General features: G+C 40.8%; 1 protein-coding gene across 7 annotated transcripts; it reads left to right on the top strand.

The window, feature by feature from the left end:
- Positions 1–14,989: 14,989 nt before the first annotated feature.
- Positions 14,990–105,822, top strand: GALNT1 (polypeptide N-acetylgalactosaminyltransferase 1). 7 transcript variants are annotated; one of them, XM_061589029.1, is made up of 15 exons: positions 14,990–15,334; positions 45,404–45,473; positions 46,935–47,022; positions 48,362–48,480; positions 55,991–56,214; positions 60,537–60,711; positions 81,803–81,969; positions 86,910–87,117; positions 88,805–88,975; positions 91,283–91,400; positions 92,899–93,079; positions 95,133–95,272; positions 98,573–98,671; positions 100,717–100,851; positions 104,699–105,822. In XM_061589029.1, exons 5-15 carry the CDS (start codon positions 56,076–56,078, stop codon positions 104,843–104,845), a joined length of 1,680 nt encoding a protein of 559 aa, XP_061445013.1. In that variant the 5' UTR covers positions 14,990–15,334; positions 45,404–45,473; positions 46,935–47,022; positions 48,362–48,480; positions 55,991–56,075; the 3' UTR covers positions 104,846–105,822. The 7 variants fall into 7 exon arrangements, with proteins under 7 accessions (XP_061445013.1, XP_061445009.1, XP_061445011.1 ...); XM_061589025.1 differs by having other exon boundaries at positions 14,990–15,703; XM_061589027.1 differs by lacking the exon at positions 46,935–47,022 and having other exon boundaries at positions 14,990–15,703.
- Positions 105,823–109,198: the final 3,376 nt, after the last annotated feature.

Below are 109,198 nucleotides of genomic sequence, written 5' to 3'. Positions count from 1 at the left end.
CCTGGCTTGTAAGTAGAAGCTCCCCCCGATCAGCAAAGATCGCTGAGGAACACCCCCCCCATGGCGAAAGAGAAGAGCAAGAAGGCTTTGCTGGACTTGCTCCAGCAGGAGGGCAACGACGCGTGTGCGGACTGCGAGGCGCCCGATCCAGACTGGGCATCTCATACTTTAGGAGTGTTCATCTGCTTAAATTGTTCAGGGATCCATCGCAACATCCCACATGCCAGCAAAGTGAAATCTGTCTGTTTGGATGAGTGGGATAATGCACAAGTTGAGTTTATGGCTTCCTGTGGAAACAATGCCTCAAAAGCAAAATATGAATCAAAAATCCCACCATTTTATTACAAGCCAACTTTTTCTGACTGACTGCTGCTACGAGAACAATGGATCAGAGCCAAATATGAAAGGAAAGAATTCATTTACATTGAGAAGCAAGAGCCTTACTCTGCAGGTTTTGGGAATAGACTGTCAAGTGTTTGAAAATGCCAATCCAAAGTCATTGTAGCTTGACAGAGCCTTGGGAGTGAAAGGTCTTCAGTCATATCTGAAGCTCCAAAGACGCTATGTGCAGGGATGCTTGAAGGAGGATCCTAGTGGAAAGACTGCGTCACAGGACTGTTTCCATCTGCAATCATCCTACAATACAACAGATGCTCTGGGCCACGGACACACTATTCTTCTCAAAAGTGACATTATCAGTGATCAGAACAGCCAATGAACTATACCACACTGGTTCGATGCTTATACCAGGAACCTCCATCTGTAGTTACACCTCTGGACTATACAGGAGAGAAGCCCTGTTGTTATTGGCACTTGTTGCTTCTATATTATTGTTAGTTTTTATTGTTAGTCTCTTAATGTTTTGATGTTTACATGTTCTGCTTTGTACGTTGCTTAGAGTGGCTGACAATTCAGCCAGATAAGCAACTATTAAGTCAAATAAATAAATAAATAAATTAAAAGCGTAACTATTTTGTATTGTGACCTATAGAATGTGCCATTGTTTTCTAGAGTTGCTACAGTTCTACATGCTTTTAATTTATTAGAGATCAATTTGGTCTACTAATAAGTGATTTTAGGGCTCAAGATTTATGTTCTCATTCTAGCAATTGAGTCATGGTTTTCAGAATATTAAAACCTACATTATAGAAATTGCCAAAGTGTCAGATTAGGCACCAAGCACCTAGTGAGAAGTCATCTAGAGTTGTTTCTTGACATTTCACCTTCTGTTGTCCCCTACAGTTGATTTAGGTGAAATCCATAGCAAGGGCTGGGATAAAAGGTTTGTAATCTAAAACATGTTTTTGCAACTCATAACTGCAGAATGTTATTAAGTCATAACTTCGGAGTATTACATTGTGATCCTATACATGTTTACTTGGAAGTAAGTCACTTTGTTCAAAGGGACTTACTCCTTACAGTCGTAGTTTAGATAAAACAGCTTAATATTAGGATTGAATCTAAAAGTGCTCTGAAGTGATTTTTCCTCTACAATCCTAAACACACCTTCAAAGGCTTAGAAAGTGTGCTGAGCATTGCAGCCTTGAGATCATGTTGGCAGCGCTTTTAGATTCAATCCTAATATGAAGATGGTTTGTCTAATTATCTAATTTTATCTGTGCAGTTTAATTGTCTACTCTGATTGGCAACAGCTCTCTCAGATCTTGGTCAAATGCATTTTCTCACCTTGCCAGTTAAGATCCTTTTAACTGGGGATGCCAGGGAATGAACCTTGGACCTTCTGCTTGCTGCCAAACTGGTATTCTTATTGAAATCAATGGAACCTCCTACTAAAATGTGGCCAGGTCAAAGTGTTACCATTAAAAGTGCTATGAAATCCTTAGGTTGTTGACCTTATGAAACAGGTCAATGATTGTTCCCTCTCTATGTATGGTGGAACTGATCCTGATAGTGCCATGATTGAAGGGGGTTAAAATCCAGGCCTCATTTCAGAACTATACAATGGTAGCTCTCATAAACCCTGTTCAGACATATGCAGACTTCAATAAGTAGTGTGAGGCCTACAGCTGGAAATGTAAATCTGCACTTTTAAGAGACATAATAAAATTGTTAAAAGCTTGCATGTAAGAGCAACTGCAAATAAATTATGCATGTAGTTGTACTTTGGGGGAACTTGGCTTACAGGACTGATTCTACCCCTACTGAGTTTATGAACACAGACTACAGAAGTATATCAAAAGAAACTAGATTACTATGTCTACCTGAAATACTGTCATTCTCAGGAAAGTGGAATTTCTTTAACTACTAATCAGTGGGTAGAAATTCCTGAAGCATCAATTTGCTATTTGAAGCTTCTGGAGCTTGTATCTAACCCCCTCCTTCTGGTACCACAGGTGCCCTTTAAGCCTTGAGCAGAAGGCTAAGCCTCACCTAGAAAACCTGGAAAGACTTTCTTTCTCAATTTACTATGAAAGAAAGAGAAACTCTTCTTCCTCTGTTTGTAAAACATATTAGCACAAGTGTCCTCAAGTATTGCTTTATTTACTTAGTTTTTAAGATTGTATGCTTCCTATTATACATATTCACAGAGGCTGAAGTCATCTACCAATGAACAATGGCGGTTGCACTTCGACTCCCAAGAGAGGCATATCTGATCCTGTTGATGCTCACTTTTCATTACATATTTCCTAGACATATCTTTTAGTAAGCCTTTAACTGTCACTACTGCTGCTTTTATAATTTTGTTGTAAATTTCTTTTAGATTGTTATCTTATTGTCACTTTAATAATTGTAATTTAGTACTAAATAAAAGGGGGGGGAAATGGGCTGCCTTCAAGTCGATCCCGACTTATGGTGACCCTATGAATAGGGTGCTCATGGTAAGCAGTATTCAGAGGGGGTTTACCATTGCCTCCCTCTGAGGCTAGTCCTCCCCAGATGGCTAGGGCCTGCTCAGCTTGCCACAGCTGCACAAGCCAGCCCCTTCCTTGTCCGCAACTGCCAGCTGGGAGGCAACTGGGCTATGCAGCTTGCCCACAGCTGCACAGGTGGCAGGGCACGTAACCCCTGAACCACTCACTGTGGGGGTGATCTTTAGCTGGCCCTTGACACCCAGGAGACACGAGCGGGAATTTGAACTCACAGACTCTGGACTCCCAGCCAGGCTCTCCTCACCACTGTGCTATACCAGCTGTTGTAGTACTAAATAAGTGATTTGTTATTTTTTTTATTTATTAAGACTGTTCATCAAACTTGTCAGGGCAGTGATGAATAAATATTGATTTCTTTTATAGAAACGCAGGCTAGAAATACTAGAAAATAAACATAAATTCAACATCAGAGGTGCTTGCAAAATAGGAGTTCTTTGCTTTTTAAGTCTGGAGGATCACACAGCCATGGGTATCAGTAAGTAGGGATAGATGAATCAGTTTACATGTAAACTTTTAAGCCTGTTCATTCTTTTTCCCATATTTATGTGCATTTTTTAAAAAAATCAGCATGAAAAGTAGATTTAAAATAGTAGTTAAGTTGTAAGATAGTCCAAGGACAATTTTTTTAAAAAAAATCCTAGTCTTGTTTTACAGGTAATACCCCTCAAAGCTGCCATCATGACTACTTTATGTGTATTCAAACTATTAATCATGAGATTCTTCAAAATAGGGTCACAAATTCCTCTAGGAGTGATGGGGCATGGTGATGTGTTGTCTTTCCCAGAGACATTGTATGGGGGGGAGTCATCACATCACTCCTTAGACATTTCCTACATCCTAACTTCTCCCAGCTGGCATATCTGGGATTTAGGATGGCACTTTAGTGTTTTATGATGTGTAAATATTTAATAGTAGTTGTATATGAACTGTATGTGACTGACAGTAATCAGTGATGTTATTTTTTTACTATCCAAGAACATTTGGATAGTTTCTTTTTGTATTTGAAATGCTCTTTAATAAAAGTGACCAACTAGTTTTAAAAGCCCCATGAAATGTCAGACTAGAGTACAAATAAAACCAACATACAGCCTGAAATCCTTTTTGTATATATTAATATACATTACTCGTCTTTTTATAGCACTTTTCAGTTTGCAGTCTTTGTTTTTGTAGTACTCATTTATCCACAGGATAAGCCTAGGAATCATTTTGAGCCAACTGTAATCCAAGTTTATTATACAGCTGTAATTAGCAGTCTCTGCTATTAGACACTCCTCAACAGAACCCTCTCATGAATCAGTTGTGCGCTGATTGCCTTCATGTGGAAGTAAAGAGGTATGGTAGACATTTTCCCAGAATGTGATTTTCTAATGTTTCTTTTCTCATATTGAACTTCTTGATATTGGTGAAGCAGAAAACAATAATAATAATAAACTTGGACCGTGAGGAGTTGCAGTCAGTAGTGGAGAGAGATGAAGAGGCCTTGATTATCCAGAAGCCTGCCAGGGAGGAAGACACCAGAAAGCTGGAAGTAAAGCCCTAAGAATTGAGGGAGGACAGGCTGGAAAATGAAGAGGAAGATGCCTTGGAAAAAAGTAAACTACAGGCTGGAGAAGAGCAGAGAGATTGGGGTGGCGAGTAGCAATACAAAGCAGGAATTCAAGAACCATACTGTCATACCCACTCATGTAGTAATCATACTCTCCTTGTACCCATCACATCACGCCACTCAATTTTCACTTCAGCAAAACACTCAAATATTCAACAATTAATAATAATCTACAAATCCAACAGATGAAAAGCAAAACCCCCAATAATTTCCTTCTCATCTCTCACCTGGGGGAATAGAAACACTCCCCTTCTCTTACGTAGAGATATTAACAGCTTGGAAAAGTTACTTTTTTTGAACTACAACTCCCATCAGCCTCAGCCAGCATGGCCACTGGATTGGGCTGATGGGAGTTGTAGTTCAAAAAAGTAACTTTTCCAAGCTCTTGATATTAAGTCTTTCTCCACCAGCCCTGTAGGGATTCAGCCACAGATTTGATACTCACAACTTTACAGGGAATATCACAATCATTCAAAAAACATATCTCCCTTAAAAGAACAATAATGTCCAAAACCCAACAAACTGAAAAAAGGACAACACACCATTTGCTAAACAACTTATTAGCTATCAGTTACAGTGAGAACAAATTATTTCATTCTCTTACTGACTTTCACTGATGCTGTTGTGAGCTAAACTGGCCATGTAGAATCATAGAATCATAGAGTTGGAAGGGGCCTTGTAGGCCATCGAGTCCAACCCCCTGCTCACAGCAGGAAATCCACAGCTAGAGCATCTCCCACAGATAGCTGTCCAGCCTCTGCTTGAAGACATCCAGTGAAGGGGATCCCACCACCTCCTAGGCAGTCGGTTCCATTGCCGAACCGCCCTTACTGTCAAGAAGTTCCTTCTAATATCCAATCTGAATCTACGCTTCTGCAACTTAAAACCATTAGACCTAGTCCCACCCTCTGGGGCAGCAGAGAACAAATCTGTACCCTCCTCTATGTGACAGCCCTTCAGGTACTTAAAGAGTGCAATCATATCACCCCTCAGCCTTCTCTTCACCAGACTGAACATGCCAAGTTCCTTCAACCTTTCCTCATAAGACTTGTTCTCCATACCGGCTATCATCCTCGTTGCCCTCTTCTGAACCCGCTCTAACTTGTCTATATCTTTCTTAAAATGAGGCGCCCAGAACTGAACGCAGTATTCCAGATGAGGCCTGACCAATGCAGAATATAGTGGGACTATTACTTCCCTCGACCTGGAAGCTATAGCTCTGTTTATGCAGCCCAAAACTGCATTTGCCTTTTTTGCCGCAGCATCACACTGCTGGGTCATGTTCAACTTGCGATCCACTACAATTCCAAGGTCCTTCTCACACGCGCTACTGCTAAGCCGGGTATTTCCCATCCTGTACCCGTGCATTTTGTTTTTGTGGCCTAAATGCAGAATCCTGCATTTGTCTTTATTGAATGTCATTTTATTAATTTCAGCCCAATTTTCTAGTCTATCCAGGTCCCTTTGGATTTTATTCCTGTCTTCCATTGTGTTAGCTATCCCTCCCAGTTTCGTATCATCCGCAAACTTCATAAGGTTTCCCTCCACCACATCATCTAAGTCATTGATATTGCTATGTTTTGAGTTGAGCGATGATGATCCTTTTGTTTGCTATCAACAACTGCAGGTGTTCTGAAATTGTAGAAAGAAAATTACATGGCTTAGTGATGATCCACTGGCCAAGAGCCCTTGGGCTCACACCTCTATTCCAGCTGGTCCCAGATAAGTACCTCAAGGGCGGGTGGAGCAGAAACAAACTCAGTTGTACGTGTCAGTCCCCAACCCTCTCCATCAAAAGGTAAGCCGTCATCAGGATTGGCATGGTTCATTATGCATAGGGATTTGCACAATTTGAGGGCTTATTTATGTTTGCCTACAATGGTATTGGAACTGCTTCCCTGTGGTGCAATCCCACACTGCTCCAGGAGCATGTTTATGAAGGAACATGATGTAGGACCTTCCCATGGAAACACTGTTTTCCTTTCCAGCTAATTGCGGAATGGTATGGGATCACATCACAGACAGGTAGTTCGGTGGCACTTGAAAGAACTATCTTTCTATCAAGGAATGGCCGGTCTTTATAATGGGCGGAGTTTTTCTCATTGCAAATTGGAGAAGAGAGGAGGGAAGAATGAGAGAACAGTGGCTTATAAACTATGTGTGTTAAGCTCTTTTTTTGGAAAGAGCTAAGTCAGAGCATTGGTGCAAGCTACAGGCTGGGAGAAGGCCTTTTCTGTGGTGGCATCCTGACCTTGGAGTGCCCTCCCTATGAAGGCACACCTGACTTTGACATAAGTGCTTTGGCACGAGATCTATACCTTTCTATTTGCCCAGGTATTTTAGATTGCTTTGGGGAACTGTGTTTTATTCTATGTTTTAACTCTTGTGTTTTTTACTTTGACTTACACTTTGTTATGTTTGTTGATTGGTCTTAAATTGTATTTCTATGTCATGTGAATTTTATTCACTTTTTTGTACAATGCCCTGGAATCTTTTGATGGAGGGCAGTTAAGAAATATTTTAAATACATAAAAATAAACTACCTGATAAAAAAATCTGTATTAATTTTGTATGTGCTGCATTTTGACATAACTTCACAGTTTCAGTAGCTTGAGAATTCATACATTATATGTTTGCTATCATCTATACATTTGACAGAGAGCTGCAGCAATCTGACAAGTATATCTGTTTTATGCATTTAAAACAAAACCTCCTCATAGCATTTATATTTTGAAATGGAAATGGACTGCCTTCAAGTCGATCCTGACTTATGGCTACCCTACGAATAGGGTGTTCATGGTAAGCGGTATTCAGTCGGGGTTTACCATTGCCTCCCTCTGAGGCTAGTCCTCCCCAGCTGGCTAGGGCCTGCTCAGCTTGCCACAGCTGCACAAGCCAGCCCCTTCCTTGTCTGCAACTGCCAGCTGGGGGGCAACTGGACTCTTTGGGACTATGCAGCTTGCCCACGGCTGCACAGGCGGCAGGGCAAATAACCCCTGAGCCACTCACTGTGGGGGTGATCTTTAGCTGGCCCTTTACACCCAGGAGAACCAGGAGTGAATCTGTCAAGAAGAATGGGCCAAAATCCCTCCAACACTGTGTGCAAAGCTGGTACATGTTTCATTTTTTTATGTTACAAACTTTTCCCAGCATAAAACCAATGACACCTTACAATAATTGATTTTGAGTTTCAGTGTTTCAAAATAAAAAAATATCATACAGAACAAAATTACAATGTACCATTTGTAATTCAGTAATATGAGAGCATTGGATTACTTTTGCAAGGCACTGTATTTAAAATAGCACTGAAAGAGGACCGTTTCCTACAGGGCAAGGAACCTGAAATTAAGAACATAAGAACATAAGAAGAGCCTGCTGGATCAGGCCCGTGGCCCATCTAGTCCAGCATCCTGTTCTCACAGTGGCCAACCAGGTGCCTGGGGGAAGCCCGCAAGCAGGACCCGAGTGCAAGAACACTCTCCCCTCCTGAGGCTTCCGGCAACTGGTTTTCAGAAGCATGCTGCCTCTGACTAGGGTGGCAGAGCACAGCCATCATGGCTAGTAGCCATTGATAGCCCTGTCCTCCATGAAATTCAAGTCACTAAATAGTGACCCAGACAGTTCTTTAAATTGCTTCCAGAAAACGCTCAAGACTATTATAGTTTTCAAGTGGGGTGGCGTGGGGTTGGGGGCTATAGCTGCAGGAAGCTAGTGCCAAGACAGGAGTACTGATTAAAATTGTTCGAGGCAGCCTGGTCTGCAACAGCTGTAGTTTCCAAGCAATTTTCAAAAACGGAAAGTGACAAAATAGGTAATGTCCCCTGCCCCCACAAAGCTTAAAATATATTGGTTTTTCTATTGAAACACTTGTATAATCTAGGGAACTAGCAATTGAATTTGTGCTGTTGATAAAACAATGGCCAAATTATAGTATGATAAAATCATATTGACTTGTAACAGATTTTTATAAACATGGGTTTCCCACAGTAGTATTTTTTAGCATAATTGTTGAAATAACTTCTTTATCATGGAGCATGTAAGAATTTTTGTTAAGCAAACTCAGAATAGTATGCAAAGTTTAACCAAAAAAGAAAGTGGTTTATTGCTTTCTTTGGAAATACATGTAGAGTCATGGGAGTGATTTTAAAAGGTATTTCCCTTCTTTTGTTTAGACCTGCTTTATCATCTTTAATAAATTATAGAGTAACAATTATCTGAATTAACTGAAATCGTGAAAAATTGTTCCAGAAAACATGATTTGGTGGAAAGGAAAAAAATCAGAAAAACATTTCACAGGAGCCCTATCAACTGAAGGAAGAGGTTTCATGATTGAAAATCCATTAAGGTTGCAATTCTATGCACAATTTGTTGTTGTTATGTGCCTTCAAGTCGATTATGACTTATGGCAACCCTATGAATCAGTGACCTCCAGTAGCACCTGTCAAGGAAAGGCTGTACACTTCTACACCTGTAATAGAGGGTACCTGTTACGAACCCACTTAGTGATCTTTCAGGAAGCACTCCAGCTTTTGTTAAGATGTGGATACCTCCAGATTGCTTAACACACTTTGTAACTGCCTTGAAATACACACCAAGTATGTGAAATCCACCAGGTTTTATGAACAACCTTTTAAATTTGGGACTTCTGTCTGCTTGTAGTGCAAGTTTTGCAATGGCCAAATCATATGTTACAGTTATGTGCTTCTGCTGACACTCCTCTGGTATTTTTGAAGGATCTTTTCATAGTTTCCGTCACAACCTGTAGCAAAGTTGGGGAGTGGCTGATTTGTGAGAGATACATTGTTTTCTTTGGGGGCAGCTGCTGAGGCAACAAACTTTGGAATTCCAGACTACCTGTATTGCACTTCCCTCTTTCTAAAAGGCCAGTGACATTATTCACATAGCATTAAGCACAATTAAAACTTCATAACTGTTCAGAATCACAGACCTTCTGCTATCATCAGGTGATACAAATATGATCCTTGATATTCCTGTTCTTTTCCTGTATAGTCCCAGTTCCAAAACAAAAGCTATGAAAGCTCTTCTCTTCTTTGTTTGCTATTGAAGGCATTGGCAAAGTCTCAATTGTTTTCTCTTGTAAGAGTTCCCATGCAACATTTTGAAAGCAGATGCTAACTATGTCATGGAGAGTCCGTTTTCCATCAATTGTGCCAACACATGCATCATAATTATCCCAGGCAGCTCCCATTACTAACTGTGGTGATAATTTCATTACTTCTGGAATTGCCCATTGATCATCAAGTGATATATATTTATTTATTTATTATTTATTTATTTAAAACATTTCTATGCCGCTCTATCTTCGAAGAAGCTCAGAGCGGCGAACAATTCCGTGATAAAAAATACAATATAAAAACAACAATAGCAGCTAAGAATACCCATTTAAAACAACGTTAGATAGTAAGCCCTATACAATAAAATGATCCTAATCATCTCATAGGTAAGAGATTTCCTAATCCTTAATCCGGGTTAAAAGCAAGACGAAAAAGATATGTTTTAACCTGGCGGTGAAATGCAGGGAGTGAGGAGGTTAACCGTGCCTCTATAGGCAGGGAGTTCCAGAGTCTCGGGGCGATAACTGAGAACGCCCTGTCTCTGGTTCCTACCAGATGAACTTGGGTGGAAGAGGGTATCTTAAGGAGGGAGTTATCGGAGGACCTAAGAAAACGGGGAGGGTTATAAAAAGACAGCCGGTCGGATAGATAGACAGGGCCCAAGCCGTAAAGGGCTTTAAATGTCAACATCAGCACCTGGAATTGAGTCCGGAAGCAGATCGGCAACCAATGCAGATGTTGCAACAGAGGAGTTGTGTGAGCACAAATATCGGCTCCTGTTAGCATTCTTACAGCTGCACGTTGGACCAGTTTAAGCTTCCGAACTGTCTTCAAAGGCAGCCCCACGTAGAGTGCGTTGCAGTAGTCGAGCCGGGATGTAACTAAGGCATGAGTTACCCTCGTCAAATCAGATAACTCTAAAAACGGGCGCAGTTGGCGGACCAGTCTTAGCTGGGCAAAAGCGCTCCTGGACACAGCAGCAACCTGTGCTTCCAGGTTCAAAGCTGAGTCCAGAAGCACACCCAAACTGCGAACTTGGGTCTTCAGGGGGAGTGTAACCCCGTCTAACACAGGTACATTCCACGTTTCCAGGTTAGCCTTGCGACTGACAAGGAGCATTTCTGTCTTGTCTGGATTTAATTTCAACTTGTTCTTCTTCATCCAATCCTGTATCCTGTATACAATATACTGTATCCTCTTTCAGTCTCCACTTCTCCAACATAGTTGTAGCTGACACAGTGCCCAAGAGGATTAAGAATATCAACGACCTTTCTTTTGCCAATGATAATTTTCATTGCAACACCAAGTGGCAGAGGTTTTGATGACTTCACATGCTCATTAGAAGAAAATAGGTCTAGCATCAATCAAACTCATTTTGACAGGTCCCGTCAGCCAATAGGAAGTGAGAATAGCCCCACCTTTTAATCCCAGGCCCCTTTTGATATATCAAATTATAGGCCACACTCCTTTTTAATAGAAACTTATAAGGCTTGCCCTTTTGATGTCAAATTATAGGCCCCACCCTTTTGATATTAATTTAATATCAAATTATAGGCCCCGCCTCTCTTTTTATTTTCATTTTTTATTCCCCGTGGTTTTTCCCCCATCCCCCACACACCCCTGGACCTGTGTATAGTGTTCAACAAGAGCATGAGGTGGTGTCCAGGCTGTTCTGAGCTTCACCTCCCTTCTTTTTAATCCTTCTGGATTTCCCTCTCCCCCCACCCTGGAGCGTCTATGTGTGATGTATGGTGTGTTCAACTAGGCAGTGTTCTGAGCTCCCTCTGGGAAGTGTATGATGTAAATAAGGAGGGGAGGAGTGTGTTCTTGCTGTCCCTTCCGCTTCTGAAACAGCCATTTTATTTCTTTTAAAATGCACCCTTGCCTCTTTATGCAATGTGTAAGCCTCTTGGTCTACAATCCAGGCTTTAATGGGGTTTCTGCTGAGAATTTATACTTTTTTCAAGTAGGTCTCCTGAAGCCACCCCACAATATAAAGGTACTATACAGAAGCTGTGGGAGGGATGAAATAGGTGGCTCTGTGGGCTGGTCAAAGCACACGCTTTGGGGAAATTTTAAGGGCGGGGCCTATAATTTGATATCAGATTGATATTAAATTACTATGAATCTGTTATCAAAAGGGCAGAGCCTATAATTTTTTATTAAAAGTGGCATTGCCTATACTTCGATATAAAATGATATCAAAAGGGGTGGGACTAAGAGGAGGGGACAGAGGGGCCATTCTCGCTTCCTTTTGGCTGACGATGAAAAAGAAATGCTGGGTCATAAATGGTGAGTCACAACTGTTTTCTGTATAGCTGCTTCCAGTTTTGTGCTGCTCTTAAATACTTTTTTTTCTTTTTCAGTTACATTCATATTTCCAATACATTTTTGGAGCTGTGATATCAATGCTATTTATAGTCCTATTCAGACGTTCATTAACTGTATCCATGGAGGGTCTGTGCAAGTTGCCTCCTCAACCTTCCACTCCTGAACTTTCTGTGATCAGGAACCCTGATTGAACGGAGGTCCTGTTCATGGGGAGGACTATAACAACATTGAGCTGAACATGTTTAAAATCTTCCTTCAGACCTAAATGTGGGAAGGCTGACACACATGGTGGATTTGTGGACCCAGTTAACGAATGCCTGAGTAGTGCTAATGCATTACTTAATTCTGTACAGTGGAAATCGTAATGTCTGTGCCATATTAAATGGTGTGATTTAGGAATGGCCCAATGTAATTTTATTTATTTATTATTTGATTTATATCCCGCCCTTCCTTCCAGCAGCAGCCCAGGGCGACAAACAGAAGCCCTAAAAACACTTTAAAAATCATAAAAATGGACCTTAAAATACATTAAAACAAAACAATGTTAAAAACATTTTTAAAAGCTTTAAAAACATCTTTAAAAAAGGATTAAAAACATTATTAACAACATATTAACAAGTAATGCAGTCAGATCTTATATTTTAAGATGCAGGAAGGTGGTCTCTACCATGTGGAACCAGTTTCAGCCATGTAAGCTTATGATGTAATTTATGCTCCTGTTTAACCCTTTTCAGTGGGATCTGAAGAGGGTAAGTCCCAACAAAGACAGACTGGACAATCTGGAATTATATGCACTGTTCTTCAGTAGACACTGCTTGTTTCATCCATGTACCTTGTGATGTAATTATTGGCCAGCAAAAGGGGTTTTGAAGGGCTGCCACTCCCTAAATACCTCAGAAGTTGGTTATAAAATTGGCAGTTGTTAAAAGTGCCACAGTGTAAGATGTCTAGATAGCCAGTTTTTGTACCTTAAGTATTTTGTAAGTATTTTGGCATAGTTCTTGGACTATGAGGGTGCAGTCCTATACCAAAGATCTGCCAGCAGCCTTAGGAAGTTGTGTATGATTCCACTGGTGGAGATGCAGCTGGCAGAACGCCCAGAATGTCACCAGCACTCACTCTGGTAGAATGGATAAAAATAGGTGGGTTGTGGATGTAGCTAGTTACACTTCATCCAAAGCCCCTTCATTCCCATGACATGCCCACAACATACGCAGAACTTTATGCCAGATGTACCATCCCATAGGTACAATTTCCGTCTCACAACCTGATCAGTGCAGATCAGGAGGAAGACCAGGGCCAGTGGCAATGATCAGGGTGTTCACCTGGCTGTTCATGGGATTGTTAAACTGCTTGCTCCAGGCAGACTTTTCTTTGCTTGGCAAGCTCTGTTAAAGATAGTTATGTAACAGATGGAGATATTTCTAACTTGGGGCTGGAGCTACAAGGGGCGCTGCTTCCTGCCAAGGCACTGGAGCCCTATTTCCATGATTGGTTGGCTGCTCCCCACATGTGTATTTCCCTTTCAGGAACATCTCCATCCCAGACACTGTTCAAAAACAGATTTAACATGTGTTGTTTCTTGCTAGATAGGACCACTTACCTGCACTGTATGTAGGTTGATCTGACTTCAGGATGTGAAGGGTAGGCAAAGAGGTTATTGGGCTCCTTCTGTCATTCTCAGGTTTCCTGGAATGTGTGGGGGCAGGCTTTTTGGGTACCCAAGTGGAGCAGGTGCTGCTGCCATGATGTACGTGGCTTTCAGCTGCGAAACAGACCATGAATCTTGCTGGGATGCTACCTGCCAGGCTGGCATATCTGCCACAATAGAATGGCGACTTGGGTTGCAACAAGGAGGAGGCAGGCTGAAAGGGCTGCTTGGCCCATGCAGCAACCCTCCTGATTGGCACAGGTCTTTCTAGTTAGGTGTGGTGGTTCCCCCCCCATGTCTGTTTGACCCCTGAATTCAAATAGGGATTCTGGCATTGAAAGCATGCTGTTCTATCAGATCAAAGCTCTTCTTGCATCTTCAATGCTCCTGGCATCTTTGGGTGTAGGGCTGGGAACAGGGATACAAATGACCCATAATGAGTGTACTTGTTGACAGCTGCTTTGGCTAAGTTGTTAGGCTTCGGCTTTCTGCCCCCCCAAAACATGCAAAAGGTTAGTGTAGGAGGAAAGCTGCTGGCGAGGCCCCCTTTGGTGGGATTCGAACTCCTGTTTCTAGCAGCTTCCCAATACCATGCCTTATGGAGTCCCCCATTGTGAATGCTGGAGTGGGGTCGCTAAGATACTGTTGTGTGGCGCTGCTGTCTAATACTGGGGGAGTGCCTGTCTGGATCATCATAACTTTATCGGCTGCTTCCTATCTCCACGTGGCACACGGGCATAGTTGTGGACTCTGTCCCTGGATAGTGGCTGTGGTGTAGCTTTGAGCTACGCGGGGGTTGGGGGCGTTGTCATTTTCCTGCTGTTTTTGTATTTTTAAGAAATGGTATTTCTAGCCTCCAACAAGAACAGGAAGTTGCGGACGTTGTTGCAACTATCTGCTGTGAGCTGGTAAAATGTGAATAAGGGATTGTTCAGCCCCTCTCCCATTGGAACCAAGAAGATGTAGAACAATTTACGTTGGGCTGGATCACCCCCCTCCCCTAATTGTTTTCGAATTGCTGTAACAACGAAAAGGGAAATGGCAAGAAATATGGGAAGACAGGAAGGTAGAAGACAATTTCAGCGTACTGTGCAGATCTACTTGAGTAAACCACACTGAACTCGGCGTCCTTCAAAGCGGAGAATAATTTTAATTGTGGAAGTCAATTTCAAAACACCCGGAAAACAAAAGCATCTTTTCCGTACACTTGCATTTGGTTTGATTTTGGTGTCATTTGGTTGCTTGATGTGACATGACGCTTGCGCTCCGCTATGATATGCCCCCTCCAACCCCGCCCCCTGCCTTCCTGTTTTCCCAGTCCCCTCTTCTCGCCTTGCTTCGCTCAAAGCAGAGAGAGCCGGGCCACGTGACGCAGACATCCGGGTCACCTGTAGGCGGGAATAAGACCTCTCCCCGTTGGGAGTGGGAGGAGTCAGGTGCTGCTGGCGGGACTGGGTGGGGTGGGTTGACGAGCGCGAGCTTGGCGTTTGTGTGCGCGCAGTAGCTGTAGCGGCGAGGCTGCGTCCTGAGAACTTGGGGACGCGCTCTTGAGGTAGGAGCGTTAACGCCTCCGTCGCCCCGCTCGAGGGGAGGAAGTCGCTGCCGGCCATGAAGACGCGGAGCTGAAGAATGGATCCGAGGAGGTGGTAGGGCCGGGCGAGGGGATGTCAAGCGGACTTTGGTGCTGAGAGCGGCGGCGGCGGCGGCGGCATCGAAGGATTCAGTATAGCGGCGGTGGCAGGCGGGCGACCGACGACCGGCCTCCATCGATCTCTTCCCGGTTGGTAGGCTCCGAATCCTTCATACGGTTGTGTCGGTGGAGCATAAAGTTCGAACGGCAGTTTGCTGTCGTCGCGGCGGCGGCGGCGTTTCGGATCCCCCAGCGGCGAAAGGGGTTTCTGTTTCCTGGGCTAAAGAGGGAAGGACGCCGGGCTTATTCCTTGGCTTGTGCCGAGCTGGCGGCGGTGACTTCCCCTCCGCCGCCAGGGGGACTCGGTTGGTGGGAGAGTGGCGGTGGCGCTGATGCTGGCGGCATCTCCTTAGCCCGGTTCCCGGAGGCTGTGGCAGCCGTTGGACTATTCGAAGACGGTGGCGGTTGTTTCTCCTCCTGAGAGACAAAAGCGTATAGAGAGAGACGAGGTAGACCGAGGTGAGTTGCTTGCGTTACGTTCTCTTCCGTAGCGATCGCCCCCAACCAGAAAAGGGCAGGTGTACACGTACGTGTTCGTGTCGTATGGTGACTTCACAAGAGTTTTAACGCGTCATCGGTACGGATCTAACACCAGGTAGAACTTTTCATCTCACCCGAACGTCGTGAGTCAGTTCGCACATTTATCTGGCTCTGGTCGAGTAGTTGTGGCGCTTCACGTTTTTGTGAAATCCTTTCTTTCGTATATGGGTGGTGGTTCGATTTCGTCACAGCCTCACTGTGGAGCCAATTCAGGGGTGGGTGACTGGCCCAGGATAAGTATCATAGCTGAAGTGTCATTTGAACCCAGATCTTACTAGTCCACGGACAGCACTACTAGGTGAATTTGCCAAGTGGCCCAATCCTAGAAGCAAGAATAGTGGTATTCAGTAGTGCTTATTTCAAACTAAGTTTGCATAGGATTGTAGCCTTATTCTTCTTGAACACATGCTATAGGTCTCTCTCCCTTCCTCCCTCGCTCCTCCGCTCAGAGTACAAAACAGCGTTGTAGAATCTCTCACCCTTCATAATGTTGAAATCCAGATTCCACCAGCCCAGCCAGTATGGCCAATGGTATGTACTCAGTGCACCAAGGTCCCCAGTAGCTTTACCTAATACGGAATTTACCTGCTCATTTTTAAACGTTACCCTTTGAAATCATTTTTTGTGTCATTTGTTTTTCCTTTCCCTCCATTTCCCAATGTAGGGGCAGTACATACCAAAATCACTTTGCTGCCTGAAACAGTTGGAATGGTGCCCTCACAAATGCTAGTTAAAAATTCTTGCTCCACCATTCAGACAGGAATTCCTTCACCCATTAACTATCCCCTACTGTGAAAAAGACAAATAATTGGGTGTTAGAACAAATTAAACCAGAACTATCACTAGAAGCTAAAATGATGAAACTTAGGTTATCATACTTTGGACACATCATGAGAAGACATGATTCACTAGAAAAGACAATAATGCTGGGAAAAACAGAAGGGAGTAGAAAAAGAGGAAGGCCAAACAAGAGATGGATTGATTCCGTAAAAGAAGCCAGAGACCTGAACTCGCAAGATCTGAACAGGGTGGTTCATGACAGATGCTATTGGAGATCGCTGATTCATAGGGTCGCCTTAAGTTGTAACCGACTTGAAGGCACATAACAACAACCCATGCCACTGCTGCATGGTAGGGCTGGCCTGTGTAAGGGTGTAGCCATCCAGATGCCCTTCTCTTCTTTGCTGCTTTACTGATGCATTTTGAAAGGTATATGTTTGTAGGTGTCTTACTGTGCTGTACAAACCTCTGTATAAATATTGGGACTGCGGATGACTACCTTCCACTGAACAGTTTGATACCAAAAGTGGCATAACTATCGGTAACATTCATCCCATAACTACTGGTTGGCACCCCTGTCACCAAGTTCAGCTGTTTTACATAGCCATAAACAGCCATAATTAAGATGTGGCTAGTATGATAGTTTCTTTTTATATGGAGAAAATTTCAGTTAATAATTATGTATCAGCCTTTACTAGTGACTGTTTTAAAACCATGTGTTGTTCTCTTCTCCTATGGAGACCCAAATTCCTCTTTTGCTATGAGAACGATTATGAAATATGCCCAGTTTTTTTCTTGCTGGTCTAATTATTGTTTCAGTTTCAAACATTAAAGTATGAGAGAAGCAGATAAAGACAGCTGCCTAAACCATAGTCACTTTACAAAATGGTTTTGAGGCAGAGTAAAGGTGACCCAGAAAAGCTTATCTTGACTGTGCTGGGGGTGGGTGGGGGCACAGCCATGCAATGCAAGATGATGCCTTTCACTGTATCCAATGAATTTTATGTGATTAGAAATCTTTCAGTGACCGAAGAATAGAATGCCCTTTCTTTACAGCAAGCAGCAGGAGAAACCAGTTTTTCTTGAGGGAGGGATGGGGAAATGGGGAACTGTTCAGATACAGTAGAACTAATACCATCATGCTGCTCATTTCATCAGTTTCCAGCATTCATATTTTAACTTCTCTTGTTAGTGCAGGCTTGTTTGCAGTCAGACTTGACGAATGTTAATAACCTTCCTATCTAGGAAATGTCTTGTTCTTCTAGTATTAAAGCACTAAGTCTCAGTGCTCTTTTAAGTGAGTTTTGAGGAATATAAGGCACATGTGCATATAACAATGATAATATGACTAACAAAACAAGATATTTAGTGATTGGTCTATCACAGATACAGAGGCTATATGCAGAGAATTAATTTTTGGCCTAGGACAAGAGAACCTGGTTTCTCCCGGTTGGAGCACATGTGACCTTCTGTATGGAAAATGGCATGATTCGCATTTTCCTTTCTAGTACCTGCATGGGCAGGCAGTGAATGTGACAGTTTGCATTATTTGGAGGAGTGGGGGCTAGATGGACACAGAGCAGATTCCCATTCCCTGCAATGGTCTGGTGCTTGTGTGCCCATGATTTTGGGGGGTGGGGAAGAAAGATGGAGAATTGGCTTCTATTTTACTCCAGATCAGGGGTAGAAAACATGGTGTCTTCCATATTATATTGGACTACAGCTTCCATCATCTCTGCCAGTTGGCTTTCTGGATTGAGTCTGACAAGAGTTGGAGTTCAGTAACATCTGGAGGGCACCACATCGTGTACCTATGGGTGTTCATGTTCTAAAAAACTAGGTGTTTTTGATAGTTACACTGTTACATCTTTGGTATTTTAAGTGTATTATATCTTGAAATTAATGCATTAAGTGTTGAATATTTTTGTAATTTCCCAAAGGGATATAGCTTCTATTTAGTAATTATCTCAAAATGATAGCCTTGGGGTTCCTGTATTTCACCTTCAGTTTTTGTGTGTGAGGGTATATATTCAGCATCTCACTTTACCTTGCTGTGTGTGTGTGTGTGTGTGTGTGTAGTAGGTAGTACAATAGTTATATACTGAAAGGTTTGTTTAGTTCTTTCTTTCCTTTATGTCATGTGCAATTAAATTAATACCATGGTAGAAGACTTGTATGAAAGCAACTTTTGCAGCATTTTAATAAACAACTCCTGTTTTGCAAAATGGTGGTAGCATATGCTTAGAAATCCTGGAATGATTATTTCATTAAATTGTGTGACCTTAGGCAACATCTGTCTTTGCTGCACCTGGCAACAAAGCTCTGACGTAAATGATAACATACTACAGGTGAAACTTTAAAACATTAGCTTGATATGAACAAGGTCTGTTAAACACAAATACCATGTGTTATCTATATTTTGCCAAAAGCATTCTTAAACATACATTTCTTTGAGTACTAGGAAGCTGTTCCTGTTACCAAGTTCAAATAAAGATGTGGACTAAGAATTTCCATCCAAGCACTTTATTACAATAGGTGACTCAGTAGCAGTTGTTTGTACTTCCATAAAGGAAGTGAAGGCTTGATGCCTGATTTCTCATCCCTTTGTCTGCAGAACCTTGGAACTTAAATGTGTGCTTGCTCCATATGGTATAAATTAGGCACACTTCCCCCCCTAATGAAAGAGTTCTCTGTTTAGATTACACTTTAAGTATTAGTTTCTTGAGAAGAACCTTTCTCTAAAATACATTGCTACAGATTACTGTGATACTGGACTTAAAGTTCTACAACTTGTTCCAGTCTATGACAGCTCTGGTTAAATCTGAGGCTCTCAGTTTCATTTAGGAAGCCCATGGACAAAGTTTCTGACTCCTTTCATTCTGTCACTCAGAAAACAAAGTTTGATCCTACCCAACCTTTGACGTTTGTGCTCACCATGTTTATTTATTTAAGCAATTTCTATACTGCTTAATATATATAAAAATCTCTAAACGGTGTACAGAAGATAAAACAACAGCAAATATTATAAAAATATACAATAAAGCCACAATACAAAAGCATACATAATACAAATTAACAAATAAATATTAAAACAATTGCCTTGCACTTCTCCACTCAACACTTCTTAACCTCCTGGCTCTCACCCAGGACTCCACCCATCCACCCTGGCTCTTACCCAGGGTCCAACACACATATATCTATGGTGCGGCTGCATTTGGAATACTGTGTACAGTTCTGGTCGCCTCATCTCAAAAAGGATATTATAGAGTTGGAAAAGGTTCAGAAGAGGGCAACCAGAATGATCAAGGGGATGGAGCGACTCCCTTACCAGGAAAGGCTGCAGCGTTTGGGGCTTTTTAGTTTAGAGAAAAGGCGGGTCAGAGGAGACATGATAGAAGTGTATAAAATTATGCACGGCATTGAGAAAGTGGATAGAGAAAAGTTCTTCTCCCTCTCTCATAATACTAGAACTCGTGGACATTCAAAGAAGCTGAATGTTGGAAGATTCAGGACAGACAAAAGGAAGTACTTCTTTACTCAGCGCATAGTTAAACTATGGAATTTGCTCCCACAAGATGCAGTAATGGCCACCAGCTTGGACGGCTTTAAAAGAAGATTAGACAAATTCATGGAGGACAGGGCTATCAATGGCTACTAGCCATGATGGCTGTGCTCTGCCACCCTAGTCAGAGGCAGCATGCTTCTGAAAACCAGTTGCCGGAAGCCTCAGGAGGGGAGAGTGTTCTTGCACTCGGGTCCTGCTTGTGGGCTTCCCCCAGGCACCTGGTTGGCCACTGTGAGAACAGGATGCTGGACTAGATGGGCCACGGGCCTGATCCAGCAGGCTCTTCTTATGTTCTTAAATCACCCCCAATGTCTCACAAGCTTCCCAGGGGATCCCAAAAATGGCGAACAGAAGAATACGAGGGCAGCTGGAGGCTCAGGCCACTCTTGCGCTGGAAGGAGCTGTCAACAAGGATGCCGTTCTTGCCAAGGCAGCGTAGGTAGAAGAAGTGCAGGGCGCAGAAGGCGAGCTCCAGGTGGCGGCACAAGATGAAGCTGGAGTGGCCCATGTTGAATGAATGAATGAATTTATTTCGGTCATGGACCAGCCAATGTTGAAATCCACCAAGTCCTGCAAGGAGCCACGACCCATTGTCACTGCCGCCAACTGCATCACGAACTTCAGGTCGTGGCTCCGAAGATGCGCCAGCGATGATGTTCATATCCATACTGACTCCAGGTGCTCCTCTTTCAGTGTACAGTAAAGCAGCTGTCAACACAACATCTACCAGAGTCGCCATCAGCCCTCCATGCAGAGTTCCACCTCTGTTTGTGTGCTCTTCTTCAACTTTAATTTCACAGACAATATTCCAGGACTGGCAGAGATAACAGTTGTTGGTGTGGTGACTGTTCCTTTGCGTTCTGGTGAGGGTAAAGAGGAGCTGCACTTTCCACTCCAGTTTGTGTTAGGGGAAGAGGTGTCACCTGCAGTTGCACTGAGTTTTGTAGCAGGAAGATTGAGCTGGCCAAAGTTGATGGGTAGTAGGGGCACTTTTGAGACCTCGACTGCTACCTCAAGCAAACCCCTGTTCCTTTCTCCCAGTTGCAAGTTTGAAGCTGGGGCAGGAGTCATTCCTACAGTTGTGCTGGCATTCCAGAGCACTTTGATACAAAGTAAAGCTGCAGGGATTCCTCCCTCCAGCTTCAGACTTAGTGCTAGGGCGGGGAGGAAGGAGTTGTCCTTAACCAACCACGGAGAAGAACTGCAAAGTCATGGACCAACAGCCTTATTGTAGGCATGTCTACTGAGAAGTGTCACTGAATTTGATAGTGGTTACTCCTATGTAAGCATAAAAAGGTTTGTAGCACTATGCAAACTTGGGAGTGTCCCATTGAGCACGGTGGAACTTCTCGGTAGACATTCATAGCATTGAACTGAAGGGGAGAGAACAGGTTCCTGTCTACCACACATTTTGACTTTGCTAGCAAGGCCACCCAAAACTTGTAGACCTTTGGCCTTACCCATTAATCTAATGGAGGGGACAATTCTTTGTATTGGTTAATGGTGTTTAAATAAATGCCCCAACTGTCAATTAAAAACCCCAGCTTTCCACAGACATGGCCACTGAAGGACAGTTCAGAGTTAGAGGTCTTGTGACACTTATAAAAGATGCTTGGATGTCTTCCCCTGTCTGTGAACCATCCATCTTGCATCTATTAGTAGTTTCTGTCCCTTTTGTGGGTGAGATAATCCTTTTTACCTGGATTGACCTTTGGTTGGTTTACTTGTTTCTAATCCTCAACTATGATTAGATGCTGGGAATTCTCAGACACGTGTATGGCAGTCTTGGTGAATGGTATCAGATCACATACCATTGGTATACTGAAATGCTTGCTGCAGATCAGTTCTAAGAACATAAGAAGAGCCTGCTGGATCAGGCCAGTGGCCCATCTAGTCCAGCATCCTGTTCTCACAGTGGCCAACCAGGTGCCTGGGGGAAGCCCGCAAGCAGGACCCGAGTGCAAGAACACTCTCCCCTCCTGAGGCTTCTGAGTTCTCTGATCAAGTGCAGGGTTAAAAAGATGAGCCATTGCTAGGGGTTCACAAATTCTGACTAGCCTTATCAGCCATTCTCCCCTCCCCCCTACTAGCCAGCTGGGAAGTCCACTCCTGCCATACTGCTGCTGCAACAGCGTGTTATGACTTTTCAGTATAGTTTTATCCAACTGAAGTTGGGCTCCATCTGGGTTAATGACTACATCAAGTCATTTTTCTGGGGGGGAAACACCACTTTTAGTCTGATTTCTTTCATTTTTTTCTTTTCTAATTTTTAGAGTTGATCTTCTCTCTCATAAGTATGATAGAACTGTTAATAAAAACCCAAATATTAAACAACATTTACATTTTCTGGTGAAAAATCCAAACATTGGTAAATTATGACTTTTGACCAGTTAGATTGTTGTTTTAATTCCCTGTCCAACATTTTAAAAACTTTCTCAAGAAGGAAGGCATCTAAAATTATTTTAGCATGAGTTGCCTTAGGCTAAACTGGACTCTAGTTTTCAGAAACAGTTTTTCAAGCTCGATCATTGAAATTATCTGGCTACAGAATTTGGAAAATCTATAATCTTGGATTAATTTATTGAGGATTGATAATGAAGCTAGATTTTGGACATGTAAAATTCTTAATTTAGAATGCTCAGAGTGGTTTTTATTTTTTAGAATGAGTAAAAGTCTGATTGAAGAAGTGGGGGGGATCTGCTACATTACACCTACACTTTTATTTTAAAATACATTTAGACCACCTAACAAAAATTCCAAAGCATTATACAAAAGAAATTCATGCAATAAGTATTAAAAATACCATAAAATCAATACAATTTCCACAGCGGCCAGTAATATACATTGACTCGTATTAATAATCCATAAATGCTTGAACCAAAAGGTCTCCAGCATATGCCAAAAACATAAAATTGTTGAATACTTCTACAAATGTTGACTCCTCACTACCTTCTTCTAATACTATAGTAATGTGTTTACGTAGGATGCAATCCATCTGGTATTTATGCCGGCCTTGGAGGAGTTGGATATGGCAAACCCCTGGATGAGTTGGCAGGGTTCTGGCTCAGGCAGGTTCCACTGGCAGAAGCCCCTCACTCTGGCTCAGCTGCTGCCGAGCCGGAACCCTGCCCACTCAGCTGGGGATCCACAGGGGAAGCCCAGCCCAGAGGAAAGGTGCTGGCAGAAATTGGCAGAAGGCTGAAAAAGTGGTATTCTGGGGGCATGTCGGAAGAGGGATCGAGGGGGGGAATTAGGTGACATCCAGCTCATGTTCGGAACACTCCTGCAGGTTCTGATCCAGGCCAAAATTACTCTGGAAAAAAGGTTGGTCTAAGAAAATAATTACAATGGAAGTGTATGGAGATTGCTTACTCCCCAGTAGGGGTATTTGTGAGAGCCGACTTTTACTTTCTGGACTCTGCACGTAGCTCCTAGCTGAGCCCACGTTCAGCTCCTGAATGCAAAATGAATGCAACAGACGTTCCTGCTGGCTCCTTCTTTGCCAGTCCCCCTTCCCCTGGCTTCCTATGAGTTGGGTTACTGTGGGAGTAAATGCCATTGAGCTCAGTGAGACTTATGAGTGAGAATTCATAGGCTCAAGCTGTATCATTGGATGTTTGCGTGACCAAAGCTCTTGTGCTAGCTGTGATGCAATTTTTCATTTTCTAATGTTTACATTATACTTACATACCAGAGGCATTCCAAAGCAATTTTCAACAATAAAATGGGCATTTTTGGGAGGAAGGGTGGGATATGAATTTAATAATCGTAATAAATAAAATACATAATAAATTCAATAAAACAATACAAATACAAAATACTAAATGTACATTTAAGGGAAAGGAATCTAATATGGCATAAAGTATCCACTTCTTTCACATAGTATTAATCTTAACAGGCATCCAAAGCCTGGCAGTCAACATTGTCCAAACACCTGGAAGAATAAAAACGTCTTTGCCTTGTGCTGAAAAGATGACAAAATGGGTGTCAGATAGGCTTTCCTTGGGAGAGTATTTCACAATTGGGCAGCTTCCACAGAAAAGACCTGTTCTCTTGTTGCCATCCTCCAAACAACTCTTGGAGAAGGTGCACACAAGGGCTTCAGATGATGATCTCTGGGTGTGGGTGTGTTCACATGAGAAAAGGTCAGTGATGTATTGGGGTCCCTAGTCATGCAAGGCTTTATAGGTCAAAGCCAGCACTTTGAATTGTGCTCAGAAACAAATGCGCAGTCTGTGCAGGTGGCCCAGAACTGGAGTTGTATGTTCAGAAGTGGAATTTCTGAATCATCTTCAGAGGCTGCCCAACATATGCATTGCTGTAATCTAACCTAGAAATTACCAGAGTATGAGCCACTAAAGCTAGGCTGTTTCTGTCTGGGTAGTTATAGTGGCTACCAAGTGAAATTAGTAAAAGGTGCTTTGTGCTATAGAGGCCTCTGGTGCCTCCAAGAACATAAGTGCATCCAACAGTATCCCCAAGTTGTTCAGCTACGTCTTCATTGTAACCCCATATAGAACAGATTTACCTTGTGCATCTGTGCCGAGGAACCATCCACTACTGCAAAGCATTGTCCCTTGTTCCCAATTCAGACAGTCACTCTAGAAGGAAACTGTGATCCTGGTATCAAAAGCTGATGAGAGGTCAAGGAGTATCAACAGGGCACACTCCCCTGGTTTCTCTCCTTATGTAGGTCCTCATACAGGGCAACCAAGATGCTCAAAGAAAGCAGAACCCCTGCTTAGAACATATCCAGACAATTTCATCCATGAGTACCTAGACCTGTTCAGCGACAACCCACTCAAGAACCTTGTCCAAGAAAGCTATCTGAGCAATCATTCTATAATTATATGGATGTTTCAGGTCCAGGGAAGATTTCCTAAAGTCTTTGCTGCTGCTTCTTGCAGGTGACCATGGTAACATCCCCACCCACCAATACCTGCCTTCCTGCAGTAGATAAGGGGGGCGTCTGCCTCTATACACTGTATAATATACCCTTTACACATGTACAGAAGCTATTCAACACTTCCCAACCTTATGTACAATATGTCCACTCACAGCCTGGGCACTCCACTGTATCTGAATATCATCTCTGAGTGATCCTGGATACCCCAACCCACTGTGGTGGTATTTATTGCTAGGTTGTGTATGTAGTGAACCTTTCCTTCAAAGGGATACCCATATGATATAATGCTGCCACCAGTTTCAGAATTAAACATCTGTTTAGTATTTGCCAAGAGACACTGTAAATTAAAAGTGTTCCTTTCAGTACCATTTGTTTATTCACCACCTCCCTGAGTGATATTTACTTATGGTATACAGTAATAGTATGTGTACTATACATCGTATGTATACTATGGTATGTAACCATAGTGAGTATGGAACAAATAAAATAAAAGTATGGAATAATAAAAAAAAAACCCAAAATGATACTTTATTATTCTCAGATGATAATTTTTAAACCTTATCAAAAGAAATAAGCTCTGACACAATATATCATTACACTCTCTAACTATATCTTAATCCTACCCAGACCAGCCACCACCCTCTACCCCAATTCCTAATCTAACTATCCAAGCTGTAGAATAAAACCAACTGACTCTGATGAAACCGCCAGTATATTTTAAACACAAACCCTCACTCATTTCCTCCTCCCAACCAGAGAATCCCAACACCCAATCAGAGACATTCACGCCCAGTATTCACTCCCTAACATTCCATTTTACCCCTCCCCTCTCTGCTTACCAAATTAGGGCATATGTCAGCAAATAAAGATAAGCTAAAGCAGGATTACACCTTAACATAGTCTTGTGATGTCACAACCACCTCCTTGACTCAATTGGTGGCCCCTCCCTGCTGGATTTTGCCAGTTCCTGTCTCTTACTTTTTTAAAAAACCTTACATGGATTGGATACATGGGCTTCCCTATCAACCTGCCTGTGTACCTTCTTTGAAGGACCTTCTCTGGATGATTCCACCATCTGACGTCAGTCAGTCAACTTTATTGCTTGAGTCATAGGCTGTTGCAAATACAGAATGCAATTAAAGAATAAGATTTTTGCCATAAAACTACTTAATGCATGTATGCTACAACAGAGGCAAAAGGACTAATATAACACTAACCTTAGGATTACACCACATTATTTAAAATCCATTAAAATTTAACTTTACCATCTGAGGTGAAATAGGTGGTTTCTGGGAAGAGGGCCATCTCACAGCAACCTCCTTAGAGATGCTTGTCAGGCACTTGTATTGGTACTAGAAAGGGATTAGGGAAAGTTCTCTTATTTTCCTTGACCTTTCCTGTATGAGTAGGTTACTGAGTGATGTTTTTACTCTTCTGTTTCGTTTGTTTTATGGCTTATTTTCTTTATGATGTAGTATAAACCACCTTGGTAATTTGTGTATTAATTATGGAATGCTTTAAAAGAAATGGGGGGTGCCACAGCATCTGATTGTCCTGATTTGCAACCTATACTCTGGACAAGAGGCTACTGTAAGGACAGAATATGGAGAAAAAGGGTGAGAGACAGGGGTGTATTTTATCACCCTGTTTTTTAATCTATACGCAGAACATATCATACAGAAAGAGGGATTGGACCAAGATGAAGGAGGTGTGAAAATTGGAGGGAGAAATATCAATAATTTAAGATATGCAGATGATACCATACTCTTAGCAGAAACCAGTAATGATTTGAAATGAATGCTGTTGAAAGTTAAAGAGGAAAGCACAAAAGCAGGACTACATCTGAAAGTCAAAAAGACTAAAGTAATACAACAGAAGATTTATGTATCTTTAAAGTTGACAATGAGGACTTTGAACTTGTCAAAGATTATCAATACCTCGGCACAGTCATTAACCAAAATGGAGACAAAAGTCAAGAAATCAGAAGAAGGCTAGGACTGGGGAGGGCAGCTATGAGAAAACTAGAAAAGGTCCTCAAATGCAAAGATGTATCACTGAACACTAAAGTCAGGATCATTCAGACCATGGTATTCCCGATCTCTATGTATGGATGTGAAAGTTGTACAGTGAAAAAAGCTGGTAAGAGAAAAATCAACTCATTTGAGATGTGGTGTTGGAGGAGAGCTTTGCACATACCATGGACTGTGGAAAAAAATATTGGGTGTTAGAACAAATTAAACCAGAACTGTCACTAGAAGCTAAAATGATGAAACTGTGGTTATCATACTTTGGACACATCATGAGAAGATATGATTCACTAGAAAAGACAATAATGCTGGGAAAAACAGAAGGGAGTAGAAAAAAAGGAGGACCAAACAAGAGATGGATTGATTCCATAAAGGAAGCCACAGACCTGAACTTACAAGATCTGAACAGGGTGGTTCATGACAGATGCTCTTGGAGGTCACTGATTCATAGGATCGCCATAAGTCGTAATCTGCTTGAAGGCACATAACGATGACAAAATCTGTGTATTGAAGATTGGGGTAGAATCTAATGCAAATTAAAATTACCATGTGAATTCAAAGATAAAAAGTAAGGATATAAATATTTTAAATGTACTACATTATACAAACAAGTGCAAGCTGATACTATTGTGATAATTTATTGAGCCTGAAGATTTTCCTGCATGAGCAAGGCTTGAAAAGCTGAGCAAATATTTAGGCATTATACTTTTCTAAGGACTTGCTGGCCTTTGGGAATGGGTATTGGGGATTTGTATGTTTTGGTCACTGATGCTGTCTTTTAAATTTTTATTCTGTAACTTGGTGATTTTATGCGGCGTTTAGTTTTCTTAAATTTGATTGGGAAGTTTATGTATTTCTGCCCTGGGACCTTTGGGTGAAAGGCAGATTATAAACACGTTTTAATATTTTTCAGACTTGATCAAAAAACTTTTCTTTATTTGATGTCTGTATGCAATGTTAAAATGGACTTAGCTAGTGTTGTGTAGATGGCTTTGGGCTCTGATGCTAAAAGCCTACGTTCAGATACTTCAACAGCTATCTGAATTTATGCATTAAATTATGGTGCATCAAGTCAAAACGTCATTTTCTCTTGACAGGTCACTCTCTCTTAGATTAACGTACCTTGTGAGATTGTTGTGAGGCTAAATCGGTGCTTGACCTGTCTGGATTTGTTTCATTTTCTACAAGGCATGAAAAACACAGGATTTAGTTTGCATGATTATATGTTACACTTTTCAACTGTAGACTGGTCTTGCTTCAGTACAACAGTTGAAGTACATGACTTTTTGCATCTTCTTAGCCTTACATTTCTGTGTGAAGCTAATGGCTCTTGAGTACCGTAGTGTCACCTGTGTTATGCCAAATTCCAGCCGCTTTATGTCTGCTGAAATACGATCGATGCTCACTCTAATCCTCCCCCTGGTATTTTCATCAATATATCACCAAAATAACTTACTCGAGTTTTAACAGAGTTAGGATTTTGAATGCATACTGGCTTAGTAATTATCATTTCTGTTATAAAGGTAGCTTGTTGGGCACTTTAAGAAAAAAGCTTTGTTACAGGCCTGAGTCACAGAAATTGATAGGTACTGAAATTGTCAGATTATTCAAAAAGTTGAATGATAGTTTGAAGTTTCTCAAATTCTGTTTCAGCCACAACTCTGAAGAGCACAATGGGAGGCCATGTTCACCTGTTCAGGAACATACTTTTTAAATAGCCAAGAAGTGGTTCAAAGCATTTTTTGACTCTGTCTTATATAACCACAAAAAATGAGAGAAATAAATCTTCAATTTTAATTTTGCGGAAAAATAAAAATATTTTATACAATACTTCCTATCTCAAGGTAGAGTACATTTTTGTTGTGTATATATTGATATCTTGCTTTCAGCTGCTTTGAGTATTTTATTGGAGAGCATCATGTAAATAAGCTTAATAAAATATGTTTGTATAATAGGCCTTTCAAGCTAGCATTACATTGTACTTTGACTACTGAACTAATTTCTTTAAAATGTTTATTTATTTTTATTTATTTATTTATTAAATTTATATACCGCCCGACTAGCGATAGCTCTCTCTAAAATGTTTTAGTGTGCATCTCAAAGTAGTGTGCAACAAATAATACAAAAATCATTTTCATCATTGGCGATCACTCATGGCCAAGTAAGATTGTCTTCCAGGGTAAGGTCTTTAACAGTGGGTCCGTAAGTGACTGTAGAGGCCAATTCTGGATCCACACAGCCTCCCACAGTGAGGACATAGGTTTCCAGATGGAAGATGGTCACAATGGGGATTTGCTTGACGTGCCTTCTGCTTAGCTCGTTTGTCCCTTTTGTCTGTACTCTTGTTTCTTCAAAGTCCATAGCAATTTTGATAATGGCCGACCTCCAGTTGGGACGCTCATGGGCCAAGGTTTCCCAGTTCTCGATGCTTATGTTACATTTTTTTAGATTAGCTTTGAGAACATCTTTAAACCTCTTTTGCTGTCCACCAATGTTCTGTTTTCCATCCTTAAGTTGGGAGTAAAGTAGCTGCTTTGGAAGAGGGTGATCAGGCATTCAAACAACATGGCCAGTCCAGTGAAGTTGATGTTGGAGGATCAGTTTCAACACTGGTAGTCTTTGCTTCTTCCAATACGCTAACATTAGTCCGCCTATCTTCCCAAATAATTTGCAGAATTTTCCGGAGGCAGCGTTGGTGGAATCTTTCAAGAAGTTAGGAGTGGCGTTTATAGATGGTCCATGTTTCACAGGCATACAGTAAGGTCGGTAGTACAATGGCTTTGTAAATAAGCATTTTGGTCTCCCTGCAAATATCCCAATCCTCGAACACTCTACACTTCACTCGGGAGAATGCGGCACTCGCAGAGCTCAGATGATGCTGAATTTCAGCGTTGATGTCAGCTTTTACAGAGAGATGGCTGCCAAGATAAGAAAAGTGATCAACATTCTCCAGCGTTGTATCATTAAGCTGGATTGATGGTGCTACAGAGTGATTGGTTCGCACTTGCTGATGAAGCACTTTGGATTTTTTGATGTTAAGTGAGAGCCCAAGCTTTTCATATGCTTCTGCAAAGACATTTAGGATAGTTTGAAGATCTTCCTCTGAATGTGCGGAGACTACATTATCATCGGCATATCGAAGTTCTATGACAGAGGTTGTAATTACCTTACTTTTTGCTTTCAGCCTACTGAGATTAAAAAGCTTTCTGTCTGTTCGATATGTGATTTCCACGCCAGTGGGAAGTTTCCCCTCAACAAAGTGTAGAATCATGGCAATGAAAATAGCAAATAAGGTTGGAGCAATGACACATCCCTGTTTGACGCCTGATCCCACTTTGAATGGATCACTTTGAGAGCCATTGTTATCCAAAATTGTTGCCATCATGTTGTCATGGAGGAGTCGCAAAATATTCACAAATTTATCAGGGCATTCAGTTTTCAGAAGGATGGTCCAGAGAGCAGTTTGATTTACAGTATCAAAGACCTTTAGTCAGATCAATAAACGCCATATACAGAGGTCTGTTTTGCTCCCTGCATTTTTCTTGAAGCTGTCGTGCAGTGAAGATCATGTCCACTGTCCCCCTGGAAGGGCAGAAACCATTTTGGGATTCAGGGAGGATGTCTTCTGAGATAGGAAGGAGGCGATTTGCGAGGATCCTTGCAAGGATTTTACCTGCGGGATCTAGAAGAGAGATGTCTCAGTAGTTCCCACAATCTGTTCTATCACCCTTCTTGAAAAGAGTGATAATTATGGCATCCCTAAAGTCTTCCGGGATCTCCTCCCTCATCCAAATTTCTTCGATGAGCTTATGAAGTTGTTGTGTAAATTCAGGCCCACCTTCTTTAAAGACTTCAGCAAGAATCGCATCAGGTCCACTAGCTTTGTTATTCTTAATTTGATTAATGGCTTTACTGACTTCATCCAAATTAGGGGATACTGCAAGCTCATCTCTAATTTGTTGTTGCGGGATTTGCTAGAAGACCTCATCAGCCACTGTAGAGTTACGATTAAGAAGGTTGTGGTAATGCTCTTTCCAACGCAGTGCAATAGACTCTTTGTCCTTTAGATGTTTGGTACCATCTGTTGAACATAAGGGATTTGTACCATAATTTGTTGGTCCGTAGATGGCCTTTGTGGCATTAAAAAAGCCCCGTGCATCATGAGCATCTGTAAAATGCTGGATTTCTTGAGCTTTCTTTATCCACCAGGTGTTCTTAAGTTCTCTAGTTCTTCTTTGGACCTCACCCTTTGCACTGGCATATTTTTTCTTAGCAGCACAGTTAATGTCTTTTTGCCATATCTGGAAGGCTTTCCTTTTCTTGTCAATGATATGTTCAATCTCACTATCATTCTCATCAAACCAGTCCTGATGTTTCTTTGTTTGGTATCCAATAGTTTGTTCACATGCTGCAATAATGGAAGTCTTCAGTTTAATCCAGTGTTCCTCAATGTTTTCAGGGAGTTCCGTCGGTAGATGTTTCTTGAGAGTTGTTTGAAAGCAAGCTTGCTTAATAGGAATTTGAAGGGCATGGATGTTCATTTATGCCTTGGTTTTCTTCCTTGGAGCCTATGTTGAGGAACAATATTAATGGCCATAGTGGATCGAATTAATCGGTGATCTGTCCAGCAGTCATCGGTGCTCATCATGGCCCTGGTGAGGAGTACATCATGAAAATCTCTGGCACGGACAATTATATAATCCAGGAGATGCCAGTGCTTTGACCGAGGGTGCTTCCATGATGTTTTAAATTTATCTTTCTGGCGAAAGAGTGTGTTTGTGATAACAAGAGTATGCTCTGCACATTTAGTCAGAAGTAGAATTCCATTCAGGTTGCTATTGCCAACTCCTTCTTTCCCAATGGTTTCTGGCCATAAATCAAAATCACGCCCAACTCTTGCATTGAAATCGCCCAAGAGGATAATTTTATCCTCCTTAGGTATCTCTGCTAAGATGGTGTCCAGCTGGGTATAAAAATTTTCCTTGATGTCTTCATCAGTATCTAATGTTGGTGTATATGCACTTAGAATGGTTCCCTGCTGGTTTTTGGCGAGTTTTAATTGGAGAGTTGAGAGTCGTTCATTAATGAGCTTCACAAGATCATTTTTAATAGCAAAGCCTACTCCTTGTATTCGTCGTTCTTGTTCAGGCAGTCCTTTCCAGAAGAAGGTATAACCTGCTTTTTTCCCCTTCAGTTGTCCCTCTCCTGCTCTTCGAGTTTCTTGGAGTGCTGCTATGTCAATATTAAAACATCTCAACTCCCTCGCGGTGATGGCACTACTGCATTCAGGACGTTCACTAACTGTATTGTCCAGCAATGTCCATATATTCCACGTTCTAAAGTTCATTTGTCTTTTGCGACTGCTAAGTGGTGACCCCACTGGATGTGGTGATCCAGTCAGGGAGAGAGATGAGGCAGACTATGTTTAGGGCACCTTTTCTAGCCCCCTCCCCATACAGGGTGAGCAGAGTGGATCCTGAATAGGACTTCTCAGTCGTGGGTACAGCTGCCGAACTACTCAACTGCCTCGGTCCTTGAGCCAGGACGAATGAGTCTGTATCCACCGCCAATGTGCTGGTCCATGACTAGGGGTTTCCGGATTTCACAGTCCTGCCCCCGTTGCCATTTGCCGATCGCCATGGGACTTTTGGTTTGGTTTGGTTTGGTTGGAAGACGCCTGTGCATGAATTTGTTTTATGTGCGGAGATCGGCGCATGACGATCAACACACAATCTTGACAGAAAAAGGCTTTGATCCAATGGCATGGATACCACAACGATTGGAAGTCTTTTATGTGCTGCAGCCTTCATCCACCTTCAGAGCTGTTGTAACATACACATTGTATAAAAGTATAAAATATAAGTATAAAATGATATATTTACCGTATATTGATAAAATATTATAACTTTTTGTTTTGAAGTCGGAGTCAGTACATTTCTACCGACTCTGACTCCACCCAAATTTGCTTCTGACTCCACGACTCCGACTCCATAGCCCTGGTTGCCAGTCATAAGGCAGAAGAGTGCTTAAAGGCTGGGTGGGTGGTGGTGGTGGACTGCCTATCATATTTTCAAAGAACCATCTAGGGATTATTCTATAATTGAAAATCCTTCCTCTACAATACCTGAGGTGGAATCTTGAAGGTCTTGCATGTTGGAAGAAATCTTTCAGGAATTGAGGTCCCTGCTAAACACATGATATACTTACATTCACATCCTAAAAAGGATTCCAAATTGTGAATAGATGTGGAGATAACACCTTGAAAGAAAAATGGTTAAAAATAATGGATTTCGGTGGTAGCGTTAGATTATTAATATCATTAGGGTTTAAGTTTGCTCTAAGGCAGCCTTTCCCAACTGTTGGTGAGCCAGGAAATCATTATTGGAAAGCTAGCTAGTACTAGGAGTTTTTGGATTTGGTTTACATTTGGCTGCACCAGCCAATCATTAATCATTGGGATTAAGAACATCAAACTTGTTAGTGGTAATGTTAAATTCAGTCATACAGTGTTCTTATGAGAACTTCTAACCTAGCCTTTTGGGGATATGGAGTTGTCTAGGACACTTTTAATGTCCTGATTTGGTACTACTTTGCTTGCATTGTTAGTTACAGAATCCTGATCCCTCACATCACATGCTACCCCTACTCTTTAGGGGTTAAAATTACTGGCTGATCACATAGTGTTCATCTTCATCTGGAAGTTTTCATGTGTAATTAAATTAAAATTCATTTTGTTTTTTAAATTTCAGCTTATTGTCTTCAGTGGTTGTCAGCTGGTTGACTCTCTGGTGGAATGGTGAAGGAATGCCAGAAATAGTGTCTTAAGTGTCCTTGACTATTTCAAACAGATTCATTTTCACAGTCTCTGGCTTCAAACCATTGAACTTAACATGCACATGTGGTCGTCCTAGATTTTTTCAGGATTTAGTTTTTGAAAAAGATGAGGATAGGAAGGGGACAGAAATTCTGTGAAAAAGCTCCGACCTTCCACTCTATGCTCAGCTGTCCTTTCCCAAATCTGTTTCAGGGTGTGTGTTTTTTAAGTTGAATGTGTTTTTCAGTTCGTGATTCCAGACGACAGTGACAGTGGGCAAATGAATGCTTCGCTCCAAAGGAGAAAACATGTCCTTGTTTCTCAGAAAGCTAAGTCAATGCTTCCTGTACAGCAAGATTTTGCCCTCTTCTAGTTCCAGTTTGTAGGTGCAAGATGGGAATGCATGTTGGTTGCACAACCACAGTTTGCACTAATACACATTATTGATTTAGAGTCCTTTACACTTGAAAGAGCTATAACATTCATTCACCAAGAAAAAAGGTTCAACTTTTTAATGCTGTTTTGTTTTAATAATAATAATAATTTAATAATAATTTAATTTTTAGGCCACCTATCTGGCCGAAGCCACTCTTAATGTATTTTAAGATTTGTTTTTATGATGTTTTAGAGTGTTTTAGTGCTTTGTTTGCCGTCCTGGGCTCCTGCTGGGAGGAAGGGTGGGATACAAATAAAATCAAATAAATAAATAAACTTGAATTTTCAAGTTTCTAACTTGGGAGTGGAGAGCCTCTGGAAGTTGTAGTTCAACAACCTGTGGAGGGTCACAGGTTCTCTATTCCTGTTATAATTCATATACTTAACAAACATGCATATTTGCTGCTAAAACAATTAACAGCTTGCGGTGAAATTGAACTTCTTAGTTACATGGAAAGTGCAACTCTTATTTTATATTCAGAATGGCAGATGAGCAGGAAACAGGGCTGTGCCTATTTCTCTGCGTATTAAGATATTTTGTGTACAAGTGTTTGTACTTTGCGTTACGTGCCACAAATTGCAGGGAGAGGGGCTCTTCAGCACAGCCTCACTTCCTGTAGGTAGAACATCTGAGTAGGGTTTAAATGTCCCTGCTATTTAGTTAATAGTCACAAATATACATAATGTGAACATTAGTTCATGCCCTGTTGCCATTAAAGCTGACTAGCATAAAAATACATGTTTGGGCTCTTGATTTGTTCTTCAGCAGGGAAAAACAGTCTTTAAAGTCATGGATTCAGTCTTAAGAGTGTGTGGGTTGCATTCCTTTGTTTTATACCAAATTTATTTAAAAGCCACTTTAATATATGTGTAATTTTTTTTAAAAAAAGTAAAAATGTTTAAAGTCTATTTTTAATAACCCTGTCAGCTAATGAACTACATAAACTGCCCAGAGAGCTTTGGCTATGGGGTGGTATATAAATGTAGTTAATTAACTAATTAATTAATTAATTGACTGACTGACTGACTGACAGACAGACAAACTAGATTGTGGCAAGGGACCTAGCCCAGTTGGGTTACCTTAATCTTGACAGCTAGTTCTCTTCCTACCCACCCCACTTACCCCCGTTCCAGTTTTGCCTGAGAAAGCATAAAAAGGAATGAAATGTTTTCCGGGGGGGGGCGGGATCATGAAATATGCCCTTCGCCTTTGAGGTTTGATTTAGGACTAAGCTTAACAGAACTGAACGGCTGCTGCATGCAAAAAGTCCAAAGCTTTCTTACATAGCACCTAACAAAGTGTCAAAGTATCTACCTCAAACTAGGCACACCATGTACATTTTCATTTTAACCCTATAGGTCTTCAGTAAGATGCATGCAGCTTGATTAGCTACTGTGACTGGCTTTATAGGCATTGATAAGTGGGAAGTAGAACTCTTAGAACCAGCTTTTGGAAGAGCAGTGATGCACACAAAGAATACTTGCATCAATTTAATGCATGGCATACAAGATCCTTTCTGGAGTGCTATGACTACAACAGTCAGCATAACTGTTCTTAATAAATAAACAGTATTTGCCCAAAATAACACTGCTGTGACATGGCAAGCTGAATTTCTCTCCATCCTGTCCTTCTCACCCCTTATTTCCAAGTTTATTGTTAGTCTTGTTTCTTACCGGATTGTAAATAGCAGGCTGGGTTTTCAGCCATTCAGCAAAGACCAAAGACTGTTCTCAGCTTTTATGTATGTTTTTAAAGCATTTTTATCCTGCTTCTCAACCAAAAATAGGCTGCCCTAACACTTAGAATCGAAAAAGACCCAACATAAAGAAAAAAGGGATGGGGGGGGAAGCAAGCCCAGTTCTTAGTTACAAAGTTCTTGTAATGATTAGCTGGAATGGAATGATTTCGAGAGGAGCCAAAATTTGTCGGTCTTTCAGTATTCCTGAGAGAGGCTTGGCACTCCTCTCTCTCTCTCTCTCGTAGCTGGATGGAATTAATGGTGTTTTAGGGACACAAGAGATGTTTCTAATACATTTTGCTAGCTTTATACTCTCCAAAGAATGGTCTGTTGTCAGAACTTTTTCTAATGAATTAGTTATCTATTTCTACTATTGTAGAGAATAGGGTATTTGTGGGGGGGAGGGGCCCCAGCAAAGGGTATCTCTGAATACCTAGTATAGCTAGCAGCACTATAAAAGATGACATTCCTCTAGTGATGTTACCTCTTTTTTATCAGAATCACACTGCATTTATGACAGCTTATATTAGTGCAGAATCAACAGCTATGTCTCTTAACGCCAATATCAAATGGAAAATACATAATAGCTTTAGGCCTTCTGGCTTTAACTTTGGTAAATGTATGTGAAGGGAAGTTACCCTAGCTCTCATAGGCCATTTGTGCTTAAAAATTAAAGTATCTTCTTTTGCCATTGGACTGTAAGAATATCAATACAGCCCTTCATTTAATTCAGATTAAAGTTCTGTCTAGTTGAGTATTCTGTTTTTCACAGTGGCGAAGCAGATGCTCCCCAGAAGCCATAAATCAAGACAGGAACGTAGCTGCTCTCTCCCATTGTTACTCCCCTGCAACCGTGAGAGGCATGGTGCCTCTGATCCTGGAGATAGTGTATAGACATTATGACTAGTATCCATTGGAAGAGCCTTATCCTCCATAAAGAGACTTTGTCTGAGCCTCTCTCTGTCAGAGAGCATTGCTATGGGCAGTATAAAAATCGAATAAAATAAATAAATAATAAATAATAAATTTGTGTAATCCCCTTTCTAAAGTTTTCTAAGTTCGCAGTCATCACCATATCTTATGGTAATAATTTCCATAGTTTTAACTGTGCTGTGTGAAAGTTCTGTCTGTCCTGAATCTTCCATCATTTGTCTCTATTGGAAGAGCCTTATTTCTTGTATATGAGGGAGAAGAGAAACTCGTATCCACTTTTTCCACACCATGCATCATTTTATACACCTCTGTCATTTCCCCCTTTTACTTCTTTTACCAGTGCCCTTCTAAATTAACGTAAGAAGAGCCCTGCTGGATCAGAAATGCACTACAGTATGTAGTCCAGCATTCTGTTCTTACAATGGTCAGCCTAGCACTCGTCCATTTGTGATCCCAGCAATGGTATACGGAAGCATACTACCCACAACACTGGAGTAAATGTACCCATTATGACTAGGAGCCATATTTTTTATGAATATGCCTGATCCTCTTTTATAAAACCATCCAACCTAGTGGCCATCAATATTTCTTGTGATAGCAAATTTGGTAATGCTGTGTGAAGAAGTATTTCCCTTTGTTTTTCCTGAATAACCTATCATTCAGCTTCATTGGATGACCCTAGGTTCTAGCATTAGAAAAGAGAAAACCTCTCCTTTCACTTTTCTCCACTTCATCCATATTTATATACACCTTTCATTTCCCCCTTTGGTTTTCTGTACTAAAAAGTCCTAAATGTAACATTTTCTCATGTAGGAGTTGCTCAATCCCCCTGGTTCCTAGCCTAGTTCCTGGCTGGTTTTCTGCTGATGATTTTTAATTTTAATCTTTATTTTTAGTGAGTCCTTTTATTCTTATAGGTATGCTCCTCAAAGCTTGTTTTCAGCATCTCTTATTGCAGTGTTTCCTAACATGTGAGTTGTGACCTGCAAGTGCATCACAGGCTTTATAATTATTGCTTTTAATACCTCTTACAACGTCTTGTTTGTTGACATATTATAGTGCTGTGTTGACGTAACAGAAAGTTGGAAACGCTCAAGTCTTACATTTTAACACTTGGGAACCGCTCTCTGGCAGCTAGCAGAAGACCGTGGTTTGCCATCATGTGCTCAAACCAGGAATTGTTTTATGTCTCTGAAGTACAGGCACCAAAGGCAGTGGTGAAACACCAATGAATCTGCCACCAAGGTTAATTAAAGCTTAGAGATGACCTGAAAACACAAAAGGACACATACAGGAAGTGGAAAGAAGGCCAGGCCACAAAGGAAGAGTACAGGCAGGTATCACGGAATTGCAGGAATGGTGTCAGGAAGGCTAAAGCTGAGAATGAGCTGAGGCTAGCGAGGGATGCCAAAAGCAACAAAAAAGCTTTCTTCAGGTATGTCCATAGTAAAAGACAGAAAAGAAATGGTGGCACAGCTACTCAGTGAGGATGGCAAAATGATAACAGATGACAAAGAAAAGGCAGAAGTGCTCAATTCCTACTTTGGCTCAGTCTTCTCCCAAAAAAGGGTCTATGACCCTCCTGGGAAACATGAAGTAGAAGGGCCAGGATTGGAGCTTGAGATTGATAGACAAATGGTCAAGAATACCTAATCACTTTGAACGGGTTCAAATCGGCAGGGCCCGATAAACTGTGAAAAAGCTATGAAAAAGGCAAATCCATGCTAGGGATAATTAGGAAAGGTATTGAAAATAAAACAGCCGATATCATAATGCCATTGTATAAATCTATGGTGCGGCCGCATTTGGAATACTGTGTACAGTTCTGGTCGCCTCATCTCAAAAAGGATATTATAGAGTTGGAAAAGGTTCAGAAGAGGGCAACCAGAATGATCAAGGGGATGGAGCAACTCCCTTACGAGGAAAGGTTGCAGCATTTGGGGCTTTTCAGTTTAGAGAAAAGGTGGGTCAGAGGAGACATGATAGAAGTGTATAAAATTATGCATGGGATTGAGAAAGTGGATGGAGTAAAGTTCTTCTCCCTCTCTCATAATACTAGAACTCGTGGACATTCAAAGAAGCTGAATGTTGGAAGATTCAGGACAGACAAAAGGAAGTACTTCTTTACTCAGCGCATAGTCAAATTATGGAATTTGCTCCCATAAGATGCAGTAATGGCCACCAGCTTGGATGGCTTTAAAAGAAGATTAGAAAAATTCATGGAGGACAGGGCTATCAATGGCTACTAGCCATGATGCTGTGGTCTGCCACCCTCGTCAGAGGCAGCATGCTTCTGAAAACCAGTTGCCGGAAGCCTCAGGAGGGGAGAGTGTTCTTGCACTCGGGTCCTGCTTGTGGGCTTCCCCCAGGCACCTGGTTGGCCACTGTGAGAACAGGATGCTGGACTAGATGGGCCACGGGCCTGATCCAGCAGGCTCTTCTTATGTTCTTATGTTCTTAACTGCATCCTAGAGTTTTGAAGGAACTGGCTGAAGAACTCTCAGAACCGCTGTGTATTATCTTTGCGAAATCATGGAGGACTGGTGAAGTGCCAGATGACTGGAGGAGAGCTAATGTTGTCCCTATCTTCCAAAAGGGCAAGAAGGAGGAACTGGGGAAGTACAGACCAGTCAGCCTAACATCAATCCCTGGAAAAATTCTGGAGTAGATTAAAAAGCAGTCAATCTGTAAGCACCTTGAAAGCAATGCAGTGATTACTAGGAGCCAACATGGAGTTATGAAGAACAAATCCTGCCAAACTAATCTCATCTCAGTTTTTGATCGTGTAAACCTCCCTTTGTAGACTGTGGGAATGCTGTGGACATAATATATCTCAACTTCAGCAAAGCTTTTGACAAAGTGCCCCATGATATTCTGATTAGCAGGCTAGCTAAATGTGGACTGGATGAAACAAGTATCAGATGGATCCACAGTTGGCTCCAGAATCGTACTCAAAGAGTGCTTATCAATGGTTCCTTCTCAAACTGGGCAGAAGTAACAAGTGGGGTACCACAGAGCTTGGTCCAGGGCAAAGTGCTCTTTAACATTTTTATTAACGACTTGGATAAGGAGGTACAAAGCATGCCTATCAAATTTGCAGATGATGCAAAGTTGTGGGGCATAGCTAATACTTTGGAAGACAGAAAGAAAATTCAAAGGGACCTTGATGGGCTGGAGCATTGGACTGAAAACAACAGAATGACATTCAACAGGGATAAATGCAAAGTTCTACACTTAGGAAAAAGAAACCAAACACACAGTTATAAGATGGGGGATACTTGGCTCAGCAGTACGACATGTGAGAAGGATCTTGGAATTGTCGTTGATCACAAGCTGAATATGAGCCAACAGTGTGATGTGGCTTCAAAAAAGGCAAATGCTATATTAGGCTGCATTAACAGAAGTATACCTTCCAAATTACGTGAAGTACTAGTTCCCCTCTATTCAGCACTGGTTAGGCCTCATCTTGAACACTGCATCCAGTTCTAGTCTCTGCACTTCAAGAAGGATGCAGACAAACTGGAACGGGTTCAGAGGAGGGAAACAAAGATGATCAGGGGACTGGAAACCAAGCCCTATGAGGAGAGACTGAAAGAACTGGGCATGTTTAGCCTGGAGAAGAGAAGACTGAGGGGAGATATGATAGCACTCTTCAAGTACATGAAAGGTTGTCACATAGAGGAGGACCAGGATCTCTTCTCGATCGTCCCAGAGTGCAGGACACGGAATAATGGGCTCAAGTTGCAGGAAGCCAGATTTCGACTGGACATCAGAAAAAACTTCCTAACTGTTAGAGCCATACGACAATGGAACCAATTACCTAGAGAGGTAGTGGGCTCTCCGACACTGGAGGCATTCAAGAGGCAGCTGGACAGCCATCTGTTGGGAATGCTTTGATTTGGATTCCTGCATTGAGCAGGGGGTTGGACTTGATGGCCTTATAGGCCCCTTCCAACTCTACTTTTCTATGATTCTATGAATCGTTAAGCCAAGGGTGATTTGAAGCTTGCCTAGTCAAAGTTTGTCCACTACTTTTCTGCTGAAGAAACAGAAGTTTAATGTTACTTTTAAGTCACTGATGTGACAAAATTGTCTTTATGCAAAAAACAACTAATTAAACTTGATTGTGATAGGAAAGATAAATTTTTGGAAGTGAGGTTATACAAATTTTGGTTCCATGTTACCAGAATTACTCAGTTACCACTAAACTTGCTGATGAAGCAATACCTGTGCTGCTGCCTAGTACATCTCTTTGTGAGACAGTTCTTTCATCACTGATTGCCATGAAGACCAAATACACCAGCAGGGTATGTTTCAATGATGATCTGAAAATGTCTAACAATGATCAAGCCCCTCATTAGCCTACACGTCGGCAAAATGCAAGCTCAGTCATTCTACTTATACTTGCCAAAATGTACTTTATCATGAATAAAACTATTATAAATATTCATAGTTCATTGTATCTAACACAGCCTAGTAATCCTATGTTTTTAGAATAATTTTATAGTTTATGAAGCAATATCCTGAAGTCAGGTGATTGGTGTTTTTATATTCCCATTGAAAAGGCTCAATGACTTTGTAAGTACTATGAATATTTCAATAAATCCTCGGTTAATAGGGATAAGTAATTTTTTGCTTGTAATGGTTATAAAATAGGCAAATTCGCAGTTAAAGTTCATGAAACCAATGGCTGCCAAAGACCTAAGGTCCAAAATTCATGTGACAATCAACCAATGGTCACCATAACAAGCAGGGCTGTGGAGTCGGTACGCCAAACCTTCGACTCTGACTCCTCTATTTTTCTACTGTCCAACTCCAACTCCACCCAAAATTGCTTCTTGTCAATCAAAATTTATTTGGAAGTCGGAGTCGGTACATTTCTACTGACTCCGACTCCACCCAAAATTGCTCCCGACTCCACGACTCCGACTCCACAGCCCTGATAACAAGTAAATTTGAAGTTGTGGGTCGCCATATCTCAAAGGTTGGGAACCTCTGCCTTATTGTTGTGTTTCTTACAGTGGAAATACACATTCCAGCTGAGCTTCTATTATTCTGGTTTTAAGTAACCTCCAAGAGTTTTAAAGAGCTCTGATTTTTCATTTTCCCTTTCAGCTTCCTTTTGTTTTCTGAAGTGACTTCTTTTGAAGTCCCTTTTGGCCACCCACAATGATTTTGTGGATATGTCTATCCCTTTCGAAATGCCTATTTTATTTGACATTTTGCCCTCTTATGTCTAGATCAGCCCGACTCCAATATCTTCCTTGCTCTCCTTATAAAGTTGGTATTAAAAGATAACTATATCCCGCTGGTTCTCTCCGTTTCATCAGTTTCCATTATGTTCTCCTTTAAAACCAAGCATTCCACCTGTTTTCTGAAGATGATCTATAAAGGCACAGATATCTTCAGGTGTGTCAGACTCTTAATTTTAAGCATTAAGAACACACTGAGCAAAAGCCTCTTCTCTTGATTCTTCATCTGTCTGGGTTTCTTGACTGGATTCTTTTTTAAGTGGGTTCTTTGTTGGTTTTTGAATTGCAGTGTTTGAGATGAAAAGTAGATTTTTGTGGGGCATGAAAACATCCTATCTTAGTAGTAGTTGGCATTTGTTCAGTCTCTAGGTGGAGAGAGATGGGAAAAGACACATATACAGATATATTGATGACATCTTTATGGTCTGGACAAATGGTAAAGAGAGTTTGGAACAATTTAAAAATTACATCAACTTTATCCATCCATCTATTAAGTTTACATTTAATAGTAGAAATGACAATCTGCACATCCCTTTTCTGGATGTCCTTCTCACCATTGAAAACAACAAAATGGCCACTGATCTCTACAGCAAACCCACTGATGCCCACACCTATTTAAACTGGAAATCCTGCCATCCTAGGCATATAAAGGAGAACACTGTGTATAGCTTAGCTCTGAGAATCAAACTTATTTGCAACACTGAAGAGAAATACCAGAGAAGGATCAGTGAACTTAAAGAACACCTTCTTCGAAGAGGATATTCTCCACATATTATCAATTGTAACATCCACCGAGCCTCCATTCTGTCCAGAGAAAACCTCCTCCATCATACTGAGGTGTCAAAGAGCAGAGAGCAATGGATTCCATTTGTGGTAGATTTCCATCCAGCATCTCCTAACTATCACCGAGCAATCAGGGAGAGCTACCCATTGCTGGCCAGCTCTGAACATCTTACTAGAGCCATCAGCAGGCCTCCTGTTATAGCATTTCGCCAACCTCCTAATTTGCACAGACTGTTGGTGAGAGCTGTGCTTAAGCCACCTATCACCAATCCAGGGTCTCATCCTTGTCACTCCAAACGCTGCATCACCTGTGTGTACCTCAGGGAGACAGCCACTTTTACAAGCACTAGGACAGGCAGGACATATTACATCAAACAGAACATCACCTGCAGGTCCTGCAATATAGTTTACATCATTGAGTGCAAAAGACCAGGATGTCATATCTAATACGTAGGAAAGACCACAACTGACCTACGCGCGCGCTTCAGGAACCACAAGTCGGTGATCTTGACAACAAAAGTGGAGCAACCAGTTGCAAAGCATTTTAACATCGAGGGTCACAGCCTGTTGGAGTTTTCCATTACAGCGATAGAGATGCCAGCAGATCCAGCAGCATTGACCAAAAGGGAGAACTTTTAGATTTACTCCCTGGACACATTGGCACCACATGGCCTGAACCTGGAGGACAATACCACCACCACTTAGCTTCTGCAAATGAAGCCCCTCTGAGCATTCCATCCTCAAAGCTCTATAACTGCCACCTTGGTAACAGCATTTGTATGTTAGCAGCTGATGAAGGCGGAAGCTGAAACGTTTTGTTAATACAATAAAAACCTCTGTTTGGTTAATCACAATTACGTTCTCATTCTCACACACACAGGGGGAGAGAGAGAGAGAGAGAGAGAGAGAGAGAGAGAGAGAGAGAGAGTGGTACTAAAGGGGACTACAAGGATAAAACTTAACAGAAGACATAAAATCAGTGTCAGGCTCTACCTTCAGTCTCTCCCAAAGGCTCTCCTGAACAAGATCATTTTCAGCAGTCTCCGGAAGACCATCAGGGAGGGAGCAGAGTGGACTTCTTGGGGTAGGGTGATGTGTGTGTTTATCAAAATCACTGACTAAATGTAGCCTACTGTTCAAAGGTCAGAATCGCATCTGTTCTGCCTCTTCCTGGTATCTGACTCCTCCTTCCCAGAAGGTTGCCCATGAGGGAATGCAGTACCTGGTCTGAAAAAAATTCTCTGCCCCTGGTGTAGATAATACTGAGTGAAGTGGATCAGGGATCTCGGTCTATATAAGGCAACCTCATGTGTTCACTTTTCTACATGTCCTTTTATAGGATTGATAAAATCCTATAACTTCATCACTACACACTCAGCTAAATAAGAGTTATGTAGTGAACAAGATGTGGAACAGTCTCTCCGAAGAGGTGCGTATGGTGCCGACATTGCTCTCCTTTCGGCGCCAGGTTAAGACTTGCCTCTTTGCTATGGCGTTTTAATATGTAACTCGTTTTAGTTTTAAATTTTGTTGTAATTGTTTTTGATTATATGTTTATGCTGTATTTATTATGAGATCTGAGATGTTTTGTATTTTTATATTCTGTTGTTCACTGCCCAGAGAGCTAATGCTAGTCGGGCGGTATATAAATCTTTAAAATAAATAAATAAATAAATTAAAAATGTGTCAAAGTTCAGTGTATACTCACTTAGATTTTGCTACATGTTTTGTTCCTGAGGGCAGATAATGCCTCCCTATTGCCCTTGCACTGATGTGGGCAAAGGGAACTTGTTCTGCTACCCAGGCAACTGGTAACATTCCATCTATATGGGCAGATGGGCTTTTTGGCCTGCCAGTGAGTTCTTGGAATGGGCAGCTTTGCATGTGAACAGTTTGGGTGCGATGTGTATTTGGATTTATAACCAGAATAACTGGGTCTGAATAGTCACCTTTCTTCAGCAGTATTTTCCCTTAAGGTGACTTGGAAGCTAATCTGAGAACGCAGTTGCTAATTTTTCTAGACTCCTAGTTTTGAGGTAGGATTATTTTTCATATGCAAGAACATGCTGGAAGAGTTAGTAGTGAATGAGAGGGTACTTCACCATTTTCTTTATTTTTTTGGAGAGAATATCAGAAAGTGGCATTCTAGTATTTTATTTCTTTATACTGTGATGTTAAACTCTTTAATGCCATCATATTTGAGTGACATGCAGTTTGGGTTAATTTCTTACGTTTTTCTTTTGTCAGGCTTATTTCCTTCTAGTTAATTATCAATAGTCTTTTAGAAGCAGTTCTAAGCAACGTAAAGTAACTGAACTGAATTAATGTGGCTGCTTTAGCAAGTTATAAACTAAGTTTGACGCACTTCTATGTTTTGAACTATAGGTTAATACCGTTAATACAGGAAAATCTAGGTTATGCTACACCATGAACAGCTTTGAGCATGCAATAATGTGTAAGTAAACTGCTTTGTCTATAACTTGGTGTTAGCTAAAACACTAGAGGCTTTGTTAAATATGATATATTGGCTAATAGATACATAATGGATGCCAACCTGAATCTGTCCCCTGGAGCAATTTTATTTGGCTTTTAGCAGTCCTACCTAATTTTAACCAAGGTATGGTAGAGAGGTTACCCATTAAAGAAAATACACTTCAAGAGTTTAATTTTTAGAAACATACAAAATCTGAATTACTGTGGAGGATTTATATCCTATAATACAAGAGTAGAGGACAGGATGCAGCTGGTGGGCAAGATCTTGCATTTCCCCATTCCCAGCGGGCCACTTTGACAGGTGCTGCAAAAGAAGATAGGTGCCAACCAAGCCTTGCCTTTGGGAGCTCCCAAGAGAAACTAAACCCAGGGGTAATTTGCGCTGGGTGCTAAATTAAAAAGATGCCAAGGAACAATCGGGAACATATTTTAAGGCTCATGATTGTTCCTTTGCAGCCGCATCTTTACCTGCCTCCATATAATGTCAGGTGTGGGGTGGGCATGACTTGGGGGGAAATGGCCTTGTGGGGCAAATTAGCACTCCTGCCGGGCCTGTGGGCCAGTGGAACCTACTGCTACCACAATGAAACCATTTTGAATTTAATATAGTTCTGTCAGAATACAAAAATTAAACCGGTGAGAATGCTCTAAGTTTTAATATTTCTCCTAGTGTAATGTACCATGAATTAGCATGCTCTGACTCTTCTGAACACATAAGTGAATCTGAAATAGGGATCAGGCTATCAGCAAATTCCTGGATAAACATAGCACAGAGTAGTATGTTACTAAACAATCTGCTGCTATCGTGTAGAGGTTAGACACCTTTAACAGGAATGGTGTGGGAGCAACCATAGCATGGCAGCACTAGCATTCATGCCTCGCCAGGTAGTGCAAATTCCAGTTGGCCATGACAGCACTTAATTTAAGAGTTACTCGTTTTAAAGGATATTAATTGGCTCACTTAAAAGCTTCTTAATATATTTTTCTTACTCTTCCTCAAGTTGCTGTGGATAGTGTATATAGCTCTCCGTACTGTGGTTGTCACTGCAACCATGTGTGAGGAAATGGCCCAAGGTAGCACAATGAGCTTCATGGCTGAGTAGGGTTTTCATCTCTTATCTCCACCATACTGTCTCGCAAAGAAGTACAGAATCTTTCATATTAATGCTATTCAAAATGAACTTGTAATTTATCTCAGCTTTGCCTTAAAATCTAGAATACAAGCACATGCATTTGCAATAAAAGCTTTGTACTGCTTTGCATTACCAGTATACAGTTATATTTAACAGAATAAACTAGTACAAATATTACCATAGTCATTCCAGTCAGTACCATGTCTATATTGAAGGGAAGCAAATGCAGATTGTTAATCATATTGCTTTCAAACCTCTTTCTAAGTGTTCTCTGAACTTTTGTATTTAAGGAATGGGATCAATAAATTGCTGAAATAGCAGGAAATGTATTCTGGTGCAACTTTGTCAGTCATGACAATTGACACATCTGCCTGTCAGGTATAGCATGTCTATTTATTTGATAACTTTGCCTTTCCTATACTCCAAAATGGACAGGGCAACTTAAAACAGTGATAATAAAATACCATAATCACAATAAAACTATTTTTAAAACTCAGAAATCAAATGAAATACAGTGAAACAGCAGCAGTAAAGCTGTCTACTGCAAGGGTTGCCAGTGTGGAAGGCCTTCATTGGTGCCCCTGGGCAGAGGCCTCAGACTGAGCTTTCGTTATTTTTAAAAGTCTACTCCTAGAAATAAAATTATGAAGCAAAATGTACACTTCTAAGTGAATTCTGTGAAATGAGCCAGCCTGGCTTCTTCCTGCCTGTCAGTGGTTTTGGCCAATGAGAGAAATCAGAGCTGTGGTTGATGAGTGAATTGTTTGGGTACCAGGCTATAGGAATCCTTGGGATCCAAAAGAACGGTTGATTCTCCCTCCCCTTTAGTGCACTTTTCCTGCTTCTATCTTATTTTCTAGTAGTCACTGGAATCTCCATAGTTTGCTTTTGCTTTTTTTCCTAGCAGCCAAGATGCATAATACCTGTGGTAGGTACTGCCTGGATGTTAGAGAATCTTCTCCCCAAATGCCAAATATGAAAAACTTTGCAATGAGGCTTAGGTATGTCTCCTGCTGTGCAGGACCTAAAGCCAGTTGCTCATTTAACAATTCACAATATAGTTAACTTACATTAAATAGCATACATGTCTACTCGGTTTTATTTGTGTTTAATGGGGTTTACTCCCAGGAAAGTGGATATAAGGTGGGCAGCCTAGGCTTTGGTTTAGGGTTGGCATTGGGGAAAACAGGGTTTCCCTTGTGTTTGTAACAGCTGTATCTCCACAGTCAGGTCCAGGAGGACATAGCTGACTTCTCATGGTAAGCATGAGGTTGTTGGAGGTGGCGGGGTGGGGAGGAGAGAAGCAGCAATGACTCTGCTCTCTCTAATTTTGTGTTCTGCCACACCCCCAGCAGTCATTTTGTGACTGGCACCCAGAGTGCTCTCAAAATTCAAAATGTGCCCATTAGTCCAAAATGTTGATGATTCCTACTCTACTTGATATATTTTTGATTATTTTAAATTTAAGAATTTTCTAGAATCATTCTACAAATTAATGTAAACTTTCTGAAATAGCAGAAAAGCAAATATTTGCAATAATTTTGAACAATATGCTGAAGACTATTTGAAGCAACTGATTGTAAGTGTCAGATAGGATTGTTCATTAAGTGCATATGAAAATGCCAAGGGGGCAGAATTTATTGCTTTCATTTACTTTCTCATGGTAGACATCTTTCAGTAATGCTTATTCACACTTCCCCTTCATTTCTCTTTTAAGAATTATATGTGTAAAGAACTCCTGGATCAACCACCCAATCCAGAGCAATTGGTCCCTGCCAGGCACAATCGATGCCTCGCTTACCAGAGCTGAGTTAAGCCAAACACCAACCCTGTAAGGTAGGTAGACTGCCACCACCCCTTAGCCTGGTCTCCCATTCTGAGTCAAGGCGAAACCTAAAGTGCTGGAAAAAAACAGACCTGCCAGAGATTCCAAAGGACAAGAGCCAACCTGCATTCCCTGTCCTGGGAGCCTAAGGCAAAAAAGACGCAAATATAAGGTAGCTTGTGGCTGAATGGCCAAGGTGCTGGATTCAGAGCCAAAATTTTATTAGGCAAAACCAGATCTTCTTCACAATACATTAATATCACAAAGGCCAGTTTTTCTGACAACTTGGCCCTTGTAACTATTCAATTAAAGGAAGTCAAGACTTCTGACATCACTTTTAATACAGTAGTTAATGGCTTTTTGCTCTGAAGGTGTTAGTGATAATTCAGAATCAAAATTTTTAACGGTATCTAGCCTCTTGTTCAGACTGGCTGTATTTATATGTCATATCAAACAATAGTTAATGTTCCTTATGAATAAGTTGCACGCTTCCCCCTCTTTTACTGGCCGCGCTTCGCTGGGAGCAGCAAACCACAAGCACACTGTGAGAACACAGTGCTGGACTACACAGGCTTTTGGTCTGATCCAGCAGGATTCTTAAGTTAATTTAGAAGGGTATTACTCGCGAATGATAGAATATCACAATGGAATATGAGAATGTGAATGGACCCATGATGTTGCTGGCTGATATTATTAGATATTGTAAAAGTATTGCCTGAGTAGATGTGGGAATGGAGTTGGCATCTGGGCCTGTTGCAGAGCCTGGTCCTGTGTTTGTGTCTTCGTTGTATGCTTGTTGCTGGTGAGTAGCTCTTTTAGGTTGGGTAGGAGTTCTCTGTAAACAATCGAGTTGCCTTGTCTTGTAAATATTCACTTTTTTAATATCTAAATTTTATTTATTTATTTATTTAAAATATTTCTATTCCGCCCTTCTACCCTGTAATAGGGCACTCAGAGCGGCTTACAAAAATAAAATCAAACACATACATAATAAAATTGTAAACAATAAAATCACAAAACAATATGATAAATTAAAACACACACACACAGAGAGAGAGAGAGAGAGGTACTAAAGGGGACTACAAGGATAAAACTTAACATAGAAGGCATAAAATCAGTGTCATGCTCTACCTTCAGTCCCTCCCAAAGGCTCTCCTGAACAAGATTGTTTTCAGCAGTCTCCGGAAAACCATCAGGGAGGGACCAGAACAGACTTCTAAGGTGTTCCAAAGTTTGGGGGCCACAGCTGAAAAGGCTCTCTCCCACGTGCCTGTCAGTCTAACGTCTTTCACTCCAGGCATGCAGAGGAGACCAGAGGCAGATGATCTTAAATCCCGGGCAGGTACATATGGGCGTAAGCAGTCCCTCAGGTACATTGGTCCAAGGCCGTTTAGGTCTTTAAAGGTCAGAACCAGCACTTTGAACTGGGCCCGGAAGCAAATTGGGAGCCAGTGGAGTCGATAAAGCACAGGGGTGATATGCTCCCTGAGCTGTGCTCCAGTTAACATTCTGGCTGCTGCATTTTGAACCAACTGCAATTTCCGAACCGTTTTCAAAGGCACCCCCACATAGAGTGCGTTACAGTAATCAAGCCTCGATGTCACCAATGCATGTGTCACTGTGACCAAGTCAACTGCTTCGAGGAACAGATGCAGCTGGTAGACCAGTTTGAGATGGCCAAAAGCACTCCTGGCTACCTCAGCCATCCGATATTCAAGCAGCAGGACTCCCAAACTGCTCCTTCAAGGGGAGTGCAACCCCATTCAGAACAGGTTGCAACCCTGTCCCTGATGCAGTTTTTCCCTTGACCAGCAGTACTTCCGTCTTGTCTGGATTAAGTTTCAGTTTGCTAGCCCTCATCCAGCCCTTCACAGCCTCCAGGCACCGGTTTAGGATGAGCACTCCCTCCCTGCAGTCAGGTGGTAGGAAGAGATAGAGCTGAGTGTTATCAGCATATTGATGACATTGTACTCCAAATCTCCTGATGACCTCACCCAGTGGTTTCATATAAATGTTAAAGAGCATGGGAGACAAAATGGAACCTTGCGGTACCCCACAGGCCAACGGCCGGGGGGGTCGAGCAGTAGTCTCCCAGCACCACTTTCTGGGTCCTGTCCGTGAGGTAGGACCGGAGCCACCGTAAAACAGTGCTTCCCAATCCCATCTGAGCTAGACGGCCCATAAGGATACCATGGTCGATTGTATCGAAGGCTGCCGAGAGGTCCAGCAGTACCAACAGGGATGCATTCCCCCTGTCTGATGCCCCGCATAGGTCATCAAGCTGGGCGACCAAGGCAGTCTCTCTCCCATGACCATGCCTGAAGCCTGATTGAAAAGGGTCTAGATAATCCGATTCATCCAGGAAAACTTGGAGCTGAGCAGCCACTACCCTTTCAATCATCTTGCCCAGAAAGGGGAGATTAGAGACTTGGCGGAAGTTAAGATCTGCAGGGTCTAATGAAGGCTTTTTTAACAAAGGTCTTATCATAGTCTCCTTCAACAGTGTTGGCATAGAACCTTCCCTTAAGGAGGTGTTAATGAAATATGCCAACCAGTCAGCCACTCCCCCTCTGGCAGATTTATTAACCAGGATGGGCAAGGGTCAAGAGAACAAGTAGTGGCCCTCGATTCTCCCAGAATCCTGTCCACATCCTCAGGCTTTACAAACTGCAAAGTATCCGTAGAAAAATGACCAGAGGAAGCTTCGAGGACATCTGCTACAACTGTAGTTAAAGAGCAGTCTAAGTCAGTCCAAATGTGAGAAATTTTATCTGCGAAGTGCTTCACAAACATGTCACAGTGAACGACTGAGGGCTCAGGGTCTAATGTAGGGCCAGAGCCCAAAAGACCCCAGACCACCCGGAAAAGCATCGCTGGAGGACACTGAGCAGATGCAATGGTGGTAGAGAAGTGCACTTTCTTCACTGCCATCACTGCCACATGATAGGCTAGAAAATGAGCTCTAGACTGTGTTTGATCGGAAGCGAACTGAGTTTTTCTCCATCGTTGCTTTAGCCGTCGTCCCTGCCGTTTCATCAGGCCCAAGGTTAAGTAAACCAAGGTGTATTAAGGCCTTCCCTGGTGGGAGAGGGCGCCTTGGAGCAACAGTGTCCACCTCCCGGGTCACCTCCGTATTCCAGAGATTGACCAGGGCTTCGGCAGTATTGCCAGCCATGCTGGGAATATCCCCCAGAGCATTCAGGAAACCATCTGGATCCATGAGTCTCCAGGGGCGGACCATCTTAATCGGCCTTTCACCCCTGCGAAGGTTACTGGGGGCACAAAGTCTAAACCTTGTCAGGTGGTGATCTGTCCATGACAACGGAGTCACTAAGAACCCCTCCACCCTCAGATCACCTTCTTCCTGTCCCAAACAGAACACAAGATCAAGTGTGTGTCCTGCCACATGCGTTGGTCCAGATGATATTAGAGACAGCTCCATGGTTGTCATGGCAGCCATGAAGTCCAGAGCTGGACCTGTGAGTCTAACCTCGGCATGTATGTTGAAGTCACCCAGGACCATCAGCCTGGGGAACTGCAACACCAATGCCGAGACCAGCTCCACCAGCTCAGGGAGGGAGACTGTTGGGCAGCGGGGTGGATGGTACACCAGCAGAATTCCCACTGTGTCTCCCTGACCCAACGCCAGGCACACACACTCAAAGCTGGAGGTGTTAGGGACAAGACACCTGACAGGGAAGATAGATTCCCTGCAGACAATTGCGACCACCTCCCTGTCCCCTGGATCTAGGCTGCTGGAGTGCCACAAAACCTGGTGGGCAGAGCTGGGAGAGACCTACTCCGCCTTGGTCATTTAGCCAGGTTTCAGTAATACAAGCAAGGTCAGCGCATTCATCCAGGATTAAGTCCTGAATTAAAGTGGTTTTATTAGTCACTGACCTTGCATTCATCGGCAGGACAGTAAGATCCAGGGAGTTTCCAGCATAGCTACCAATGTCCCGAGGGTTGGAAGGGGGACCAGAAGGGATGCAAGCACGAAGATGTCTTTTATCCCTTCCTCTGTAATGGCCAATCTGCCTCCCACCGCTATTCCATCCCCTGCCCAGTATTAGTTCAATGGCAAGTCCCCGACTACTCCTACCCCAGCACATGTTAAAAGAAGCCTGACACTTGGGGGAGGGAAGCCTTGGCTAGAGGTGGCTCTTACGAAGGGGAGCTCTCTTCCCCACCCTCTGGCAGTTGTCTTCTCCCTTGTTAGCCCCAGCTGACTTCAGCTGGCACCCAGGCCTTGCAGGAAGTAGCAGCTGACACCCGAGGAAGCCTGCAGATGGAGTTTTGCAGGAGGCCACAGCAGCAAGGTGTAGGTTCTGCTGGGTTCTCTCACCTTCCTCCTAAAGCTTTGAATATGTTCCGAAGTAACATTTAAGCCACATTAAGTGCACTCTGATAGCTTTTTCTAATAAAATATTTCATTTCAAATAGTTTTGGTTATTGGAATAAGTTAGATGCTTATACAGCACATAACATTACACAAGGTATACTTCTTAAGGTTTTGCTTACTATGTCAGATGCTGGGGAAATTTTCAGAGAAGCTTCCAGGAAAAATGTTTTAACCTTCCCCAGCTGCTGGATTAGACCTCTTACATTAATAGAAGGTCTGTTCTGCACTCTCATTTTTATGCTAGCCATGAGAAACGCTTGGTCTTTGTCCCATAATACTAACTGTGTATATCTGGTTTCTAACTTCTGACTGCAAAAATCTTAATATAAAACTCTTCTCTAAAGTATATATAAGTTGTGATTCCTTCAGACTATTTTTATTGGGCAGATGATTCTTAGGTTTATGTTTTTTCAAAATACAAAACAGATACATATCTCTGACTTGGTATCACATTGAGCCAGTGTAGTGTAGTGGTTAGAAAGTTGGACTGGGACCTGGGAGACCACAGTTCAAATCCCCACTGGGCCAGTCACTGTCTCTCAGTCTAACCTACCTCACAGGGTTGTTGTGGGGACAAAATGGAGAGGGGGAAACCATGTACACCACTTTGAGCTCCTTGGAGGAAAGGTGGTATATAAATAAATAAATAAATAAATAAATAAAAGCAACAAGACTTTTATAATTCAGTAGACTAAAATATTTGGGCCAATATTGATGTAAAATGTTGATGGATAAACAGCTTTCCCATGTCAGAATAACTTCATATAAAAAGTGTATTGTTTTAAATGCGATGCTCATATATTTTTTTCCCTATTGTGAACTCAGTGATGGGTTAATAAATTTATACTCAGATTTGCTTCATAACTCATGACAATCTTCAGATAATCTGTGTAGGATAACAGTCATTGTCTTAGGAAAACGCCTTATTTGAAGTATGCTCTAAACACTTCTTTGCTAGCAGTGCAGAGTTGATTTTCCCTTCGAGTTAAGAAACTTGAAATCATTCAGTGGAATATCACTTGTATGAAGGTGCTGTCATTTATTTAAAGCTGTTAATTGAATGGTCACTTAAAATGCAAGATGATTTAGGTGAGTAATGTTTTTCATTGGTTGACAACTATAATTTTGTATTGTACAGTTTTGCCTCCTTCTAGCAAAGACTTTTTTCACTGCAGGTTACCTCATAAAACTCATGTAAAAGTGAACGGTGGAGGTGATGATTTCCTCCTAGAGCATTTCTGTAGGTCACACTGCCTGTTGTATTCCTGACAGAAAATCGCCCCGTGCCAGGATTTGCCCGTAAAGATGCTATTTGCTTAAACAGAAGCATTAGCTATTTTTGGCAGGAAAACAGCACATAGAGGAAAGGTTTTAACATACACACACCCAATTGATTTTTGTGGAAGTGGTAGTTGTAAATATGTGCTTTAAAGTAACAACAATGATGGGATCTCCAACTTGTTGCCCACACGTTCCAGGGCACCCCAGAGGCCTGCTGTGGTGCCTGCAAGGCCATTCGCTGCCATCTGCACCAGATTACCCATCGCCGCCAAATCCAATTAAATTGATCTCCCTGAACTGTGCCTCTCTGGGCCTTTGCTGCATGCATTCACTTTCACCCTAATGGGATAGCTACAGGCCTTTGGAATGGCTGAAGAAGAGACAGAAGGACCTTTGGTGGCTGCGCTAAGCTTTGTTAGTTTTCAGTGTTTTGGAAGAGGAGGAGTTATAGGGGAGGACCGAATACGGGGTGGGAGGGAGCAAGTGCCATTGGGGAGGGAATAAGGTGATGGTACTTGTAAGGGTAGAAAGAGCCTGTTCAGCTATTGTGTGGGGAGCAATGTGTAATTGTGTCTCCCCCCCCTTCTCTCTGGGTGTGTGCCCTTAGAGAAAGAGGTTGGGGGCGGTGAGTTGGTTGGCACAGGAGAGAGAGATTGTCTTGCATGAAAATGAGTATTGTGTTGAAGCAGAATACTGTGGGTTCAAATGAGCGGCTTTGTGTTTGGAGGATTAGACTCTGCTCCATTTGTACTTAGGTTTTTGAGCTAGCTTGTTAATGTGTCTCATTTTCACCAGTTTACTTCTGTGAAATGGATGTTTTGTGACTAGTTATATGCAGTATAGTAGCCATTTTGTAAATGGGCTTGCCTCCTGGAAGGCCTGGAGCTGCCTATTTTGTGACAGCACCCCACAGTGTTTGCTGAAAATTCCAAAAGTGCCAAGGGGTCCAAAAGGGTTTCAGACCCTTGCCTTAATGTAACCTGTTGTTTGACCTTAATGTTCCATGAAAGAAAGACTTCTTCCCAGGCATATTCTTGTGTGTGCTTAGTCTTACCTAACACTTTGTATTAAATGCAAACTGGAAATCATATGATGCAACAACCTTGCAAAACTCTTTAAATATGTCTGTCTGTCCGTCTGTCTGTCTCTGAATGAATGAATGAATGAATGAATGTTAATTCTGGGGGTTTATTTGTTCAAGCTGTAGTTCTCTGCACATGACATGTTTATGAGAGATCCACTGGCTGCAGATTGGAGTTGGTGCACAGGTTACTGTGTAAATTATTTAGTTAAAATAGCTTGCTTGGAAAAGCAATTTCTGCATCAGAATTCACTTAATAGTTCTTCCAAGCTGTAGAGATTGATGAGGAAGCTGAGCAGTTTTCCCATCTTTTGGTAAGTGTGGTACAGTTAAGTTTTTTTTTTTTTTTTTAAAGCTGTCTCTTACGTTGGGGGAAATGAGACAGCTCTGCTAGCCCAAGCAGTAATGAATACAGTGCTGTTGGATGCCCATCTTGAAGTACATACAAGCACATAATTTTTTCCTACATTTTCTTTGACAGCTACCATATTCCGGATAGTTTTGGGATAATGAAATATTAGATTTCAGTTACTGGTCTTTGTTATGAAAGCACGAGCCATTTTGCTTTGGGAAGGAATTTTTTTGAGAATGGAATTGTACTTTTCAGTAAGATCTGACTGACTATACTTGAAGTATGCATTGCCTAAGTATCTTTTTTAAAAACATGGATACTTGAGCATATTATACTTGTCTTATATTTTGAGGAAGAAACTTTATTCTTTAGATCCTGTGTAACTTTTTTCTTTTTTCTCCATAGATCCAGAACATGATTTCTGAAATGGGATTAAAGCAGCGTCATTGACTTCAATATACACTTCATTTTGTGTTTGACTTAAAGTGCCATGAGAAAATTTGCATATTGTAAGGTGGTCCTTGCCACCTCACTGGTTTGGGTCCTTTTGGATATGTTTTTGTTACTTTACTTCAGTGAATGCAACAAATGTGATGAGAAAAAAGAGAGAGGCCTACCGCCTGGGGATGGTAAGTACTTAGTTGTAAGTTATGTACAGACCTCTCAACTTCAGAGAAAAACGTTTTGACAGTGAATGAGATTGACTTATCTTGAACCTCATAAAATGAAATATTAACCAGTTTAAGATGACCAAATTGATAGAAAATTGTATTTTTCTTCTTAAATTATCTCAACCAGAATCTGCGTGGGGTTTTTCTGTCTGAACAGCAGTACCTCTCTGTTGTATCAGACTGTTTGCATTCCTTCCATTTCCAAAGTGATTTTGCATGCAGATTGAGAAATGTATGCATAGAACTTGCTTTGAATACACTGAACTAGCTTTTTGGATGCTGGCTCTAGAAAAATGCTCTCTTCCCATTTGTATGTGTGGAGGAATAGGGGGAATACTTACCTAAACTGAAGATTATACAAAGTTGGGAGGAATATCTAACACTATAGACAGGAAAAAAGATTCAAAAACATCTATATAGGTGTGCGCAACTGGGCTGAAACCAACAAGATGGATTCAACACTGTTAAATGTGTAAAAGACCTGTATTTCGATACAAAAAAAATCAAAGGCAAACATTTGGGATGAGGGAGACCTGACTTGACAATAGTGGCTGAACATGAGCCATCAGTGTAATGTGGCTGCTAAAAAAGCTAACACAATCTTAGGATTCATCAACAGAAACAAAATAATAGTTTGGCTCTGTTCTGTGCAAGTGAGGCTGCACCTGGAGTGTTATGTCCAGTTCTGGGCATCATATTTTAAGAAGGAAGTCCTGAGAAGGGTGACTAGGACAGTGAGGGGTCTGGAAACAAAGTCCTACAAGGAATGGTTGAAAGTGCTGGCCCAAGAGAAAAGTAAGGAAAGGTAGGGTAGTCTTCAAATATCTGAAGGGCTGTCATGTAAAAGATGAAGCAGACTTGCTCTCTGTGGTTCCAGAGGGCAGGACTAGAATCCGTGGATGGAAATTGCAAGGAAGTAGCTAACCATTAAGAGAAACTTCCTAATGGTAAGATCTGTTTGATAGTGAAACACTCCCTCAGGAGGTGTCACATGTTGTAGTTGCATCTTGTATTGTAGGCCTTGCACTGAGCATGGAGTCAGGCTAGATGACCTCCAAAGTATCTTCCAACTATAATTTCATGACACTGGTTGGGAATCTTTGGCCCTTGGGCCTAATTAGGCCTGGCAGAGGTTCTTTTTTGGCCTGTTAGGCCATTTCCCCAAGCCACAAGCACCCTATGCCTAACATCATATATAGGGTAAAGATGCAACTGTAATAGGAGTCTTAAAATGCATTCCTGATTGTTCCTGGCAATTGGGACTTTGGAATTTGGTGCCTTTTTAATTTGGTGGCAAATGCAAACCCCGATGGGAGTGGTTCTACTTGTGAGCTCCCAATCAGAGTGCCTCAGTAAAGTCAATCCCTGCAGAAAATGGGCCCTGAAAAGGTGCTGATTGGTGGTGCCTTCAAGCCCTGTTTGGATCAACTACAATCAGGACTTTCCGATCAGAAAATTAGTATGGCCACTGTGATGTTCCTGCTTATATTGTAAATATGGTAAGTGCTGTTTATATAGAAGACATATGGTAAGTGGAGTGAAAGAGGAGGGGGGAGTACATGAGCAGTAGAATGCTGGATGATTGGCTGAGCGTTTGAATGGCTCAGTGTATAAATGGAAGAATGACAGTTGAATCTGGGGGGTGTTTAGAAGGTGTAAGGAGGTGGTGTTTGAGAGGTGGAGAGTGAGGTTTGAGGGTGTTGATGAGAGTGAGTCGGAGTTCTGAGGCAAGTAGTAAGAAGTCAAGTACCTAACAGAATATAGATGAAACCATACGCTTGTGAAACATTCTAAAAGTAATCTTGTTATTTCTAATTCTTAATAAATATATTACTTGGTTAAACATAAGCCTGATTCCTTCAGCTGGGAAACACATACCAGGGGGGATAGCAAGTAACCAAGGCTGAACAGTTGTATCGAATGGTGGCAGCGGCGGATCGGAGGAAAGTGTATCCAGTCCCACAGAGAAACCCAGGGCTGTATGCTTCAGTGCAAGAGGCTGCAGGGGGGTTTGGAAATTACCTATACCCATAGACACAAGGTATCGAGATAGCCTGGCAGGGACTAAGACACAGTCTAAAGGTTATAAGAGATACAGAGTGTGGGGTAGTAAGGCCTAGCAGGGGGAATTGTTGAAATCTGTGCTAGAGCTGTAAAGGGTAAGAAGAAAACCTGACGTTCCTGTCTGCTGGTAGCCACAAGTGAGAGCTTCACTGGTGGTGCTGGGGAAGGACGTCACAGCCACTCCTTGCTGAAAGTGGGGCCTGAAGTTGGTGCCAGTCAGGTGATCGTTCAAACCCCACTACTTTTATGGTGCAGCTTGATTTCAAGCCAAACCATAATGGAAAAATGGGTCACCCGGCATCATAGTGACATCAGGTGATTGACAGGTGGGTGGCCCTGCCCACCTGTCAAAGTGGCTGTAGTGGTGGTGGGAGCTCAGGGTCTGGCCCACTGGACTGAAAATGTTTCCCACCCCTGTAGTCTTAATTGTTGGCATGGACTCTAGAAGCTTGAATAATGCATTTGGGTCTCTAAGCAGTGTTGTCATGCATTCTGTGTATGAGTACTAACTACCTTTAAACCTGCTAGCAGTTAAACCTTTGATGAAGCAATCTTTAAAATGCACAGGATTCTTCTCTCTGAAAAGTATCAAAACTTGCTATGATGGTGTATAGTTTAGCATTCCCTGGTGAATGCAGCTGTTGCTGTATTTGCCAGGTAACAATATGCTGAATTTAGAAAATTATGAGATGAGGAATATCTTAAGTGTGGTATAGCTGCCTTGAGCACCGTTCAGCTGCAACACACATACACAGTACATTTAACAGAGAATTGACTTGTTTGTTTGCTATAGTGGGGCACAATCTCAGTAGCAACAAACATTTAGTTTATAGTGGCAACCTTGGTTGGTTTTATTTTAAATATTTATAATCCTCCTTCCAAATCAATTTTAATAAAATAAAGCAAAAGTAATACAAAACCATGGAACATAAAAACAAGCCATCATTAAACTGAATAGTGACAGGATAAACAAGAAGCTGAAATAGTGGCATAAAGACCCAAAAGGAAAAAAAAAGTACAGAAAGCAGCTAAAACACCCAGTTACTGTTCTCTAAAAGCTTGGCTAAATAGAAAAGTCTTAACCTGAGACCTGAAATTCAATAGGGACACTGCCAAGTGAGCAGCCCTATGGAAGTATCCAAAGTTTAGTTCACAGAATGACAGGAAGTGTGGGAACTTGGCTGCTAACCCTGACTTTTGATAATCACTGAAGATTACTTGAAAAGACAACCTTACTTAGACATCTTACTGTGGGTCTAAAATCCATTCTTAATATTTATACTGACAGACCATCCACAGTCCATGGGTAGCTATTGTGGTGCCCTCCCTCCAAATATTGTTGGACTACAAGTCTCATAATCGCTTACCATTGGTAATGCTATCTGGGACTGACTGATGGAAGTGGGGTCCACCTACATTAGGGTGGTACCAAGTCGGCTGCCCCATCTTAGTCTGTTTAAAACAGGTGAATTGAGTTTTGAAACATTAACATTGATATCTTCTAGCCTTTTAACTTCTGATTGAGATCCTTCCTTGTTTTTCCTCTAAAACATAGGTCTTATGTCTGCGACACTGGCCCACTTCACTGCCACAGTAAGATATCTGAACTAGACCAGTGCTGCAGATCCTAACGTGGATCTTCTTGAGACTCTTCTCCCCTCAATTTTTTTTACTGTATTCTAGTCAGAAGAAAGACATATGATTATGCATTAGTAAAAATGGTTGGTAAGAGAAATCTTTATTACTAAGGGCAATACACAATTACTATTGCTCAATGACCTAATACAAATTCAGATTTCTGTAAAGTAACACCTTTGAGAATAATCTTAATCATGGAAACATAGAATTGGAACTCTCAGGCCAGCATGTCATTGCTTTTTGATTTCTATATATTGGCAGGCAAGCTATCTGGATCTCTGTTATATTTCAGTTATGTTCTCTGTTTTGCTTTGATATTTTTCTTTCATCTGTTCATCTTCAGTCATGCAGTTATAGTAATCCATATGTTCTAGAACACTTGTTTTGGGAATAGCCTATATGCAAAGTCAGTATTTGCTCTAGAGAACCGATGCTTGCATTTTCTACTAAATGCCTTTTAAATCCTATGTTCAGTGCTAAAGCTTCCACAAATCCTGTTTTTTCTCAGTGTTGAATGTCTACAGTTAGTGTTTTATATATTTAGTTCTTTTCAGATTGTTAATACAAACTTTTATTAGTTCCAGAACTTGTACAGAAACCTCATGAAGGCCCAGGAGAAATGGGGAAACCTGTTGTCATTCCTAAAGAGGACCAAGAAAAGATGAAGGAAATGTTTAAAATAAACCAGTTTAATTTAATGGCAAGTGAAATGATCGCACTCAATAGGTCTTTACCTGATGTCAGATTGGAAGGGTAAGTGAATTTACAGTGAATTAAAGGCATATTTAGTTTAAAATGGACCCTCTTTGAATTATTATACATACTCATTAGTGTTGAAGAACATTGACATTAAGTAAGATTCTCAGAATTTGTTGACATATACTGTGCTTTCTGTACTCTTCAGTGCAAATGAAATTTTAGCGCCAAAACAGTATCAAAAATGTTGGAATTCAAGACATCCAATATTTTCCAAATAATTAAAACTTTGAAAGAAAAGAAACACTTTCCCTTCTCTCCCTTTTCCCTCAGGCAGACAGGAGGACAACCAGCATGATTTAGTTTTACTTCCCACAAACCTGGCTTGTTGTAGGCAGACTAGAGATTGTGTGTTGATTGATTCATCTAGATAAAGTGAAAGAAATTACAGTATAGCCTAGGCTCACATTTTTGCTCCACCTTTGATTTGCATTACTTCATGCTTAGAACTGTAAACCTGAGAACCAATTTTCTATCAGGTACCGCTTGTTACAGCTGCTTAATGGCTGAGTAGGTGTGCTTCTTGTTCCCTCCCCCATCTCCATCACAGTTTTATCTCATTCTTCACTGTCAAGCTTTTAAACTGTTTTGCCATTTATACTCTTTGACAAGAGAGGGCAGGCTGACCAAACTTTTCACATTAACTGGAATTGAAGTTAGTAAAGTGCTGGTGTTTGGTTATTTGCAAATTTATAAAATACTTTTACTCCTGATGAAGGCTGTGTTTCATCTTCTGTACATATGTATATACATTGGCAAGGCAAAGTTCTGTTTTTTTTCTCTAGTATAATATAAATTGATCTAACTATTCCTACATCAGAGTTGACATCTAGAAATTTAACCATTGTTTGCAGTGTCATCCTAATGTCATACTAACGTCTTACCTTTCAGAAACTCATGATTTCTGTAAAGTCACAGCAAGCATGCTAAGCATGTCGCATATCACTATCAGTTATTGTCAAATAGTAACTTCTGGCATTTCCCAAGTGCCCTTCTTCATGGAATGCTTTCTAATTTTTCTGCACAATGGAGTCTTATTTACCTTTGATTTAAAACTTGTTTAGTGGAATCAGGTTTTTTAACCGTTTTTTTAACCCATAAGCATAAGCAATACAGGCCTCCCTGTATTGAAGAATCATAGGTAGAAGGAATTAGGGATGAACACATGCCAATTTTGGTTTCCCTGTAATCGTTTTTTCAAATCTTAAATTCAGTTTGTCCCATTGCCATATCCGTTTGCAAACGTTTGTAAACGTTTGGCATAAAAACCTATACATATTTTTGTGTGCATTTTTCCTAATACCTGTTTTTTGCAAGCAGTCTTTTCCAAAGCATTTTTGTACATTTCCCCTAATATACACATTTTCGTGCACAGCTTCCTGTAAGTTTTTGTACACTTTTTTTGCTTGGAGAACTGCATTGCAAAATCAGAAAGTACAAATTTCAAAGAATGTTTTGGTTTGCATTTTGTTTCAGGAAGTGCAAATGTGGCAAATTTGCATTAAAATGTGAATTGAATGAATTTCCCCCTCAACTCTGGTAGGAATGTACCATGGCAAGCACAGCCTAGCCCTGTTGGAAGCGTCTATAAACTATTATATGAAGTGCGTTCTAACTAGATGTTGATGTATTCTGAAATTAAGTGAAGGCAAGCCTCAGTAGAATCCCAGGTTGTTTTGCTTATAAACGGGAAGAATAGAAGAAAAATCTAACTTGTGATATGTTGCTGCCTCGTTCATGAATGTTGCAAGTACCACAGTTTGTATTGGAACTTCATTAGTTGTAAGTGTTGAACTTGCAGATATGGTTGCCTGTAACTCTGGGAAGGCACTGTCTTGATAGCAGATAAAGAATTGCCTCTGAGCCTAATTAATCTGTGGTATTGGATCTGCTGCACCATGCTACTGTAATCTCTGCCATACCAGCGACACAACGAATCTAAGACTAAGATGGCTCAACATAAACTGTTTTTCTATATAGGTACAGATTGGAAGATGTGTATTTGTGACTTCATCATCTCTTGTGGGAATGATCTTGATCTCTTGCTAGTGATCACATGTTGCTATTGCTAAGAGTCTGTATACATAAGGCAATGGATTTATCCCCGTAACAGGGGTGAGGAGCAATCTTCTACTTTCAAGAACAGTCCAGCCATCCTTGCTTATTAGAACAGGTGGCGGAAGGACCTTGCTTCCTCCTTCAGAAATCCAGAGAGTGGATCTTGCTTATATATGCTGAGTGTGACTAGTGATGAAAACTCTTGGACTTTGGAAACTAGATTTGAGTGGAATTGCATGCTGTTGACTTAATGGTACATGTGTGCTTACAGTAACTTGAAAACTATTGTAATCTAGTACACCACAAATTATAAAGAACTTTCCTATAGCTCTGGTTTGATAATGAATGTGTGTCAAAGTTAGGGAGACTGTATCTACTGTGTGGCTATGTTCTTGATTCTGTATGCATTCTAGGCAGGGCCGGCACCAGGTGTGACTGGGCCCTTGGGCACCAGCCTGCCCTGGGCCCCCTGCTACCGACCTTCCCAGACCGTGTGGAACCACTCCACCTACCTCTTTTCTCATTCTGTGAATTCCCTGCACGCTGGGCGGAGGCTTCTCTAAGGGGCTAATACCCCCGCTGCCATCTTCGTTGATGGCACGCATGTGCGCTACACTGCATGTATGCACATGCCTGCCTTCAATCAAGATAGTGGTAGGGGCATGAGCCCCTTAGAGAAACCTCTGCTGCCATCTTGGTTGATGCCAGCTGCGTGTGCAGCCTGCAGGACATTCACAGAAAGGGAGGAGAGGTAGGTGGAGCAGGCAGATGCCATGGGCTCACACGGTCTGCCTCCCCCCCGGGAGCTCTGACTCTGCCATCTGCAGCAGGGTCAGGAGTTGACCCTGCTGAGAATGGTGGAAGGGGAGCGCTACCCCCACACCCTAATGAAGGGCCCTTTAGGGGCCCCAATGGGCTGCATGGTCCCTCGGCCAGGGCCTGACCTGGCTGCCCTTTGGCACCGGCCCTGATTCTAGTATTCTTGCCTGGCGGAGAATATTTTGCTAGTTTTAGATCTTCAGTTATTTTCCCCAGTAGTTGTAGTCGCTCATAACCTTGTATTTTAGTAAACAAGTTTTTAAGATTTTATTTTTCTCATGAGTCAATCAGGTCTAACTTATTTTTTATATTTACCATAAACTTTTAAACCAAAAAAGTAAGGGGTTGTATCCAGTGCCGCACCAACTGGACTTTTGTTTTCTCTCCTCCTGCATGCCCTCGAAATCTTCTCTGGAGAATTGCCAGCCCATGAGCTGATTTTGAGGTTTCATGAGCGGCTGGAGAAGTCGGGTACAGAGACATCCCTTGTGTTAGTGGAGCAGCAGTGCTGGATGCAGCCCAAAGAAACCACCAACATGGGGTTCCTGTTTTCTATAATATTTAAGACAAAACAGATGTGTAAAAGTAGTTCCTCTGCAAGATATTTGCGTGGAACAGTGCTACAGTAAATCTGTAACACTGCCATCATTGTTATTAAGGAAAAAGCCTAACAGAGCCCTTTTAATATCTACATAAGTTACAGAAAGAGAAAAATATAACAAGGATAACTACGTTGTACATTATCTTGTACTTTTTTCCAGATTGTAATAAACAAAAACCATTATCACCTTTTAATATTTGTATTTCTGTCCTGCTTTTCTACATCTCCATACTCATGGTAGCTCTCAATAAAACAATAGCTACAAATCATAAAATACATATGGGCTAAGTTAGAGGAAAGAAAGCTTATGTTAAAGTACTAGGGAAATCTTCTGAATAGGGAAAAATGCGGTTTTACAGTAGAATAGTGCCAGAGGAGAAGGAGGAATCTCCTTCCTTGATTAGTTTTAAAGAAAAAGTTGTGCATTCATTGCTTAAGGATGTGCGAAGATTTGTCTATCATACAACAAAGATTTGACTAGCAGATGATTCATTTGTATGTCTCTGGCACTGGGGTTCAGTAATCAGAACTGTGCCAAGTGCTGCAAGTTTTCACTGTGACAGATTTAGATCAAAATGCTTCAGAGGATTAACAAAACCTGAGAAATTAATTTTAAACTATTTACTATCAAATATATGGTTTGCTTTTAAAATAAGACTGGTAAGCCAAGCATATAAAGAAGTACATAATTAAATGTGTGTAAGATATGGAAGAACATTCCTTTGGAAATTTCGGCAAAATTGTAGAGAAGTGCACATAGATTTTCATTAAGCATAACTATAAGGGATAATTGTTTTAAAGTTATGACATGGTGGTATATGACCATGGAGATAATTGGGCATCCAAATATCTGTTGGCAGTGTCTAAAGAAAGAAATGTTATCACATATAGTGGGAATATTGTGCAGGTTTTTTTACTGAATTATGTAGACCAGCGGTCGCCAACGTGTCATCTGTGGGTCCCCTTGCACCTAGCCCCTGAGTTTTCGGGGGGGGGGAAAGAAATCTCTAGTCCTCCTAGAAAGAAAGTTGGGGAGCAAAATGTGCAAGTACCCTTATAAAGGATTTATGTGAAATGAGCCAGTCTGGCTGCTCCTGGCTGTCAGTGTTTATTATTTATTATTTTATTATTTTTATTTGTTTCATTTTTAGACCGCCCATAGCTAGTAGCTTTCTGGGCGGTGTACAAAACAGATTAAAAATACAATATTATAATAAAATCAATCACATATATCAACAACAATATTAAAATAAAGCATAGACATAAACATTAACATTAAAAACATTAAAAAGCCTGGGAGTACAGCCAGGTCTTAACCTGGCGCCTAAAAGAAAGCACCGTAGGCGCCAGGCGTATCTCTTCAGGTAAGCTGTTCCACAATTCGGGGGCCACTGCAGAAAAGGCCCTAGATCTGGTAACAATCCTCCGGGCATCCTGGTGAGATGGTACCCGGAGGAGGGCCTTAGATACTGAACGAAGTGAACGGGTAGGTTCATAGCGGGAGAGGCGTTCCACAAGGTACTGTGGTCCCACACCGTGTAAGGCTTTATAGGTCAAAACCAGCACCTTGAATCTAGCTCGGAAACAAATAGGTAGCCAGTGCAAACAGGCCAGGACAGGTGTTATATGCGCAGACCGATTGGTCCTTGTCAATAGCCTGGCTGCCGCGTTTTGCACCAGCTGAAGTTTCCGAACTGTCTTCAAGGGCAGCCCTACGTAGAGTGCATTACAGTAATCCAGTCTAGAAGTTACCAGGGCGTGAACAACTGAAGCGAGATCGTCGCTGTCCAGATAGGGGCGTAGTTGGGCTACTAAACGAAGATGGTAAAATGCATTCCGAGCCACCGAGGCCACTTGAGCCTCAAGTGACAAGAAAGGGTCAAAAAGGACCCCCAAACTACGAACCTGTTCTTTCAAGGGGAGTGTAACCCCATCTAGAACAGGATGAACATCCACCATCCGGGCAGGGAAAGAGCTCACCAACAGTGTTTCAGTCTTGTCTGGATTGAGTTTCAGTTTATTAGCTGTCATCCAGTCCATTATCGCGGTCAGGCAGCGGTTTAGCACATCAACAGCCTCACCTGAAGAAGGTGAAAAGGAGAAGTAGAGCTGCGTGTCATCAGCGTACTGATGGCAACGCACTCCAAACCTCCTGATGACCGCACCCAGAGGCTGCATGTAGATGTTAAAAAGCATGGGGGACAAAACCGACCCCTTATTAGCCAATGAGGGAAGTCTGAGCTGTGTTTGATAAGTGAGTTGTTTGGACACCAGGCAGTAGGAATCCTTGGAGTCCTAAAGAGCTACTGTTTTCCCCTTTAATGTACTTTTCCTTCTTCAGTCTTTTTTTCTAGTCTTTGGAATCTCTATAATTTGCCCTTTCTTTTAAAGAATCACCCTCCCCCCAAAAGTTTCAGTTCGTTCAGCTCGAGGACGTGGACAAGGTGCTTGGACAAGTTCGTGCGACCACTTCGGTACTGGATCCTTGCCCCTCTTGGCTAATTAAAACTAGCAAGGAAGGAACAGTTGGCTGGGCCAAGGAAGTGATTAATGCCTCTTTACGAGAGGGAGTGGTCCCTGGCTGTCTGAAAGAGGGCAGTGAGACCACTCCTGAAAAAACCTTCCTTGGACCCAGAGGATGTCAGCAGCTACAGACCAGTAGCCAATGTTCCGTTCCTGGGCAAGATCCTGGAACGTGTGGTTGCTGATCAGCTCCAGGCGCTATTGGATGAAACCGATTATCTAGATCCATTTCAATCGGGGTTCAGGCCTGGTTTTGGCACTGAGACTGCCTTGGTCGCCCTGTTTGATGACCTATGTCGGGAGAGAGACAGAGGGAGTGTAACTCTGTTGATTCTCCTTGACCTCTCAGCGGCTTTTGATACCATCGACCATGGTATCCTTCTGGAGAGGCTTGCGGAATTGGGAGTTGGAGGCACTGCTTGGCAGTGGTTCCGCTCCTACTTAGCAGGTCGTCTCCAGAAGATAGTGCTTGGGGAACATTGCTCGACACCGTGGGTTCTCCAATGTGGGGTCCCGCAGGGTTCGGTTCTGTCTCCCATGCTTTTTAACATTTATATGAAGCCGCTGGGGGCGGTCATCAGGAGTTTTGGAGTGCGTTGTCATCAGTATGCTGATGACACGCAGCTCTACTTCTCCTTTACATCTTCTTCAGGTGAGGCAGTCGACGTGCTGAACCGTTGCCTGGCTGCGACAATGGACTGGATGAGAACTAACAAACTGAGACTCAATCCTGACAAGACTGAGATGCTGTTGGTGGATGGTTTCTCTGATCGGATGGTGGATATATACCCTGTACTGGATGGGGTTACACTCCCCCTAAAGGAACAGGTGCGTAGTCTGGGAGTCATCTTAGACTCTTCCCTCACACTTGAGGCTCATGTAGCCTCGGTGGCCCGGAATGCGTTCTACCAACTTCGGTTGGTAGCCCAGCTACGTCCCTATCTGAGTAAGGAGGACCTCTCATCAGTGGTACATGCTATGGTAACCTCGCGTCTGGACTACTGCAATGCGCTTTACGTAGGGCTACCTTTGAAGACGATTCGGAAGCTACAGCTAGTGCAAAATGCGGCAGCCAGACTGCTAACAAGAACTAAGCGGTCTGAGCATATAACACCTGTGCTAGCCCGTTTGCACTGGCTTCCAATATGCTTCCGGGCCAGATTCAAAGTGTTGGTACTTACCTATAAAGCCTTATACGGCGCGGGACCACGATATCTGTCGGAACGCCTCTCCCGATATGAACCGGCCCGTACACTACGGTCTACTACGAAGGCCCTCCTCCGGGTTCCGACTCATAGGGAAGCCCGGAGAGTGGTGACAAGATCTAGGGCCTTCTCAGTGGTGGCCCCCGAACTATGGAATGGTCTTCCCGAGGAGGTGCGCCTGGCGCCGACACTATCATCTTTTCGGCGCCAGGTTAAAACCTTTCTCTTCTCTGAGGCATTTTAATTCCTGTTAATTGTAAATTATTATATTTTGATTTTAGACTGTACAGTTTTGTGTACAGTTTTGTGTTATTTTTATTGTATTTTTAATGTTCACCACCCAGAGAGCTGTTGCTAGTCGGGCGGTATATAAGCTTAATTAAATAAATAAATAAATAAAAAGGCAAATGTGAAAACTTTGCAAAGAGGCTTAGGCATGTTTTATGCTTTTTAGGAGCTAAAGACAAGGGACTTATTAAGAATTCACTGTATAGTTAACTTACAGTACAATCTACTCAGAAGTAAGTCTCTTTGTGTTTAATGGAGCTTATTTCCAGGTAAATGGGGACAGGATGGCAGCCTGGACTTCAGTGTAGAGATGACACTGGGAAGCTAAAAAAAACCAGGGTTCTTCCACCTTTAACAGCTGTATGACAGGCATAAATTCAACAGGTCAAGCCTTTTCTAGTATGGAAATGCAATTATGGGAAAAGCTGCACCATGACTACTTTCTAATTGTGTTATGCTACTCCCCCCTCCCATGGCAGCTATTTTGTGTTATGCCACGATCCCCAATGCCAGCCATTTTGTGACTGGTGCCCCATTACTCTCTCAAAATTTGAAGTGTGACCTCGTGATCTAAAAACGTTGACGACCCCTGGTGTAGAGGACTCAATAAAATAGGAGCATAAGGAGTTAATTTCATAGATATTAGCAGCAACAAGAACAGTATATGCTAAAGAATGTGGATCACAAAAAATACAAACAGTAAAAGAATGGTTAGGGAAAGTGAAATTTTGCCTTAATGATCAAATTCACATAGTACTGAAGGGTAAAGAAAGAAAACAGTAACTTTATATCAAATAAAATATTGTAGAAGAAATATATTTCCTAAATCAAAGAGAGACCTTGAGTGTTTAATGTATTAGAATAATATAAATCTACAATTAGAAAGCAGGGTCAAAAAGTCGGACATGATGACCTGCTCCAGAGAGAAGACCCCTGTCAGAGTCAGTATTTAACTCCATCTTTCACCAGAAAGAAAAACATATTTTTGTCTCTTCTGTGTGTTGTGCGTGCATGCACCTGGGAGCCTAAAAATAAGAACTTTTTTCTGTTTACCGTCTCCCCTCTCTCTCCTCTCTTCCACTCACCTCTTCTCAGAAGATATTGGGTTGTTGTTGTTTTTTACCTAAAGGACAATTGGACCATCTCTGCCCAACATTGGTGTGAGGCCAAATAATGCTGCCATTAATTTTCTCCATGATATGCACCTCTCTACATTAGGAGGATAGGTACAGCCATTGTTTTGGTGACTTACCTGCCACAACTCCCTTCTGCACCTGTTGGCCATGTTCCTGGGAGCAAGGTGTATTTTGTCAGCAAAGTAGTTCCCACATGGTGGTCCAGCTTGCTAGCACCTCAGACACGGAATTAGACCATGCTCCCTCCAGAGTGGCTGGATGTCCAGCCAGATGGGCGACTAATAAATTTAATAATAAATAAATAAAAAAAACATAGAGAAATCCATGAGGAAGAAGCTGGAGTCTCTACAGTTGCAGTATATGGAGGCCACAGATGTGGGGTAGAAACTGTTTCAGTGCTTTACTTTTCTGCAGAAACTTTTCTGTTTCATATGTTTATCAATAACAGTGAATGGATAACAATAAATAGATACCAGTTGCAAATAAACTGCAAATTCCCACTTTCAAAATGTTTAGCCTTGTTTACTAAATGTAAGTAAATGAGATCATTCTAGGGCATCAGAACTTTCTGAGCAAATTACCTTAATTAGCGTGGGAAAACCTTCCAATTCATTTTTTTCTGGAAACTCATATCCCTAGCGGAGACAGAAAACTGCCTATTCCCTGCAGTGCCCTATCCAAAGATAGCAGGGCTGGTTTATTGTTTCTGCTCCATCGTTTAATAACACACAGTTGGCAGCAGAGGAGGCAGAAGCCATCCCTTCTCAAAAACATGGCAGTAACGTCCACAGACAAAGAGCAGAGTTTGCTCTCTTCCTTCTCCTTGAGCTTCAGCTCTTCCTAATGGGAGAGGAGAGAGAGAAATGCCGGAAGTATTCTCCAAGGCAGCCGCCACCAGCTACTCATCCTGTTCTGTATGTTTGTGTTTGCCTCCTTGGAGGGGGAACCCTCTTACAGGAATCCCAAGGATGGCCATCCCTCTTTGGTTGCTGGTCCCCCCTCCTTGCCATAAAGGAATCAGCATAGCCTGCTCTTCTTCTTCTGAAATTCCATGGGGAAAGGACAATTTGGAAAGACTTTATTAGGGTGCCTCAGTCTCAGGCTGAATCAGGGAAAGAGGATGGAGGGCTATTAGAAAGCAATGCTCCCCTTTTTATTCCCTCCATTACACCAGAGTTTTTTCAATCTGGACCTGTTTCCTATCTTTTTGTCAATCAAAGAGGACAACCTCCATCCCTGAGCCTCATTTCATGTTGGTGGGAAGCTCAAACGAAGGGAGACAAATGAAGGAGGGGAGCTGAAACAGATGGAAGGAACATGGGGAAAAAGCTTTCTGCCAAGTAATCAGTTCAGACCTCTGGCAAGAGCGATCTGTCACTCCCTTAATAGCCTGCTGGTTAGGGAAGACGAATCCGGGAGGGGGGGGGGAGAAGGGATTGACCCTGGCCACAACTCTGGCTTTAGCCCCATCCACTAGGAATCCACACCCTTCTGCCCTTCTCCCTCCCATCCATCAAAGAATTGTCATGTACTGTAGTAGATGAGGGCCCTTCATATATATCTAAGCAGAAGAGGGCAAACTCTGCTCTTTGTGGACTTTACTGCCATGTTTTTGAGAAGGGATGGCTTCTGCCTCCTATGTTGCCAACTGTGCCTTTTTTCCATTGGGGTGCAAGCCTGTGCTATTGTGTTCCTGTTTATTTTTTTGGTGTTGGATGTTATGCCACACATAGATGGCACATGTTCTGTGACTGGTGCCCACGGCACTTCCTCGATATTCCAAATATGCCACTGGCCCAAAAAAGATTGGTGACCCTTGTTGAAGGAGACTAAGGAGGCCCACCTTTGGAATCCATTTCAGTGAGTGCAAGGGCTCTTTTTTCCTCTGTGCAGACCCCTAGTCAAAGTAGCTCACGATCTCCTTCAGAAATCTCTTGGTTTTGTCTTCTGAGTACTCCCTTCATCCCATCTCCTACTTCTCTCATTGGGCTACTTGCCACTGTTTTAATAATTACCCCTTGAAGTCAGTTGTGAATCTTTTCTCCTTCAGGCCATATGTACGCATTGAATCTGAGAGGATTCACTCTGGATAGGTTGTCAAGTCTTTGAGCTCTTGACCCTGTCTTCTGTTGAAACGTCTCTTTATATTGTTTGGGTTTTGTATTTTATTATGAATTGTGGTATTTTATTTTATGTAAGTTGCTTTAGGTGACCAGGCATTTTTAGGCCTGTTATACAGTGTAGTGGCTAGAGTGTTGGACTATGCTCTGGGAGACCAGGGTTTGAATCCCCACATAGCCGTGAAGCTCACTGGGTGACCATAGGCCAGTCAGTGCCTCTCAGCCTCAGAAGGAGACAGTGGTAAACCACCTCTGAAACCGCTTACTATGAAAACCCTGTTCATGGGGTCGCTATAAGTCGTAATCTACTTGAAGGCAGTCCATTTCAATTTTTTCATTCTTTGGGTAATACAAACACATTAGAAGGGCAGGATAAATAAACTACTTTGTGTAAATAAGCCCTTTCCTGCCCAATCTTCTGTAAGGATGAACAGAAAGGAACTTCATGCTACTTTTAATGTTTTGATCCCAGTGTGCTGCTGGATTAGGTGTTAGAGCTATACAATGGAAAGCAGGTGCATGCAAACCACTGTGTGTGTATTTTTGCCAGCCTAATTCAACAGCTGAGGCTATTAGTACATAGCCTTAGCAAATAAGTTGCAATAGTGTGAATCAACTGTTGCAGGGGGCTGGATCCAGTTCCCCAGCTTCTGCTCCCACTTCTCATAAATCGTTGCCCTGGAGAGCAACATGTTTCCAAGCCAAACTCTATGTGCTGGTTTTAATCTTTTGCAAAGTCTTGAATTGCCTGGGTCCTGATTATGTGGGGGAACAGCTCCTCCTCTTGGGCTCCACTTCATCTAAAAATTAATATGTACCAACCAAGCTATGCTAAAGATTACATGTGGAGGCTAGATTCGCCTTTGCAAAAAGTAGGGTCTGCTTTGTTGCAGACTTGGAATTTTGGGATACCCTTCCTACGAAGATTTGCATGACTCCATCCTGTAGGAGCAGGTTATAACATGTGTTTTGTTCTGCCTTTGGTAGTTCAGTTGTTGAATTCTACTATTCAATTATGATTTTGGGGGGGGTTTTTGGTTCTATTTTCATTTTAAATTGAAAAGCAACAAAAATTGTATAAGGCAGCTGTTCGGTAACAGTTACTTATTTGGGAGTGTTGCCCATGCTCACCCTTAGATCAGGGCATGTAAAACTTGTTTAGAGATACATCTAGTATTCTGAGATACTCATTTCATTTAGGGATATACAACTCCATCATATATCCCTGTGTTCAACTTGTCACATGAATTAAATTATGTGTAGATGTTGGACTTATTTAGCCATATGAACAGGAGCTGACATGCTGGTCAATTAGACTCTTGCTTTAACCACAGTGGTCATCAAGCCATTATATCTTTAAACTTAATTTCATGATTTCACAATATCAGGTAACAAATTAGTTTTTGTAATTAGCATAATTATTAAACCCGTTGATCTCTTGTTCAATAAAGTTATTTTTTTAAAAAAAATACTTGCCCAAATCTCTTTAGGCCAGTCAAATCCCCAACCTTAATGTGCACATTGAGTCATTATGTTTATAGCTTGATTTCTTGCATTCAGAGCAATGTAATTAAATTTGGAATCTCGTGTGTAAAAAAATCATGAGCATTCTTCCATCAGAGATTATGTGATAAAACTTGGTATCTTTTCAGTTGTAGGAATTGGTGACTTCTGTTTTTTGTACTGTGTGGGAAGTTTTCTGAAGTTTCAACAGTGGAACAAGTTTTGATGAGTGATTTGGATCTTTGGATACAGGACCTTGTCTTGTCCACAACCTTGAAGTTGAATGTATACATATTTCTCTTGTATGCTCCCTCTTCCCCCACCACTAAAATTATTTTAGAAGGTAATTCTAGAAAAGGAGAAGCAGCTTAGCCCCCTTTTGTGCCACTTTAGAAATAGTCTCACAAAAACCTAAGAGGGCCATGTTGGCCCACAATAAAAATTCAAAAATCCTTATTAGAGCAATACCTATTAGCCAACCAGAAAATAGTGTGTGAGTTTTTGAGTTCAGATCTTTTTATCAAGCTAGATGGTAAACAAAGCATGGAGGTGGGGAAGCTGGCTGACAAAGCCATAGAGTCTGCCTTTAGTCACAGTCGTGAGATGGAATGTAGGAGAAGATGGGAGGCATTACAATAAATGCTAGGTAATATGCAGGTTTCAGATTGTACCAGCTGGAATGGGGGAAAAAAAAGTAGATTCCCTTTTTAAAAAATAAAATAAAAATAAAATGTAGCTGTTATCCAGATCTGCATCTGTTGTGTCCTTGGTGGGTGGGAAATGAGAATAATTCTAAAAAATTATGCAATTCTTATGTTAACGAAGTTGGAGATTAATTTTCTAGGTTTAATGAATGTGCTAGGTTTAAAAAAAGGCAAGTACAAGCAGAGTTGGATAGCTTTGCCTAGTACTTGGAGGAAATGTTCCCTTAGAAAATAAAGTCCCACCTCCAGGTAATATAAAATCCTCTTCGTCCAGTTATATCCCGCTATTGAAACTAAATAGTGTATTAGTAGGGAAGACAATGAAAGCAACCTCCTTCCATGTTCAAGGACAATTATGGTTACTCTGTTTTATGAAGTTGTTGGCCGCATAAGAGCCAGCTTTAAGTAGGTTTTCAGTAGGCTGCAGGGTAGAAGCCTCCAACATTTCTAGCTGACTACAAGAAATGGGGTTGCTGATACATCAGTCTGCTGTGTTTTTTGTTCATCCTAGGAACTTTTCTAGGAACATTTGTCGTTCATATGATAGTTGGAGACTCTTTATTTCTGTTAAATACTCAGCATGCTCCCATGTATGAACTTGGCCTAAGATTTTCTTAAGGCACATGCATTTTTAAAGTGGATTTTCCAGGAAAAAAATAGTCTAAATCTTTTCTTCTCAGAGGTGTCTTCAAATACCTTCTAGTGTTGTAACATCTCTTACTAATATATACAGTTTAGTATTTCAACCTTCATATATTTAACATGTAGAATATCTTTATAAGAAAAATAACAGAATTTTTAAGTTTTTCATGAGAAAGCTGTTTGGGGGCAATTGGCTATGCCATAAGCACTAGAAAATCTTCAGAACTTTCTTTTTATGAATTCTGCTTGAATCTTTGACCACAATGGTTTTAAGGACCATTTTGGATTTTGTTTTTAGGGTCTAAAGAAGATTTCTACTTCAAACATGAGATATTGCGACTTTCTTATATCAGAAGAGAGGAAAATTTCATACTCTTGATGTCAGGTAAATTATGAAATACTGTTAAGGACAGAATGGAACTTGACCAGGAACTAGTGTGCAGACGCTGACAAGATTAAGTTCACATAGGTTACCAGACAGAGTATTGCAGATTTTTAAGTGGCTCATAGAGCACACACAAATTCTTACCCATTTTTGTAAAAGTGTTGCTGTTTAGCTGTGCTGTTTCTTTAGGAAGTGTTCCACTATGCGTTTGTCTTGTGTCTGTTGGCATTTGGTTCATGGTTATCATATTACAAGAGGAGGTACCTATTGCCTGTTGGATGGGATTACAAAATGTTATTTCAGATGTCCCCATGTCAAGTTTTGATATGTCCTGTATGGAGCAAAATCTCTGTGAGCATCTCATGTCTTTTAGACAGCAATCCTGTACCTGCATACCTGAGTGTAAGTCCCATTGAGTTCATTGTAAATTACTTTTGAGATACAGCACAATCCTATAAAATATACCATAAAAATGGAAATGGACTGCCTTCAAGTCGATCCCGATTTATGGCGACCCTACGAATAGGGTTTTCATGGTAAGCGGTATTCAGAAGTAGTTTACCATTGCCTTCCTCTGAGGCTGAGAGTCAGTGACTGGCCCACGGTCACCCAATGAGCTTCATGGCTGTGTGGGGATTCGAACCCTGGTCTCCCAGGTCATAGTCCAACGCTCTAACCACTACACCACACTGGTATACCATAGGATTACCATAGGTAAATAATATTTTTGTATATATTTCCCAGAGTACGACTACTCTTCATTGCATTTCTGAGCAAGTCTGAACTAAAAATTGAGCTTAGAATTGACATCTGAGGGCTACCTAGAATCATCATCAGTTTTGACCAGTTCTGCTTCAGATAATCCATGGTAGTCAGAATGAATGAACTTGATCTGTTGGGGGCACATAGAATTGAATCAGTCTACTGTTGATTAGGGACCAGGGTGTATTTGGAATGTCAAGACTGTGTTATGGATGCCTCTGGTCCTCTGTATCACTGCTTCCTGCTCTTAAGATAGCTCAAGACACTGGGTCTTTGAAGACTGCCATAGATTATGTTCAGTTTGGGGTGATTTACATAGAAATTTCCTCCTAGCTTTAGAATCCTACACCTCTGCCTCACAGGTGGATGGCTTTCAAGTATGTTATAACAGTAATAAAGCAGATCTAGTGTTGTTCCAAACAAAAAAGGAGCTTCAGGAGCATTCTCTTACAACCCAAAGAGCCTATTATATAGGAGCTCATCTCCAGGCCTCAATGCTACTATATTGTGACTTGGAATTTTAAAGCTCTCATTATCATCCTATCAAACCTGTTGTTGTCAAGGTCTGTATATGAGTAGTACTTGGTCAGCCAAGCAACAGTTTCATTTGTCTTGTCGGGAGGGGGGGTGTTGGCGTTGGGGAAGTTCCAAAGTCTGTGGGTGTAGCTTAGAGACGTAAGTCAATATGTTTAAGGCACCGTGCATTGTATATTTAAATCTTTTCAATACTCTTTTGGCTAATAGGATGTCTTCCAACGTTTACCTCAGCCCCTAGAAATGATAGTCAAATAATGTATCAAGGACTACCTTTCATGTCTTGACATTTGACATAGTTGTATCGTAACCACCCTTTTTACTTTTCCAGTTCTGATCCTATCTGTCAATCAATTCTCCACTTTTGGTGAAATTTATTGACACATAGGGAAAAATTGCCCTCTTCTTGATGCACAGGTTCACCCATTTCTTCTTCCTGTGCAGAGTTTGAAAATAGCTTGTCTTTCAAGTTTCTACCCAAATGTAGAAGTTTGTTTGCCTTTCATAGTGAAAGCATCATGGCTTTCCTTATGATTTCTTGATAATTGAAATCTGTGTCAGCATGTCTTAAACCAGGACAACTTGCACAATACTCGATTCCTTCAACTTTAAGCCATTTTGCTATTGGTATCCTACTGTAATAAAATATTCTGTATTCCCAAATACATTGAAATGATGGCATGCTGTCAGCGATAGCTTCTCTTTATCAAATTGTAAGTTCTCTTCCACTTGAGCGAGAAAGTCCTGTTCTTTCAATACTTATTATAAATAAGTTAGTTTAACTGGTTAAGAGCCAAATGTGTAATTTTTAATTTATTTAATAGACATCAGGACAAACATAAGAACAAGTCTCAACTAATGCAAAGAAATGGAGTTACAATACGGGTATCAGGGGAAAGGTCTAGAGTGAATGTACACTTGTAAGTCACTCAACTGAGAAATGTCCTCCAAATGTGTCTCTGTGTTATGTGGAGGCTTTCTATCTTAGAAACATTAATGAATGAAAAGAGGGAAATCCGGTAACATCAAATTGTCCTAGCTTTGGATGGCCTCATGCTCTGTGGACTGAGCAGGTAATTTTTTAAAAAAATAACCCTTGTAAGGAGCTGCCAGGGCTCATCAGGGGCAGTTTCTTCCTCCTATATCCAAAACCAAAAAGGAGGCCTAAGACTGTCGTAGCAGAACTAAGGCCTTAGTCAGAAGGAAGGGACTTGCCTTGTAGCCAGGTCAATGAGCCCCACCTACAAGGGTGGAGTTGATGATGAATAATTAGGCTTCCCAGGGAAAAAGAAAAGACCAAACCCCAGTGCTAAGAAAGATCGCTTGAGAGAAAAGCCCTTGTTGGCTCTGGCTGTATCAGGGATGGGTGGTGTGCTCTTGGAGATAATGCAAGGAGGAGATTGAGGATGAAGGAAGGCATAGGGAAGCACAGGAGCTCCCTTCTTGGGGAAATGCATGCATTGGCCACACCCCCCCCCAAAGTACTAGCTGTCTTCCCAAATAAATGAGATGCCCTTACTGCCAGGACAACCCATGCCCAAATGGAGAAGATAGCAACCTGAGGAACCTAATTTAATGAAATCAGAATTGCTGAAGGAGAAGCAGTAGCTGTAGATTCTGGATCGGTACCAGAGACTCAGACTTCCCTCAGATGTCCCCCAAGAGGGATTCCCTGTTCTTATAAGGGGTGACACCTACGTTGAGAAATGCAGTTGTTTGCTGTAAGCTCATTGGACTGTGCAAGAGAAGTGCTGTGCTGTGAAATAACTCCTAGTAGACAGCGTCTGTAAGTTATCATGGTTTTATTACAAATGAATGGGCTTTTTTGTTAGAAGGCAAATTATGGTCCTCTTGCATCTGATGGATTTTGAGGTGCACCTCTCTTCCTGGGGGAACTACAGCCCTGTGGAAAACTCATCTTGTCTCATGAGATTGGGAGAATAGGCTTTCAGGAGAAGATATGTGTTCTATAATCTCTTGCTAACTTTGTGGATTAGAGATTATTTCTCCCCTAGCAATCTGGTGAATTATCAGGCAACTTCACTCATTTCTATACAAATCCTACATAAAACATCATAAATATACAATATATAACCCTAAGATAATTTTTATTTAAAATTTTGGATCCTATGGTTTATATTACCACCTGGTTGCATATACCCCCTTCTTGGGTAAGGTGGTGGAGAGAGCAGTGGCCAAGCAGTTTTATTTTTATTATAGTGAAAAACCTTGAAACGGCTTACAAAAAACAGTTGCAGCAGTTCCTGGAGGATGCAAATAACCTGGATCCATTTCATTTTAGGTTCAGGTGTGGGTTTTGGGAATCAGCCTTGGTAACTCTTATGGATGATCAGTATCGAGAGTGCAGCAGGGGAAGTGCAACTTTGTTTCTGCTTCTCTGCCTTTTGGCAGCTTTTGATACCATTGAACATGGTAGCCTTATGCAGGGCTGTGGAGTTGGTACGCCAAACCTTTGACTTCGATTCCTCTATTTTTCTACTCTGCAACTCCAACTCCTCTATTTTTCTACTGTCTGACTCCGACTCCGACTCCACCCAAAATTGCTTCTTGTCAATCAAAATTTATTTGGAAGTCAGAGTCGGTACATTTCTACCGACTCCGACTCCTCCCAAAATTGCTTCCGACTCCACCCAAAATTGCTCACGACTCCGACTCCACAGCCCTGGCCTCATGGATGGCTTTGTGGGATTTGTATTGGAGGAATTGTTTTATTGCGCTTTTGCTCATACCTACAGGGTCATGTTCAGAAAGTAGCGGTGGGGGACTGTGTTTCAGCTTCAGGGTCCCTGGGCTACGGTTTTCCACAGGGTACGATCTTGTCCCCAGTGCTGTTCAACATCTATATGAAGCTTACTGAAGACTTTTTTTTTAATTCTAAAAAGCTTTTTAGTTGAATTCTGATTTTATCATTTTAACTCATCTTTAATCATTGTATTGAGTCACATGTCAGTCACTTTGCATTATCCTGGCTGAAGGAATAAATGGGTAGGGTGTATAACACATTTCTTGAGTACAGTACAACTAAGTGCAATATATGCAGATGATATGATAATTTGATAAATCTAACTCTACAATCATGATTATGCAGAAATAGTTTTCGATTCATTAGGATGTTTGAATCATTCTATAATATATGTAAGTATCTCTTTAAGGCTAAAAGAGTTGGTGGGTTTTTGTTACTTGTCCGATCTTAAGAGACATGTAATGTAACAACTTTTCCATCTTGGAAGAAAAGTGAAATATAAATCTAATATACTTTTTAAATTAAGACAATTTTCAAAAATCTTTAAAAAGGCTCTTGAGACAGATGCATTTCTTATATACGCCTATTTGTGGAAGTTGGCATCATCTCAGTGCAGAGTCCTGTTACCAGACACATTGCCAAAACAATGTACACAGTACACTGCTCTGTACAAAACAAGTTGCTGACAACACATCTACAGGGTAGTGAATTTCTCTAAAAGAATTTTTGACTGATTAGCTGCCGAATTGAATGGGGAATACAAGGTATTTCGCATAACTGGTGTGAGCAGTTGATCCAAGTGCAAATAGCAAGCAGTAATTGCGGCTATGTCTGTCAACCTAGAACCATTCCATTGCTTGATAGTTTTCAACCTGATCACAGGTACAAATGCACCACACACAGAGAAGAAAAACAGAGTGATTAAGGGACTAATACAGAAATATCTTAAGATATGGATCGGTTCGGTTGTCTAAATTCTTGTACTAAATTCTGATTCTGTAGATTTTTCTGAATTGTATAAATCTCTTGCGTTCCCAATTATGGACTTGCTTTCAGAAAAAGATTGTATCATACTGGTTCCCAGTATATCCCTGTATTCTGCTCCTGATTTTTTTCTACAACAAAGAAAAACTAGTTTGTCAACCTTGATATATACTATGAACAGGTACAATCTCAAATTTTTAAACCTCCTTAACTGAATTGTGTTGCTCACTTCCTGCCTTGGGACAGTCACCAACTCTCAGTCTAACCTACTTCACTTGGCTGTTGTGAACATACAAAAGGAGGTATAAAACAGCTGCAAAAGAGGACGTAGTCTTATATTTGTTTGTTTTTAAATGTGGTTTTATTTTGCTGTACACCGCCCTGAGAGCTTGTTGCTATAGGGCGGTTTAAAAGCGTAATTAAATAAATAAATAAATAAATATAGTAGGCATCAAATTTGTTTCGTGTAACCAAAATGATGTATCTTCGTACTACGCAGGGACATTTTTTCTGCCCCTCCCCTCCCATTAGTACAGCTCCAAGGGTTCAGGCAATCTTAATCTGGCTTGATTATTGCATGTTTAGATGCACAAGTCCCAGTTGTGTTCAACTTTCTCACCATGAACCTTCCTCTGCCCTTTTCTTACAAGAATCCTGGGGTGCAATCCCGTTCTCATTTACCTGGGAGTAAGCCCCATTAAATAGAAGAGATTTACTTCTGAGTAGATGTATATGCCGTCGTACTGTAAGAGAAGTAAATTGGACTTTAAGTCCTACACAGCAGGAGGCATGCCTAAACTTCTTTACAAAGTTTTCAAATTTTGCACTTGCCATTTTTTTTGGGGGGGGGAATTCTTTAACATCTATCCACCCTTACTGTGAGGTAGAATTTGCAGAAAATAACATACAACAAAGATTCGAAGGAATAGAAAAGGAGACAGATACCAGAAAGAAAAGTGGAGGGAAGCAGAAAGTAGCAGCTCTTTGGACCCTGGTGTCCAAACAACTCACCTATCAATCACAACTCTGACTTCACTCATTGGCTGAAAGCACTGGATGATTTAGGGCTAGGTCTGGGGGCCTGGTACATCTGTACCACCCTTTCAGTGGTCCTACTGTCTTATATGTAAGTACAGAAAACTGCAAAAATAATGGCATCAAATCTAGTATAGCTTTGGTAACGCAGATGAAAGTATTGCGTTAGCCATGGTACTTTCATAATTAAGTTACTAATCAGACATATTATTTTAACAAGGATAACTTGTTTGCAGTCTTTGGTCATAATCCAGGAGTCTTCATCAGTAAGAACTATTTTCTTTGAGCAGTAGTCTTGCCAGGAAATTCATGCTGCATCCAGAAATTCTGTTCTGCATGCAGAAGCATGTTTCACCCAACTAATTGTGCCCATAACTTGCTTATGTATCCGTGCATGAATTGTACAAGCTATTTTTATTACAATTTGGTGAAATGATATCAGTTGAAAAGGTAGAGTACTTGTGGGGCAAAGGGCATTCTTATATTCAGAACTCAGCTGTATCAATGAACAAGGGCCTGTTGTTTAAGCTTTGGAGAATGTCTTTTCAGTGGTGATACCCCACCTGTGATTTGCCTGATCCCTGCCTTGAATTCACTTTGGTGCCAGATAAAGAGCTTTTAATTCAGGGGCTTTAACCTTTTAATCAATTCCTTTTATCTGGAATTTGGGTTTTATGTTGTTGTTTTTTTATTTATATATTTTTAATCTGTTGTAAATTGCCCTGAGAACATGGTTTCAAGATACCATATGCAGTACATGAATGAACAGCCACAACATGATACTTCCTAGATGCTAGTGAGGCAAGGACACTGTTTTTCCAACTGTTTCTTTATACTTTAGTTTAAAAAATGAGAAGTTACTTTGACTTTGGTTTTGCGTTTTAACATGTCATGGGTTTTTTGTTCTAATAATAGGAGAACTTCTGTACTGTTGCATTCTTGTGCAAAGGGTATACTAAACCTTATTCAACTATAATAATATAGAATGTGTTTATTACTGTTTTGCTTTATTTGTACTTTTTTAGGTGTAAGACAAAACTATATCCAGATAACCTACCTACAACAAGCGTTGTCATTGTCTTTCACAATGAAGCTTGGAGTACTCTCTTGCGAACTGTTCATAGTGTCATAAACCGGTCACCGCGACACATGCTGGAAGAAATTATTCTGGTAGATGATGCTAGTGAAAGAGGTAAGAGTTTGTATTGATTGCATCAGGTGCAGTTAGTGCATATTGTACAAATTCAGACTTCCATTAGCATAGCTGTAGCACATGTATTTTAAGTGCAACATAAGAACATAAGAACAGCCTGCTGGATCAGGCCAGTGGCCCATCTAGTCTAGCATCCTGTTCTCACAGTGGCCAACCAGGTGCCTGGGGGAAGCCCACAAGCAGGACCCGAGTGCAAGAACACTCTCCCCTCCTGAGGCTTCCGGCAACTGGTTTTCAGAAGCATGCTGCCTCTGACTAGGGTGGCAGAGCACAGCCATCATGGCTAGTAGCCATTGATAGCCCTGTCCTCCATGAATTTGTCTGATCTTCTTTTAAAGCCATCCAAGCTGGTGGCCATTACTGCATCTTGTGGGAGCAAATTCCATAGTTTAACTATGCGCTGAGTAAAGAAGTACTTCCTTTTGTCTGTCCTGAATCTTCCAACATTCAGCTTCTTTGAATGTCCACGAGTTCTAGTATTATGAGAGAGGGAGAAGAACTTTTCTCTATCCACTTTCTCAATGCCATGCATAATTTTATACACTTCTATCATGTCTCCTCTGACCCGCCTTTTCTCTAAACTAAAAAGCCCCAAATGCTGCAACCTTTCCTGGTAAGGGAGTCACTCCATCCCCTTGATCATTCTGGTTGCCCTCTTCTGAACCTTTTCCAACTCTAGAATATCCTTTTTGAGATGAGGCGACCAGAACTGTACACAGTATTCCAAATGCGGCCGCACCATAGATTTATACAACGGCATTATGATATCGGCTGTTTTATTTTCAATACCTTTCCTAATCATCGCTAGCATGGAATTTGCCTTTTTCACAGCTGCCGCACACTGGGTCGACATTTTCATCGTGCTGTCCACTACAACCCCGAGGTCTCTCTCCTGGTCGGTCACCGCCAGTTCAGACCCCATGAGCGTATATGTGAAATTAAGATTTTTTGCTCCAATATGCATAATTTTACACTTGTTTATATTGAATTGCATTTGCCATTTTTCTGCCCATTCAGGTACAAATGTGCCTTAGCACTTAGGTACCAGAAACAGGAATTAAATTGTACCTCAGGGAAATTTGGAAGTTCTGATCAGAGTGGATTGATTTAAATTGAGGTGATTTAAATTAGCAAGTTTTAAAGAAGCCAATTTAAATCAAGTTTTCTATTGATATTGCATCATATATTTCCTAAACCATGGTGCCAATCTGACCGCTGAACCATGTTAATTTACAACTAAATAGAGTGTTTACACTGTTTCATTCTTACACACAGGCCTTGCAACATCATAACACCATACATTTGGTGTATCTTTCTCTTTTACTTATAGAGGGAATGCCTTTAAGAAGTATGGGAATATAGAAATCCGTGCACTGGACAACTTTGTCTCCTCCTTCTTTCCAGTGTTGCTCCTTTATGTGTGCCTTGGCTCAGCATTGTGCTTGGAAACTTCCTTTCAAAAAGGAACTCGTTCTAGTTCAAATTCAACATGGCCAAAAGTGAACTAATTCTAGTTCTCATTCATCCCTCTACAAAATGAACTCGTTCGGTTCACAGTTTGATTAGTTAATCCAAATGATTCTCAGCAATTTTTTCCAGCATTCAGAATGTTACATGCTGCCGTGCTGAAGTATAAATAAACTTAAGTCTAAGAAAATATCAAAACACACACACGCAGTGATATATGAATTGTTTAATTTATTTTTCCAACAATTATTATCTTTAAGCTTAGAGGCCCAAAGAGTCTAAAGAGTAAAAAACCCATATAAGAGAATGAACTTGAAAATTAACTAGCGGTCGTTCCAAATTCTATCCCACAATGAACTTAATTCACATTTAGTTTACTTGGCAGTTATGGGAACCACTTTCAGGTGTAGTTCAGAGATATTTTTAGCTAATTCAGTGAAGTATGTTAAGCCAAACCAGTTCATTCTAAGCAGAGGATCAGCCCTACGCTCACAAAAACTAAAAAGCAAAACAATGAAATTCCCATTACTTATAGGTCTGTAGTTACTTATTTTCATCAGGTGAAAAGAAAATGCCTATGTTTGGTAGGTAAAGTATAAATATTGATATTTGAGAAATTATCAAATTGGTCCTTTTTTACATTGAAAAGCCTTCTTTAAGTTAAATGTATTTGGTAGAGAGGCATTGATTTATTTTATAGATTGGGCAGGGAAGTGGATCTGGTGGCCAGATGATTATCTCCCCCACCCCCTGTGGGCCAAGCTTGACAGATAGGTGGGACTGCCCACCTGAGATCAGGTGAGCCTTTTTTGCCCACACAGCTTAAAATCACACCCTGCAGGCAAAGGCATACCCTGATCATCAAATCTTGTGAAGCCCTGTGCAGAGTGCTTTGCAGGTATGCAAATCCCAAAAGCACTTTACTGCCCTTCATCTGACATTTATGTTGTCAGGTGTACGGCAGGTGGGTGTGGCTTGACCGAAATGTCAGTTGGGGAGGTCTGGCAGGCCTAATTAGGCTTGTAGACCAGTGGTTTGCCACCCCTCTTATAGATTAATTGTAGGGCTAACATGCTTATATCCATGTTATTTAATATGATGATGATGTAAGAAAAACCAAGTATTTACACTTTTTAAAAAATCAAATCTGATTTCAGACTTCCATTTTAAAAACAACCTGATTTTTCTAGGCTGTTTTTAACCCATTTTTATCCACCCTGGTCCTTACATAACCTTGTAGGTTTGAGTATAGCATAATATATTATCCATGCTTGTCTGTACGAAAAACCTTATTCATACAGGTACATGCATTAACTCTTTTGAATTTAATAAATCCCTTGAAGCTACTCACTGGAGGCAATCCTTTGAACACTTCAGACTGCATATGTTGAAATTGAGATTACTCTGCATGCGTTACGCTATATCACACGCTTCAAATAACCTAGGGGGGCCTTAATGCTCAGACATGCATGTAATGAATATTCATTAAATAATACCAGTTTAATCTCTAAATCACTTTTTAGTTAGTTTTTCACAGTATTGATAGTGTGCATCCACATTCTGTTCTACCTTTGAAATTGTGCTGAACCTGCTTCTTAAGCAAGTTCTTTTGCCGCTATGTAGAATTAAGGATTTCTTCATTGAAATAGTGTTGGAACAAGAGCAGGTCTGTGAGGTCTACTTTTAAGAGTTTTCTAGTATTTAAGTAATAAAGCTCTGAAATGTTGTATACCTGCCTCTCTTCCAGTTGTAGGCATCTGCACAATATTAATGCTTTTCCTTGATGCTACTTCTGTGACTCACATGGAACTTTATCCAAGAGAAATTGGTTTTGAAGTTTATCAAATTGAAGGGTGCAGGTAGCAAACACATTTTCTATTCGTAGGCTGGTTAAATACTCTGTAAAGACAAAATAGGCTTCTACAAAAATTTCCTAATTTGGAGAGCTTCAAACTCTATTATATGTTAGCTAAACTGAATAAAGCAAACATTCAGCTTTGCTTGTATCTGCTATTGTTGTGTTCTCAGCGAAGGTAATTTGCATAAAATTACACTTTCACACTGAAAAAAGAAACATTAGAAAACAAGACTACTTACTCTTCAAATAATTTAGAACTGTTAATTTTAATTTAGAAGAAAAATAGTGGATCAGTGCAGATCAGTTGTTTTGATTACACGTGGAAAAAAGTTATCTGAGTCAAAGACGCATCAGATAAAATAGAATGCACACTGATCTTACATTAAAATCGACTATCCAGATTTGGGCTTTTTTGTGTGTGTTCTGGGTTTGTTTTTGCACAATATACTACAGACACTGGAATCTGGACAAAAATGAAGCTATTTCAATTTGCTTTTATTGGCTCAATCTGGCCTATGTCAGTGAGAGAGACCTAAAAATATACACACTCCTGTTAAAATTGGTACATCTTAAATGTATTTCTCTTTGGCTGGAACATACCCAGAGCAGTTCAATAAGCAATGTCAATGTTGCCTATCTTTTTGTACAGTTAGTAACATCTAAGTTTCCAAATGGCCATTTTAGAAGGCATTTTTAGCGGTGACACATACAAGCTAATTTAATTTCAGCTGTCAAAATTAATACTGAGGTGGTTCACACAGCATGACAAGCCACACTGGCTTATTGGGACCACACAAACACATGGGCTGCTAGAGAGGAGCTCACAACTGCTTTGCTCCTACCCAGTCCTTTTCATTCCTGTGCTGCTATTACCTCAACAAAGTTTTGGCTTACTGTGTTGTCCAAACCTGGGCTTATGGTTTCTGCTCTCTTTGCTAAGCACAAGCTAAAATTAGCTCAGTGTGATGCAGGAGTAAAAGAGACTGGAGAGGAGGAAAGCAACTGAGCCCCTCTTCTGGGAGCCCACACATTTGCGTGGTCCTGGTAAGCCATAACTTGTCTTACCATGTTGTACAAAGCATGACACAGTGTCTTTACAACTTGTCAATCTAAAGTTGCAATGCTTTGCACGTTACTTGGAAATGGCCCCACTGAAAAAATGGGCCTTTACTTTTGAATAAACATATATGGGCCTGCATTGTAAAATAGGTGAATTAAAATAATTATTGAAGTTCATAAAAATCCTTTGTTTACTACATGGTATGGAAAACCCATAATATTGAAACTGACATCTACAAATAGAAACAAGTTCTTACACAAACTTAATAGTATATGAGACCTTTTAACACAAGTAGTCAAGCTGCTTTTCAAATTGAGTTTTAGAAGCAATTTGCCTTTTAGAGAAAGATCTGCCACCTGAAAAAAACAATTCAATGTAGTAATTTGTATTATTCTGTCCTTTGATTGCTCCCAGCGGAGAGTTCATTGAGACAGAGGCCAATGTAAGAGTTTTTACCAATTACAGTGTAAGAATGTACACACATAGCTTGAATATTTCATTCATTTTATATTTTGTTTGCCTATATTTTTTCAGAGTTCTTGAAGAGACCCTTGGAGAACTATGTGAAAAAATTACAAGTACCAGTTTATGTGATTCGAATGGAGCAGCGTTCTGGACTGATCAGAGCCAGATTGAAAGGAGCTGCTGCCTCTAAAGGCCAAGTCATTACCTTTTTGGATGCTCATTGTGAATGTACAGTAGGATGGCTTGAGCCTCTGCTAGCACGGATAAAAGTTGACAGGTGATTTTTTTTTAAAAAAAAACATCTTAAAGGTTAATAGTGACTAATTCAACTAAACTGTATTTGTAAGGCATAATTCATCCTTGAATGCAGCGGGCAAACTTTGTAAATCCTTAGAATTCAAGAAATTTGTAGTAGAAGAGTACCTACACAGGGATTAATTTAAGGTAAGCAGCAGAGAATGGTAACCTTCAAACGCATTGTAGAGGTGTAATGAATTACTCTGAATCTCTGATTAAAAATACCTTGTGTAGAGAGGTAAGCTTTTTGAATATGGTTATCTTGAACTGTAATGCTTCATTTTGCGACTATCTTGCACTGTTTATAAAATTTCTTACCCTTCACCAAAAGGTCTCAGTGTGGGTTAAAACAATATAATATATGATTATAAAGGCAGATAAAACTGTTCCACCCAGAACAGAGCAGTATAAATTCAATAAAAGAGGTGGGTCTCACAAAACGAAATACCTTTACTGTCAAGGCCAGGGTAAAGAGTTATATCTTCAGCATACAGTGAAAACTATATAATGAAGATGCTAGACATACCTTTGTGGGAAGGGAGTTCCAAAATGTAGAGGCTACCACAGAGAATGCATTCTCTGCAATTCTGAGGTTGGTAGAACTACCAAGAGAGCTCCTCTGTAGATAATAACACCTGAGAAGTTCAGTAGGGATGGATGTGGTCTTTCAGATACTTGTGGCCTAAGTCATTTAGGGCTTTAAACTCTAAGTATCTTGAATTGGGCTCAGAAACAAACTTACAACTGGTGCAGCTGTTTTAAAGTGGGTTATACAAGATCTGAATGAAATCCCAGCCAGCTGTCTGGCTGCTTCATTTTGGAGCAGTTGAATTTTCTAAATTTCCAAATTGTTTTCAAGGGCAGCCCCACCTAGAGTAGAAATGACAACTGTGTTTACTATAGGATTATTACAGATGTTTGTTAATGTCATTGTTTAATACTTATATTGACAATAACATAGTTTCTTGTGTTCTATGTGGTTGGAATAGTGGTATAAAATGAGCATGATCCAGGCACAATTTTTAAGCCCCATTGAGATGTCTGAAACTTGTTCAAAAGGGCTGAAGGTACTTAACAGTAGCTGGAGTATGCCTGCCATGCACTAGTGCTGAAACATTTCTTTAAAGATAATCTATATCTTGTAATGTTAGATTTAACACTATTTAATACTGTTTACCATTCTAACCTGTGTAAAACAGGACTACATAGTCATTTATTTGGAACTTTGGGAAGAGAAAGCCAGTCCAGTGTACACAAAAAATTGATGGTGCGTTACTATTCATTTGCTACTTGTCTAGAACACTCAATAAATTTTCTTCTCTTTGCTTCCATAAAGCAGTAGATAGGGTAGGAAATAGCTGATGAGTCTGAATCTGAACCCCTATTGGCATGCCATCTTAAAGGGATAACTTGGCATTCAGTCTGTTATGTGATATCATTTAAACCTAAAAGGTACAGAAGGTGTATATGAAGACCACAGTCATATGCGTTTTATTCAAATGTACCTCCTTTGTTCATTGGGAAACATTTGCATAGGACTGCACTGTAAGTGAGATGTTCATTTGTGGTGTAGGGTCAATGTTGCATGTAATATGATGGTAACTCTCCTGGTTTACGTCACATTATTTCCGTTCGCTTCTAATGGTTTGTGCCATTTCTTTCTTTAGGAGAACAGTAGTGTGTCCTATCATTGATGTCATCAGTGATGATACATTTGAATATATGGCAGGCTCTGATATGACTTATGGAGGGTTCAACTGGAAGTTGAACTTCCGATGGTATCCTGTTCCTCAGAGGGAAATGGACCGAAGAAAAGGTGACAGAACCCTTCCAGTTCGGTAAGGGGACCTGATGATCATAACTAGGATATCCCTTTATGCATATATCTTTTATTCGAACAATAATATAATCCAGGTTTGTTTAACTGGTATCAGTTTCCATGTTGGTTTCTACATTACGTCGCCTAGAGTGGCCGTTAATTCGGCCAGATAGGCGACTCAAAAATAAAATTTTATTATTATTATTATTATACATTAGAAAGAACTAGGAAATTGCAAGGAACCACAAGGAAAATATCTCTAATCAGCAACCATTAACTGGATAGAGAAAACAGTGAATTAAGACGCATCTTGGAAAGCCTGTGAAACAGGAAGATCTTACTGGGAAGTGCCTCCTATGTAGGATCGGTATATTATGTTATCTATATTTCAGTGTGCTTCCTATAGAACACGTCAGTCTCTTAACCTTGAGTATCTACAGTTTGGACAAGGAAGGTCCATTTGAAGTTAATGATTAGTGTGCCATCTTTTCTAATCCTGAGGCAGTGAAACAAGGCTACAGAGCAGTGATTTTATTCATATGTGGGACTCCTCTGAAATGCAGAAGTATATTAGTTTGTCATTTAAGAGAGAAATGCAAAAATAGCCCTTTCTGGGAGGAAGGGCAGGATATAAATTTAATCAATCAATCAATAAAGCATGCTCAGTAGCATTCAGGAGCTGCAGAATGTTGAGAGGGTCAGTTGGGATTTGGGGGGCGGAATTGACCTTCTCAAGCCCATAGCAGCTTATTGTACCATAGAGCTGGGAATTTGGAAGGCAAAGTGCACACCATAAGGTGTTTTTAACATTTGTTGATGTATACTGAGGCTTTGGGAGCAAATAAAGGAGGACACAATTTCATTTACCTACATTCTATACGCCCCCCCTAATAATAATAATAATAATAATAATAATAATAGAGCACTCAGGTTTGGGATTGGCAGGTACTAGGTTACACCTAAGATTTGGGGACAAAGAAGCAATGGCTGATCCTCATTTTTGAAAACAAAAAGCTTGGCTGTTACCTAAGTCTGTTTCCCCTTAAATGAAACATCCCTGGTTCAGCAAAGAGCAGAAATAAAGAGAACCTTAGCAGTCTCTGTAAAGCTGGAGATTATCATTTAGGGCAGGGTGGATCCTGAATTCCCCCACTCGTGCAGGCCATTTTGACTGGCCATCTGTCAAATTCCTGACAACACCGTGACATCAGGTGGCCCAAAGTAATTTTTTCCTTTGCAGGTGAGGCTTGAGCTGAGCCTACAGAAGGGGAACATCTTTTATATCTCTCGCTTGCATTCAAGCCAGAGATGTGAAGGAATAATTGTGCTTATAGGCTGTCAACACTAATCCCAGGAGGATTTGATGTAAGTGCCGATCATCTGATCAGCACTTACAGCAAGTGCTGTAAATCTGTTGCACAACAGATTCCTGCCCAAAGTGGGCTCATAGTAAGCTCTGATCAATCCTGACAGCAATTCTTGCTTGCCAAAAATCAATCGGGAGTGCACTTTAAGGCTTCTGATTGTTCCTTTGCAGTCACATTTCTCTCCCATAGCTGATGTCACATATAATGATAGGTGTCAGGCAAGTGTATATGACTTGGGGAAACAGCCTGGTGGGCCAGATTGGGGGCCCTACTGGTCTTAATTTGGTCCATGATCCAGAGGTTCCCCAACACTGATTGAGACTGATGTATCAAGCCAAACAATGGAGTATTACCTAGCAGTTTGTACTGCTTGAGCTACGTTATAGGTACGCTATAGTTTAAGAGTAATACAAGTGGGACTCACAGCTGAGGATTGTATCCAGCTAAGTTATACTTGTGTAATAAACCCATAGGACGGTGTCCAACTAAACAGTTCTGCTAGTGCAAGCTGATTGCCAACAGAACTTCCCCTCCTTCTCCTTGCCTGCCCCCTAAATATGTTCTGGAGCTTCCCAACCCTCCAGATTAGATTTTGGGGGTGTGAAGATAGAAAAGGAGGTTCTGTTGCACAGCCAAAACTGTGTGTGCTAGCAGAACTGTTTAGTTGGATACCACCCATTAAAATTGATGGTCCTATGTTAATCATGTCTATGAATGTCAGTGAGAATAGTCTAGTAGAGTACTCTACGTAGGACCAGCATTGAATGCAGTTCAATAGGTTGCAATGTATCTTGACTGCAAATCTTTGCCATCTCCCTCCCAAACTTGCAGATGCCTCCCTCTTTTTTCCCCCCCTCAGTGGCCCAGTTTTAGCTATGTTTGTGTTGAGATGGAGTTTGCTATTAAGAGGTATTGATAGATGTCAAACTTGAATTTAAAACATTTTTATATTCTCTTAGGACACCTACCATGGCAGGAGGCCTTTTTTCCATAGATAGGGACTATTTTCAAGAAATTGGGACATATGATGCAGGAATGGATATATGGGGTGGAGAAAACCTAGAAATTTCATTCAGAGTAAGTAATCTTCCTCTTAATTCCATGTTTTATGGTTATTTTATAGTACATAAAAAACACACAACTCCCAGCATAGATATCATTTTTATAATCAGATGAAAATGTGCATAAACAATTAATGGGATCTTTCAACAATTCACTGTTTTTTAAATTAAAGACAAATGTAGGAGGGAGATAACTGCTGCTTTGCCAGAGTGATCTGGTGCAGTACTGCAAAGCACATGTTGCACACCTCTACACAAAAGTTCTAGGATCTGGTGACCTCCCGGTTTTCTGTGCATGCTGTGCTGAAGAAGAATTAAACTTGGATAGAGCTGTCATACTCCCTTATTGTAGGCATCCATAGTCTAATATCCACAGATTGCATGGGTTTGACACAATGAATTGCAAGCTGCATTCTTTTCTGCAGAGCCCCAGTCTGTATTCAAGTAATACTGATCAATGCTCAGTTTTACTTTTTATGTTTCATATCCTTGCTACAGTAAAACTGTCTTGCTACATTATCAGGACACAGTTTCACATTGGTAGGGATTGGGACACCTGTAGTGAGTTCTTCTGCATAAAAGGGTGAAGGGTATCAAGTGTGACACGTAAATCTAATTTGTATGACGCAGGATTTTTATTCTTGCAGCTTTAGTTGCACACTCATCAGGAATGGCACTGAACTTTATTTTATTTTAATTTTTTTTAATGAACAATAGAAATGTGTTTATGGTGAATGTCACACTCCCACCTGCTATAACTCTGCCTTTAGCAGAGGGAGAGGCATTTTATCAGTCACACACTCTGTAACAATGCTGCTATTAGGTACTTTGCCAAATCCCCCCCCCGACTTTGCTAACAAACGTCCAGATATACAGTCAAGCCTCAAGCCTCTTATGTATCTCTGTGTCTCTAAAAGCTCACAGCCCTGGGTTGATCCCCTGCAACCTGTCACAGTTATTCTCTATGGTAAACTCCATAGTTTTTGAGACTGTTTCCACCTTTGTTTATGTTTTGCCAACACTTGTTCTCTTTGCAGTAGTTGGCCAAGTCTTTTAAAATCAATAGATTTATTTAACAGAAGTTATGAATAAAACAAGAATACTTCTAACTCAGTTTCTCAAGTGTGTGATTGCAGATTGTTGTTCTTCAGTTCATATATAATGTTCACTCACTATGTTCCTTTAAAACTATAAGTACAACCCTGGCTTACTACCAACTACTAACCACCCTTCCAATCTTATCCTTCTCAAGTCTGTGCCCTATCTCTTCTAAGTCAGTTCCCTATCGGTTAACTGTCAAGCACTCTGATATAAACTGTCAAGCGTTCAGACACTCAGCCAATCACAAACCAGCCTACACCAACATTCCATCTCACTTATTTCCCCTTCCCAACATTCACCACTTATCTTATTCATTCTTATATACTAACTCACCATATAAAACATAATACAAATGCATACAACATTTTAACATACAAGTGCAGAACATCACAGTGAACTCTTGATATTTTCAGATTTGGCAGTGTGGGGGAACTTTGGAGATTGTGACATGTTCACATGTTGGTCACGTTTTTCGAAAAGCCACTCCTTATACTTTCCCAGGAGGCACAGGGCAGATTATTAATAAAAATAATAGACGACTTGCAGAAGTTTGGATGGATGGGTTCAAGAATTTCTTCTACATAATTTCCCCAGGTAAGCAAGAAATCTTAAACTGTGTCTTAAACTGATATGGTAGACATACTGTATAAAGCCGCCTTCTACTCACACTAGCCTAGCCAATCATTGTTTGATCTGTTTGGGAGCAGCTTTCCATAAATTCAGTCTGGGACCTTTATATGGAAAGCAAGAGTTCTACCAGTGAGCTACAGCCCCTCCTCTCTTCCTTTTTGTGTATTGGAAGGGCTTGTCTTTTGAGAAGATAAAATTTAATTTGTCTTCTCCCCCCCCCCCAAGCAAATTGAAATTTTCTTTCCATTCAGAGCATTTTAAAGGCCACAGCCAGTAACTGACACCGCTGTGCTTGGTTTGGTAATGACATAGAATAGTTTGTTAGGGATTAGCTGATTTTGGTTCTTGTTTTGGCTGCCACTGATAAATGTTTGTGAAGCAATTTCTGCCTCGATCAAGTGGATTGCTAGCCAGGTTTGCCTTTAAGATAATATTTGCATAGCCCATCTGGGTATAGTTTATTTGATAGGAGATTACAGTTTACTTAATTGGAAACATCCACATTAGTGCACTTAATCTTGCATGTTCATGCTTCTGACACTATTGATTTCATTGTAGACAGTGTTGTTGTTGTTGTTGTTGTTTCTTACTTTCTCTTCACCATAAAGTCCCAGGCCTATAGCTATTAAAAATACAATATTAAAATAGTTTAAAGCATCTGATACCATGACAGTGGAAGATGGAATTGCTGTGTAAGTTTAACTAGTTTGAGTGGGGGAATTGATTTAAGTGTTTTAAAATGGTCCAGACTATGGTCCAAACTTTTCAACAGCTCCACTGAATTGTAGTGCAGATGCAAAAAAGCTAAGGCAATTTTCGGCTGTGTTAATAGAACCACAGTTTCCAACTCTAATGAGTTAACTTTGTATACTTTCCACTTTATCCTGTACTAGACAAAGCTAATCTGGAGTATTGTGTCTAGTTGTGGATGCATCCCTTTAAGAAGGATATATGCAAATTAGGGGGCAGCAAAGTTGGTGAGTGGGATGGAAAAGAAATCCTGTGAAAAAAGGTTGAAGGAACTCCATGATTTGTCATCTGTCGTATGCTGCTAATATAACTGTTTTTATATGTATCGATGACTGTCCAATATTTTATTTATTGTTATTATGTGATTGCATTTGAAATTTTTGTATTTTATCTCATTTTAATGTACGTTGCCTAGAGTGGCTAATTGCCAGATAGGCGACAAACAAATTAAATATTATTATTATTATTATTATTATTATAACTGTAGCCTAGAGAAGATAAGAGTGAGGGGAGATGTGATAACACTCTTTTAAAAAAACTTGCAGTGCTATCACATAGAAGACAAAAGCTTAAATTCATCTAAGTTGTACCCATTGAAGTTAATGAACCTAAGTTAGTCCTGTTAAGCCTCTACTGGAAAACCTCCGACAAGAAAGCACCCACCATCCCTCTAGATACATGGTTCCATTTTTAACTACTCTTAACTGTAACTTCTCCTGATGTTCAATTGAAATGTACACTTCTGCAGATGTAGAAGTGAATGGATAGCTATGTGTTGGATCTGCTTTAGCTCTGGATTTCCTGCATCAAGTAGAAGGTTGGGCTAGATTCTATAAACATTTCTAAACTGTACTGATTGTGCTGCCACGGAGCCCCAATAGAGTAGCATCTTTAGATGGAATTCAAAGAGTATGCCAAACTTGCCCTGCTTGGTTACAATTTCTTTCGATTGTTCAGGCTGCTGCTACCTTAGATTAAATCTTCATTTCTAGCTCTGTAAGCAATTTCCATGGAAATTGCTGTGTAGATAAGAAATTGGTGCAGCCCTACAGTATCAGATACAACTACTTTTTAAGGGCATCCATATCTCTAGTAAGATCTTCTTGTTAAAGTATGTTATTCAGAGCAAGATAAGGCATATAATATTACTTCAGAGCTCATCCTCAAAAATATACGTAAAGATAGCTCTTCTCAACCAGTCTTAACCTATTACTGTATTTACTCAGTTAAAACTGTGTAACTAACTATGATAAACAACTCTCTGCAGGGGTTACGAAGGTTGATTATGGAGACATATCATCACGACTTGGACTTAGACACAAGCTACAGTGCAAGCCTTTTTCTTGGTACCTAGAGAATGTTTATCCCGATTCCCAAATACCACGACACTATTTCTCTTTGGGAGAGGTAAAGATTTTAAATACCATATGGTTTTGAGAACTCTGATTAACTTTAGGATTCTGTTATATGCCTCAAGCATTTGAAGTGAAATGTGTGTGTTAGCTGCACACCTGTGCTTTTTTATATGCAAACCTTTAAAGTTTGATGCATTATAGGATTAAGGCAAATTTATTTCCTGAGTGTGCAAGCCTTTCTGCAGTGCTGTAATTTAGGAATTCATATCCTTTGTACATATAAGGTCTAAATTAAGACTTTGAAGTCCAAAAGTTTTCATCGTGCTGCCAATGTGCATTGTGCTTTTGGCTAACAGTTTCTGAACTTAAGTAATCACAGATGAGTGATGCAGTGGGGGATTCGAGAGAAGAAATACCTGGTTTCTCAGAACAACTTCTTCCCATTTATTGTGTTTAGCATGTTTCTGTACTGCCTTTTAATACAAATATTACCAAAGTGGTTAATGTACAACAGCTTAAAAAAAAGGTTGTGTTTTATCTAATAGATTTTTAGCTCACCATTCAGGGTATCTATCCTTCCAAGTCAGTTTACAACATATATTACACACGTTAAAATTCCAAATTATTAAAAAAAGAAACAATAAGAATGGCATTAAAACATTGCAGCAGCAAATAAGATAATGACCCATTCCCTTCCTCGTTTCCCATCCCCTCCATTCTGGTTTCATTTTAGTTTGCTTTTCTGTTTGTGTTGTATTATAAACACAACAGCCTCCTCCAAAAAATCAACAAAATAAGAATAATTTTTAGAAATGTGCTGCATCCTAAAATTAACCAAATGCAGACTGGGATAATGAAGTCTTTAAGGCTCTCCTGGAAAACAGAAGTCGATTCTGACTTATGGCGACACTATGAATAGGGTTTTCATGGTAAGCACTATTCAGAGGCTGAGAGGCAGTGACTGGCCCAAGGTCACCCAGTGAGCTTCATGGCTGTGTGGGGATTCGAACCCTGATTTCCCAGATCGTAGTCCAACAACTTAACCACTACACCACACTGGCTTCCAAGGCTCTCCTAAAGGCCAACAAAGAGGGGACAATACACATTTCTCTTGGGAGGGTATTATTAATTTTATATGCATTAAATCATATACAGCATTGTAATAAACCAATTAAAAAACAGAGCAACAGCAAAGGCCTACTCCTTGGTCAATCCCAAATGCCTTGTGGAATAAAAGTGCAGTTGCTTGCTTCTAAAATGAGACCAAGGAAGAATATAGTCAGGGCTTTCAAGGTAGTAGTATATTCCACAGCTTCTGAGCCCCACCCCCAAAGACTTCTAGTAGAATCTGATCTCAGCTCCAGGAAAAATGATTTGAAACAGACCCTCATTAGTAGTATTTAAAGCCCTTGGGTTTCCTATTTCCTGAGACAGCAGAAGCCCAGGCCATTTAGGACTTTGCTAATAAACACTGGCACTTCAAATCAAGCTCGTATTGGTAACCAATGCAGCTATTTCACAGCTAGTAGTATATTAGCTCACACATGTTAAGAAAACAGCAGGCTTTGGTACCAGTTGAAGTTTCTAAATCATTTTCACATAGAAAACTAGTTACTGTTATTCATGCTCTGGTGACCTCCAGGTTGCATTGTTGTAAGGTGATCTGTGAAGACAGCTTGTGAAACAAGAAAATCTGAGAAGGCATTCCATAGAATTTCATAGCAATGCTGGGTTCAAGATTTTTCCCAGGCTGCACCTTAGGGGGCAGAGGGATCTCACCCACAACAGGTAGTAATTAAACTAAGTGGTCTACCAAGCCTCTCCTATCATAACATTTAGTACCTTTATATATCCCATTTCAGATTAGAGAGGCAACCTCACTCCCACCCTCCTGTGAGAAGTTAGATTCTTTTTCTCCCTCTCACCCATTATAATTATGAGCTAATTTAGAATGAGTGCCATAGTTGGCACTCCATAATTGATCATCATGATCACATCATATTAGTTGTCTAAACAAATCCATTAATTATAAATACACTTCAGTTAGCTATCCACATTTCAAAAATCATGTTGGCACTGGAACACTTATTGGCCTTTTCTATACCAGAACATCCTTGCTTTCAACCAGGAGTCCGGTGAGTTTAAGTTGCAAGTCTTAATATTATTGAAATCTCAGATGTTGAATAGTCTATACCACACACTAATCAAACCTGTTTTTAGTCACTGGTTGTAATCCTTAATAATCAGCTTAAGCTGGTTTGCACATTTCAACCCTTATTGGAAAAGTGTGATCTAGCCATGTTAGTTATGCCCTAGTAGGTTAAAATAGAGGTAGACCTTCCTCTTTCAACAAGCCTTTTAAGTAGAGACCTTATCCCAGTCTGCGTGTCTGTTGGAATTGCTTTTTAAGTTTTTTTTAAAGTTTTTTTAAAAAACATTTTATTTTTAAGATGTTTTTGAGATACTGTTTAAGAAGTGTTTAAAGGTTTGTTCCTAGTTTGCTGCCCTGGGTTCCTTCTGTGAGCAAGGCTGGGACAGAAATTTAATAAATAAACAATACTGTAATGTATTCCATGTGGGGCTCCCTTTGTAGAGCTGGTTCAGAACACAGACACAGCTTGTGTAATGTTTACTCCTACAAGACCATAGAATACTAGATTACTGAAGGGAGGGGCATAGAATGAGAGTAAAAAGTCAGTTGGGTGACAGTTGGGAAGAAGGCACAGAGAAGAGCAGCTGAAGAGAACGATAAGAGAAGGCAGGGGAATAGAGAAACAGAGAGGGGCAGATGGACCAATGTTCAGCCAATGAGGAAAAGTGTGTGCAACAATAGATTAAAGACTACTGTGCTTCCTTGGCCATTCAATAATTGCTCTTTAGTGACTTTTAGGAGTTTAATGATTTTAAATAGCTCTTGAGGACCCTGCTGCTCTGTTGCACTTTTTGCTTTATTAGTGGTTTTAAAATCATTTGGCCCAGAAGCAGGTTGCTGCAAGATTAAGTCCTGCTTAGATGTCCCCCATTCCCATGTTGCCCTGCTCCCACAGTTCATTCACTATTTCTCTGCTCCTCCAGGGTTGCTCTTTTTTCTGCATGCAGTGAGAGTCCTAAAGGAGGGGCATAGAAAGAGTTGGAATACCGCTCCTGAGCCTGCTCTGTTGTTGGGGGCGGGCAGGGTAACTGAACAGGGCAGATGCAAAAGAATTTCTTGTTTCTAACTACCAAAGCTGGTATGCAGATTGTCTGTCTAGTGTAAACAGCTGGGAGGAAGGGTGGGATATAATTCAAATAATAAATAAATAAACAAACGTATAGCATATGGAGTGTGCTGAATGTTTTTTGTTGTCTTCAGATCAGAAACATGGAAACAAATCAGTGTCTGGATAACATGGCAAGGAAAGAAAATGAAAAAGTTGGCATTTTCAATTGTCATGGAATGGGTGGTAATCAGGTAACCATATAAAATTCCTAAAACTATTAGTTTTTTGAACTGTATATAATTAGACAGGTCAGTATGTGTGTGTATATATATACATACATGGGAGTGTGCGCACATATGTCTTAACAGTATATGCGGGAGCAAATAAAGTTTTGACGCGAGTGTCAGTATGTGCATATGTCTGTGCATGCATGTTTGAGTGGGAGAGTGCAAACTGTGTGAAGTGTGTGATCTGTGGGAGTGTACCTGTGATTGTATGCGTGCATGCATGGGTTTGTGTGTGTGAAAGAGCAAATGCACTTACATGTGTGTGCCTGAGAAACAGTGGAGGGGGCACATGCGTGAGTGAGAGAAGGGAAGAGAAAATAGTGCCCCTGCTTCTTTGCACTTTGGTTTCACCTGCTGGCTGTGGTATGTGGCCCCAAATCACTTTCCCCCTGAGATAATGTGTCCCTTGACCTCAAAGGGGTTGCTCACCCCTGCTGAATACACTTACCTCACAGTAAGCTTCACTGAATTCAGTGGGACCTACAAATGCAAAGAGTCTTGGAGTCTTGGAAAGTAGGGATATGGGTGATGCCATTCAAGTTTCAGTGATCATGGGCAGAAGGAGGTATAGCCATGGCGAGCAATGAGCTACCATGGAAGACAAGGGCAAGGCTATCTACGCCTTGTTCCTTGCTCCCACTCCTCCTGTGGACAGGTTCCTGGTTGCTCATCTGCTGTGCCCACTGGCCTGTGTGTGCTGATGTTTAATGCCAGATCAGTACACAAGAAGACCACACTAATCCATGATTTGAACATGGATGAGAGTGCCGATTTAAGGTATATTACCAAGACGTGGTTGGGTGAGCTGGGGGGAGTTGATCTGACCCAGCTTTACCCATCTGGATACTTGGTGCAACACCAGCACAGGCTGCACGGACAGGGGAGAGAGATTGCTATGTTCTACAGCAGCCTTTCCCAACCAGTGTGCCTCCAGATGTTGTTGGACCACAACTCCCATCTTCCTGACCATTGGCAATGCTGGCTGAGGCTAATGGGAGTTGTGGCCCAACAACATCTGGAGGCACACTGGTTGGGAAAGGCTGATCTACAGGATGTCCATCTCTGTCACCAGGAAACCACTTTGTCTTGGAGCTGGCTGTGAAGGCCTGCACCTGGTGTGGAGCCAAGGAGACAGTAAACTAGGGTTGCTGCTGGTGTACCGTCCATTCTGCTGCCCAGCAGCTTCTCTGATCAAACTAGTGGAGGCCATCTTGGCTGTGGTATTGGAGGAGCCCAGAACGATAGTCCTGGATGAGTTCAATGCCCATGCTGAAGCTGACTAGTGTTCTGGCTCGGGCTTCATGGCCTGCATGACAACCAAGGGGTTGTCACTGGGTTGACACATAGGGGAGAGCACACCCTCGCTTTGGTTTTTGCTCCAAGTGGAGGAAGGGGTGGTCTGGAGATTGGAGGGTTGATGTCATCCCATTGTTATGGTCAGACCACTTCCTGGTGAAGTTTAGACTTATTGCTCCAATCCTGCCCTGCAGGGGTGTGAAGATATTAAGATAGTCTACCCCCAGACACTAATGGAATCCATTGGATTCCTGAATGCCCCAGGGGGATTTCCAATAGATAGAGCAGCCCTTGTTGAAGCCCTTGTCAAACTATGGAACAATGAGATACGCTGGGCTCTTAACGCGGTTGCACCTAAGGACCATCTCTGGCATTCTGGATTTTAAATTTTACCTTTGCACAGTCAGTTAGTTTCTACACACACTCGGACACCCTTCTCTGTCCTCCATCCAGACAAGCAAGAGGCATTATCAGAGTTTGCCTAGCTAGGAAAAAACACATTAGATACAAAACAGGGCCAGTGGCGGGTGTAGTGTTAGGAGAGTTCTGAGGGCTAGATAGAGAGGACTGTATTTGGTCCCCGGCCTGAGGTTCCCTACCCCTAAGAGAGTTGAGTGTTTTCCAAATTTCTGCAGAATATAGGGTTAATGTTCAGATTTAATCATATAAGTGGCATGTAGTGTTTTAATAACTGTATATTGCTTTCCATCAAGGTTTTCTCATATACAGCCAACAAAGAAATTCGAACAGATGATTTGTGTTTAGATGTCTCCAAGCTTAATGGTCCTGTCACAATGCTCAAGTGCCACCACTTAAAAGGCAATCAACTTTGGGAATATGATCCAGTGGTAAGTTGTCTTACGACTGCAATTCAAGTGATTAGAAAGTTCAATGAACATAGAAATTCATATAATTATATGTATTGTGGAGAATGCTGGTTAGAACTGGGAGATAGAAGTAATAATTTAAGAAATGTAACAATGATGTGTCACAATTTTTAAACTGTGTTTGAACTAAAAGTTATTTTTCAGTATTGTAGTTTTGGGAGGGAACTCCTCTAAGGACATACTTCTTTCCCATGTTCTACAAATTACAAAGGACATACATGTTTAAATTAGAGCTGTATTGTTCAGTACATTTGAATAGGGATCATCCATCACATACATTTGGAATTATAAATCTATAACTTCTATAACTTATATATGTATCCACCTTTTAGAATTAATACATTGTGTCTGTTTTCGTACTTGGCTGTAACCCAAGGAAGAATCTACTCGGAGTGAATTCTCTCTAGCCGTTAGATAAGTTCAGATCATTCATACTGTGTGCCACAACTGCAAAGGAAGTGTTGAGAGCGCACACACATTATTTTGCTTTTACAAACAAAATATTTATTGAAAAGTGGCCATATTTTTATCATGCTCAAAACATATTAGATTTTTTGACTTAAAAATGTAGAACCTGAATGTTGCCTGGTCCTAGAGTACGTTATTATTATTATTATTTTCATGTTATGGAAATGTTAGACTTTATTTTCTAGAATGAATATGGGAAATACTTGGTGGTTTAGGTTCTCTCTCTCCAACATTTCGTGAAAATTGTAGCTAGTTCATTTTATCATATTCTCTGTGGCATTGAATGTTCACATTTTGTGACTGAACAAGCTGACAACTTTATCTGAAATTTGCAAGGAAATATTCAAGGTGGGAGTGTTTCTCTGATTAGTTTTTTTAAAATGTGACAAACTGTTGCCAAATGAAGGGAAAGGAGTGTGTTGCATTAATGGGTGCATGTGTTTTATATATACAATATCCATTTTAAAACTGGCGTGGTTTAAATCAGTTGATAAACTGCTTGAGCATTTGTGTTAAATAGTGTTAACTATTTTTTAAATTATTTTAAGTGTACACTTACTATCACACTCAACTGCATACTGATCTGTAATTCTGAGAGAGCCTGTTTTTGCAGAAAAGTAGTGGTAGAACAGAATTTTTCTAAAGCATCCTTCATGTATGCTGTTTTGTAAAATGGTATAGGAGAACACTGATACCATGTGATAAATGAATTCAGTTATTTCCTTACAATTTAGCTGTTTATTTGTCCATTTGATAGTGTTCCTTCAAAGCAAGAAGCAATGCAATGAATTATTTTGATGGAATCCTCTTCCTTTAAATAATGACTACAAGTGTGTGTCTTGCTTGGCATACTTAGGGTTGGATCTTTGCTGTCATTCTTAGGAAGACTCATTAATGTCAATGGAACTTGAAAAGATAATTTAATGGGTATACTCTAAGCATGACTATGTCTGGATCTAAGGCATTGTCTTCCTTGATGCAGTTTTTATGTTTTGCACAAAATACCCATTTTAAATTCTTTCTGTGCAATTATTTCTCTTTCTAGTAATATTGAAAACATGCATAGTTTTTCGTTTCCTTTTTTAATCAAGGTATCTTGCTTATTTAGCTGCTTGGGCTTCCTCCCCCAATTTTAATAATTCATATCTTCAGATATTTATTATATATACTTCTCATCTATTCATTCAACATTTCTAATAATCTCTAGAGTTCAGTAACTGCTCTGTATTTTTACACACCATCAGATGTGGTTTTCAGAGTGAATGAAACGTGGAATGGAAATTCTTTCCAAGCAGTTATGTGCTTACATGATTGTATACAAAAGTAAATAGCTGGATGACTCAGCCCTAAAACAACTAATTTGAAGTCTATTTTCTGGATATATCATAGCTCATGGATTTTCATTCCCCCCCAATACAATGAAATATGTTTGACACGACCGAGGCTACACCTGTCCTAAGTGCTCCTCTTTAATTTATTCCCAGAAAAACATAATGGAGGAGCCAGCACTTAAAAGTTGTCTGAAAGGGCATGGAAGGGGATGCTAGAATGAAACAAGCAGACTAGATCCATAGGAATCTTGACCCAACCCAGTCTCATTAGGTCAGATTTTTTTTCAGAGAACAGGAAATCTTGGCTTCTGTCATAGAATAGCTTCTCTCCACGTTGTCTCTGTAGTTGCAGCCTACTATCCCAAAAGCCTTTGCAGCACACTTAGACTGGCAGTACCTCGCCTGACCATCAGCCCAGTAGTTTCTGGCTCTCTGGGTGGATGGATGAAGCATGGGAAACCTCCTCATTGGCTCTTGGCAACTGCTGCTCCAGTTCTAATTCCACCCCTTCCCCTCTTAAAGGGGACACAATCCAGGAAAAACTTTAACCTGAACTAGATTGGAAGTTTAACAAGAGACACTAAAGAGGGAGATTTGTCCCTCTTCCCCATCCCTTGATTGTTCTTTGCATGATGAAAGGAAGTGTTGGTGGCTTCAGAGCCTGCAGTCACTTCCTGATTTGTTTTCAAAGGTGCCTGAGCAAAAGGTACCAATGACCCTTTTGTTCCGCACTTGAATACATGCCCTTTTCAATGCTTCCCCATTCATCATTCTACAGCAGTGCCTTTAACCTTCTCTTGCAGCACAGCAACAGCAAGGCAAACTAGAAAGCACTTTCAGAACATGACTTGGGTGCGTGAGATGAGCATCCATTGACAGGCAGAGTTAAAAGCACCAGCAAGAGCAGCGAAGAGTGGCCTGGATTTTTGCTGCTCTTCACTCCTGGCTCTGCAGCTGTGACAGTGACTGCTCCTTAACCATAGTTAAGGAAGAGATTCAGGTTTGCATGTAACACAAAACTGTAGTTAACATTTAAAGTTTATAAAACTTGGTTAATGAGGGAGTTTTAAACATGGTTTTGAAACCGTAATTAAGCCATGAAGCCAGGTTTGGATGATTAACTAAAGCATGGTTTATAAGCCATGGCTTAGTGTTATATGCAAACTAAGCCAGTATCCTCAAACACAAACATTTTTCAGCTAGTCAGCATATAGTGACTAAAATGTCAATTTGTATAAATGTTTTTTATATTCAGTTTTGAGTAGTACAGTTTTAAATCCTTGGGCCACAATCCATTGATTACTACTTGGGTATGATTTTGTTAGATAATCATCCAGTGATTTAAATTGGCCTTTTTTGTACTAAATTAAATCATGGTTTTAAGCTATGCTACTTTTGACTTGAATACTTTCAAACAAAAGCCCCCTTGCACTATGTTGCAAGCTGCTTTTAAAATTTAGAGTTTCAAAAATAGTTTGTCATGCAAGGGAGGCTGCTAATAAAAGGAAATATGTAAAAAAGATCCTAGGCACCCTAACCCCCTACCCCGAGAATCTTTAATGGCATTTCCAAGATATTAAGGATGTGTTTTAAATTGTTGTAACTTGCCTTGGGACCTCAGGGTGAAGGGCAGGTAATAAATTTAATTAATAATAAGGGGTACCTAGTTCCATATATGGTCTCAAGAGATGTGGACCACTTGGAGAGAGGAAAACACAACTGTCCTTTCCCTAACAATGGTCACAAAGTAAACCTGCTTCATTTCATGTGGATTATCTCATCCTCTTCAGTCTTCATTGGCCTAAACCATAGATGTGTTTCCCTTCCTTTAATAAGAGATAATAGGTGAGTGCTTCCAGTCCTCAGGTTGGTGCCCAAAATAATTACCTAACCATCAAATGTGTGGTGTAGTTAAAAGTATCTGAATAGTTTACCTTTTCTTGTTTTAAAACTACTTTGGACAACTTCTTATTAATTTTTTTTTCTTCTCTCCCTTCTCTTGGACAAAGAAATTAACCCTCATGCATGTGAACAGTAACCAGTGCCTGGATAAAGCCACTGAAGAAGACAGCCAGGTACCCAGCATCAAAGACTGCAATGGCAACCGCTCTCAGCAGTGGCTTCTTCGTAATGTCACCCTTCCAGAAATATTCTGAAAGGATTCAAAGAGGAGGATTGACTGGACTACCTCAGCAAGTACATGGGCTGTGTTTTTACATAGCAAGCAAAGGCTGCAAGGTTTCTTGGCCACTGGAGCAGATTTCTAAAACTTCAAGAGCTGTGAGCCAGCCATCCTGGTGTTAAGGGTGTGGACCTACATGAGTACTTGTGAACTTGCGCACACTGATGTTTACAGGATTGAAAATAGTTCATCAAAGAATCATTTCGTAGAACATTTGGACAGTAGAAACAATTAAGGAAATTTGCACTCTGGAGAGTGGCACAACCTAGGTTGCTTGTACATCAGCACCCTTGGCCAAAGGTGCTGTTACAAAGATTCCTAAGGGTTTTTTTTTTTACAAGGTTTAATGTTAACCAAGGTATCAAACATAAATATAAAAATAAATGGAGCAGATTTAATATCACAAGAAGAAGAAGAAATCACTGAAGCAAGAGACGGTTCAGAGGCAAAAAAAAAATCAACCATAAGAAGTTCAATTTGTAATACTAAATATCAAATTTATATGTAGATTTTTTTACTTAAGTGGGAAAAAATAACCAAGTGAGACACAAAACTTTCTGTTCAATTGTGTGGTAGTCCATTAATATCTTTTTTTCTACCCTGATGGGTCTTGAACTTATTAGGAGCAAAAACAAAATTGAGCATAAATAAGATTGGCTTTTTGAGTATCAGTTCGACTTTTTTTAACTGTTCATTTTGGCTTGCAGGCTGTTGGAATTGTTAATACATCTTTTTTTGTTATCTGAAAACTGGAGATGCATCCTTTGCTATGACCTGCTATCTCAGTTGTATTCTGGTCAACCAGTTTTTGACCTTCCATCACCAACTTAAGGACTCGTTAGTGCATTTTAAATCTGTTAACTTGACTGATTATGCTTAATGGACAACTCTCTTACTACTGTAGTACAGGTTTTGTTTTCACAGCAATAAATCTTTCATTCTTTGACTCCAGTCGGAGCCTACAAATATTACTTATTCAGGTAATAAGTAGTTGGCATCTGAATGTTTCTTGAAAGCATTTTTCCACTCCATACTTTGATTTCATTCATATTACATTTTTGAATTGTAATGCTCTGCTTTTTTCTAATAAAATTGAAGGAAAACTGTTTAAATGGCCTTTTAAAAATTGATGTAACTAAAATTGATTTATTATTTATTTATTTATTTAATTGCATTTTTAGACCGCCCTATAGCATTGAGCTCTCAGGACGGTGTACAACAGGATAAAACACATTTAAAATACGAGCAAGTGTGAATTTCATTATACAGTTATAAAAACATTTTAAGCACAAGATTAAAAGATTAAAATAAGCATTACAATTACAAAATTTAAACTTAATATGCCATTTAAAATGCCTGGGCATGATATAGCCAAAGGCCCTATGACCTGTTGCCACATTTGTCTAGCGTTTTGAACTGAATAGCTTTTTCAGCAATGTCTCTGAAGAATCAGAGTAGTAGAAAAGAAATATGGTTTCTAACATTCAAACTTAGTTCCCTTTTTAAAGAAGACACAGACTTGACTTAGGATGACTTGTATTTACACCAGACCAAGAGGATACAGGATGTGGTGGATCTCTGGCTGAGCTGGCTGGGTCCGGCTCAGCCAGCCAAACCCTGCTCAGCCAGGGCTCAGCCAGCCAAACCCTGCTCAGCCAGGGCTCAGCCGAGACCAGCAAAAGTGAAGCTGGGATAAGGGGGCATTCCGGGGGTGTGGTGGGGGCAGGACCAGCAAGAAGGGGACTTACATCATATCCTACTTCCATTCAGCTTGGTCGTGTGACCTCCAATCCTGACATAAGCTAAGCTAGAAAAAAGCTCTGCCAGCTCAGCTGGTGTTCTCCTCTTCCAAGAGTTCGGATCGGGCGTACTTTAAACTGGATTAAGTTAAAGGTAAGGGTGTCCCCGCACTTACACTGTGAGTCGTTTACGACTCTTAGGGTGATGTCTTGCGACGTTTACTAGGCAGACCGTATATATGGGGTGCTTTTGCCAGTTCCTTCCCCGGTCTTTCTTTACCCTTCAACGTATGCCGGGTACTCATTTTACCGACCACGGATGGATGGAAGGCTGAATAGACCTCGACCCCTTTTACCAGAGATTTGACTTCCTCCTTCCGTTGGAATCAAACTCCGGCCGTGAGCAGAGCTTTGGCTGCGTTACCGCCGCTTACCACTCTGCGCCACGGAGGGTCTTTGGATTAAGTTAACCTATAGGATTGTGCCATTAAGTTATGCCAGCTTCCTCAATGTAGGATTGCTCCCTTAATGGCTGGGATAATTTTGAAATAAGTCTGTGTAAAGCTTCCTATGAAGCAAATTAATATATGTGTAGAGAGACTGTGCAGTCCTGTTATCATTCCAGTTGGTTATTTAATTAGCCCTTCATTTTGACCCCATTATGCTAGGCTTTTATAATGCAGTACCAGAATGCTTTTAAGGCAAAATGGTGAACCTGTCCCATCAGTGTGCCATTACAGCTCTCTCCATCATACTACTGTTCGTGCAGTTTCAGTGCTAAGCATTGTATAAAAATGTGAATTGTCTTTGCTAGTAATGATCTTTTCAGTTAAACAGTAGTTATTTTAGCAGAAGCTGTCAGAACTAAGGAACCATGACACACTTCTGGAGAGTTTTTCTATGACATTTGCCTGAGTTGAAGTTCATGTCTTCTATGTGCCTTACATAACTGGAATTTTAAAATTTCTTCCTTTAACCTTCACAACTGAGTTTCTCACATGTCAGCATTCTAGCCACTGCCGAATGCTGCCTCTGATGTATTAAATTTGCATCCTAATCCTATGTATTAGCCCCACTAAATTCAATGAAATGCACTTGTTGGTGCCTTAACGTTGCTTAAGCAATCAACTGTGACTGGTGGTGGTGACTAGCTGAGGAAGCCAAGTAAGGTTCCTGAGAACAAATCAAAACCCTTTTTTCACTCCTGCACGGCAAAAGCCTAATCAGAGATTAAGTTTGCATTCTCATGTAATTTGTGCAGTGCTTCTGTTTTTACAGAACAGTATTTTAATTTTAAAATCATTACAGAAAGAAAAAAACAAATGGAAAATGAGATATATTCATTCTTGAAAATAACCAATCACAAGCTATACCTTTACAGCAATGGGAAAGGGTTACCAAACATTCTATTGTCTCCTGTTCCAATAAAGTTTTAAACACTTTGAATCTCTCTCAAGAATATTGATGCTACATACTTGTATCCAAACCATTCCTGTAAGTTTACTAAGTACCGTTACATCTCATAATTTTATTTAACACTTATTTAACATTGAATCTTGACGTTTAACTAAGTTTCCAGTATTTGGTATGCAAATTCCTAGCAGCTGTAGTCAAATAAAATAAGACCTCCTTATCTTTGCACACCTTCCCATTTAAATATGTTAATAAAAACCTTAGAATCTTACTGTTAATCTTACTCTAAGGCTGTAACTGATTACTAATAGTTGTCAATATTTTCTAGTTTTAACATTAAACTACCAACAATAGACAAAATCACCCACATTTTCAAAGTACATCTGAGCCAATCCCATTCATTTTTAGCAGGGCACCTTAGCTGTCCATAGACAAAAGAAATGCTACAGACATTTGCTACTAAAAGCAAACATCATGTCTCTAAGCTTTCTGTATAAGAAATAATACCAGGGTGGAATAATGGGGGAAGGGGAGAGCAAACACCAAAGCGGGGGAAGGGCAGAGGGGAGAGCTTTGCTATGGCTGAGATGTCAAGCATGTATTCTGAAGGAATTATTTTACCCAGAAAGTGGATCCCTTTTAGTCCACCATCCCAGCCCTCCCCCCTTTAAAGGTGCCTATTTCTAAAGTCCCTGGACCTTTTTGCAATTTTGCAAGTTGCCCAAGAGTATTTAGCTGGAACTAACCCACATGTTGCTCTAACATGTATATACCCATCCTTACCATGCCCAAAGAAACACACAAAAGGTTGGTTTATTGAAAGACGAAACGAAAATTGTATGCAGTGTCTGGTATTGAGGTTAGAGGCAGTGTTTTACCTAGCGTTGCGCATACAGTCCCTAGAGCTAAAACAATCTGTTCTCCAGCCTTTCCCAACCAGTGGGCCTCCAGATGTTGTTGGACCACAATTCCCATCTTTTCTGACCATTGGCAATGCTGGCTGAGGCTGATGGGAGTTGTGGTCCAACAACATCTGGAGGCACACTGGTTGGGAAAGGCTGTGCTAGACAGTTCAGGCACAAAACATATAAACTCACATTCAAGGAAAGAACATGTGGTAGAGGTCTATCTTTCCTGAAGAATATCAGAGCTCAAAGGAATAAGATTTCTGTATC

Source organism: Rhineura floridana, chromosome 11 (assembly GCF_030035675.1).
Source record: "Rhineura floridana isolate rRhiFlo1 chromosome 11, rRhiFlo1.hap2, whole genome shotgun sequence".
NCBI classification, from domain to species: domain Eukaryota; kingdom Metazoa; phylum Chordata; class Lepidosauria; order Squamata; family Rhineuridae; genus Rhineura; species Rhineura floridana.
The sequence above is the reverse complement of the archived record's forward strand: the minus strand, read 5'-3'. Positions and strand labels throughout refer to the sequence as shown.

What these genes read in the sequence shown, in the direction of transcription:
- GALNT1 (XM_061589030.1), top strand. Translation starts at nt 56,076, where the DNA reads ATGAGAAAATTTGCATATTGTAAGGTGGTCCTTGCCACCTCACTGGTT. An exon ending in GCACGGATAAAAGTTGACAG is followed by an intron (nt 87,118 to 88,804) that starts GTGATTTTTTTT and finishes TTCTTTCTTTAG; the next exon opens with GAGAACAGTAGTGTGTCCTA. An exon ending in ATGGAATGGGTGGTAATCAG is followed by an intron (nt 98,672 to 100,716) that starts GTAACCATATAA and finishes CTTTCCATCAAG; the next exon opens with GTTTTCTCATATACAGCCAA.